The sequence below is a fragment of the Bos taurus genome, chromosome 6, assembly GCF_002263795.3.
Source record: "Bos taurus isolate L1 Dominette 01449 registration number 42190680 breed Hereford chromosome 6, ARS-UCD2.0, whole genome shotgun sequence".
Lineage (NCBI taxonomy): Eukaryota > Metazoa > Chordata > Mammalia > Artiodactyla > Bovidae > Bos > Bos taurus.
Genome location: NC_037333.1, coordinates 3,651,283 through 3,795,461, shown reverse-complemented (window position 1 = coordinate 3,795,461; position 144,179 = coordinate 3,651,283). Strand labels below are relative to the sequence as shown.

The following is a 144,179-nucleotide window of genomic DNA, read 5'->3' as shown; positions in this document are numbered from 1 at the left end:
TTCAGGTTTCTTCTTTCACTCTTCAGAACTGCTGTCCAACACTGAGGTAAAGGAAAGGGCAAAGACAGCAACTTTGCTCTTTTCATAAGCTAAATGGCTGCAAGCTTGGGTTCACTAAAAATACTTTGTATTTATTTTTTTAAGGTTATTTCTATTTATTTCCATCCTTTGAAATAACAAGTCAGAGTTCCTTTGCATAGCTAACCTGCTAGACAAACAAATGCTATTCTACAACAAGTAAATTCTTTTTTAATTTAATTTTATTTAACTTTACAATATTGTATTGGTTTTGCCATATATCAAAATGAATCTGCCACAAGTATACATGTGTTCCTCATCCTGAACCCTCCTCCCTCCTCCCTCCCCATACCATCCCTCTGGGTCATCCCAGTGCACCACCCCCAAGCATCCAGTATCATGCATCAACCCGGACAGGCAACTCGTTTCGTATGTGATATTATACATATTTCAATGCCATTCTCCCAAATCATCCCACCCTCTTCTTCTCCCACAGAGTCCAAAAGACTGTTCTATACATCAGTGTCTCTTTTGCAACTGTACAAAAAAGATCTCATGGACCAGATAATCACGATGGTGTGATCACTCACCTAGAGCCAGACATCCTGGAAAGTGAAATCAAGTGGGCCTTAGAAAAAATCACTACGAACAAAGCTAGTGGAGGTGATGGAATTCCAGTTGAGCTATTCCAAATCGTAAAAGATGATGCTGTGAAAGTGCTACACTCAATATGCCAGCAAATTTGGAAAACTCAGCAGTGGCCACAGGACTGGAAAAGGTCAGTTTTTATTCCGATCCCAAAGAAAGGCAATGCCAAAGAATGCTCAAACTACTGCACAATTGCGCTCATCTCACATGCTAGGAAAGTAATGCTCAAAATTCTCCAAGCCAGGCTTCAGCAATATGTGAACCGTGAACTTCCTGATGTTCAAGCTGGATTTAGAAAAGGCAGAGGAACACGAGATCAAATTGCCAACATCCGCTGGATCATAGAAAAGAGCAAGAGAGTTCCAGAAAAACATCTATTTCTGCTTTATTGACTATGCCAAAGCCTTTGACTGTGTGGATCACAATAAACTGTGGAAAATTCTGAAAGAGATGGGAATACCAGACCACCTGATCTGCCTCTTGAGAAATTTGTATGCAGGTCAGGAAGCAACAGTTAGAACTGGACATGGAACAACAGACTGGTTCCAAATAGGAAAAGGAGTTCGTCAAGGCTGTATATTGTCACCCTGTTTAACTTCTATGCAGAGTACATCATGAGAAACGCTGGACTGGAAGAAACACAAACTGGAATCAAGATTGCCGGGAGAAATATCAATAACCTCAGATATGCAGATGACACCACCCTTATGGCAGAAAGTGAAGAGGAACTCAAAAGCCTCTTGATGAAAGTGAAAGTGGAGAGTGAAAAAGTTGGCTTAAAGCTCAACATTCAGAAAATGAAGATTATGCCACCTGGTCCCACCGCTTCATGGGAGGTAGATGGGGAAACAGTGTCAGACTTTATTTTTCTGGGCTCCAAAATCACTACAGATGGTGACTGCAGCCATGAAATTAAAAGACGCTAACTCCTTGGAAGGAAAGTTATGACCAACCTAGATAGCATATTCAAAAGCAGAGACATTACTTTGCCAACAAAGGTTCGTCTAGTCAAGGCTATGGTTTTTCCTGTGGTCATGTATGGATGTGAGAGTTGGACTGTGAAGAAGGCTGAGCGCTGAAGAATTGATGGTTTTGAACTGTGGTGTTGGAGAGGACTCTTGAGAGTCCCTTGGACTGCAAGGAGATCCAACCAGTCCATTCTGAAGGAGATCAGCCCTGGGATTTCTTTGGAAGGAATGATACTAAAGCTGAAACTCCAGTACTTTGGCCATCTCATGCAAAGAGTTGATTCATTGGAAAAGACTCTGATGCTGGGAGGGATTGGGAGCAGGAGGAGAAGGGGACGACAGAGGATGAGATGGCTGGATGGCATCACTGGCTTGATGGACATGAGTCTGAGTGAACTCCGGGAGTTGGTGATGGACAGGGAGGCCTGGTGTGCTGCAATTCATGGGATTGCAAAGAGTCAGACACGACTGAGCAACTGATGTGATCTGATCTGATGCAGGGTTATTGTTACCATCTTTCTAAATTCCATATATATGCATTAGTATACTGTCTTGGTGTTTTTCTTTCTGGCTTATTTCATTCTGTATAATAGGCTCCAGTTTCATCCACCTCATTAGAACTGATTCAAATGTATTCTTTGTAATGGCAGAGTAATACTCCATTGTGTATATGTACCACAGCTTTCTTATCCATTCATCTGCTGATGGACTTTGAAAACAAGTTTGATAAGAAAATGCAAAACTCTAAAATACACTTTACATCACAGCATTAGCCCAGACACACCCACATAAAAAAAAAAAAACTCTGTTACAATTTACGTGCACCTTTCTTGACCAGTCTCTTCAAGATTTCCTTTTCCCTTGGAGAAATTAAAAAAAGAACTAAAGCTTAGATCAAAAATTAAGGGAAAAAGACATCTTCAGATAGAAAAAGATAATCATTATACCATGTTTTACTTCCTGAAAGTTATATTTTTAATACAATATATTAATTATGTTTTTATATTATTTTATATTTTTATAATTTTATATAAATTATATTTTAATATATATATTAATTATATATATTATATTATATTATATTATTATATATAAAAACTCAGTCTCAATATTATATACTATATATATAATATTCTAAATATAGTATATGTTATAATATATATAATAACATATATTATATAATTATATTATTATACAATATATATTATATATTATATATCACATATATTATATATAACATATATATTAGATATAATTATATATATTTTTTAAAATATTTATATATATTTATATATCTTAATATATATATAAAATTTATAATATATATTATATATATTAAATGTTATATAATATTTTTATAATATCATATATGATATAATATATATATAAATATTATATAAATATAATAATATATATATAATATATATATATAATATATATAATAAAATATTTATATATATTTATATATATATAATATAAAAATAATTATATATATATATTTAATATTAATATATCATATATTAATATATAATTAATGTATATAATAATAATAATAATTCACTATATATTATTTATATATATATATAATATAATAATATATTATTAATATATATATATATATTATAATTATAATAATAATATATAAATTATATAATAATTAATATAATATTATTAATTATTAATATATTATAATTATTATATATATAATATTAATATAAACATATTTAATATTATATATATAAAAAAAAAAAAAAAAAAAAAAAAAAAAAAAAAAAAAAAAAAAAAAAAAAAAAAAAATATATAATATATATTATATATATATATATTATAATATATATATATATATTATATATAAATATATATATAATATATATAATATAATTATATATATATTTTATATTATTTATTTTATATATATTTATATATATATATATATATATAAAATATATTATATATGGTATATGTTATATATCTAATATATCTAATATATGTATTATTTAATAATTATATATAATATATATGTATATGTATATTATATGTTATATATAATATTTGTTATATATATCATATATGTAATATATTAATTACATATAATATTAATTATATAATGTATAATATATAATTAATATATCATATATAATATATATTATATTCATATAATATATATCATATATAATTATAATATTATAATATATTATAATTCATTATAACACTATATTCATTAACTCATTCAATATTTCAGTATTCATTAACTCATTCAATAATTAAGTATTCATTCAATAATACTAATTCATTGACATACTATATATAGTATGTTATAATATATATAATATATATTAAATAATAATAATATAATTATATAATATATGTATATTATATATATTATAACATATAATATATAATATAACATATAACATGTATACCATATATATTATATTAATATATAATATAATATATATAATTAAATTTCATATATAATTATATATATATCACATATATTATAATATATAATATAATTATAATATTCTTATAATTATTTATTTATAATTATATAATAATAATAATATTAATATAATATATAATAATTATAATAATATATATGATATATAATATATTATATATATAATGTATATAATATTAATAAAATTAACCATGTATTATGTTTTCTTTGGGAAAATTTCTTCTTAGATCTTCTACCCATTTTTAATTGTATTGTTGGAGATTTTTTCATTTGCTTCTTTATTTTTGTTATTGAGTTGTATGAGTTTTTCATACATTTTAGTCCCTTATTCGGAGAAGGTAATGGCACCCCACTCCAGTACTCTTGCTTGAAAATCCCATGGATGGAGGAGCCTGTTATGCTGCAATCCATGGGGTCGCTAAGAGTCGGACACGACTGAGTGACTTCACTTTCACTTTTCACTTTCATGCATTGGAGAAGGAAATGGCAGCCCACTCCAGTGTTCTTGCCTGGAGAATCCCAGGGACGGGTGAGCCTGGTGGGCTGCCGTCTATGGGGTCGCACAGAGTCGAACACGACTGAAGTGACTTAGCATTAGCATTAGTCCCTTATTAGATATATGATATTCTTTCGTTTAATAGGTTGTCTTCTCATTTTGTTGATCATTTTCTTTTTTGTACAAAAGACTTTTATAATGATATGATTCTACTTATTTATTTTTGTGGCTTTTGCTTTCGGTGTCAAATTCAAAAAATCATATCTAAGACCTCTGTCAAGGAGTTAATGGTTTGTATTTTCTTCTAGGAGTTTTATGGTTTCAGGTCTTATGTTCAAGTCTTTGATTCATTTCAATATATTTTCAATATAATGGAAGATAGTAGATGAATTCCATTCTTTTGCACACAGCTGTCCAGTTTTTCCAACACAATTTAATGAACAGAATATCCTTTCCCACAAGAGACTGAGCCAGACCTGCCTGTGAGTGTTTGTGGGTCTCCTGCAGAGGAGTGGGTTGACAGTGGCCTGATGCAGGATCGGGGCACTGGCAGCAGCAGTCCTGGGAGGCACAGCTTGTTGGGATAAGTTCTCTTGGAGAAAGTCACCATTAGCCCTACCATAGAGCCTGTAGCCCTACCATAGAGACTGAAGACTTCAAGACTGGACTGACTCAGGCCAAACAATAAATCAAAGAGGGATCACAGCCCCACCCATCAGCAGAAAATAGGATTAATAATTTACTGAGCATGGCCATGTCCACCAGAGCTGGATCCAGTTTTCCCCACAGCCAGACCCTCCCATCAGGAAGCACAAGCCTCTTATCCTCACCTTCAATGGGAAGAAGGAAGAAGCAAGAACTACAATCCCATGGCCTCCAAAAGAAAACTAACCAAAATGATTGCATGGACCACAGCCTTGTGTAACTCAATGAAACTATAAGCCATGCCATGCAGGGGCATCCAAGATGAATGGGTCATGGTGGAGAGTTCTGACAAAATGTGGTCCACTGGAGAAGGGAATGGCAAGCCACTCAGTAAAGTTGCCTTTAAAACCCCATGAACAGTACAAAAAGGCAAAAAGATATGACACCAGAAGATGAGCGCCCCAGGTTGGTAGGTATCCAATATGCTACTGGGGAAGTATAGAGAAATAGCTCCAGAAAGAACAAAGAAATTGAGCCAAAGCAGAAATGAAGCCCAGCTGTGGATGTGTCTGATGGTAAAAGTAAAGTCTGATGCTGTGAAAAACGATATTGCATAGGAACCTGGAATGTTAGGTCCATGAATCAAGGTAAATTGGATGTGGTCAAACAGGAGATGACAAGAATGAAAATTGACATTAGGAATTAGTGAACTAAAATGAATAGGAATGGGTGAATTTAATTCAAATGACCTTTATATATACTACTGTGGGCAAGAGTTCCTTAGAAGAAATGGAATAGCTCTCACAGTCAACAAGAGTCCAAAATGCAGTACTTGGTGCAATCTCAAAAACAATAGAATGATCTCAGTTCCTTTACAAGACAAACCGTTCAACATCACTGTAACCCAAGTCTATGGCCCAAGCATTATACCAAAGAAGCTGAAGTTGAACAGTTCTATGAAGACCTACAAAACTTTCTAGAACCAACACCAAAAAAAGATACCCTTTTCATCAAAGCAAATTGGAATGCAAAAGTAGGAAGTCAAGAGATACCTGGAGAAATGGGCAAGTTTGGCCTTGGAGTACAAAATGAAGCAGAGCAAAGTCTAACAGAGTTTTGTCAAGAGAGTGCACTGGAATAGCAAACACACTCTTCCAGCAACAAAAGAGACTACACATGGACCCCAGATTCTCAATACTGACATGAGATTGATTATATTCCTTGCAGATGGATAAGCTCTATACAGTCAGCAAAACAAGACCTGGAGCTTACTGTGGCTCAGATTATAAGCTACTTATTGCAAAATTCAAACTTAAATTGAAGAAAGCAGGAAAAAACCACTAGGTTATTCAGGTATGACCTAAACCAAATCCCTTATGATTATACAGTAGAAGTGACAAATACATACAAGGGATTAGATCTGATAGTGTACCTGAGGAACTATGGAAGAGGGTCATAACTGTGTACAGGAGGTGTTAACTAAAACCATCCCTAAAAAAAGAAATGGATCACCTAAGAAAAAAAGAAAATGCACAACTGTGTATAGGATGGACAAGGCAATGGCACCCCACTCCAGTACTCTTGCCTGGAAAATCCCATGGATGGAGGTGTTACCTAAAACCATCCCTAAGAAAAATAAAAATGCATCCCTAGGAAATCCCTAAGAAAAAGAAGGCAAAATGGTTGTCTGAGGAGGCTTTACACATAAATGAGGAAAGAACAGAAGTGAAAGGCAAAATAGAAAGGGAAAGATATACCAACTGAATGCAGAGATCCAAAGAGTAGCAATGAGAGATAAGAAAGCCTTCTTAGGTGAACAATGCAAAGAAACAGAGGGAAAAATAGAATGGGAAAGACTAGAGATCACTTCAAGAAAATTAGTGACTCTAAGGGAACACTTCATGCAAACATGGGCACAATAAAGTACAGAAACAGCAAGGATCTAACAGAGGCAGAAGAGATTAAGAAGAGGTGGCAAGAATACACTGAATAACTATATAAAACAGGTCTTAATGACCTGAAAAAACCATGATGGTGTGATCACTCACCTAGAGCCAGATCTCCTGGAGTGTGAAGTCAAGTGGACCTTAGGAAGCATTACTACAAACAAAGCTCATGGAGGTGGTGGAATTCCAGCTGAGCTATTTCTAATCCTAAAAGTCAATGTTATTAAAGCACTGTACTCAATACACCAGCAAATTTGGAAAACTCAGCAATGGCCACAGGTCTGGAAAATCTCAGTTTTTATCCCAATCCCAAAGAAGGGCAGTGACAATGAATGTTCAAATTACCGCCCATTTTGAGCTCATTTCACAAGGTAGCAAGGTACTGCTCTAAATGTTTAAGCTATGCTTCAAGCTATGCTTCAACAATATGTGAACCAAGAACTTCCAGATGTACAAGCTAGATCTGGAAAAGGCAGAGGAGCCAGAGATCAAATTGCCAATATCTGCTGGATCATAGAGAAAGCAAGGCAATTTCAGAAAAAAAAAAATATATATATATATATATATTTCTAATTCATTGACTAGGCTAAAGCCTTTGACTATGTGGATTACAACAAACTGTGGAAAATTCTTGAAGAGATGGGAATACCAGACCACCTTACCTGCCTCCTGAGAAACCTGTATGCAGCTCAAGAAGCAAGAGTTAGAACCAAACATGGAACAACCGACCAGTTCAAAATGGGCAAGGAGTATGTTAAACCTCTGTACTGCAGTGAAAGTGAAAGTCTCTCAATTGTGTTCGACTCTGCGACCCCGTGGACTATAAAGTCCATGGAATTCTCCAGGCCAGAATACTGGAGTGGGTAGCCTTTCCCTTCTCCAAGGGATCTTTGCAACCCAGGGATTGAACCCAGGTCTCCTGCATTGCAGGCAGATTCTTTACCAGCTGAGCCACAACAGAAGCCCAAGAATACTGAAGTGAGTAGCCTATCCCTTCTCCAGCGGATCTTCCCGACCCAGGAATCGAACTGGGGTCTTCTGTATTGTAGGTGGATTTTTTACCAACTGAGCTATGAGGGAAGCCCTCATATGCAGAGTACATCATGTGAAATGCTGGCCTGAAAGAATCACAAGCTGGAATCAAGATTGCTAGAAGAAATGTCAATAACGTCAGATATGCAAACGACACCACCCTAATGGTAGAAAGCAAGGAGATCCTAAAGAGCCTCTTAATGAAGCTGAAAGAGGAGAATGAACAAGTTAGCTTAAAACTCAATATTCAAAAAATGAAGATCATGGCATCTGGTCCCATCACTTCATGGCAAATAGATCGGGGGAAATAAAGTGTCAGACTTTATTTTCTTGGCTTCAAAATCACTGTGGACAGTGACTGAAGCCATGAAATTAAAAGACATTTGCTCCTTGGGAAAAAAAAACCTATGACAAACCTAGATGTTGTATTAAAAAGCAGAGTCATCACTTTGCCAATAAAGGCCTATATGTCAGACCTATGGTTTTTCCAGTAGTCATGTACAGATGTGAGAGTTGGAACATAACGATGGCTGAGCACTGAAAAATTGATGCTTTCCAGCTGTGGTGCTGGAAAAGACTCTTAAGAGTCCCTAGGATTTCAAGGAGATCAAACCAGCCAATTCTATGAAATCAATCCTCAATATTAGTTGGAAGGATTGATGCTGAAGCCAAAGCTCCAATACTTCAGCTGACGCTGAAGCCTCCATCAGGTGGCTCCAACACTTTGCCACCTGATGAGAAGAGCTGACTCATTGGAAAAGACACTGATGCTGGGAAAGATTGAAGGCAAAAGGAGAAAGAGGTAACAGAGGATGGGATGGTTAGACAGCATCACCAACTCAATGGACATGAGTTTGAGCAAACTCCGGGAGGTAATGAAGGACAAGGAAGCCAGGCATGCTGCAGTAGAGTCAGACATGACTGAGTGACTGAACAACAATATATAATATCATATCATGTGCAAATAGTTACAGTTTAACTTATTCCTTTTCAGTTTGAATGCTTTTAATTTACTTTTACTAATTGGTCTGGCTAGGATTTCCAATACTATATTGAATAAAAGTGGGAAGAGTGGGCATCCAATCTTAAAGGATTTCAGTTTTTCATAGTTGAGTATGATATTAGTTCTGGGCTTGTTATATATGGCCTTTATTATGTTAAGGTATGTTTCCTCTATGTCCACTTTTTTGCAAGGTTTTTTTTTAATCATAAATGGATGGTGAATTTTGTTATATGCTTTCTCTGCATCTGTTTATATGACCAAATGATTTTTATCTTTCACTTTAATAATGTGGTATATCACACTGACTGATTTGTAGATGTGGAATAAACCCTATTTATCATGTGTATGACCCTGTTAATGTATTTTTGAATTTGATTTGCTAATATTTTGTTGTGGATTTTTTCATTTATGTTTTTTTTTAATTTTATTTTATTTTTAAACTTTACATAATTATATTAGTTTTGCCAAATATTAAAATGAATCCACCACAGGTATAATCAGACTTACTAGCCTATAATTTTCATTTCTTGGAGAAGTTTGGAAGATTTTTCTCCTCTTTAAATTTTTGGAACAATTTGGGAAGTATTCATATTATTCTTTGAATATTCACTAGAATTCACAATGAAGAGCTCTGGTCCTGGACTTTTGTCCATTGGGAAATCTTTTTATTACTAATTTAATCTTTACCTGTAATAAATCTGTTGATATGTTCTATTTCATCACGACTGAGTCTTTGGAGATTGTATGTTTCTAGGAATTTATCTGTTTCTTCTAGATTGTACAATATGTTGGTGCATAATTGTTCAGAGTTCAGTCTTTTATGATCCTTTGTAATTAGGTGTTATCAGTTGTAACATTCCTTCTTTCATTTCTGATTTTTTTTTAACTCTATCTGTCTTTTTCTCTTGGCCTTGGTAAGTCTAGCTAAAGACTTATCAATTTACTTTGTTTTCTTGAAAAACCAACTCTTAGTCTTATTGACCTTTTCTATTGTCTTTTTAGTCTCTATTTTATTTATTTCTGCTCTAGTCTAGTATTTACTTTCGGCTTTGTTGTTTTTCCTTTTCAGAGTTGGCACACATCTTAGGGACTGAGGAACTTCTTTTAAGAAACATGGGCTGTGGACATCATTTTGGTGCTCTGTCCTGACTTGCTCTAGCTCACTGGTATCTCACAGGAAAGAACTTATACACTTGTCTGGAGCTCCTAATTTTTGAGACTGCCACCTAGGGAACACAGCCAGATCCTCTGGCCAGCAAAGGCTACTCTTTAGGTCCCATAGGATTGTATATATTTGCATTCTTTTAAAAACTGCTGCCTGAGGATCCGGCTTCTGAATACCTTGAATCTAGGTGCTGAAATACTTCCCTTAGGGATACTGACATGTCTTGGCATATCCTCAACTACCAGGGCTATTAAAAGTATAATAGGCTGCTTGGATGAGCACAAAGGTTTTAGAGACCAAAAAGAGCTAGGACAGGGTTGAATAACAAGGTTCACCACCTGTATAAGGTCATTCCTTCAGACTGTGAGATGTGGTTGTTTCACCTACTGTATAGAAACCTGCAAAGAGAGTTGAGTTAAATGAAGAAAGAAAGGATGGAAAGAGAACAGGATGGCGGGGGAGTAGATAGACTTGGAGTAGTTTTTCTCCATGGAAACATCAGGAATACACCGTCAGACACAGAAGTGCTTGCAGAACACCAAATGAGAGCAGGCAGGAGAACCTGACCACCAGAAAAGAATATGTAGAACCACGCAAAACTTGACAGGATGAAGGAAGTAGTGGGGAAACGAGGAGAGTTAGGAGGACTAGACCTGCCCTTGGTGGGTAGAGGAACTGAAGCAGGGGTGTGATCCCCACATCAGGGCAATTGTTAGGGACAGAGGAGAAACATTTGAGGCTGAGAGTGAAGCAGCGGATCTGTGACAGTCTAAATGGAATGAGAATCATACAGAAAATCCTTGCCACAGTCATATGTACAGTTGTATGTACCCCAGACAGCGATGTGGGTCCCCTGCAAGGCACAGCAGCTGGGAGCTGGAACATAGGGATTGTGGAGCAATCCCAGGGTAAGGGCTGCTGGTGACTGTGTTGATTGTGCCGACTGTGCCTCCCAAGGGGACAGGAGAGTGAAGATTGTGGTGGGAAATACTTATGGATGAAAAACAAGCAGCCATGGAGGCAAGGCAATTCTGCTGAGTCATGTGTAGATGGTGGAGCCATGACTGTAGCCTCTCTCTCCCCACACACCAGCACGGGCAGCTGGACAATAGAGAGTTTGGCCCTTTAAGTGCCTGACACGCCAAACAACAGAATAGGACCCCAGCCAGGTGGCCCCTTTAAGGGCCTGAACAGGCGAAGCAACAGAGAAGGACCAGCCAAAGAGGCCTTCTCATTGGCCACTGTGAGGCTAGGAAGACTGTGATGGGGCCATAGCTCCTGCAGCTGAGGCAGTCGGTGTCCCTGCACTTGGAACCACCAGGGTCCCTGCAACCCAAGCAGCTGTGCCACTACCATGCTTAATCCTCTCTGGGGCAGAGCTGCCACAGGCTAGAAAGAGCCCTTTTGCTGATCAGTCGCTCAGTCATGTTCAACTCTGTGACCCTGTGGACTGCAGCACACCAGGCTTTTCTGTCCTTCACTATCTCCTTACTCAAACTCTTATCCATTGAGTTGGTGATGCCATCCAACTATCTCATCCTCTGTGAGAGGCAGAAGAATGATATCTGAGGCAGAAGAATGGATAAGTGAGCTGGAAGATAGAATGGTGGAAATAACTGCTGAAGAGTAGAATAAAGGAAAAAGATTGAAAAGAACTGAAAACAGTCTCAGAGGCCTCTGGGATAATATTAAATGCATCAATGTTTGAATTATAGGGGTCCCAGAAGAGGAAGAGAAAAAGAAAGGGTATGAGAAAAAATTTTAAGAGATTATAGCTGAAAATTTTCCCCAACATGGGAAAGGAAATAGTCAAGAAGCACAAAGAATCCCATACAGGAGAAGCCCAAGGAGAAACACCCCAAGATACATACTAATCAAACTATCAAAGATTAAACACAAAGAAAGAATATTAAAAGCAGCAAAGGAAAAGCAATAAGTAACAAACAAGGGCGGGGGGAATACAAGGGAAACCCCATATGTTTAACAGCTGATCTTTCAACAGAAACTTCCAGACAAGGGAGTGGCAGGATATATTTAAAGCACTGAATGGGGAAAATCTACAACCAAGATTACTCTACTCAGCAAGGATCTCATCGAGAATTAATGGAGAAATCAAAAGCTTTACAGATAAGCAAAAGTTAAGAGAATTTAGTACCACCAAACCAGCTTTACAACAAATGTTGAAGGGACTCATATTGTCAGAAAATACAAGAGAAGAAAAAGATCTACAAAAACAAACTCCAAACAATTAAGAAAATGGCAATAGGAACATATATATCAATAAGTACTTTAAATGGAAATGGATTAAATGCTCCAAAAGACACAGACTGGCTGAATGTATATGAAAACAAGACCCAAATATATGCTGTCTACAAGAAACCCACTTCAGACCTAAAGACACACATATAGACTGAAAGTGAAAGAATGGAAAAATAATTCCATGGAAATGAAAATCAGAATTAAGCTGGAGTAGGAATTCTCATGTCAAATAAAATAGACCTTAAAATAAAGAATATTACAAGAGATAAGGAAGACACTACATAATGATCAAGGGATCAATCCAAGAGGAAGACATAACAATTGTAAATATTTATGCACCCATAATAGCAGCACATCAATACATAAGACAAAATCAATGGCTATAAAAGGAGAAATTGACAGTAATGCAATAATAGTAGGGGTCTTTAATACTCCACTTACACCAATGGACAGATCATCAAAACAGAAAATCTAGTGAGGAAACACAAGTCTTAAATGACACATTAGTAAATTTCACTGCTATCTTCAGGATATTGCATCCAAATGCAGAAGAATACACCTTCTTCTCAAGTGCACATGGAATATTCTCCAGGATAGACCACATCTTGGGTTACAAATCAAGCCTCAGTCAATTTAAGAAAACTGAAATTTTATCAAGCATCTTTTCTGACCACAACACTATGATACTAGATATCAATTACAAGAAAAAAAATGTAAAAAACACAAACACAGGGAGATTAAACAATATGTTTCTAAATAATGAACAGGTTACTGAAGAAATCAAAAAAGACATTAAAAAAAAAAAAATCCCAGAAACATGACGAAGAAAACAGAACAACTCAAAATCTATGAGATGCAGCAAAAGCAGTTCTAAGAGGGATGTTTGTAGCAAAACAATCCTACCTCATGAAACAAGAAAAACATCTAATAGAAAACCTAACTTTACAGCTAAACAAATGGAAAAAGAAGAACAAAAAACTCCCAAAGATGGCAGATGGAAAGAAATCATAAATGGAAAAAAAATGAAAGAAACAATAGTAAATATAATAAAACTAAAAGCTGGTTCTTTGAGAAGACAAACAAAATTGGCAAACCTTTAGCCAGACTTATTAATTTTAAAAAAAAAGAATATTGAAATCAACAAAACTAGAAATGATAAAGAGAGGTTACAACAATATAGAAATACAATGTAGAAACGTAGAAATGTAGAAATACAAAGGATAATAATGAGACTATATAACCTCATATATATATATCTCATATATAATATATATAATATATATTATATATATTTATTATATATATATAGAATGTAGAATTTCTAGTACATATATATAGGATGTAGAATGTATAGAATTATATATAGAGAGAGAATGTAGAATGTAGAATTTCTACAATGTAGCAATATATAAATACAAAGGATAATAATGAGACTATATAATCTCATATATATATCTCATATTATATATTTATATTATATATTCTTATAATAAATTACATATTACACAATAAATATATATTATATATATTGTTTTGCTACAAACGTCCCTCTTAGAATTGTTTTTGCTGCATCCCATAGGTTTTGAGTTGTTGTGTTTTCTTTGTCATTTTTCAGGGATATATTATATATTATAACATATAATATATATTAATTATATATATATAAATATATAATGTGTTATAATATATTGTTATAATCATAATTATATTATATTATATATATTCTCTACAGTACTCATATATGTACATATGAGTCAGTTCCATTTCAAGAACGTATTCATTAAGTACAACAAATTTAGCTTAGGTACCCAACTAACACAATCAGCTACATAGTACTGTACTACAATAGGTTTATAACACTTTTCACACTAATAATACATTAAAAAACTAACAAAAATAAACATTTTAATTCTTAGAGTACCTTGAAAACCTACCAAGGGTTTTGATTCATTTGACAATTATATTCTGATGGACTACTCATTCCAAGCACTGCGCTAAGGTCCAGGGATGCAAAAATGAATAAACAGGCTGCTGCTCTCAAGAGCCTCCACTACAGAGTAACCTTTGACCTATAGGCCAAAGAAGGGGATAGAAAATGTTTAAAATTTCCTTTTCAAGCTTTATTTTTAATGCTGTAATGTGTAGAAACACACAGCTCTTGCACTTTGTAAATGTCCTGGATCTTGAAAATAAAGATGCTGATTGTAAACACTCTCTGCAATATTCATTCAGTGCCCACATGCAGAAAGTGAATTACTATTTTTAAAGTTGTTGCTGAGCTAAAGACATATATACATGCATACATTACACAAACCAAGCACAAGGTTTTTATTTTAAAATGATTTTAAAAAAGGAATAAAGCAAATGATGAGTTCTGAAAAACATATTGACAACACATGGAAAAAACAAGAAAAACAAATTCAAAATCTATCTAAATCATTTTCTGTCTCCTCTAACTTTATTACCTTCTCTCCCACATTCCAAATTTTCTCTTCTACTTAGTTTTTGAAAATTAAAATGTTTTCAAACTACAAGCTTACAGTGCACTTACATTTAAGTCATCAAATATTGTTTCGTGAAAGCTTTTAGATGTCTTGAAGTTTTTTGTCATAAATGTTTGAAGAACTTCCTCACCTCCTTTCCTTTCCCTCAAGAAAGAATGACAAATTTCAAAAGGTTCAAATTTCATCTGAAGTCAAAATATCAAGGTTCATAAGTTCTCTCTCTCTGATTCCTCAAGGGAATTAATTAATGTTTGAACATTCACCTGTCACACTGCACAGGGCATCTCCTTTATGGTCCTGAAAGGTGGTCTGTGATCTCCTGAAGGAGCTCAGACTGAGTGTATCTGCTTTGCAGTGGTGGCCTGTGGTTCTCTTGTCTATGCCCACAGCCCTGGTGATTCCAGGGAGGACCAAGGAGGCTACATCCTGTAGAGTCCATGCAGGATAATTGAAGAAGTCCCCACAGACTTCCTGCTTTTGGTCTCCCACAGAGCAGGACACCCAGGACTATGACAAAGGCACACAAAGCACTTAACCAAAGGACTCATCTCAGAAGAGCAAACTCACACAAAGTCAGGATGAAGAGAAGTTATACTTTTATTTAACTTAATATTTCCTTTATAACACACCAAGACTCAGAAAGGGTATCGCAGGTAGCTGTTTCTCTTTCCAATCCCCGTCTCATCCCTCCTCTATCTTTAATTTCCTCTTCTTTCCAACTAGCCCAGTTTTTCAAGTCCTTTGATCAATCCCCTCTCTCTATCCAGGGAAATTCTCACCTCACCACAAGAAGAAAAATTTCTGTTCCCATCCTTTACCTCAGTTCTTCCCTGAACCTTGAAGACATTATTCTGTCAGATCATCAGAAGTAATGCGTATTTTCCTCTTTTCATTGATGATCTACATCCTTAAATGAAAGTGAAATGGGTCTTCAACCAGCAAAAAGAACATTATTTGGTTTCCTTACTAGCAAGTTCACCTATTGTTAGAGGTTGGGTTATTTGGACCATATTTGGAAATAGGGTCTTTGCTGGGGTCCAGCCCTGGCTGATCCAGGGTATTCGAAGGAGAGACGGCGTCGGCGACTATTTAAATATTCATCAAAGATATAAAGAGTAATAGAATGAGGATAGCTCAGTAGGAAAATTCAGTGGAGAAAAGAGGCTGAGTAGCTTGGTTTACACGGAAAATCAATATAACCTGTGACACCAGGTTAGCTCTGACCATGGAAGCCACAGGTGCCCTCTTGAATAGCAGAAGGTGCCCCACCTTGGACACCTTCTCAAGTGGGTCTTAGAAGCCCAGGCAAATAAATGGTCGCAGAGGACCTCCACGCCCCAGACGGAGACTCAGCTGGAAGTTAAGGAGAAGAATGACGTGGGGAGACCAAGCTTTGGTGAGCAAGGCCCGTAGCTTTATTTTCAACAGGGGTTTTTATACCCTAAGTTACACATAGAGGATAATAGGGGATGCAAAGTCAGCAGTCTTTGATCCTTATCAAAAACCAGGGTTTCTTTCCTGCAAATTTATCGTATACAAATGGTTTAGGTGATTTACGTCATCTTCTGACCAGAAGGCCTATTAACATTTTATGACTCTTGACAAAGGTTTGTCAACCTTAAGACTTATTTTCTCTAAGAGTAATTATTTTAAGGTTTGGCGCCATCTTCCGAAGGTGTTAGATAAAATTGCATTCCTACAGGGCAGAGGTGAAATGGGTTTACAACAAAGGAAAGAATTTATTACCTTAAGGGTCTACAGTTGCTAACACTAAGGCCACTACTTATTTTTCTACATACCAACTATATTAATTACTATACGTTCAAGGATACAATACAGGGGATGTGGAAACTTGGCAGCAAGCATTGGCTCATCAATGAAATCTTTTACTAGTTTTATTCTGACAGTTTCTAACTCTCTGAGAGGCTGTAAGCTATTTGAATATCTTAAGCTTCCCGAGCCCCTCGAGGCTGAGAGACTGTAAACAATCGTATGCATAGCTGTAGGAGTCCGGGTAAACTTGTCAGGCGAGTTAGAGAGCCATCTGAGGGGTTTGGATTTAAACACTCCTAATTGCCCAGGAACTTTATTAATTGGAGCTGTAAGTTAACTCTTTGTCAGATAGAGCAGATGGTGGTGGGGGACAGCCCCCAGTAAAGTCAGAGGTGAGAGCACAAAGCAATAAAGTAGGCAGACTCTGGTTTTTTGGGGGTAGATGCTCGATAATATCCAGGGGCTCTCCTGAGGCTCGATCCTGCCTTTGCCTATGCTGATCCTCCTTCCTCATGACCTTTGTCATGAGTGGAGCACCTCTCGCCGGCCCCCGGCAGATCTTCACAGAAGTTATCAAGTTATCATGAGGTCATGAGGTTGCCCCTGATGCAATTCGACTGGTGCCTTCATAAAAAGAGACATTTAGATACAAAGATGGAGAAGCTATATACAGTCAGCAAAATCAAGACTGGGAGCTGACTGTGGCTCAGATCATGAACTCCTTATTGCCAAATTCAGACTTAAATTGAAGAAGGTAGGGAAAACCACTAGACCATTGAGGTGTGACCTAAATCAAATCCCTATGATTATACAGTGAAAGTGAGAAATAGGTTTAAGGGACTAGATCTGATAGATAGACTGCCTGATGAACTATGGATGGAGGTTAGTGACATTGTACAGAGACAGACCATCTCCAAGAAAAAGAAATGCAAAAGAGCAAAATGGCTGTCTGAGGAAGCCTTACAAATAGCTGTGAAAAGAAGAGGAGTGATAAGCAAAGGAGAAAAGGAAAAATATAAGCATCTGAATGCAGAGTTCCAAAGAATAGCAAGGAGAGATAAGAAAGTCTTCCTCAGCAACCAATGCAAAGAAATAGAGGAAAAAAACAGAATGGGAAAGACTAGAGATCTCTTCAAGAAAATCAGAGATACCAAAGGAACATTTCATGCAAATATGGGCTCGATAGAGGACAGAAATTGTATGGACCTAACAGAAACAGAAGATATTAAGAAGAGGTGGCAAGAATACACAGAAGAACTGTACAAAAAAGATCTTCATGGACCAGATAATCACGATGGTGTGATCACTCACCTAGAGCCAGACATCCTGGAATGTGAAGTCAAGTGGGCCTTGGAAAGCATCACTACGAACAAAGCTAGTGGAGGTGATGGAATTCCAGTTGAGCTATTTCAAATCCTGAAAGATGATGCTGTGAAAGTGCTTCACTCAATATGCCAGCAAATTTGGAAAACTCGGCAGTGGCCACAGGACTGGAAAAGGTCAGTTTTCATTCCGATCCCAAAGAAAGGCAATGCCAAAGAATGCTCAAACTACCGCACAATTGCACTCATCTCACACGCTAGTAAAGTAATGCTCAAAATTCTCCAAGCCAGGCTTCAGCAGTATGTGAACCGTGAACTTCCAGGTGTTCAAGCTGGTTTTAGAAAAGGCAGAGGAACCAGAGATCAAATTGCTAACATCCGCTGGATCATATTAAAAGCAAGAGAGTTCCAGAAAAACATCTATTTCTGCTTTATTGACTATGCCAAAACCTTTGACTGTGTGGATCACAATAAACCGTGGGAAATTCTGAAAGAGACGGGAATACCAGACCACCTGACCTGCCTCTTGAGAAATTTGTATGCAGGTCAGGAAGCAACAGTTAGAACTGGACATGGAACAACAGACTGGTTCCAAACAGGGAAAGGAATACATCAAGGCTGTATATTGTCACCCTGCTTATTTAACTTCTATGCAGAGTACATCATGAGAAATGCTGGACTGGAAGAAGCACAAGCTGGAATAAAGATTGCCGGGAGAAAAATCAATAACCTCAGATATGCAGATGACACCACCCTTATGGCAGAAAGTGAGGAGCAACTAAAAAGCCTCTTGATGAAAGTGAAAGAGGAGAGTGAAAAAGTTGGCTTAAAGCTCAACATTCAGAAAACTAAGATCATGGCATCTGGTCCCATCACTTCATGGGAAATAGATGGGGAAATAGTGGAAACAGTGTCAGACTTTATTTTGGGGGGCTCCAAAATCACTGCAGATGTTGACTGCAGCCATAAAATTGAAAGATGCTTACTCCTTGGAAGGAAAGTTATGACCAACCTAGACAGCATATTCAAAAACAGAGACATTACTTGGCCAACAAAGGTCCGTTTAGTCAAGGCTATGGTTTTTCCAGTGGTCATGTATGGATGTGAGAGTTGGACTGTGAAGAAGGCTGAGCACCAAAGAATTGATGCTTTTGAACTGTGGTGCTGGAGAAGACTCTTGCAAGTCCCTTGGACTGCAAAGAGATCCACCAATCCATCCTATAGGAGATCTGTCCTGGGTGTTCATTGGAAGGACTGATGCTGAGGCTGAAACTCCAATACTTTGGCCACCTCATGCGAAGAGTTGACTCATTGGAAAAAACCCTGATGCTGGGAGGGATTGGGAGTAGGAGGAGAAGGGGATGACAGAGGACGAGATGGCTGGATGGCATCACCGACTCAATGCACTGAGTTTGGGTGAACTTCAGGAGTTGGTGATGGACACGGAGGCCTGGCGTGCTGCGATTCATGGGGTCTCAAAGAGTGGGACACGACTGAGTGACTGAACTGAACTGGGACACAAAGATATGCATAGAAGCAGACAGCCATGTGGAGGTGAAGGCAGAGATCAAGGAGATATATCTAAAAGATAAGGAATGCCAAAAGTTGCCACCAAAACACCAGAAACAGGCACAGAACAGATTTCTTCACCAACCTTAGAAGGAACCAACTATGGCAATACTTTGATCTCAGACTCTTACCCTCCAGAACTAAAAGACAAAGTTCTGTTGTTTAAGCCCCACAGCTTGTGGTTCTCTATTACAGCATCCCTAGCATAAAACACGTGCCAACAAAAGTGTTCATTTTTTATTGGAGGCAGTACAACCTGACCTCAGTCTGACCAGTTAGCCTGGTCCTACCAATGAGTTTTTAAAGCCTCCATGGTCCTGATGTGTAAGAGAGGAGCCTCTATACCAGCTGCAGAGAGGTGCTTTGCACTCTGAGAAGAGTGGTTCCAGTTCTGAATTTTTTATTTCAACACTCCTCTCATACTGTCAGCTCATAGATTCACAATTTGGCCACTTCCCCAGGCTTTTTCCTCAAGGGCTCTGCCAGGGAAGCAGGGCACATATTCCGGCCACTCGAGACCCACAGGTCCCAGTGTTGACCTCGTCTTTCACCTCCCAGCTGGAAGCCAGTATTTTCTAAACTCTAGGAAAGCCTTCATTTTGTGTTCCAGGCCAAGAGATTCTGTCTGCACCTGAGATTCTTCTCCTATAGTGGGGTTTAAGCTTCAGGGAGAAACAGTCATGGAAGATAGTGCTTTGCTCCTGCTTTCCTCCCTGACACATCCCTCCTCTAGCCCTGAACATAAAGCCAGCTGGAATTTGAATATAAAAACTGAAAAGAATAATGGAGAAAATGGATTAAACTTAAAATATTATCTTGCTATTCAAAAATAATTACAATAAACTGTGACAGATGCTGCTATTAGAAGTACAGCCATGGAAGCATAAAACAGAGATGACTCATGCCAGGCGAGGGGTTGGGAAGGCTCCCAAAGAACCACTTTCAACTAAGATGGCTGCTCCTGTTTCACAGGTGCTTCAGAGGCAGAAAGTAAGAAATGGCACCCTCTGTGGATGGCCGGAGATGGATCTCACAGGAGTAGCCAATGCTGCCACTTTGACAACTTTTCCATTAGATTCCTGCTGCTGCTGCTAAGTCGCTTCAGTCGTGTCAGACTCTGTGTGACCCCATAGACAGCAGCCCACCAGGCTCCCCTGTCCCTGGGATTCTCCAGGCAAGAACACTGGAGTGGGTTGCCATTTCATTCTCCAATGCATGACAGTGAAAAGTGAAAGCGAAGTTGCTCAGTAGATCCAACTCTTTGCGATCCCATGGACTGCAGCCTACCAGGCTCCTCCATCCATGGGATTTTTCCAGGCAAGAGTACTGGTGTGGGGTCTATTAGATTCCTACCAGGGCACAAAGAAGGTTCTTCAAACCACTAGAGCATAGCGTTTCATTTGTGTGCTCACAAGGTTCTTTATAGTAATTGTATTGATAAGAAATCAATATCATGAAGTAACCATTATGAAGAAAGTCTCCTTTCCCTTCCAAATCTCATCCATTTATTTCCTCTTCCTCTGCCTGTCTTCCTGCCCTGCCTTCTTTAACTTCTTTCCCCAATCTCTGGTTGCCATTCATTTAGTTTGCCCGGATCTCAGATGAAGGTTCTAGTATTTCTCATCCCCTCATCCATTTCCCATCAAGCTTAGTGATGAAAGAATTTCAGGAAGAAAATGAACCTGTGTCCCAAGAACACCCATAGTGTTCCAAAGAACTTGCTGAGGTTCTAAAGGGAAATCTGAAATATTAGACCCATCTGAAACTGTCAAAGGTATAAAAAATTAGCTATAAAAGCTATGAAACATAAGAAGGGCTATGTAAGTTTTAGGATCATGTAAACATTTCAAACTTTTTAAAATCTATAATAAAACAAAGAATAAGTTTATTAATACTAGCTCTGGTAGAGACCCACCATCGCCACGCCTAAAAACTTGATAGTTCTTCTTCATTTTATTTACACTGGAGACTGTATCCATTCCCATAAAACAGTGTTTCCAAAGAGAAATTCAAAGATTCTCCATCCCTAGCCAAGAAGAATTGAATCTAAAGTTTTGTACTTCAGTTTACAGTTTGCAGTCCAAGGGACTCTCAAGAGTCTTCTTCAACACCACAGTTCAAAAGCATCAATTCTTCTGTGCTCTATAGTCCAACTCTCACATTCATACAAGACTACTGGAAAAACCATAGCTTTGATTAGATGGACCTTTGTTGGCAAAGTAATGTCTCTGCTTTTTAATATGCTGTCGAAGTTGGTCATAGGTTTTCTTCCAAGGAGTAAGAGTCTTTTAATTTTATGGCTACAGTCACCATCTGCAGTGATTTTGGAGCCCCAAAAAATCTCTCACTGTTTCCATTGTTTCCCCAACTATTTGCCATGAAGTGATGGGACCGGATGCCATGACCTTAGTTTTCTGAATGTTGAGTTTTAAGCCAACTTTTTCACTCTCCTCTGTCACTTTCACCAAGAGGCTCTTTAGATCTTCTTCACTGTCTGCCATAAGGGTGGTGTCATCTGCATATCTGAGGTTATTGATATTTCTCCTGGCAATCTTGACTGCAGCTTGTGCTTCCTCCAGCCTGCAATTTCACATGATGTACTCTGCATAGAAGTTAAATAAGCAGGGTGACAATATGCAGCCTCAACGTACTCCTTTCCCAATTTGGAACCAGTCTGTTGTTCCATGTCCAGTTCTAACTGTTGCTTCTTGACCTGCTTACAGATTTCTCAGGAGGCAGGTCAGGTGGTTTGGTATTTTTTTAAGAATTTTCCAGTTTGTTGTGATCCACACAGTCAAAGGCTTTAGCATAGTCAATAAAGCAGAAGTAGATGTTTTTCTGGAACTCATTGCTTTTACAATGATCCAGTGGATGTTGGAAATTTGATCTCTGGTTCCTCTGTCTTTTCTAAGTCCAGTTTGAACATCTGGAAGTTCACAGTTCACGTACTGCTGATCCCTGGCTTGGAGAATTTTAAGCATTACTTTGCTTGCATGTGAGATGAGTGCAATTGTGCGGTAGTTTGAGCATTCTTTGGCATTGCCTTTCTTTGGGATTGGAATGCAAACTGACCTTTTCCAGTCCTGTGGCCACTGCTGAGCATTCCAGATTTGCTGGCATATTGAGTATAGCACTTTCACAGCATCATCTTTTAGGATTTGAAATAGCTCAACTGGAATTCTATCACCTCGTTAGCTTTGTTTGTAGTGATGCTTCCTAAAGCCCACTTGAATTCACGTTCCAGGATGTTTGGCTCTAGGTCAGTAATCACACCATCATGGTTATCTGGGTCCTGAGGATCTTTTTTGTATAGTTCTTCTGTGTATTCATGCCACCTCTTCTTAGTATCTTCTGCTTCTGTTATGTCCATACCATTTCTGTCCTTTATCAAGTCCATCTTGGCATGAAATGTTCCCTTGATATCTCTAATTTTCTTGAAGAGATCTCTAGCCTTTCTCGTTCTATTATTTTCCTCTATTTCTTTGCATTGATCACTTAGGAAGGCTTTTTTTTTTTTAATCTCTCCTTGCTATTTTTTGGAACTCTGCATTCAAATGGGTGTATCTTTCCTTTTCTCCTTTGCCTTTAGCTTCTCTTCTTTTCTCAGCTATTTGTAAGGCTTCCTCAGGCAACCATTTTGCCTCTTTGCATTTCTTTTGCTTGGGGATGGTCTTGATCAGTGCCACAAACCCTCATCCATAGTTCTTCAGGCACTCTATCAGATCTAATCCCTTGAATCTATTTGTCACTTCCACTATATAATCATAATGGATTTGATTTAGGTCATCTGAATGGTCTAATGGTTTTCCCTACTTTCTTCAATTTAAGTCTGAATTTAACAATAAAGAGTTCATGATATGAGCCACAGTCAGCTCCCGGTCCTATTTTTGCTGGCTGTATAGAGCTTCTCCATCTTTGGCTGCAAAGAATATAATCAGTCTGATTTCAGTATTGACCATCTGGTGATGTCCATGTGTAGTCTTCTCTTGTGTTTTTAGAAGAGGGTGTTTGCTATGACCAGTGTGTTCTCTTTGCAAAACTCTGTTAGCCTTTGACCTGCTTCATTTTGTACTTTAAGGCCAAATTTGCCTGTTACTCCAGGTATCTCTTGACTTCCTACTTTTGCATTTCAGTCTCCTACAATGAAAAGGACATCTTTTTTTAGGTATTACTTCTAGAAGGTCTTGAACTTTCTGTACTTGAACTTAAGTACAAAATTTTTGTACTTAAGCTTCTCATAATTTGGAGTATTGGTCAGGTTAGGAAACCACTGCTAAAAAGCCACTCTAGAAATATGAATTAATCACATTATATTTCTGTCATGAACAAATCCATTATCTCTAGCACTTTTAGCCACTCCACACCCATGATCACCATTCAAGTTTTAGATGGTAATCAATGAATTAAATAGGGAGTAGCACACTTCTGTGATTGGAGGGAATATCGTCCCCAGTGAACAACCCATGTTGGTGTTTTTCTCTGGCTGGGCTCAGCAGTTGTGTCTATAGTGTGAGTAACCAAGGCAGGAAGCCCAGTGCCCAGTGCAGGGGCATTTCCCAAAGTGTGAACACTCAGTTGTGTTCAACTCTTTACAACTCCATGGACTGTAACCCACCAACATCCTCTGCCCATGGAATTCTCTAGGCAAGAATACTGGAGTGGGTAGCCATTTTCTTCTCCAGGGGATCTTTCTACCCAGGGATCAAACCCAGGTCTCCTGTATTGAAGACCGATTCTTTACCATCTGGGCCACTAGGGAAGCCCAGTTCCCAAAGGTTGATTATTAATCACCATGATGAATAGAGAGAGCTGGTAAGTAAGAGAGAAATGGCAGCCACACACATTCTGGTTGCTTAATAAGCAGCACCTTGACTTATATTGGAACATATTTCCTGAGATCTTCTGGTCTCTAATTTCCCCACTGTCATCCCTATCCAGCTGCTGAAATGCCTCCAGTTATGGATGTACCTGGGCTGGTGCAAGCCTGCCACACGGCTTAGTTTCCCCAGAGCTACCGCTAGTACATTTGCCCTGGGCCATCTCTCAGGATGATTGACAGGACACATAGTTTCCTCACTCTGGCCCTAAATCAGACTCATAGGGGTAGCCCAGGGCAAAATATGGAAGCAGTTACCTGCCCTGTGAGGGTACAATCATCCTGTAGTCAATATAAATGTAGATGACTCACCAGTCAATGAATGTAGGGATACCCAGAGACCAGTTTATGGCTTAGGAGCTATTATGAATTCAACTGACGTTTGGATCAACTAAAGCAACTATAATCATGGCTTCAGAGCACTGGGAGAGCAACCTTTGTACTGAATGAGGCCTGAAATGGAAACAATGATATGTATAGAAACATTACAGGAGAGACAATGTTCTTGATCATTACAGTGAACTGGTTGAAGTAGTACTGCATTAATGAGAAGAGACTTGGGTTCTTTAACTAGCTCTGCCAGAGAAGCAAAAGTACCTCCTACAACAAGGCACTTACCTCAGTGAGGCGGTTGAAGTGATCACAGAGGAATTTAGGTTTGAGTGTTTTATGCTTTTTACAAAAACAAACAGATTCTCTTCATGGATTATTTTTAAAAGTATAAGCTAAAGACTGAAGACAAAGTATGCCGAAATCTCTGTACAGCTCTAGAGGCAACTTCTACATTTTTTTGATGACTTCTAAGAATATGAATGAAAGCTTTCAAAAATTTGTGTGGCAATTAAAAAACAAAAAAATCATCCTCCCAGAAAGAAATTTCCTTTCAGAAATCATAGGCTGAATTCTCATGAGTCTTTTATGCTTAAAATTAGCCAAGTCAGACAGTTCAGTAATCAGACTTGTCCAACTCTTTGCTACCCCATGGATTGCAACACTGCTTCCCTATCACCAATTCCCAGAGCTTGCTCAAACTCATGTCCATTGAGTCGGTGATGCCACCCAACCATCTCATCCTCTGTTGTCCCCTTCTCCTCCTGTCTTCAACCTTTCCCAGCATCAGGGTCTTTTCTAATGAGTCAGTTCTTCGCATCAGGTGGCCAAAGATTTGGAGTTTCAGCTTCAGCATCAGTCCTTCCAATGAATATTCAGGACTGAATTCCTTTAGAATTGATTGGATCAAGTCAACCCTTTTGAGTCTCCTTGGAGTTCCAGTGACTCTCAAGAGTCTTCTCCAATACCACAGGTAAAAAGCATCAGTTCTTCAGCAGTCAACTTTTTTTATAGTCCAACTCTCACATCCATACATGACCACTGGAAAAACCAGAACTTTGACTGGATGGACTTTTGTCGGCAAAGTAATGTCTCTGCTTTTTAATATGCTATCTAGGTTGGTCATAGTGTCTCTTCCAAAGAGCAAGCATCTTTTAATTTCATGGCTGCAAACACCGTCTGAGGTGATTGCAGAGCCCCAAAAAATAAAGTCTCTCACTCTTTCCACTGTTTCCCCATCTATTTGCCATGAAGTGATAGGACCAGATGCCATGATCTTAGTTTTTTGAATGTTGAGTTTTGAGCCAACTTTTTCACTGTCCTCTTTCACTTTCATCAAGAGGCTTATTAGTTCCTCTTCACTTTATGCCATTAGGGTGGTATCATCTGCATATCTGAGGTTATTGATATTTCTCCCGGCAATCTTGATTCCAGCTTGTACTTCATCCAGCCCAGAATTTGGGGTGATATACTCTGCATATAAGTTAAATAAGCAAGGTGACAATATTCAGCCTTGATGTACTCCTTTCCTGATTTGGAGCCAGTGTGTTGCTCCATGTCCAGGTCTAACTCTTGTTTCTTGACCTACATACAAATTTCTCAGGAGGCCCCTCAGGTGGTCTGGTATTCCCATCTCTTTAAGAATTTTCCACACAGTCAAAGGCTTTGGCATAATCAATAAATCAGAAGTAGATGTTTTTCTGGAACTCTCTTGCTTTTTCTGTGATCCAGCAGATGTTGGCAATTTGATCTCTGGTTCCTCTGCCTTTTCTAAGTCCAGCTTGAACATCTGGAAGTTCACAATTCATGTACTGCTGAAGCCTGGCTTCGAGAATTTTGAGCATTACTTTGCTAGCATGTGAGATGAGTGCAACTGTGTGGTAGTTTGAACATTCTTTGGCATTCCTCTTCTTTGGGATTGGAATGAAAACTGACCTTTTCCAATCTTCTGGCCACTGCTGAGTATTCCAGATTGCTGGCATATTGAGTGTAGCACTTTCACAGCATCATCTTTTAGGATTTGAATCACCTCCGCTAGCTTTGTTCATAGTGATGCTTCCAAAGGCCCACTTGACTTCACATTCCAGCATGCCTGGCTCTAGGTGAGTGATCACACTATCGTGATTATCTGGGTCATGAAGATCTTTTTTGTATAGTTCTTCTGTGTATTCTTGCCACCTCTTCTTAATATCTTCTGCTTCTCTTAGGTCCATACCATTTCTGTCCTTTATTATACCCATCTTTGCATGAAATGTTCTCTTAGTATCTCTAATTTTCCTGAAGAGATCTCTAGTTTTTCCCATTATATTTTTTTCCTCTATTTCTGTGCATTGATTCTTTTTTTTTTCTTTTTTTTTTTAAATTGTTTTAAATAAATTATGAGGAAGGCTTTCTTATCTATCCTTGCTATTCTTTGGAACTCTGCATTCAAATGGGTATATCTTTTTCTCTCTCCTTTGCCTTTCACTTCTCTTCTTTTTTTTTTTTTAGTAATTTTTTTTATTGAAGAATAATTGCTTTACCAAATTTTGTTGTTCTCTGTCAAACCTTTTGAAACTCCCTCCCATCTTCCACCCCATCTCACCCCTCTAGATTGATACAGAGCCCCTGTTTGAGTGTCCTGAGGCATATAGTAAATTACCGTTGGCTATCTATTTTACATATGGTAATGTAAGTTTACATGTTACTCTTTCCATACATCTCACCTTCTCCTCCCCTCTCCCCATGTCGACAACTCTATTCTCTATGTCTGTTTCTCCATTGCTGCCCTGCAAATAAATTCTTCAGTACCATTTTTCTAGATTCCATATAAATGCATTAGAATACAATATTTATCTCTCTCTTTCTGACTCACTTCACTCTGTATAATAGCTTCATCTACCTGAAGAGAACTGACTCAGATGCATTCCTTTTTATGGCTGAGTAATATTCCGTTGTATATATGTACCACAACATCTTTATCCATTCATCTGTCAATGGACATCTAAGTTGCCCCCATGTTCTAGCTATTGTAAATAGTGCTGCAACGAACAATGGGATACATGTGTCTTTTTCAATTTTTGTTTCCTCAGGGTATACGCCTACGAGTGGGATTTTTGGGTCATATGGTGGTTTTATTCCTAGTTTTTTTTTAAAGGAATCTCCATACCATCTTCCATAGTGGCTGTATCAATTTACATTCCCACCAACAATTCAAGAGCATTTCCTTTTTCTCCACACCCTTTCCAGCATTTATTGTTTGTAGATATTTTGATGATGGACATTCTGACCAATGTGAGGTGATATATCATTGTAGGTTTGATTTGCATTTCTCTAATAATGAATAATGTTGAGCATCTTTTCATGTGTTTGTCATCCATCTGTATGTCTTCTTTGGAGAAATGTCTGTTTAGGTCTTCTTCCCACTTTTTGATTGGGTTGTTTGTTTTTCTGGCATTGAGTTGTGTGAGCTGATTGTATATTTTAGAAATTAATCCTTTGTCAGTTGTTTCATTTGCTGTTATTTTCTCCCATTCTGAGAGTTGTCTTTTCGCTTTATTTATAGTTTCCTTTGCTGTGAAAAAGCTTTTAAGTTTAATCAGGTCCCACTTGTTTACTTTTGTTATTATTTCCATTACTTTAGGAGGTTGGTCATAGAGGATCTTGCTTTGACTTATGTCATCGAGTGTTCTGCCTATGTTTTCCTCTAAAAGTTTTACAGTTTCTGGTCTTATATTTAGGTCTTTAATCCATTTTATCTTTGTGTATGGTATTAGGAAGTGCTCTAATTTATTGTTTTTCGTGTAGCTGTTCAGTTTTCCCAGCACCATTTATTGAAGTGGCTGTCTTTGCCTCATTGTATATTCTTGCCTCCTTTGTCAAAAATAAGGTACCCACAGGTGCATGGGTTTATTTGTGGGCTTTCTATCTTGTTCCATTGGTATATATTTCTGTTTTTGTGCCAGTACCACACTGTCTTGATGAAGTAGCTTTGTAGTATAACCTGAAATCAGGAAGGTTGATTCCTCCAGCTCCATTCTTCTTTCTCAAGATTGCTTTGTCTATTCGGGGTCTTTTATTTTTCCATAAGAACTGAAAATTTTTGTTCTAGTTCTGTGAAAAATGACATTGATAATTTGATATGGACCACACTGAATCTGTAGATTGCATTTGGTAGTATAGTCATTTTCACAATATTGTTTCTTGCTATCCAGGAACATGGAATATCTCTCCATCTGTTTATGTCATCTTTTATTTCTTTCATCAGTGTCTTATAATTTTCTGTGTACAGTTCTTTTTTCTCCTTAGGAAAGTTTATTCCTAGATATTTTATTCTTTTTGTTTCAATATGAATGGGATTGATTCTTTAATTTCTCTTTCTGCTTTTTCATTGTTAGTGTATACAAATGCAAGTGATTTCTGTGTATTGATTTTGTATCCTGTGACTTGTTAAATTCACTGATTAGCTCTAGCAATGTTCTGATACTATTTTTAGAGTTTTCTATGTACAGTATCATGTCATCTGCAATCTTGGATTTGATTGACTAATTTCTTTTCCATGTTGGGGAAATTTTCAACTATAATCTCTCCAAAAATTTTCTCATACCCTTCATTTTTCTCTTCTTCTTCTGGGACCCCTATAATTCAAATGTTGCTGTGTTTGATATTGTCCCAAAGGTTTCTGAGACTATCCTCAGTTCTTTTCATTCTTTTTACTTTATTCTGCTCTTCAGAATTTACTCCCACCATTTTATCTTCCAGTTCACTGATTCGTCCTTCTACTTCAGATATTCTGCTATTGATTCCTTCTATAGTATTTTTAATTTCAGTAATTGTGTTGTCTCTATGTTTATTCTTTAATTCTTATAGGTCTTTGTTACTGACTCTTGCATTTTCTCTATTTTGTATCAATGTTTTTTATCATCCTTACTGTCATTATTCTGAATTCTTTTTCAGGTAGTTTCCTTATTTCCCCTTCATTTATTTGGACTTATGTGTTTCTACTTTGTTCCTTCACTTGTGTCATATTTCTCTGCCCTTCATTATTATTTTTTTTAACTTATTGTGTTTGATGTCTCCTTTTCCCAGGCTTCAAGGTTGAATTCTTTTTTCCTTTTGGTTTGTGCCCTCCAAAGGTTAGTCCAGTGGTTTGTGTAAGCTTTGTAAAAGGTGATATTTGTGCTGAGTTTCTGTTTGTTTGTTTTTCCTCTGATGAGCAAGGCTGAGTGAGGTGGTAATCCTGTCTGCTGATGATTGGGTTTGTATTTTTGTTTTGCTACATTCTGTTCTTTTTGAGATTGCACCCAAGTACTGCATCTTGGACTCTTTTGTTGACTCTGAGGGCTACTCCATTTCTTCTAAGGGATTCTTGCCCATAGTAGTAGATACAATCTTCATCTGAGTTAAATTCACCCATTCCAGTCCATTTTAGCTCACTGATTCCTAAAATGTCAATGTTTACTCTTGCCATCTCCTTTCTGACCACCTCCAATTTGCCTTGATTCATGGACCTAATATTCCAGGTTCCTATGCAATATCACTCTTATAGCATCAGACTTTACTTCCATTACCAGTCACATCCACAACTGGGTATTGTTTTTACTTTGGCTCTGTCTCTTCATTCTTTCTGGTTTTATTTCTCCACTGATTTCCAGTAGCATATTGGGCACCTACTGACCAGGAGAGTTCATCTTTCAATGTCCTGTCTTTTTGCCTTTTCACACTGTTTGTGGGATTCTCAAGGCAAGAATACTGAAGTGGTTTCCCATTCCTTTCTCCAGAGGACCATGTTTTGTCATAACTCTCTACCATGACCCATCTGTCTTGGGTGGCCCTACACAGAATAGCTCATAGTTTTATTGAGTTAGTCAAGGCCGTGGTCGATGTTATCAGTTTGGTTAGTTTTCTGTGACTGTGGTTTTCATTCTATCTGCCTTCTGATGGGTAAGGATAAGAGGCTTATGGAAGCTTGAGAAATTGACTGTGGGGGAAACTGGGTCTTGTTTTGATGGGCAGGGCCAAGCTCAGTAAATCTTTAATCCAATTTTCTGCTGGTGGGTGGGGCTGTGTTCCCTCCCTAAGGCCAAACTATGGTGGAGGTAATGATGATAATGATGCCCTCCTTCTAAAGGTCCCTTGCATGCCCTACCGCACTCAGTGCCCCTGACCCTGTAGCAGGCCACTGCCAATCCACGCCTCCGCCAGGAGTCTGGACACTGAGAGGAAAGTTTGGGTCAGTCTCTTTTGGGGTCACTGCTCCTTTCTCCTGGGTCCTGGTGTGCACAAGATTTTGCTTGTGCCCTCCAAGAGTCTGTTTCCCTAGTTCTGTGTAAGTTCTGTAGTCAAATCCCACTGGGCTCCAAAGTCAAATTCCCTAGGCATTCTCAGTCCCTTTTCCAGATCGCCAGGTTGGGAAATCTGTTGTGGGTCCCAGAACTTTCTTAACAGTGTGAGAATTTATTTGGTATGATCGTACACAGTTTGTGGGTCATCTGCTCAGCAACTCTATGGTAGGGTTAATGGCAACCTCTTCCAAGAGGGCTTAGCCACACCCAGGACTGCTGCACTCAGAAGCCCTGCTCCTGAGGCAGGCCACTGGTGACCCCTACCTCTACAGGAGACACTCAAACACTCAAAGGCGTGTCTGACTCAGTCTCTGTGGGGTCTCCTGGTACGAACAAGGTTTTGTTTGAGCCCTCTGAGCATCTCTGGTAGGTATAAGGTTTGATTCTAAATGTGATTTCAACCGTCCTACCATCTTGCTGGGGCTTCTCCCTTGCCCTCGGATGTGGGGTATCTTTTTTTGGTTGGGATCCAACATTCTCCTGTCGATGGTTGTTCAGCAGCAAGTTGTAATTTTGGACTTCTCGCGGGAGAAGATGAGCACATGTCCTTCTACTCTGCCATTTTGATTTGATTTAAATTTCTGACATAAATCTCTTATGTAATCTCTCTGACTTAAATCACAGCAATATATTTTCTGATCCATCTTCTAAAATAATGAAAAGAAAAACAAACAAATGGGATCTGCTGCTGCTAAGTCACTCAAAAGCTTTTGCACAGCAAAGGAAACAGTAAACAAAATGAAAAGACAACCCACAGATATGGAGAAAATATCTGCAAATGATGCAACTGATAAGGGATTAGTATCCAAAACTTACAAACAGCTCATTATGCTTAATAGCATCAAGACAAAAAACCCCCTCAAAAAATGGGCAGAAGACCCATATAGACATTTCTCCAAAGAAGACATACAGATGGCCAATAGGCATATGGAAAGATGTTCAACACTGCTAATTATTAGAGAAATGCAAATCAAAACTACAGTGAGATATCATCTCACACAAGCCAGAATGGCTATTATCAAAAACATCCACAAACAGTAAATGCTGGAGAGGGTGTGAAGAGAAGAGAGCCCTCCTCCACTGTTAGTGGGAATGTAAATTGGTACAGACACTATGGAGAGAAGTATGAAGGTTCCAAAAAAACTAAATGTAGAGCTCCCATATGATCCCACAATCCCACTCCTGGGCATGTATCTGGGGGAAAAAACATGATCCGAAAGGATACATGCACACCAATGTTGATTTCAGTGCTGTTTATGGTAACCAAGTCACGGAAGCAACTTAAATGTCCATCAGCAGAGTAATGGATAAAGAAGATGTGTTACATATATATGATGGAATATTACTCAGCCACTAGAAAGGATGAAATAGTGCCTATTGCAGTGACAAGGATGAATTTAAACAGTGTCATACTGAGTTAATTAAGTCAGACAGAGAAGAAAAAATACTGTATGACATCCCTTACATGTGGAATCTAAAAAAAAATTATATAAATGAACTCATATAAAATAGAAACAGACTCACAGACTTCTAGAATAAGTTTATGGTGGCTTGGGGAAAGATGGAGAGAAGGGATAATTAGAGAGTTTGGGATAGACATGTGCTGGGGACCAGCCCCAGTTGATCCAGGGTATTCGAAGGAGAGATGGCCTAGGCGACTATTTATATGCTAATTAGAGATATAAAGAATAATAGAATGAGGATAGCTCAGTAGGAAAATTCAGTGGAGAAAAGAGGCTGAGTAGCTTGGTTTACGAGGGAGACCAATAAAACTTCAAGACAAGAAGTTTGCACCACTTATGTAGGCCGCAGGCGCCCTCTCGAATAGCGGAAGGTGCCTCACCCTAGACACCTTCTCGAGTGGGTCTTAGAAGCCCAGGCATAATTAGTAAGCGTGGTGGGTTCCACGCTCCAGATGGAGACTCAGCTGGAAGTTAAAGGGAAGAATGACATGGGGAGACCAAGCGCTGGTGAGCAAGGCCCATAGCTTTATTTTTAACAGGGGCTTTTATACCCTAAGTTACACATAGAGGATAATAGGGGATGCAAAGTCAGCAGTCTTTGATTCTTATCAAAAACCAGGGTTTCTTTCCTGCAAATTTATCGTACACAAATGGTTTAGGTGATTTACATCATCTTCTGGCCAGAAGGCCTACTAACATTTTATGACTCTTGACAAGGACTTATCAACAAAGACTTACTTTCTCTAAGAGTAATTATTTTAAGGTTTGGCGCCATCTTCCAAAGATAAAATTGCATTCCTATAGGGCGGATGTGTAATGGGTTTACAACAAAGGAAAGAATTTATTACCTTAAGGGTCTAAAGTTACTAACACCAAGGCCACTACTTATTTTTTCTACATACCCACTATTAATTAATACATATTCAAGGATACAATTCAGGGGATGTGAAAACTTGGCAACAAACATTGACTCATCAATGAAATCCTTTACTAGTTTATTCTGACAGTTTCTAACTCTCTGAGAGGCTCTAAGCTATTTGAATATCTTAAGCTTTCCCATGCCTCTCGAGGCTGGGAGACTGTAAACAATCGTATGCATAGCTGCAGGAGTCCGGGTAAACTTGTCAGGCGAGTTAGAGAGCCATCTGAGGGGTTTGGATTTAAACACTCCTAATTGCCCAGGAACTTTATTAATTGGAGCTGTAAGTTAACTCTTTGACAGAGAGAGCGAGATGGTGGTAGGGGACAGCCCCCAGTAAAGTCAGAGGTGAGAGCACAAAGCAATAAATTAGGCAGACTCTGGTTTTTGGGGGGGGAAAATGCTCGAGAATATCCGGGCGGACTCCTGAGGCTCGATCCCCCCTTTGTGTATGCCGAGCCTCCTTCCTCATGACCTTTGTCACGAGTGGAATGCCTCACCGGCTCCCGGCAGACATGTACATACTGATATATTTTAAATGGATAGCCAACAAGAATCTACTGAATAACACATGGAACTATACTCAATGTTATGTGGCAGCTTGGATGGGAGGGGAATTTGGAGGAGAATGAATACAAGTATATGTATGGCTGAGTCCTTTTGATGTCCACATGAAAGTATCACAACATTATGCTAAAAAGGCTTTAAATATTAAATGCTGCTGAGAAGTAAGATGGAGATTTTCAAATGTCCGAATGAATTTACAACAGTTCAGTTCAGTTCAGTCACTCAGTCATGTCCAACTCTTTGTGACCCCATGGACTGCAGCACACCAGGCCTCCCTATCCATCACCAACTCCCGAAGTTTACTCAAACTCATGTTTACTGAGTCAGTGATGCCATCCTACCATCTCATCCTCTGTTGTTCCCTTCTCCTCTTGCCTTCAATCTTTCCCAGCATCAGGGTCTTTTCAAATGAGTCAGTTCTTTGCATCAAGTGGCCAAAGTATTGGAGTTTCAGCTTCAGCATCAGTCCTTCCAATGAATATTCAAAAGTGATTTTCTTTAGGATGAACTTGTTGGATCTCCTTGCTGTCCAAGGGACTCTCAAGAGTCTTCTTCAACACCACAGTTCAAAAGCAACACTTCAAGAAAACTAGAGATACCAAGAGAATATTTCACACAAAGATGAGCACAATAAAGGACAGAAATGGTATGGATCTAAGAGAAGCAGAAGATATTAAGAAGAGGTGGCAAGAATACACAGAAGAACTATACAAAAAAGATCTTCATGACCCAGATAATCATAATGGTGTGATCACTCACCTAGAGCCAGACCTCCTGGAATGTGAAGTCAAGTGGGCCTTTGGAAGCATCACTATGAACAAAGCTAGTGGAGGTGATTCAAATCCTAAAAGATGATGCTGTGAAAGTGCTACACTCAATATGCCAGCAATCTGGAATACTTAGCAGTGGCCAGAGGATTGGAAAAGGTCAGTTTTCATTCCAATCCCAAAGAAAAGTAATGCCAAAGAATGCTCAAACTACTGCACAATTGCACTCATCTCACATGCTAGCAAAGTAATGCTCAAAATTCTCCAAGCCAGGCTTCAACAGTATGTGAACCATGAACTGCCAAATGTTCAAACTAGATTTAGAAAAGGCAGAGGAACCAGAGATCAAATTGCCAGCATCTACTGGATCATCTGGATCATCAAAAAAGCAAGAGAGTTCCAGAAAAACATCCATTTCTACTTTATTGACTATGCCAAAATCTTTGACTGTGTGGATCACAACAAACTGTGGAAAAGTTTTCAAGAGAGGGAATACCGGACCACCTGACCTGCCTCTTCAGAAATCTGTATGTAGGTCAGGAAGCAATAGTTAGAACTGGACATGGAACAACAGACTAGTTCCAAATCAGGAAAGAAGTATGTCAAGGCTGCACATTGTCACCCTGCTTATTTAACTTCTATGCAGAGTACATCATGAGAAACACTTGACTGGATGAAGCACAAGCTGGAATCAAGATTGCCGGGAGAAATATCAATAACTTCAGATATACAAATGGCACCACCCTTATGTCAGAAAGCAAAGAACAACTGAAGAGCCTCTTGATGCAAGTGAAAGAAGAGAGTGAAAATGTTGGCTTAAAACTCAATATTCAGAAAATAAGATCATGGCATCTGGTCCCATTATTTCCTGGAAAATAGGGAAACAATGGAATTTACAACCTGACATGGTTAATGACCATACAAAAGCCTTCCTTAACATCTTAATGAAATTAAACTTGTTTTCATTTTGTCCCTTATTTGATCTCTGATCACAATGCAATCCAAATATCTTTAGATACCTATATTTCTCCTACTAAACCGGAAACTACTTATTGGTAGGGAATAGTTCATATTAATACTGTTAGCATGTTTATTTTAGGACTTAGAGCTTGGTACAGAGTAAAGGCTCAAGCGATGTTTGTTAAAGAGATAACTCTGAACCTCTCTATTTTCTTACCTGTCCCCTACTCCACTATTTCCAACTACCTATATGACACCTTAGTCTGGCCTTCTAGCCATCTCCTCAAACTCAAAGGCTCACATTATTCATTTCATGATGAACTGGTTAATATTATGTTTTCTGAATAAATCAGGAAAAAAAAAAACCCAAACAAAATTTCTAATGTTAATTCTCTATCATATAAAGAAACCTGGAGCTGAAATGGTGATTTCATGGTGACATCAGGAAGTCAGTGTCCTATTTTTCTGTTCAACACTTAGCTTCCATCATTAAGAGTAATTTTGGCCCAAGATGGCTGAATACACTGCTAATAAGTAACAGGAGGAGAAAGGAGAGGATAAAAGCAACATCTCTCAGCTGAGTCAGCTGCCTTTAAGCAGCCTTTCCTGAACTTCTATAGAATTTTTCCACTTACAAGTTTCTAGATCAAACTTAATGACCACTCTTAGTTCCAAAGGAGGTTGAAGTATATATTCATTCTGACAAAAAAAAAAAAAAAGCCCAATTCACACTTGGAGTTCTAGTATTAGGGACAAAGAATACAATGGACATTCTTGTATCTCTGGACCTCTTGTCTGGCATTTCTATCTCTGACATCAGTGCTTTAATTTTTGGATTCCATTGACCTTTCTTTGCACTTGAGAAAAAAATAGTAGCTCAAATTGGAAATGGAACAGACCAGAGGTGTGGAGAGCAAGGCTAATGTAGAAACTCAAGAGAGAGAAAATAAAGCACTGAGCCAAAGCAGTGACAGCAGCGATAGGGGAGAGGATGTGGAAGAACATAAAAAGAACAAAGATTTACAGGACTGCTGAGAACCTACATTTTTAAATCAAACAAGAAGAAAGACTATATGATGCCAATAGGAATAGCCCTACATACATAAAACACCATGATGCTGGCAGAAAGCCAATTATTTAAATGATATTCAGCAATAAGCAGGCAGAAACACTTGCAAAATATTTTAAAATTTATTAAGGAGCTTTGAAAAATATGTGGTTGTGTTGCTTGTTTACTTGTATCAAATTTGTCCTATTAACAGAGCTAATCACTTTGAATGGGTTGCAGTAGTTCTGAATTTGGGATGTATGAGAAGGTGTATGTATTAATATATCAAAATTCATTGAGAAAAACATTGTGATTCATAAACATGTGTCCAATGATACGTTTTACCTTCCAAGGTTTTACATGAATAAAAATTACATTAACTTGGGCTTTTAAATCTAATGCAAACAAATATAAAGAGAGGTGAGATGGGTATAAAGATTAGGTAGAGAAGAAATAAAAAGTTCTTCTCCTTTTATATTCAAGGTCTCAGTTGTAGAGTGAGTCCACTCACCATAAAGTTGTAGGAGAGAGAAAAATGCTTAGCAATATGAGATTTTTAGTCTGTAAAGACAGATGGTCCTTTAAATTAAAAAGGTCAATTTCATCTACCATGTAATATAAAAGAAATAATGTCTTATTATATATAAATATTTTAAGGTAGAACAAAATTTAAGGCATGGCAAAATATTCCTAATACCAGCCTCCAAATGAATTGACCCTAGCATCAGGGCCCACTCAGACTCTAACTAAAGATTCAGCCTGCCATGGTTCCCAAGTCCACTCTTATTCATCCAACAAATATTTATTTGGTGTCTGTAATGTGCCAAGCCCTATCATAAGCACTAAGGATAATGTACTAATTGAAATTCACATTTCTTCCTACATTAATTTATATTTCCAACCTCCCCTTCATTTTAGGTGGGACCACAGGATCAAATTCTAACCTACTGAATCTTCTCTGCAGGCCCCTTTCACAATCTTCTATGATTTTTCCTATCCTTCAGCTGAACAGAGAACACTCTAAGGACCTGGGCTTGGAGGTGTCAAGAGAGCAGCAGGATGGAAGGAGCCTGTGTCCCAAATGACAGTGTGGAATGAAGTCAGGGCTCCCTACTCTTCTCCATCACCAAACCACATGAAACCATGAACTTCAAGAGAAATAAACTCTGGTTGTGCTTAAATGCCATTGACATTTTGGAGTTTTGGTAATGGATCCTTCTATGCAGACCTTGTGGAGAAGGCAATGGCACCCCACTCCAGTACTCTTGCCTGGAAAAATCCCATGGACAGAGGAGCCTGGCAGGCTGCAGTCCATGGGGTCGCTAAGAATCGGACACGACTGAGCGACTTCACTTTCACTTTTCACTTTCATGCATTGGAGAAGGAAATGGCAACCCACTCCAGTGTTCTTGCCTGGAGAATCCCAGGGACGGGGGAACCTGGTGGGCTGTCATCTCTGGGGTCGCACAGAGTCGGACATGACTGAAACGACTTAGCAGCAGCATGCAGACCTTGAGATTGCAGATGTTGGGCCTATTCACAGAACAGACATGTTAGTCTGACTTTGGCTCAGTTATAAAAGGGAGAAACTGTAGGAGATGATGCTGGGATAGTCCTGAGAATAGGAAATGTAAGCCTTTTATAGAAGATAAAGTAAGGCCTTGGATTTTATTGAGGTAAGGGTGCCACTGCAGGTTTTGAGGAGAGTGACAAGACCAGATTCAGAATTTTTTAAATGCCACTTTGCATAGCATGATGAAACTCCTTCCAGGGTTGGAAACAGTTGAGGGCCTATTGCAAGAACCAATTGAGAAAATTTAGCTTGGACTAAGGTCACAGCTATGAAAGTAATTTTTTAAAAATCGTATTTTGGACTTTTGAAGACAGCCAAGATTCCTAATGGGACATTATTAACATTTTTATCCCAAATACCCAACTGGGTATAGAGAATAAACAATTAGGTGGATGAGTCAGTTGTTCCTAGGAGAAGTAAGATATAAATTGTAACTATAAATTTTGGAGTTGTGAGCAGATAGATAAAACTGAAAGCTATGAGATTAGATAAGACCACCAAGGAAATAACAGAGAAAATGAATCCAAGGATAAAGGCTTGGGACACAGCAACAAGAAGCAGGTCAGAAATCAACAGGGACAAGCAGAGAAAGCCAAGAACCAACAGAGTAAACAAACTAAGGAAATAACCAAGAGAGACCAAGTCTCTGAAGCCAAAGTATCTGGAAGATTGCCTTTTAGGAAGCCAAGTGAAGAAAGCATTTCAAAAGAGGAGGAAATGTTCTACCAATGTCACCTTCTCCTTAGAGAGCAGGAGAATTGAGGATGAAGAACAAACCATTTGACAACATGGAGATCTTTGAACGTTATAAGAACAGTTTCAGTTGTGGGAATGAAAGTCTGACAGAAAAAAAGTTTAAAAAAAAAAAAAGAATAAGGGTAGTTAAAGTAGAGGCAGAGAGCATGGAATTTGTTTCTGAGGCATTTTACCAGGAAGCTGGCTTGCCCCAACATTTCTTTGGTAAGAGCCGGAGTGCAAATGGAAGTCCCAGGACTTTTGCCCCCCACCCTCTTGTTTCCACTTCTCCACACAAATGCATGTAGACACCCCAGGCAGCTCACTCAAGACTGGTCCACCTCTTGCATAGAACTATCTTTTGACCACCTCCAGTGTGTACATGGGTGTCCATGGTGGCTCAGAGAGTAAAGAATTTCCCTGCAATGCAGGAGACCCAGGTTCGATCTCTTGGTCGGGAAGATCCCCTGGAGAAGGGAATGGCAACCCACTCCAACATTCTTGCCTGAAGAATTCCATGGACAGAGGAGACTGGCAAGCTACATACAGTCCATGGGGTCACAAAGAGTCAGACACAACTGAGCAACTAACTTTTCACCCTTTAGGGTGTGCACATGGGTTGTGTCTAGATATTAGGAAGAAGATCACAGAAGCAGAATCAGTGTCACTCAGTTTAGTGCAGTCGCTCAGTCGTGTCTGACTCTTTGTGATGGGAGGTGACTCCCATCACCTCCACAAGCTGTGTTCTTAGTGATGTTTCCTAAGGCCCACTTGACTTTGCATTCCAGGATGTCTGGCTCTAGGTGAGTGATCACACCATTATGATTATCTGGGTCATGAAGATCTTTTTTGTATAGTGTCATTTTGTACAGTGTCATTGGGGAAGTGAATTCTGGGGTCCCAAGTATCCAGAGCATGGACTAGCAGAGAAGGAGCAATGACAAACAGCATGGGTGGAGAAAGATGAGTCAGGACCCTCTGAAGTGCAGGCTCTCCACTTGTCCCTGTCTAAGGGCAACACAGGCAGTTTTCACTTTGCATAGTAATGCACAACCATAGAAATGAGCATACAAGCTGAAACCATGCAAAGTGATCTTAATAATCATGAGGAAAATTAGGATTGTTCCATGCCCTTTAAAAATCTTTTTCAAAACATTAAAAACTCTTCTGTTGATAGTTATAAACATACCAATTGTAAGCTAACATTTATATAGTACAATGTATTTTAAAATACTGGAAACATTGAGGTAGTTAAAGTTTTGTATTTCTTTGTAAAAAAAATTATCAAGAATAGATTGATCACCCCTTGCTTTCACACATCATGTTGTTGTTCAGTCACTGTGTCGTGTCCAACTCTTTAGGGCACCGTGGACTGCAGCACACTAGATTTCCCTGTCCTTCGCTATCTCCTGGAGTTTGTTCAAACCTACTATATGGAGCAAGCATCATTTCCATGCAAATTGTCGTACTCCTTTCTAAGTTTGGGTCATCTTCCAGTATTTTACTTTTTGTGCTTTCAATGTATCTCCACGAGTTCCTTTAATGTGAAGTGTCTGACAGCATTACTTCATCTGGGACATCTTCATTCACAACCACTTTGCTCGTTTATATTTCTAAGTTCACCTTTACTGACTTGCTCTAGATATGTATCTCAAGGCTCTTAAAGAAAAAGTTTCAGTAATTTCATCGTCAGCTATTTCTTCTATATTTCCACCAATGTCCAATTTGACTTATACTTCCAGTACTGACACTTCTTTTTCTTTGATGCAATTTCATTTTCATTGGCCAATTTCCAGATGAGAGTATCCATTTCTGTAAAACATCTCACATGGGTTTATTACTCAAAGGCAAGACAACTTTGTTGTCTGTGTGTGAACTGAGTATCAGATGTGCCTTTCAAAGAAATGTGATGACTACTCACTGATCAGGATGTATGACTGTTATTTACATAGTGATTTGTGACCTGAAAAGATGGCAGCTGAATTTGTACTTGTGCCATCATTCAGCTAACATACTCAGTTCAGTTAAGTCACTCAGTCATGTCCAGCTCTTTGTGACCCCATGGACTGCAGCACGCCAGGCTCCCTGTCCATCACCAACTTCAGGAGTTTACACAAACTCATGTCCATTGAGTCCGTGATGCCATCCAGCCATCTCATCCTCTGTCATCCCCTTCTCCTCCTGCCCCCAATCCCTCCCAGCATCAGGGTCTTTTCCAATGAGTCAACTCTTCGCGTGAGGTGGCCAAAGTATTGGAGTTTCAGCCTCAGCATCAGTCCTTCCAATGAACACTCAGGACTGATTTCCTTTAGGATGGACTGGTTGGATCTCCTTACAGTCCAAGGGACTCTCAAGAGTCTTCTCCAACACCACAGTTCAAAAGCATCAATTCTTTGGTACTCAGCTTTCTTCACAGTCCAACTCACACATCCATACATGACCACTGGAAAAACCGTAGCCTTGACTAGACAGAACTTTGTTGGCAAAGTAATGTCTCTGCTTTTGAATATGCTATCTAGGTTGGTCATAACTTTCCTTCCAAGGAGTAAGCGTCTTTTAATTTCATGGCTGCAATCACCATCTGCAGTGATTTTGGAGCCCAAAAAATAAAGTCTGACACTGTCTCCACTGTTCTCCATCTATTTGCCATGAAGTGATAGGACCAGATGCTATGATCTTCATTTTCTGAATGTTGAGCTTTAAGCCAAATTTTTCACTCTCCTTTCACTTTCATCAAAAGGCTTTTTAGTTCCTCTTCACTTTCTGTGATAAGGGTGGTGTCATCTGCATATCTGAGGTTATTGATATTTCTCCTGGCAATCTCGATTCCAGCTTGTGCTTCCTTCAGCCCAGCGTTTCTCATGGTGTACTCTATATATAAATTAAATAAGCAGGGTGACAATATACTGCCTTGACATACTCCTTTTCCTATTTGGAACCAGTCTGTTGTTCCATGTCCAGTTCTAACTGTTGCTTCCTGACTTGCATACAAATTTCTCAATAGGCGGGTCAGGTGGTCTGGTATTCCCGTCTCTTTCAGAATTTTCCACAGTTTATTGTGATCCACACAGTCAAAGGCTTTGGCATAGTCAATAAAACAGAAATAGATGTTTTTCTGGAACTCTCTTGCTTTTTTGATGATCCAGCAGATGTTGGCAATTTGATCTCTGGTTCCTCTGCCTTTTCTAAAAGCAGCTTGAACATCAGGAAGTTCATGGTTCACGTATTGCTGAAGCCTGGCTTGGAGAATTTTGAGCATTACTTTACTAGTGTGTGAGATGAGTGCAATTGTGCGGTAGTTTGAGCATTCTTTGGCATTGACTTTCTTTGGGATTGGAATGCAAACTGACCTTTTCCAGTCCTGTGGCCACTTCAGAGTTTTCCAAATTTGCTGGCATATTAAGTGTAGCACTTTCACAGCATCATCTTTCAGGATTTGAAATAGCTCAACTGGAATTTCGTCAACTCCACTAGCTTTGTTTGTAGTGATGATTCCTAAGGCCCACTGGACTTTGGACTCCAGGATGTCTGGCTGTAGGTGAGTGATCATACCACTGTGATTATCTGAGTCATGAAGATATCTTTTGTACAGTTCTGTGTATTCTTGCCACATCTTCTTAATATCTTCTGCTTCTATTAGGTCCATACCATTTCTGTCCTTTATCAAGCCCATTTTTGCATGAAATGTTCCCTTGGTATCTCTAATTTTCTTGAAGAGATCTCTAGTATTTCCCATTCTGTTGTTTTCCTCTATTTCTTTGCACTGATTGTTGATGAAGGCTTTCTTATCTCTTCTTGCTATTCTTTGGAACTCTGCATTCAGATGCTTATATCTTTCCTTTTCTCCTTTGTTTTTTGCTTCTCTTCTTTTCACAGATTTTTCTAATGCCTCCTCAGACAGCCATTTTGCTTTTTTCATTTCTTTTCCATGGGGATGGTCTTGATCCCTGTCTCCTTTACAATGTCTCAAACCTCCATCCATAGTTCATCAGTCACTCTGTCTATCAGATCTAGTCCCTTAAATCTATTTCTCACTTCCACTGTATAATCATAAGGAATTTGATTTAGGTTATACCTGAATGGTCTAGTGATTTTCCCTACTTTCTTCAATTTAAGTCTGAATTTGGCAATAAGGAGTTCATGATATGAGCCACAGTCAGCTGCCGGTCTTGTTTTTGCTTATTGTACAGATTCTCCATCTTTGGCTGCAAAGAATATAATCAATCTGATTTCAGTGTTGACCAACTGGTGATGTCCATGTGTAGAGTCTTCTCTTGTGTTGTTGGAAAAGGGTGTTTGCTATGATCAGTGCGTTCTCTTGGCAAAACTTTATAAGCTTTGCCCTGCTTCATTCCATATTCCAAGGCCAAATTTGCCTGTTACTCCAGGTGTTTCTTGACTTCCTACTTTTGCACTCCAGTCCCCTATAATGAAAAGGGCATCTTTTGGGGGTGTTAGTTCTAAAATGTCTTGTAGGTCTTCATAGACCTGTTCAACTTCAGCTTCAGCGTTACTGGTTGGGGCATAGGCTTGGATCACCATGATATTGAATGGTTTGCCTTGAAAATGAACAGAGATCATTCTGTCGTTTTTGAGATTGCATCCAAGTACTCCATTTTGGACTCTTTTGTTGACCATGATGGCTACTCCATTTCTTCTAAGGGATTCCTGCCCACAGTAGTAGATATAATGGTCATCTGAGTTAAATTTACCCATTCAAGTCCATTTGAGTTCGCTGATTCCTAGAATGTCGACATTCACTCTTTCATCTCCTGTTTGGCCACTTCCAATCTGCCTTGATTCTTGGATCTAACAGTCCAGGTTCCTACACAATATTGCCTTTACAGCATCGGACCTTACTTCTATCACCAGTCACATCCACAGCTGGGTATTCTTTTTGCTTTGGCTCCATCCCTTCATTCTTTCTGGAGTTATTTCTCCACTGATCTCCAGTAGCATATTGGGCACCTACCAACCTGGGGAGTTCCTCTTTCAGTATCCTATCATTTTGCCTTTTCATACAGTTTATGGGGTTCTCAAGGTAAGAATATTGAAGTGGTTTGCCATTCTCTTCTCCAGTGCACCACATTCTGTCAGACTTCTCCACCATGACCCGTCCATCTTGGGTGGCCCCACACAGCATGGCTTAGTTTCATTGAGTTAGACAAGGCTGTGGTCCGTGTGATCAGATTGGCTGGTTTCCTATGATTATGGTTTCAGTGTGTCTGCCCTCTGATGCCCTCTTGCAACATCTACCATCTTACTTGGGTTTCTCTTGGACGTGGGGTATCTCTTCACAGCTGCTCCAGCAAAGCACAGCTGCTGCTCCTTACCTTGGACAAGGTCGCCCCTCCTGACCTTGAACATGGAGTAGCTCCTCTTGGCCCTCCTGCACCCACGCATCCATCACTCCTAGTAGCTAACATACTATGGTAACTGAAACTTGAATCTTGCTGTTGAGGGACTGGTATTATTCAACTAAACTGTGGAAACTGAAATCCATGCCTATTAGAACCATGCAGGTGATGAATGCCTTCCTGCTTTGCAAAATTGCAAAGAATATGAATGGTAATTTGAGGAGACATTTCTGATCAAAGGAGGATTATTTTTTAAGGGCGGAAAATTGCAGCCTGTCCATATAATGATGGGAATGATCCTAAAAAACAAAGAAGTAGCTGATAGAGAAGGAAGATATATTTACAAGCTCAACCTCCCTGCATAGGCAAAAAGGGGATAAAATCCAGTGTATAACTGCAGGGCTGGTTTTAAGAACATAAACAGTTTTTCCATTTTAAATATGAAGTGGAATACATGGTTGTGGATATTGGTAGGCTGTGGTGGAAAAACAGGTTCTCTCTTGCTTTCTACTATTTTTTCAGCAGAATAAAAAGCCAAGTCTTTAAATGAGAATAAAGAAGGACTTTGAAATAGTAAAGCCTTGATGAAAGGAGAAACTGTGAAATGTATTTTGTCTTGGAGAAAAGAAAAGTGAACTGACAATGGAAATGAAGTAAGATTTCTGAACACTGATAGGGCTTCCCTGGTGGCTCAGACAGTAAAGCATCTGCCTGCAATGTGGGAGACCCAGGTTTGATCCCCGGGTGGGGAAGATCCTCTGAAGAAGGAAATGGCAACCCACTCCAGTACCTTTGCCTGGAAAATCCCATGGACAGAGGAGCCTGGTATGCTACAGTCCATGGGATCGCCAAGAGTCAGACACAACTGAGCGACTTCACTTCACTCACTAAGAACCACTCAAGATTACTGATTAAAGAGGTCTGTTAGCTTAGTTATGTGTTTTGCTCCAGTCATTTCTCTCTGTCTGAATCCTATAAAAGAAACAAACCTATTTTCCTCCCCTTATTTCCAACTAAAACCTCCCAGCCAGTAAGTTTATCACTAAGATTCTATGCTCAGAGAATACAGATGGACTCCAGGACTACACATGTGCCCCAGCTCCTAAGACACTTTCTGTCTTAACCCCACTAAGTACGTAATAGTCAAAGAAATCAAAAGCACAACCCAAGAAAGTTGTTACAGTTATAACAATAAGTAGAAAAATACATTGATTTCTTCTGTTCCAATTATTTAACATCAAACTGAACTAAAATTAAATATTTCTTAGAAAATTTTAAAGCAAGACACTCACAGATCAAATAATAATTTCTTTGTTCTTTCACTAAATTTCTATGGCTTCCTGACTTTATTTTCCATACTGTGACTTCCATATAAACCCCAAAATTTGAAACAATTGAGTAGATTTTGAGTTGAAGGCAAAATGCAGTAAAATAAACCAACTAAAAGAAAATCCAGAAGTCAGGCTGTGTTCAATGCATGGGCCTCACAGTCAAAAGTCAACAAAGCAGGAATATGTCTCTCTTCATGTAATAATCTCACAGAAAAATTAAAAATGCTGTGAAGACTTTGATGTTCTAACAAGAAAGATACCTTATATCTTTCTAAGATCAATGTAGTGTTTAAATAACTGAACTGAACTAAATAAAAGAATAAATTTAATCAAAAAGGAGTTGGCAAATGATTCATCTCTGAATAACAAAACAAAAAGCCTATTCTGAATTCTACCCATGCCGGGGTCCAGCCCCGGCTGATCCAGGGTATTCAAAGGAGAGACGGCATAGGCAACCTATTTATTTAAATATTTATCAAAGATATAAAGAGTAGTAGAATAAGGATAGCTCAGTAGGAAAATTCAGTGAAGAAAAGAGGCTGACATAAGGATAGCTCAGTGAGGAAATTCAGTGGAGAAAAGAGGCTGAATAATTCAGCCAGAGGGTGAGAGAAAGAACGACATGGGGAGACCAAGTTTCGGTGAACAAGGCCCGCAATTTATTTTCCAAAGTAGTTTTTTATACCTTAAGTTGTGCATAGAGGATAATGGGGGAAGGGGTGGAGTCATGTAAGGACAGCAGTTCCTGGTCCTAATCGAAGCCAGGCTTTCAAACTTATCATATGCAAAAGTTCAGGTGATTTACATCATCTTCTGGCCAGGAGGCCTGTTAACATTTTAAGAAACTTACCTTTCTCTAAAGGTGATTATTCCAAAGTCAGGCACCAGCCTCCAAAAAAGCATTGGACAAAGCTGCATTCCTATAGTGCAAAGGTGAGGTGGGCTCAGTCAAGAAAAGAATTAACTCAAGGGTCCAAGGTTACAAACATTGAGGCTACTACTTACATTTCTATACACCCATTATATCAATCAATACACTGCCAAGGACACAGTAGGTAAGGAGTATGGAGACTTAGCAGCAAACATTGGCCCAATAAGTGAAAAAACCTTTCACCAATACAATTTCTAATCAGTCTTTTAACTACTCAAAGGAATTTGTGTTTAGACAGTTTAGAACATCTCCTGCCTCTCACAGTTGGGAGGCTCTGAACAATCACATGTGGCCAGAAAAACCTATTCAGGCAGGCTAGAGGATTTCCAAAGGAGTTTGTAGGTTGAAACACTGTTACACCCAGGAATTATTAACTGGAGCTGTAAGCTAACTCTTTTTTCAGAGAGAGGTAGTGGGGGACAGCCCCCCGTAAAGTCAGAGGTGTAGGTGAAAGCACAAAGCAGAAAGTAGGCAGACTCTGGTTTTGGGGGTAAATGGTCGAGAATTTCCAGGGGTCTCCTGAGGCTCGATCCCGCCTTTGCGTATGCCGAGCCTCCTTCCTTATGACCTTTGTCATGGGTAGATCTCCTCACACTGGCTCCCGGCAGTGATAGAATTCCAGTTGAGCTATTCCAGATCCTGAAAGATGATGCTGTGGAAAGTGCTGCACTCAATATGCAATATGCACTCAATATGCAATATGCCGGCTCCCAGCATACCCATCTCCTTTATTCCACTTCATTTTTTTTCCCTTATCAGTACCAAATAAAGCCTAAAGACAAGGCTGCCCTTCCATCTCTCAACATACCTAGCTCTCCCCAATCTTGTGAGTTTCCCACACATGTTGCAACTTCCAACTACAACACTTCACCCCATTACTTCTTTTAGCTGGATCCTATGCAACTGAGCTGAGCACCAAAGAATTGATGCTTTTGAACTGTGTGTTGGAGAAGACTCTTGAGAGTCCCTTGGACTGCAAGGTGATCAAACCAGCCAATCCTAAAGGAAATCAGTCCTGAATATTCATTGGATGGACTGATGTCAAAGCTGAAGCTCCAATACTTTGGGCACCTGATGTGAAAAACTGACTCGTTGGAAAAGACCCTGATGCTGGGAAAGATTGAAGGGAGGAAGAGAAGGGGACCATGGAGGAGGTTAGATGGCATCACCGACTTGGCATCAGTTTGAGCAAGCTCCAGGAGTTGTGATGGACAGGGAGGCCTGGCGTGCTGCAGTACAAGGCATCACACAGAGTCGGACACAACTGAGTGACTGAACTGATACTGATACGTAACTTTCAGATCACACCATAGGTATTATTTCCTCAAAGCCCTTTCCTTTCTTCCCCCAGGTAATTTAAGTTTCCCTATCCTCTCCCTACCTCTCAAAACACCTTGTGTTTTACTTCATAGGACATAGTACAATTTGTAATAAAACATTCTCAAACACTTATTTATCATCTGTGGCCCCCACTGGATTATAAACCTTACGTGGGTAGGACTGAGTATGGTTTAGTCCTGGCATGGACAACAGCTAGCTCAGCGCCTGGAAGGTGGTGGGCAGGAATACTTATTCATAGCCCAAGTACAGTATTGACAAGTAAGTACAGTACTTTTCACAGAAGACCATAACTGGAGGCAGAGGATTATCTCCTGTGTTGGAAGGCTTTGAAGAAAAAAATCAAGGAGAAAAAAAAATAGAAGCCACACAACTATTACTGGAATACTAAACTGAGCAAGAGGTCCAGAGAAGTGACTAGGAGACATGACTGGGAGTCAGATGACCTCTAATTCACAGCCTCAGATCCACGGCCCAGTCACTTAGCAGCCATGGAAACTTCGAGAAAGGAACAACCTCTCTTGATCTCAAATCTGAAAACAGGAAAGGGGGATACTACATAACATCTAAACAGAAGAGACTCTCTGGCATCTCCCCTCTCATTTTTCAGATGCAACTTGCGACAGTAGAGTTTAACAGCCCTAAACCTTTTAAGGTCATAGAAATCATACACAGGCACACACGAAATAATTTTTTTTTTTTTAATCTCAGGAGTTTTACTTGATTATTACCAGCCCCTGGCTTTATTTTAGATAGCTAAATTACCCATTTGGCTACCTCTTAAGATCTCTGAATACTGAATTTCCCATTTCATCCTTCTATGTTATGTTTTTGTAAGACTCTCATATGGAAACAAAGAAAGTTATAGTAGTACAAAGAAAAACATAATCTCTTATTATGAAGCATTATTAAAGTGGGACTATGTATGTGAAATTTTGCTCCCCAGGAAATCAAGAGAGTGATTTAATTTTGAAAACATGTTTTGCCCTTTCTAAATAAAATTTCAGGATACACATTTCTGATGAGGTATGCTTATGCAGTATTTGTGCTTGAGTTCTTCCTGTGTTTTGATTACCAGACAGTTATTGATAGCTGCATTAGCTAGAGCCATTGAATATGTCATAAATATAGCTATATACTTCCATTTCACTCTATATTTCACACACCACCATCAGTAACCCCCTGAAGTCTAAAAGGATCTAATTTCTTCCAATAGTTCTTTGAGAAAGAACACATTATAATGTAAACCTACAAATTTGGAGTCAGAAAGTCTGGGTTTGAATCCCAGCTTTGTTATTTACTAACTATCCCATTTTGGGCTAGACCATTTGCTCTTCTGAATCTCAGTTATCTCAACTTTAAATGAAGGACACTGGGGTACATGTGTCTCTTTCCCTTCTGGTTTCCTCAGTGTGTATGCCCAGCAGTGGGATTGCTGGATCATAAGACAGTTCTATTTCCGGTTTTTTAAGGAATCTCCACACTGTTCTCCATAGTGGCTGTACTAGTTTGCATTCCCACCAACAGTGTAAGAGGGTTCCCTTTTCTCCACACCCTCTCCAGCATTTATTGCTTGTAGACTTTTGGATCACAGCCATTCTGACTGGTGTGAAATGGTACCTCATAGTGGTTTTGATTTGCATTTCTCTGATAATGAGTGATGTTGAGCATCTTTTCATGTGTTTGTTAGCCATCTGTATGTCTTCTTTGGAGAAATGTCTATTTAGTTCTTTGGCCCATTTTTTGATTGGGTCATTTATTTTTCTGGAGTTGAGCTGTAGGAGTTGCTTGTATATTTTTGAGATTAGTTGTTTGTCGGTTGCTTCATTTGCTATTATTTTCTCCCATTCAGAAGGCTGCCTTCACCTTGCTAATAGTTTCCTTTGTTGTGCAGAAGCTTTTAAGTTTAATTAGGTCCCATGGAAGCAACCTAGATGCCCATCAGCAGATGAATGGATAAGAAAGCTGTGGTACATATACACAATGGAGTATTACTCAGCCATTAAAAAGAATACATTTGAATCAGTTCTAATGAGGTGGATGAAACTGGAACCTATTATACACAGTGAAGTAAGCCAGAAAGAAAAACACCAATACAGTATACTAACACATATATATGGAATTTAGAAAGATGGTAACAATAACCCTGTGTACGAGACAGCAAAAGAGACACTGAAGTATAGATCAGTCTTATGGACTCTGTGGGAGAGGGAGAGGGTGGGGAGATTTGGGAGAATGGCATTGAAACATGTATAATATCATGTATGAAACGAGTCGCCAGTCCAGGTTCGATGCATGATACTGGATGTTTGGGGCCGGTGCACTGGGATGACCCAGAGGGAGGGTATGGGGAGGGAGGAGGGAGGAGGGTTCAGGATGGGGAGCATGGGTATACCTGTGGCGGATTCATTTTGATGTTTGGCAAAACTAATACAATATTGTAAAGTTTAAAAATAAAATAAAATTTAAATAAATAAATAAATAAATGAAGGACACTGGAATAGATAAACTCTCAGTGTGAAAGTCTCTCAGTCATGTCCAACTCTTTGCGATCCCATGGTCTGCAGTCTGTCAGGCCCCTTTGTCCATGGAATTCTCCAGGCAAGAATAAGGGAGTGGGTTGCCATTCCTTTCCAGGGGATCTTCCCAACCCAGGGATAAAACCCGGGTTTCCCACATTACAGGCAGATTCTTTACTATCTGAGCCCCTAGAAAGCCCATAAACTCCCAAACCCATTGTAGTTCTAAAAGTGTAACATAGCTGACCTATTTTAAGTGCTCAATAAGTATTTTGCCTTGGGTTTATGGGGGGTTCAGGAGGTGTTTTTATTGAATTACAGTTGATTTACAATGTTTAGTTAATTTCTGACATACAGCAAAATGATTCAGTTATACATATATTCTTTCTCACTATGGTTTATCACAGGATATTGAAAAAAACATATAGTTCCTTGTGCCATAAAATAGGACCTTGTTGTTTATCTATTCTGTGTATAATAGTTGCATCTGCTGGTCCCAAATTACCATTCAAACTCCCCACTCCTTGACAACCACAAGTCTATTCTCTGTGTCTGTGAGTCTGTTTCTAGTTTGTGCTTGCATGTGCTTAGTTGCTCAGTCATGTCTGACTCTGTGCGACCCCATGGACTGTAGCCTGCCAGGTTCCTCTGTCCACAGGGATTCTCCAGACAAGAATACTGGAGTGGGTTGCCATGCCCTCCTCCAGGGGATCTTCCCAACCCAGGGATCAAACCCAGGTCTCTTGCATTGCAGGTGGATTCTTTACCATCTGAGCCATCATTTGTGTCATATTTTAGATTCCACACTTAAGTAATATCATATGGTATTTGTGTTTCTTGCCTTGGGTTTTTATTGTATCTGAATTTAAAACTCAGAGGGAAGAATAAAAATGGGAGCACAGGAGGTGGTCAGTAGCAGTTTACCCTCAACGTGGTCTATACTAGCCCTCCTTGTTTCTGACGAAGCAGTGTGAAACAGCTGCACTGCTGGGATGGGATGACCTCCTCCATTCTCCCTTCTGCTTCTAGACAGGATAGCATTTAAACCACCCCCGGAGTGCCTATGCTTATTCTCAAAAGCTCAACAGGGGAAGGGATTCCATCCATTTCTTCAAGCACTAGCTCCCGTGCACTAGAGCTGTCCTTTTCAGAAAGTTCTAGTTTATTTTTAAGTTAATGTCTATGTTCATGTAAAGAAAAAGGGCTTGTGTACTCATGCGAGTGAACTTCTGATGATTTTAGAAAGTCGTGTTGCAGTAGGGGTCCTGAACATGCCTAGATTCAGCCTCACTAATCACCTCCTGTTTTATTCAGGACTCTCCAGATAAGTGACAGAAAGCCAACTCAAATTACGGAAAGAAATAAAAAACAAAGTAGGAACATGCTTATGTAATGGAAAATCCAGGAATTTGTCTACATTCAAGCACAGTAAGAACAGACATTCAAAACAGTGTCCTTGAAGAGCTGTCTCTTTCTCTTTTCACTTTCTGTTCTGCTTCCCTCTGTACTAATGGCAGTCTCTCCAGAAAGTGCTTTCCTTCAACTCCTGACCTCAGAAAGATAGGGCCACTTCTCTCTTCTCAACCTTCTCATCAGACCCAGTGACAACTATCCCTTACTCCACTTCTTTCCACACAATTCCCAACAAAGAGAGAAAGATGCAAGAAACAGTAGCCAAATGGGAAATCAAATGACCCCTCTCCCCACAATCAATCAAGATACAGCTCTCTGCTGACACCCGACAGCTGAAGGCTACAGCTTAGTCCTGGAGACCTTATTATGGTTTCCTGTGTTCTCTTCTTCCAACTGAAGATGGTGGATTCTGAAAAGCCAGCCCTGGCTTATTGAGCCAATCAATTTCAGAGACAGAAGAGGGAGAGGAGAAACTTAAGCCTACCTCATAAAAGGAAGGACAGTGCACAGGGACCCTACCAATTACAAGGTGAGCCCCAAGGAACAACCCCCTCAGCTCCCCATTCACCTGTTGAGAAAAAAGTGAGTAGCACTGAGCCAGGACCTGGCAAAAAATGCCCCCTAAACATTTATGCCCATATCTGAGGGTTCAGCATCATTCTGACACACAAATAAGATATCCAAATTTGAACTGCTTGAGGTTACACAGAAAGAAGAGGAAGAGAGGGAATTCCTTTTCTGCAGGAAAGAATTGTAAGCTGGCCAAGCTGGAGGGGCTCCCTTCCACCAACACTCCCCACCAAGTGAAGCCTGTTTGTTCTAGGGCTACATTGCACCACAGTCCACTTCCCGCTTGATTATAACCCGACATTTAAGAGAAGCCAATTTGTTCTCTGGAGCCTGTACTCTGTGATTGCCACCCATGGCCAATGCCAACCACTTAATCATGTTTTGATTTTGTTCACTGGCTTCAGGAAGGGTATTTCCATTTCAATAAGTCAACTGGCAGATCTGTATTTTCTCACTGTTTGGAATCTAGAATATAACTATTTCAAGTGTATCTATGAAATGCACATTTCTTACACTCTTTTTTTTTTAAATTTTCAAGCTATAATTTATGTACCCACTTGATCCACTTCACAACCTGACCTCTCCCATCTCTGTGACCGTGAGGCCGTGGCTCAGTGACTGTCCCTTGTGGAGGTTTCTTCAAACCCACGCCTGATCCTTGCCCTTTCTGCTTTTCAGAGTAGCTAGATGCCATACATCCAGTGTGAACTCTCTGGATTTCTCTTTTCTTTGTCTCAAAGTTTAACTAACATTCTCCTTGTGTCCTCTCTCCATTCTGCTTGAAAGGGGCCCTGTTTCAAGGCTGATGATCCTCTTGTGTTCTTGATCTCAAGTCCCCAATTTGTTCTTGCCCTCTGTTTTCTGCTTTCCCTCTGGATATTTCCCTCAGCCAAGAAATATGCTTGTCTTTCCATTTAAAAAAGCAAACAATTCAACAAATATAAACTGAAAGTTTTCCCTCAGATATTACCTTTCCATCAAGCAATCATTTCCTCTCTTTCCTGTAAGTCTTAGAATGGTTAATAGCCAAGTCTTCCCTTTCTTTTGACCAATTCTCACCTCTGGTTTGTTCCTCATTGTGACATAGCTTCCATAAATCTACTGTCTTTTAACTCCACTCCTCAGCTCACCTTTCATTCTAGTTAACTCTCATGAGGACAGAGATCTTGTGATCATTTTATCCCAGCATTTCTCACATCTAATACAAATTTTATGCTCAGTTAATATTTTTTTTAGTTAAATGGAAACAGTGTCAGATTTCATTTTCTTGGGCTCCAAAATCACTGCAGATGATGACTGCAGCCATGAAATTAAAAGACGCTTGCTCCTTGGAAGAAAAGCTATAACAAACCTAGACAGCATACTAAAAAGAAGAGATATCAACTTGCCAACAAAGGTCCGTATAGTCAAGGCTATGGTTTCTCCAGTAGTCATGTACTGATGTTAGAACTGGACCATAAAGAAGGTTGAACACCAAAGAATTGATGTTTTCAAATTGTGTTGCTGGAGAAGACTCTCGAGAGTCTCTTGGACAGCAAGGAGATCTTATCCGTCAGTCCCATAAGAAATCAACCCTGAATATTCACTGGAAGGACTGAAGCTGAAGCTGAAGCTCCAATACTTTGAAGCAAAGAGTTGACTCACTGGAAAAGACCCTGATGCTGGGAAAGATTGAGGGCAGGAGGAAAAGGGGGCAACAGAGGATGAGATCGTTGGATGGCATCACTGACTCAGTGGACATGAGTTTGAGCAAACTCCAAGAGATAGTGAAGGACAGAGAAGCCTAGCATGCTGCAGTTTATAGGGTGGCAGAGTAGGACATGACTTATCGACTGAACAACAACAAAGATGAAGATGGCAATGAAGAAGGTGTGACTTTGAGGCCATCAGAGCACATGAAAGGGCTTCCCAGTTGGCGCTAGTGGTGAAGAACCCTTCTGCCAGCGCAGGAGACTTAAGAGATGCGGGTTCAATCCCTAGGTCAAGAAGGTCCCCTGGAGAAGGGAATGGCAACCCACTCCAGTATTCTTGCCTGGAGAATCCCATGGACAGAGGAGCCCATGGTGAGCTACAGTCCCTAGGGTTGCACAGAGTCAGACACGACTGAAGCAACCTAGCATGAAAAAACTAACCTAACATGAAAAAACAACCTAACATGAAAAAACTCACAGTCTAGTGTGTTAAAATCAGAAAAATAGTCTTGAGGAAGATAGGAACTGGAAGTATTTCAAAGGATTTAATCTCTGATGTGAGTCTTGAAGGTAGAATACTAATTAGGTAAAGAAATGATTAGAATACAGAAACATAGACAGGAGAATTTAGTACAATGTACGACAGGGACTTTCTAAGAGGCAAGAATTTGTGATTCAAATCTGCAATACCCAATGTGTCTTGCTCTTTTGTTCTCTAATGGAAAATCTTTACATCCCTCTAACATCACTCACGTTTACATCTATTACACAAGGCTATCCAGGGGTGACCTATAATATCAAAAATGGCTAGTACATGTTGAGTACATACTAAATGCCCAACATGGCTCTAAGTGCTTTTCTTCTTAATTAATGCTCAGGAAAATCCTTTTGAGTATGAATTATTATTCCCCTCACTTTATAGTTGAGGAAACTAAGGTCCAGAAGGAACTGGACCTGAGACATAGCTCTCTAGTCAGAAGTTATGCTCTCATTCATCATATGGTATGGTCTCCTTTTTGGCTTAAAATATTTTGCCTTCACCTTCATCCTTGTGGGATTTATGTAACTTTGGTATTTGCTCATCAGATAATATAAATAAAGACCCAAGACATATCCTTTGTGCTAAGCTATCCAAAACTTCTGTCCCTAACTGAAAATTTTAAAGGCTCATGAGAGGGGGAAACAGTGGAAACAGTGTCAGACTTTATTTTGGGGGGCTCCAAAATCACTGCAGATGGTGACTGCAGCCATGAAACTAAAAGACGCTTACTCCTTGGAAGGAAAGTTATGACCAACCTAGATAGCATATTCAAAAGCAGAGACATTACTTTGCCAACAAAAGTCCATCTAGTCAAGTCTATGGTTTTTCCAGTGGTCATGTATGGATGTGAGAGTTGGACTGTGAAGAAAGCTGAGCACCTAAGAATTGATGCTTTTGAACTGTGGTGTTGGAGAAGACTCTTGAGAGTCCCTTGGACTGCAAGGAGATCCAACCTGTCCATCCTAAAGGAGATCAGCCCTGGGTGTTCTTTGCAAGGAATGATGCTAAAGCTGGAACTCCAGTACTTTGGCCACCTCATGCGAAGAGTTGACTCATTGGAAAAGACTCTGATGCTGGGAGGGACTGGGGGCAGGAGGAGAAGGGGACGACAGAGGATGAGATGGCTGGATGGCATCACTGACTCGATGGACATGAGTCTGAGTGAACTCCGGAAGTTGGTGAAGGACAGGGAGGCCTGGCGTGCTGCAATTCATGGGGTCGCAAAGAGTTGGACATGACTGAGTGACTGAACTGAACTGAACTGAGAGGGTTCCATAGACAACACATGTCAAATGATCTAAATTAAAATAGCCACAAAATGTATACAAAGATTGGTGGACTTATCCACATACTTTCCTGATAATGATCTAATAGTTGTCATGGATTGTGGGCTGTTGAGGTGATGAGAGGAGACAGAATTTTAAGGAAATATAAAATGATAAAATGTGGAAAGAGCTTTAAAAAATTATAAAACCATTCATCCAAAGGTACCTACTTCAACATACCTACTTTGTATCAGAATATATTCTAAAATTCGCTATATAAAAATCACCTGATTTTCTCTTCTTATCTGAAGGAATACAAGTGGCTAGAACTAATATAAAGGCACAGTTGCAGAAACTTTTTAAAATCAGATTTACCGGACAAGTACAAAAAAAAAAAATTGCGGTGTGAAAGATGAAACAGAAAAAGTGCCTTCTAAGGTAGACAGAGCAGCTTGGACTTTAACTTACAAAATTAAGGCCAGTTGAGTTGCTTAAGATCACATTAGTCAGGGACAGTGGGACTACAAGCTGTGTTTTGTCTGCCGTGCATCCTCTATCAGCGTTCAGAAGCTAACAGCTGGAAGTCAGTTTAGAAGTATCAGGTTCAGCCCTCCTTATCGCTTCTTTTCCTAGAAAAATAAAAATTAGTAAGGCAGAAATGGTGAATTGGTTTATACATGACCTAATTAGTGACAGAAACAGGTTTCCTAACCTCCTAACTCCAAGGCCAATGTTTTTTCTGCAACTGAATACTTGTCTACTCAAAGGTTCCAGTCTGGCAAAATTTGATCCTATGAGAAACTAAGGTTATTGTCATTTTCTCCTCTTTGTTACCAGAAATTTCTTATGATCCTTTAAAAACTTAAAAGGAACCAATGACATGATGGTGGCTGGGGAGGAGGTGGATGGGATCAGTGAAAAAGAACAGCCTCGGGTAAAGAAGAGCATTTACCACTGATACCGTTTAGAATTGTCAGCATGTGGTAATAATAAAAGCAAGATCATATTTTGGTCAGTTTTATTACATTTTCCAATTTAAAACAACACACTGTCTTATTGCCAAAACATGGAGTGGCAATTCAAAACTGTGTCAGTATTAGAACATGTTTCTCTGGGCTCTGGAAAGCACAAAAAGGACAAAAGAAGCAAATACACCCAAGCAGTAAATTACACCCAATGTAAAATGATCTCCACTTCCCAGTAAGAAGACCCTACAAATAAAAAATTTTGGCTCCCTTGATAATATAACATTTTAGGACTGTAGATGAAACAGTAAAATCACTCCATAAAAGTAGAATTTGTTCATTTAGTTATATATGTATTTTAAATTACTTGTGTCAATTCAGTTCAGTTGCTTAGTCATGTCCAACTCTTTGTGACCCCGTGGACCGCAGCACGCCAGGCCTCCCTGTCCATCACCAACTCCTGGAGCTTGCTCAAATTCATGTCCATTGAGTCAGTGATGTCATCTAACCATCTCATCCTCTGTCCTCCCCCTTCTTCTGCCTTCAATCTTTCCCAGCATCAGGGTCTTTTCCAGTGAATCAGGTGTATGATGTAAAAATCATGTAAAATAACAACAAACATGGCAATTTTAAAACACTGAATTTTTCCCCATCCTTACACTGCACAAAACTATTTATTCAAGCTCTTAACATGCAACCTTGATAGCATTGCCTTCCTAATCACTAGAACCACTGAACAGTTTCCACAGTATGTAATCTTCATTTCCTTCTAAATTACTACATATTTCACATTTTATTTGAATATCTGTAGGAAGCTATCTCCAGAAATTTTACACAAGACAAAATTAGTCAACCCATAAACTTTAAAAAATTTGTTTAAATTGGAGTATAATGCTTTACAATGTTGTGTTAGTTTCTCCTGTACAACAACATGAATCAGCCATCAGTTCAGTTCAGTTCAGTCACTCAGTCATGTCCGACTCTTTGCGACTCCATGAACCACAGCATGCCAGGCCTCCCTGCCCATCACCAACTCCCAGAGTTCACTCAAACTCATGTCCATTGAGTCGGTGATGCCATCCAGCCATCTCGTCCTCTGCCGTACCCTTCTCCTCCCGCCCTCAATCTTTCCCAGCATCAGGGTCTTTTCAAATGAGTCAGCTCTTTGCATCAGGTGGTCAAAGTATTGGAGTTTCATCTTCAACATCAGTCCCTCCAATAAACACCCAGGACTGATCTCCTTTAGGATGGACTGGTTGGATCTCCTTGCAGTCCAAGGGACTCTGCAAGAGTCTCTCCAACACCACAGTTCAAAAGCATCAATTCTTTGGTGCTCAGCTTTCTTCACAGTCCAACTCTCACATCCATATATGACTACTGGAAAAACCATAGCCTTGACTAGACGGACCTTTGTTGGCAAAGTAATGTCTCTACTTCTTAATATGCTATCTAAGTTGGTCATAACTTTTCTTTCAAGGAGCAAGCATCTTTTAATTTCATGGCTGCAGTCACCATCTGCAGTGATTTTGGGGCCCAGAAAAATAAAGTCAGCCACTGTTTCCACTGTTTCCCCATCTATTTGCCATGAAGTGATGGGACCAGATGCCATGATCTTCATTTTCTGAATGTTGAGCTTTAAGCCAACTTTTTCACTCTCCTCTTTCACTTTCATCAAGAGGCTCTTTAGTTCCTCTTCACTTTCTGCCATAAGGGTGGTGTCATCTGCATATCTGACGTTATTGATATTTCTCCCAGCAATCTTGATTCCACCTTGTGCTTCATCCAGCCCAGTGTTTCTCATGATGTACTCTGCATATAAGTTAAATAAGCAGGGTGACAATATACAGCCTTGACGTACTCCTTTTCCTATTTGGAACCAGTCTGTTGTTCCATGTCCAGTTCTAACTGTTGCTTCCTGACCTGTATACAGGTTTTTCAAGAGGCAGGTCAGGTGGTCTGGTATTCCCATCTCTTTCAGAATTTTCCATAGTTTATTGAGATCTACACAGTCAAAGGCTTTGGCATAGTCAATAAAGCAGAAATAGATGTTTTTCTCGAACTTTCTTGCTTTTTCAATGATCCAGCAGATGTTGGCAATTTGATCTCTGGTTCCTCTGCCTTTTCTAAAACCGGCTTAAACATCTGTCCCCTCCCACTCGAGCCTCCCTCCCAGCCCCACCATCCCACTCCTCTACATCATAACAGAGCACTGAACTGAGCTCCCTGTGCTATACCGCAGCTTCCCACTATTTATCCGTTTTACAAATAGTAGTATACAGATGTCAGTGCTATTATTTCAATTTTTCCCACCCTCTCCTTCCCTCTGCTGTGTCCACAAGTCTATATTTCTGTCCTGCAAATAGGTTTATTTGTACCATTTTTCTAGATTCCATATGTATTTTATAATATACAATATTTGCTGTTTTCTTTCTGACATAATTCTCTCTGTATGACAGACTCTAGGTTCATCCACAACACTACAAATGACCCAATATCATTCTTTTTCATGGCTGAGTAACATTTCCCTATTATAAGCCCAACGTATTATTTATCCATTTATCTGCCAATGGACATTTAGGTTGCTTCCATGTCCTGGTTATTGTAAATAGTGCTGCAATGAACACTGGGGTACATGTGTCTTTTTGAATTATGATTTTCTCAGGGTATATGACCTGTAGTGGGAATGCTGGGTCATATGGTAGTTTTATTCAAAGTTTCTTAAGGAACCTTCATACTGTTTTCTACAGCAGTTGTATCAGTCTACATTCCCATCAACAGTACAAGAAGGATCCTGTTTCTCGACATCTTCTCCAGCATTTATTGTTTGTAGATATGCCATGATTAAGTGGAGATTACACCAATGATGCAAGGAATCTTCAATACATGCAAATAAATCAATGTGATAAAACCATACTAACAAATTGAAAGATAAAAAATATGATAATTTCAATAGAATGCAGCAAATCTTTTGACAAAATTCAACACCCATTTAGCTCTCAAAAAATTGAGCATAGAAGGAACTTACCTCAACATAATAAAGGCCATATATGACAAACTCACATTGAAAATTATTCTTAATGGTAAAAACCTGAAAGTATTTCCTCTAAGATCACAAACAAGACAAGGCTGCTCACTCTCACCATTATTATTTGGCATAGTTCTGGAAGTCCATAGTTCTGGAAGTTCATGGCAATCAGAGAAGAAAAAGAAATAAAAGGAATCCAGATTGGAAAAGAAGAAGTATAACTATTACTGTTTGCAGATGACATGATACTATATACAGAAAATTCTAAAGATGGCATCAGAAAACTACTAGAGCTAACCAATGAATTCAATAAAGTCACAGGATACAAAATTAATACACAGAAATCTCTTGCATTCCTATACACTAACAGCAACAAATCAAAAAGAGAAATTAAGGAATAATCCCATTCAACATATCAAAAAGAATAAAATACTTAGAAATAAATATACCTAAGGAGAAAAAAGATCTGTATGCAGGAAACAGTGAAAGAAATCAAAGACAACACAAAGAGATGAAGAGATATACCATGTCTTTGGATTGGAAGAATCAATATTGTGAAAATAATTATACTACCTAAAGCAATCTACAGATTTAATGCAATTCCTATCAACTTACCAATGGAATTTTTCATAGAAATCAAATAAAAATTTTATAATTTTAATGAAAACACAAAAGACCCCAAATAGCCAAAGCAATCTTAAGAAAGAAAAATGGAATCAGCCTTCCTGACTTCAGACTATACTACAAAGCTACAATAATCAAGATGGTGTGGTACTGGCACAAAAACAGAAATATAAATCAATGGAACAGGATAGATAGACTAGAAATAAACCCACACACCTATGGACACCTTACCTTTGACAAAGGAGGCAAGAATATACAATGGAGAAAATAGAGCCTCTTGAATAAATGGTGCTGGGAAAACTGGACATCTATATGTAAAAGAATGAAATAGAAGACTTCCTAACACCATACACAAAAATAAGTTCAAAATGGATTAAAAACTTAAATGTAAGGCCAGAAACTATAAAGCTCTTAGTGAAAACATAGGTAGTACACTCTTTGACATAAATTGCAGCAATATCTTTTTTGACCCACCTCCTGGAGTAATGGTAATAAAAACAAACAGGACCTAATTAAACTTAAAAACTTTTGCACAGCAAAAGAAACCATAAACAAGATGCAAAGACAGCCTTCAGAGTAGGAGAAAATATCTGAAAGTGAAGCAACTGACAAAGGATTTATCTCCAAAATATACAAGCAGCAAATGCAGCTCAATTAAAAAAAAAAAAAACAAAACAGACATTTTAATTAGAGAAATGCAAGCCCATATACTTTTAAATAGTGACTTTCATTTGGTTTTGTTTTTAGTTTTTACTTTAGTTGAAAATTTTTTGCTGGAAAGTTTTACTGTATTGCTTTTGAAAGTGACCTTTGAAAGGCTTATTTTAAGCAATATCCAACCTTGAAATCCAACCAAGGAATAATTACTAAATCCTTGAATATCATGCCTCCATTTTAACCTAATCTGTAAATGACCTCACCTTATCTTTGGGCATAGAAGTTAAATCATTCAGTCTCAAGCTGGCATTAAGAAGAAAGCAATGACACATAGTGCTGTGGGAGAATATAAAGATCTCTCTGCTTTCACTTTAAGAGTATTAACAGTAAATTTGATAAGAAAGATTTGGACTAATAAATGAAAACAAATCCAAATACCTGTGGAATAGACTATGCTGTGAAAACTTTGACTGTTGATTAAATTATTCACTTTTAATTTTTAGGCTAGGCAGAGTATTAGAATTTTTAAAAATGAGAGAAATGTAACTCTTATCTTTAGCCTTCTATGGCACCTTGAACAAATCAACTAGACTTGTTGGGTTTATTTTCTTAACTGTAAAATGAGATGTTTAAATCCCAGGTTCTTATAAAATTCTATGAAGATGACATTTTAAAAAGTTATGTGAAAAAGACATCTGAATTTAACTATCTGTCAAAAGACATATTCAGAGTACACGAACCATCTAAAAAGCAAAAAAAAAAAGGGGGGGGGGAACAATTCATATTTTTAACAATAAGTAAAGACTTGAAAAGGCACTTCAGAAGAAAAGGACATTCATATTTCCAATAAGCACATGAAAAGATGCTCATCTTTGGTCATAAGAAATGCAAACTGAAAATGCAATGTGATAAAACTACATCCCACTAGGATGATTTTTTTTTTTTATTACCAAATATTTGCAAAGACATAGAGCAAATGGAACTAATGGGAATGTAAAGTGGTACAGCCATCTCATAAAACTGTCAGTATCTGCTAAATCTGAACATGATCCAGCACTTCCACTCTTAGGTGTATGTCAAACAACATAAAATATTCATAGCAGCTTTATGCATAACAGACAAATCTAGAAACAACCTCAATGCCCACCAGTAGTAGAATGAGTAAACTAATTATAATGTTGTATACTGAAACTTATATACAATTATGAAAAAGACTGAATTACTGCTACATTCAACAGCATGCATGAATCTCAGAGACATTAATAATGTGCAAAAGAAACCAGACACAAAAGAATATTTCATTTACATGCAGTTCAAAGACAAGCAAAATTAATCCTTGGTGACACAAATCAAAATATGGTAACCTTTGGGAGCAGAATACTGATTGGGAGGCTGAGAATGTTTTAAATTTTGATTTAGGTTGTAGTTGTATGGTTTTATTCATTTATAAAATTGCATTAAGCTTTATTATACCTATTGTCAATTAAAAATAGATTTATAAAAATTTATCATTTTACAGTATTATATGATGTCATATGAATTATAAGATGATTGCTGCTTGACAGGAAATCTATGACAACCTAGATGGTGTGTTAGAAAGCAAAGACATCACTTTGCCAACAAAGGTCCATATAGGCAAGGCTGTGGTCTTTCAGTAGTCATGTACAGAGAGAGCTGGACCATAAAGAAGGTAGAGTACTGAAGAACTGATGCTTTCAATCTGTGGTGCTGGAGAAGACTTAAGAGTCCCTTGGACAGCAAGAAAATCAATCTTGAAATAAATCAACCCTGAATACTCACTGGAAGGACTGACACTGAAACTGGAGCTTCAATACTTCAGCCACCTGATGTGAACAGCCGACTCACTGGAAAATACTCTGATGCTGGGAAAGATTGAAGGCAGAAGGAGAATAGGGCAACAGAGGATGAGATGGTTAGATGGCATCACTAATTCAATGGACATTAGCTTGGGCAAACTCTGGAATATGGTGAGAGACAGGGAAGCCTGGCATGCTGCAGATCAGGGGGTCTTGAAGAGTCAGACACAACTTGGCAACTGAACAGTAACATGATGTCAAAAAATTCACTCCCCAAATTTTTATGAGTGAAAAAAGATAGATCTGAAGTTTGCTAATTAATTCAGTAAGGATCAGGTCTGCACATCAAGATTCCCAATCAGAGAAAATAGCCCCATTTGGGATGAAGCCATAAGGCATCATCAAGAGTAACAAGAGATTGGTGACAACTTTGATGACATGAACCTCTCTGAGTGCCTCCTCCATGACATCTACACCTATGGTTTTGAGACACCTTCTGCCATCCAGCTCTGAACCATTCTTCATTTTATCAAGGACTATGATGTGACTGCTCAAGCCCAATCTGGGATTGGTAAAATGGCAACCTTTGCCATATCAATTCTGCAACAGAATGAATTGGATCTAAAGACCACCAGGCCTTGGTCCTAGCAGCCATTCAGAGTTGGCTCAGCAGATACAGAAGGAAGTCACAGCATTAGGAGATTATATGGGCGCCCCCTGCCATGCCTCCATTGGGCGTACACCCACTGCGAGTACTACTGTGTGTGCTGAGGGGCAGAAGTTACAAGTAGAAGCTCTCATTTCACTGTGGGTACCCTAGGCCATAGGTTTGATATGCTTAACCAGAGACACGTTTCTCTCAAACACATCAAGATATTTATAAGAGATGAAGTTGATGAAATGATTAAGGACCAGAAGATCTATGACATATTCCAAAAGCTTAATAGCAAAAGCCAGGTGGTTCTGCTGTCAGCTACAATGCCTTCCAGTGTGCTTGAAGTGATCAAGTTCATGAGGGATTCAATTCAAATTCTTGTCAAGAAAGAAGAGTTGACACTGGAGGGTATCCACCAATTCCACATCAATGTGGAACGACAGAAGTGGAAATCAGACTCACTGTGTGACTTAAACAAAACCTTGACCATTACACAGGCTGTCATCTTCAACACCTGAAGGAAGGCCCACTGGTTCACTAAGAAGATGCAAACCTGAGACTTCACTGTCTCTGCCATGAGTAGAGATATGAACCAAAAAATGAGATGTAATCATGAGGGAGTTCCCCTCTGGCTCTAGCAGAGTATTGATTACCATTGACCTACTGGCTACAGGTATCAATGTGCAGCAGGCTTCCTTAGTCATAAACTATGACCTTCCCACCAACAGTAAAAATTGCGTCCATATGATCAGTCATGGTGAACGTTTTGGTTGTGATAGTGTGGCTATTAACATGGTGACAGGCCTTGGAGACAACTTCTGCAACACCTCTAATGAAGAGCTGGCCCTCAGTGTAGCTGACCACATCTGACAGCAGCTGTTCTACTATCTAGCCCCAGCCAGGAGTCGACCTTTGGGGGACCAAGGAGCAGCAAGAAGGGGGAGGAAGGGAGCCAAGGCCCGGACATCTCACCATTTTTTTTCTTTGAATAAATGTTGCTTTTTGAGGCAAAAGAAGGAACCATGAATATGCTGGACACCTTTTCTTTGGGGGAGGCCCAAAAACAATAATCACTTTCCCTAACCTAGTCAGCCTCTGGACTCCAGAGGCTCTCTCTACCCTAACTGAACTCTTCTGGAAATTGTTCAAGAGTGGGGAGGGGGCTGTAAGCTGTCACTCATTTCACATGCTGGACCAAATCTGGAGGGAGGGCACCTGAGTTAGCTGGGCAGAGGATCGCCCCAGGTGACAGGGGTGGCTCCTGTTACATTGATTTGTATAGTACCCATTCGTATATACCAATTCAGGAAATCAATTAAATGAGTTGGAAATTAAATGACTTAGAAATTGAAAAAAAAATATTCTTTTAATTACTATTTCTTCAGTTTAATTTAAGTATCAAATTTAATATTTTATTTTTAAATCAAATGTTTAGTATGTGATCCCAGTTTCCTAAAATTATTTCTACTTATATAGCCAAATATGCAATATTCACAAAATATTCACCAAATGTTAATGATTTTTTCCAGATGGTGAAATTGAGAGAAAAATTTATTTTTGTCATGGACTTTTCTATATTGTTTGATTTTTTATAATGGAATGTATAATTTTAACAAACATCATAGAGCCATTATGCTTTAAGAAAAATGAATAAAGCTATATTGATAACATGCCTGGCAACTGGCCCTGGGAAGGATAATCAATGGAGTTTGGGTAACTCAACATTGGCAACAAAACCCATAGCCAGCATCAGTCTAAAATCCCTGCCTCCTTTATGCTCCTTTCTTTGAGCCAGCTGCACTGTTGTTAAAGGCTGAGGATACCACTAAGAAGCTCTGTAGCTCATCTCAGGGCTAAACCTGTTCCATGAGCTCATGACTACCAATGATCCAGCAATCCCACTCCTGGGCATATATCTAGAGAAAACCATAATTTGAAAAGATAGGTACCCCAGTGTTCACTGAAGCACTGTTTTACAATAGCCAAGACATGGAAGAAATCTAAATGTCCATTGATGGAGGAACAGATAAAGAAGATGTTATACATACACACACACTGGAATTTTACTCAGCTACTAAAAAGAATAAAATAATGTCCCTTGAAGCCATATGGATGGACCTAGAGCTTGTTATACTGAATGATACAAGTCACACAGAGAAGGACAAATATCATGATATTGCTTAAAAGGGAAATCTAAAAAAAAAAAAAAAATAGTACAATTGAACCTATTTTAAAAACAACAGAGTCACAGATATAGAATATAAACTTATGGTTGCCATGGGGAAGGGGAGGAAGGATAAATTGTGAGATTGGGACTGACATATACACACCACTATATATAAAATAGGGAATCCCTGGTGGCTCAGAGGTTAAAGCATCTGCCTGCAATGCAGGAGACCCGGGTTTGATACCTGAGCTGGGAAGATCCTCTGGAGAAGGAAATGGCAATCCACTCCAGTATTCTTGCCTGGAGAATCCCATGGAGGGAAGAGCCTGGTAGGCTACAGTCCATGGGGTCGCAAAGAGGCGGACACGACTGAGCTACTTCACTCACTTCACATATATAAACTAGGAAATTAATAAGAATGTACTGTATAGCATGGGTAACTCTACTCAATACTCTCTAATGACGTATATGGAAATGGAATCTAAAAATGAGTGGCTATATGTACAACTGATTTACTCTGCTATACACCTGAAACTAACACATTATAAATTGATTATACTCCAATAAAAATTAATTTTAAAAAAAGATCCTTTGGCCACTCTTCCCCTACTGCTGTCACCCTTACACTTCTCCCAGTCACCTCTCCCACAGCTGCAATTACGACCTACTTCTCCAGGTCCTTTAGCCATCTACACTGCTATGGACAGGATGCCTCTTCCTCTTTGCTGCTGCTGCTAAGTCGCTTTAGTCATGTCCGACTCTATGACATAAAGCCCACCAGGCTCCCCCTTCCCTGGGATTCTCCAGGTAAGAACACTGGAGTGGGTTGCCATTTCCTTCTCCAATGCATGAAAGTGGAAAGTGAAAGTGATGTCGCTCAGTCGTGTCCTACTCTTCGCGACCCCATGGACTGCAGCCTACCAGGCTCCTCCATCCATGGGATTTTCCAGGCAAGAGTACTGGAGTGGGGTGCCATTGCCTTCTTCCTCCTTAGATAGGCTCTAATGCATATGTCCTTTCTCCTCCCTGAGTCAAGCTGAACCCAAGAAGATTGTATGAAGTTTGAATATATATTATTCCCCACAGCAGAGGGCTGTTGACCCCCAAATTGTGGATATTTGTCAAAGTTGACACTATTACTTTTAACAGTCTGATTATCTTTCCTACCTGGGGGAAGGAGTTTCCCTTTGTAGATCTTTTCTTAAGAGACAAGGTCTCACTACTCTACCATAAAAAACATGAAATGTCTTTTGCAGCTATTAGCAGAGACTGTATCTTCAACTATGCCAGTAGGAACTTCCACTGAAGGCTTGGAATCCTGAGGGAGCTATGTAAGTTGCAGGCCCATCTGGTTGCTCAAAGGATGATTGCAGAGTTAAGATTCCATGGATGATGGCAAGAGTTACCCCATGATGGCACCAGTGGCATTCCACCAGACTTTTCTGAGAAAAGAATTTGGGTATTTTCAGACACCCTAAATTCCTTGATTCATCACTACTCCCCAAGCCTGATTCTTCTGTAAGCTACCAAATACATGTTTCCAATAGATATCTCTTCTCTCAGATCCATCCAGATGTGGCCTCTTTTGTTTGCAATTAGAAACCCTTCTGTTCATGGGGTTCTCAAGGCAAGAACTTCCAGATGTTCCAGCTGGATTTAGAAAAGGCAGAGGAACCAGAGATCAAATTGCCAACATCCGCTGGATCGTAGAAAAAGCAAGAGAGTTCCAGAAAAACATCTATTTCTGCTTTATTAACTATGCCAAAGCCTTTGACTGTGTGGATCACAATAAACTGTGGAAAATTCTGAAAGAGATGGGAATACCAGACCACCTGACCTGCCTCCTGAGAAATCTGTATGCTGGTCAAGAAGCAACAGTTAGAACCAGACATGGAACAACAGACTGGTTCCAAATCAGGAAAGGAGTATGTCAAGGCTGTATGTACATCATGTGAAATGCCAGGCCAGATGAAGCAAAAGCTAGAATCAAGATTTCTGGAAGAAATATCAATAACTTCAGATATGTAGATGACACCTTCTTTATGGCAGAGAGTGAAGAACTAAAGAGCCCTCTTGAGGAAAGTGAAAGAAAGACAAGAGTGAAAAAGCTGGCTTAAAACTCAATATTCAGAAATCTAAGATCATGGCATCCGGTCTCATCACTTCATGACAAATAGATGGGGAAACAATAGAAACAGTGACAGACTTTATTTTCTTGGGCTCCAAATCACTGCAGATGGTGATTGCAGCCATGAAACTAAACTTGACTTCCTGGAGGAGGAGCTAAGATGGCGGAGGAGTAGGATAGGGAAAACACTTTCTTCCCCACAAATTCATCAAAAGAACATTTAAACGCCGAGTAAATTCCACAAAACAACTTCTGAATGCCGGCAGAGGACATCAGGCACCCAGAAAAGCAACCCAAGTCTTCGAAAGGAGGTAGGAAAAAATATAAAAGACAAAAAAAGGGACAAAAGAGGGAGGGACAGAGTTCCGTCCTGGGAAGGGAGTCTTAAAAAGAGAGAAGTTTCCAAACACCAGGAAACCTTCTCACTGCCGAATCTGTGCCGAGCCTTGGAAGCACAGAGGGCAACATAACGGAGGAAAAGTAAACAAACAATTAAAACCCGCACATTGAGAGCCCTACGGTAACTTCCCCAGTGGAGAAGCAGCGTAGACGCCTGCATCTGCCATTAGCAAGAGGGGGCTGGGCAGGGAGGCACGGCGCGGGCTGCATCCCGCAAGAATCTGGCCTGAATACCCCGAGCGCTATCTGAGCAAAATAATTTGGGCTAGCAAACCAGACTGTGGGATATCTACCGCGCGAAAAGCCAGCCCTAACCTATGACACCGCCAGGCCCGTGCATGGAACAAAGGACTAAACAGAGATAGCCGGCAGCAGACCATCCCCCTCCGGTGATAGGCAGCCAGAGCCGGAAGGGGGGCAATTGCAGCCCCAGAGAGACATTATCTATAAAACTGTAAGCAGGCTTCTTTGCTAACTAAAACTTCTTGGGGGGTCTGGACGGTCAACATCTGCCTGAGAAGGTGTGCCGGTGCACACCTAGATGACCAAGCGGCGGGGAGGCGATAAGTCACAGCAATCGCGCGTGCCAAAAACCTCATCACCTGAGCTGCTCGGATCTGGGAAGGGCACAAAACGCAGGCCCAACCGAGTCTGCGCCTCTGAGGACTACCTGAGTGCCTGAACCTGAGTGGCTTGGACCTGGGACGTACAGGCAGCCCAGGGCCGGCCGCGGATGGTTCCCAGCGGTGCAACCTAGAGCCTGAGCAGTGTGAGCAGAGAGGCTACACACGCTGTGAACAGGGGGTAGACCCAGTGTGGCTGAGGCACTTCGAGCACACGCCAGTGTTATTTGTTTGCAGCATCCCTCCCTACCTCCCCTCAGCGCGACTGAACAATTTGAGCCTAATAAAAAAAAAAAAAAAAAAGTGTCCTCCACCGTCACCTTTGTGTCAGGGTGGAAACCAGACACTGAAGAGACCAGCAAACAGAAGAAGCTGTAACAGAGGGAACCGCCTTGGAAGCTACAGGCAATAGATTAAAACCCTGTGGTTAGTACCAACTACATAGGAAGGGGCCTATAGATCTTGAGAAATATAAGTCGGACCAAGGAACTAGCCAAAAATGAACTGAACCCACAATACTCACAACAAAACTGGAGAAAGTCCTAGATATATTTTTACTATTTGTACGATCATTCTTTCTTTTTTTTTAATTAAAAAAATTTTAAGTCCTCTATTATTCCTTTAATTTCCACTTTTATAACCAATTACTTTGCAAAAAAAAAAAGAAGACCCTATTTTTTTAAAGTAAACTTCATATATATATATTATTTTTTTATAATTTTTGACCTTTTTTTTTTCCTTCTTTTCTTTAACATTGTATTTTTGAAATTCCAAACTCTACTCTAGATTTTTTTTTTTTTACTCTAGATTTTTAATTTTAGCTTTTTTGTATTTGTTATCAATTTTGTACCTATAGTTTTTTTTTTATATATATATATAATTTCTGTGACCCTTTTTTCTTTTTTCTTTTTCTCTGTTTCTTTCTCTTCTTCTTTTAAATAACATTGTATATCTGAAATTCCAAATTCTACTCTAGATTTTTAATTTATGCTTTTTGGTATTTGTTATCAATTTTGTATCTGTATTTTTTTTTTTTATAATTTATGCGACTTTGTTTGTTCTTGTTTGTTTCTCTTTCTTTTTCTTCTTCTTTTTTACACATTGTATTTTTGAAATTCCAAACTCTATTCTAGGTTTTTAACTTTTGCTTTTTGGTATTAGTTATCGATTTTGTACCTATATTTTCTTTATAATTTTCACGACCTTGTTTGTATTTGTTTGTTCATTTTTTCTCTCTTTCTTTTCCTTCTTCTTTTCTTTAACATTGTATTTTTGAAATTCCAAACTCTACTCTAGATTTTTAATTTTTGCTTCTTTATGTATTTGTTACCAATTTTGTACCTTTAAGAACCCAATCTTCAGTACCCATTTTTCACTAGGGAGCGAGATTACTGGCTTAACTGCTCTCTCTCCCTTTGGACTCTCCTTTTTCTCCACCAGGTCGCCTGTGTCTCCTCCCTAACCCCTCTCTACTCTACCCAACTCTGTGAATTTCTGTGTGTTCCAGACGGTGGAGAACACTTAGGGAACTGATTACTGGCTGGATCTGTCTCCCTCCTTTTCATTCGCCCCATTTATACTCCTGGCCACCTCTGCCACCTTCCTCCTTCTTCTCTTCTCTGTATAACTCTGTGAAAAACTCTGAGCGGTCCAGTTGTGGAGTGCACATAAGGAAGAGATTACTGAATAGCCCACTCTCTCCTCTATTGATTCCACCTCGTCTCATTCGGGTCACCTCTAACTCCCTCCTCACTCTTTTCTTCTCCATATAACGCTGTAAACCTCTCTGGGTGAAACAAGTTTCAGGGCAAGACATACAAAGCAAATTCTCCAGCAGCAAGGAACACAGCCCTGAGCTCCAAGATACAGGCAGCCCAAAGTCACCCCCAAACCATAGACATCCCATAACTCAATACTGGACATTTCATTGCACTCCAGAGAGAAGAAATACAGCTCCACCCACCAGAACACTGACACAAGCTTCCCTAACCAAGAAACCTTGACAAGCCACCTGTACAAACCCACACAGAGCAAGGAAACACCACAATAAAGAGAACTCCACAAACTGCCAGAATACAGAAAGGACACCCCAAACTCAGCAATTTAAACAAGACGAAGAGACAGAGGAATACCCAGCAGATAAAGGAACAGGATAAATGCCCACCAAACCAAACAAAAGAGGAAGAGATAGGGAATCTACCTGATAAAGAATTCCGAAAAATGATAGTGATATTGATCCAAAATCTTGAAATCAAAATGGAATCACAGATAAATAGCCTGGAGACAAAGATTGAGAAGATGCAAGAAAGGTTTAACAAAGACCTAGAAGAAATAAAAGAAAGTCAATATATAATGAATAATGCAATAAATGAAATTAAAAACACTCTGGAGGCAACAAATAGTAGAATAACAGAGGCAGAATATAGGATTAGTGAATTAGAAGATAGAATGGTAGAAATAAATGAATCAGAGAGGATAAAAGAAAAACGAATTAAAAGAAATGAGGACAATCTCAGAGACCTCCAGGACAATATTAAACGCTACAACATTTGAATCATAGGGGTCCCAGAAGAAGAAGACAAAAAGAAAGACCATGAGAAAATACTTGAAGAGATAATAGTTGAAAACTTCCCTAAAATGGGGAAGGAAATAATCACCCAAGTCCAGGAAACCCAGAGAGTCCCAAACAGGATAAACCCAAGGCGAAACACCCCAAGACACATATTAATCAAATTAACAAAGATCAAACACAAAGAACAAATATTAAAAGCAGCAAGGGAAAAACAACAAATAACATACAAGGGAATTCCCATAAGGATAACAGCTGATCTTTCAATAGAAACTCTTCAAGCCAGGAGGGAATGGCAAGACATACTTAAAATGATGAAAGAAAATAACCTACAGCCCAGATTATTGTACCCAGCAAGGATTTCATTCAAGTATGAAGGAGAAATCAAAAGCTTTTCAGACAAGCAAAAGCTGAGAGAATTCTGCACCACCAAACCAGCTCTCCAACAAATAGTAAAGGATATTCTCTAGACAGGAAACACAAAAATGGTGTATAAATCCGAACCCAAAACAATAAAGTAAATGGCAACGGGATCATACTTTTCAGTAATTCCCTTAAACGTAAATGGGTTGAATGCCCCAACCAAAAGACAAAGACTGGCTGAATGGATACAAAAACAAGACCCCTACATATATTGTCTACAAGAGACCCACCTCAAAACATGGGGCACATACAGACTGAAAGTGAAGGGCTGGAAAAAGATTTTCCATGCAAATAGGGACCAAAAGAAAGCAGGAGTAGCAATACTTATATCAGATAAAATAGACTTTAAAACAAAGGCTGTGAAAAGAGACAAAGAAGATCACTACATAATGATCAAAGGATCAATCCAAGAAGAAGATATAACAATTATAAATATATATGCACCCAACATGGGAGCGCTGCAATATGTAAGACAAATGCTAACAAGTATGAAAGGAGAAATCAACAATAACACAATAATAGTGGGAGACTTTAATACCCCACTCACACCTATGGATAGATCAACCAAACAGAAAATTAACAAGGAAACACAAACGTTAAAGGATACAATAGAACAGTTAGACCTAATTGATATATATAGGACATTTCATCCCAAAACAACGAATTTCACCTTTATCTCAAGCGCACATGGAACTTTCTCCAGGATAGATCACATCCTGGGCCATAAATCTAGCCTTGGTAAATTCAAAAAAGTAGAAATCATTCCAAGCATCTTTTCTGACCACAATGCAGTAAGATTAGATCTCAATTACAGGAGAAAAACTATTAAAAATTCCAACATATGGAGGCTGAACAACACGCTGCTGAATAACCAACAAATCACAGAAGAAATCAAAAAAGAAATCAAAATTTGCATAGAAACGAATGAAAATGAAAACACAACAACCCAAAACCTGTGGGACACTGTAAAAGCAGTCCTAAGGGGAAAGTTCATAGCAATACAGGCATACCTCAAGAAACAAGAAAAAAAGTCAAATAAATAACCTAACCCTACACCTAAAGCAACTAGAAAAGGAAGAAATGAAGAACCCCAGGGTTAGTAGAAGGAAAGAAAACTTAAAAATTAGGGCAGAAATAAATGCAAAAGAAACAAAAGAGACCATAGCAAAAATCAACAAAGCCAAAAGCTGGTTCTTTGAAAGGATAAATAAAATTGACAAACCATTAGCCAGACTCATCAAGAAACAAAGGGAGAAAAATCAAATCAATAAAATTAGAAATGAAAATGGAGAGATCACAACAGACAACACAGAAATACAAAGGTTCATAAGAGACTACTATCAACAATTATATGCCAATAAAATGGACAACATGGAAGAAATGGAAAAATTCTTAGAAAAGTACAACTTTCCAAAACTGGACCAGGAAGAAATAGAAAATCTTAACAGACCCATCACAAGCACGGAAATGGAAATTGTAATCAGAAATCTTCCAGCAAACAAAAGCCCAGGTCCAGACGGCTTCACAGCTGAATTCTACTAAAATTTTAGAGAAGAGCTAACACCTATCCTGCTCAAACTCTTCCAGAAAATTGCAGAGGAAGGTAAACTTCCAAACTCATTCTATGAGGCCACCATCACCCTAATACCAAAACCTGACAAAGATCCCACAAAAAAAGAAAACTACAGGCCAATATCACTGATGAACATAGATGCAAAAATCCTTAACAAAATTCTAGCAATCAGAATCCAACAACACATTAAAAAGATCATACACCAAGTGATCATGACCAAGATCATGACCAAGTGGGCTTTATCCCAGGGATGCAAGGATTCTTCAATATCTGCAAATCAATCAATGTAATACACCACATTAACAAATTGAAAAATAAAAACCATATGATTATCTCAATAGATGCAGAGAAAGCCTTTGACAAAATTCAACATCCATTTATGATAAAAACTCTCCAGAAAGCAGGAATAGAAGGAACATACCTCAACATAATAAAAGCTATATATGACAAACCCACAGCGAACATTATCCTCAATGGTGAAAAATTGACAGCATTTCCTCTAAAGTCAGGAACAAGACAAGGGTGCCCACTTTCACCATTACTATTCAACATAGTTTTGGAAGTTTTGGCCACAGCAATCGGAGCAGAAAAAGAAATAAAAGGAATCCAAATTGGAACAGAAGAAGTAAAACTCTCACTATTTGCAGATGACATGATCCTCTACATAGAAAACCCTAAAGACTCCACCAGAAAATTACTAGAACTAATCAATGATTATAGTAAAGTTTCAGGATATAAAATCAACACACAGAAATCCCTTGCATTCCTATACACTAATAATGAGAAAACAGAAAGAGAAATTAAGGAAATAGTTCCATTCACCATTGCAACGGAAAGAATAAAATACTTAGGAATATATCTACCTAAAGAAACGAAAGACCTATATATAGAAAACTATAAAACACTGGTGAAAGAAATCAAAGAGGACACTAATAGATGGAGAAATATACCATGTTCATGGATTGGAAGAATCAATATAGTGAAAATGAGTATACTACCCAAACCAATTTATAGATTCAATGCAATCCCTATCAAGCTACCAACAGTATTCTTCACAGAGCTAGAACAAATAATTTCACAATTTGTATGGAAATGCAAAAAACCTCGAATAGCCAAAGCTATCTTGAGAAAGAAGAAGGGAACTGGAGGAATCAACCTACCTGACTTCACGCTCTATTACAAAGCCACAGTTATCAAGACAGTATGGTACTGGCACAAAGACAGAAATATTGATCAATGGAACAAAATAGAAAGCCCAGAGATAAATCCACATACATATGGACACCTTATCTTTGACAAAGGAGGCAAGAATATACAATGGATTAAAGACAATCTCTTTAACAAGTGGTGCTGGGAAAACTGGTCAACCACTTGTAAAAGAATGAAACTAGAACACTTTCTAACACCATACACAAAAATAAACTCAAAATGGATTAAAGATCTCAACGTAAGACCAGAAACTATAAAACTCCTAGAGGAGAACATAGGCAAAACACTCTCCGACATACATCACAGCAGGATCCTCTATGACCCACCTCCCAGAATATTGGAAATAAAAGCAAAAATAAACAAATGGGACCTAATTAAACTTAAAAGCTTCTGCACAACAAAGGAAACTGTTAGCAAGGTGAAAAGGCAGCCTTCAGAATGGGAGAAAATAATAGCAAATGAAGCAACTGACAAACAACTAATCCCAAAAATATACAAGCAACTCCTACAGCTCAACTCCAGAAAAATAAATGACCCAATCAAAAAATGGGCCAAAGAACGAAATAGACATTTCTCCAAAGAAGACATATAGATGGCTAACAAACACATGAAAAGATGCTCAACATCACTCATTATCAGAGAAATGCAAATCAAAACCACTATGAGGTACCATTTCACACCAGTCAGAATGGCTGCCATCCAAAAGTCTACAAGCAATAAATGCTGGAGAGGGTGTGGAGAAAAGGGAACTCTCTTATACTGTTGGTGGGAATGCAAACTAGTACAGCCACTATGGAGAACAGTGTGGAGACTCCTTAAAAAACTGGAAATAGAACTGCCTTATGATCCAGCAATCCCACTGCTGGGCATACACACTGAGGAAACCAGAAGATAAAGAGACACGTGTACCCCAATGTTCATTGCAGCACTGTTTATAATAGCCAGGACATGGAAGCAACCTAGATGCCCATCAGCAGATGAATGGATAAGAAAGCGGTGGTACATATACACAATGGAGTATTACTCAGCCATTAAAAAGAATACATTTGAATCAGTTCTAATGAGATGGATGAAACTGGAACCTATTATACAGAATGAAATAAGCCAGAAAGAAAAACACCAATACAGTATACTAATGCATATATATGGAATTTAGAAAGATGGTAACGATAACCCTGTGTACGAGACAGCAAAAGAGACACTGAAGTATAGATCAGTCTTATGGACTCTGTGGGAGAGGGAGAGGGTGGGATGATTTGGGAGAATGGCATTGAAACATGTATAATATCATGTATGAAATGAGTCGCCAGTCCAGGTTCGATGCATGATACTGGATGCTTGGGGCTGGTGCACTGGGATGACCCAGAGGGAGGGTATGGGGAGGGAGGAGGGAGGAGGGTTCAGGATGGGGAACACAGGTATACCTGTGGTGGATTCATTTCGATATTTGGCAAAACTAATACAATATTGTAAAGTTTAAAAATAAAATTTAAAAAAAGAATAACTTTTTTCATCTATTTTGCCCAATATTTTTATTAAATTGTTGGTCTTTATATGTTTAATAATTCTTTGTATATTTTCAGCTTTAGTTCTTTGTCAGACATTTGCATTGATACTATCTTCTCCCAGTCTTCTGCTTGACTTGTATCCTAACTGATCCTACATCATAAACAGATGTTCTTAATTTTAATAAAGCCAGTTTATAAATCCAAAAAAAAAAAAAAACTTGACTTCCTGCTTGCTCCTCAGAAGTAAAGCTATGACCAACCTAGACAGCATATTAAAAAGCAGAGACATTACTTTGCCAACAAAGGTCCATCTAGTCAAAGCTATGGTATTTCTAGTAGTCATGTATGGATGTGAGAGTTGGACTAAAAAGGAAGCTGAGTACTGAAGAACTGATGCTTTTGAACCATGTGCAGTGGTGGAGAAGACTCTTGAGAGCTCCTTGGACTGCAAGGAGATCCAACAAGTCCATCCTAAAGAAAATCATTCCTGAATATTCACTGGAAGGACTGACGCTGAAGCTGAAGCTCTAGTACTTTGGCCAACTGATGCAAAGAGCTGACTCATTTGAAAAGACCGTGATGTTGGGAAAGATTGAAGGCAAGAGGAGAAGGGAACTGTGGGAAAACAACCAGATGTCTTTTTGAAGCCTTGAGAAAACAACAGGAAATACAGTTTAAAGTAACCAGGGTACATGGGCTGATTAGCTAAGGTCAGTGAGACCCGCATGAGCAGTGGGAGGGCAGGAGGTGCAGATTAGGAATAACAGGTCAGCTCAAGTTAGAATGCTGCCTATGCACACACTGATTGTTCTCTGATGTTCTTGCAAGGATCACTACCCCTGCTGTGTGATGTCCTTGGTACTAGGAGATAACATAAAGGTACAAAGAAGAACACTAACCCTGGAATGTGACTGGGGGTATGGGAACCATGTGTTATCTATAAAACTAGACACCACCAGCATACCAAGAGCTCAATAAAGGCGATATGGAATTGGTCAGTGGGACTCTTGATCCTTGAGGTCTTGAGTCCCCTGGTCACATCTTTCTTGCTATTCTGTCTCTGCACTTTCTTATGGACTGCCACACCCATTTCTCACCCCATTTAGCTGACCTGGTTGGATGGAATCACCGACTGGATGGACATGAGTTTGAGCAAGCTCCGGGAATTGGTGATGGACAGGAAAGCCTGACATGCTGCAGTCCATGTGGTCACAAAGAGTTGGACACGACTAAGTGACTGAACTGGACAGAAAGCCTAATCCCCCTTCCATTACTTTTTTCTCAAGTGAAGCCTGAAGAAAACTAACATTACTGCTCCTTGAACCTATATCACCGAAAAAGGTTCCAGTCATTGCCATCTCCCCATATCATCCACCACCTTCCTGGGATAACTGCTTTCCATCACTCCCAGACAGTTTCCATATACACTGGGTCTGTTGAGTTGATGCTTTCCCCTTGAAATCCCTCAATTTTTATGAAATCCATTCATTAAAGAGCAAAAGTCAACCTTTTTTTCCTAGATCACCTTGAGGTTTTGTAAAAGGGTGACATTTACAAACATACTTGTATCTGGAAATAATTTAAGATCTTCCTGCCAAAGTTCATTGTTTTTTCAAATATTCTGTATCTTGGCTATTATGTATTGGGCACATCTATACTTGACATACAAATTCATAATCGTGAAGGTAAAAATCAATCGACAGCCCAATATCCAAGGGCCACTGCCATTTCTACACTAGTTTCTCACTCCTGAGCTGCTTTTTAAATGCAAGACTGAATGAAACCAGACCAGAGATTGGGAGGGAATTATATACTCCCTTGCCCATGATTGACTTCCTGATTTGTCAGAGGATATAGTATAGTGGATATCTGCCACATGTTGAGATTGCATAACCTGTACACAACCTCACATATACGGGAATTTCCGACCATTAAAGTCCTGCCTCCTCCAGGTAAAACAGTTTACCCAGAGCCTTCACAACCTGCACTCAGGTAATGACCAAGGGTTCTGCCAGTCAACTGCTCAAGGCAAGACTAACAGGAAGAGGGAGGAGCTGAGGGGAGTACATTCATCCAAGGTAAATATGATATGACATTGATCTGCTTTGAAATGGAACATCAGAAGCCGGTCTTGAGTGATGTGAGCTGCCACACCTGCCCATCAGTAGCAGGGCATGATTTGAACAATCTGCTGGCTTTTCAGCCTCCAAATCTGCTAAATCTCCTAGAGATTTGTATAGCCACATAACTCTTGGTAATAAATTTACATTTTTTAAAACTAATTAAAGCAGGACCCCCACTAAGAATCCTGAGTAAGAGATAGTAGGGAAGTTGTTTGTACAATGAATTACTTTTATTTCCCTTCCTATAAAACAAAGAAACTTATCATGACATGAAATATCCTTATATATCCTAGTTCGTGAAATTACCTATTACTAATAGTCCTTCCTACATAAAATGTCTCCCCCCCAAAATATTATTCATTGAGGTGATAAATAACTAGCTCTCAGGTTGCAAGAAGTATTTTTTTTTTTTTAAGAAACTAAATCTCACTGAATGCTGTTCACATTCATCTTCAAGGAAGGTAACTAATACCATTGTTTAGTCTGAAATGAACCACACACAAAAAAATATTGTGTTCTCTGTGATGTATTGAGCCAGTAAATATTGTTAAATAAGTATCATTCAGTAACTATGGCACTGCACCAATTTTGTAGGAGATAATTTTATTTTTTTTCAATACTTACATAGAACTAAAGCTTATTTATTGTTAACTATATTTGTGAGTCTGTTCCTACACTGCCAAAGAGCTAACAGCCACTTTGTTACCTTGCTTTTGAGTTTGTTGACTTCTTCGCTAGCTGTTGCTGCTGCTGCTGCTGCTGCTGCTAAGTCGCTTCAGTCATGTCCGACTCTGTGCGACCCCATAGACTGCAGCCCACCAGGCTCCCCCATCCCAGGGATTCTCCAGGCAAGAACACTGGAGTGGGGTGCCATTTCCTTCTCCAACGCATGAAAGCGAAAAGTGAAACTGAAAGTGAAGTCGTGCCTGACTCTTAGCAACCCCATGGACTGCAGCCTACCAGGCTCCTCCGTCCATGGCATGTTCCAGGCAAGAGTATTGGAGTAGGGTGCCATTGCCTTCTCTGTCTTCAGCTAGACAAATATTTAAGATTTATGTGGTATATGAAACTCATTATAGTTTTGTGTAGAAGGGTGAAATATAAAGTTCAAGCTCCTGTATACGGTTCATATCTCTAAGCCCAGGCAAAGACTCAGTAGGGATCATTTTACTTGGGCAATGTGTTTAAACTTAAAAGGGTCATATATAAGCATTATACCTACAGAAAAATTCCCACATAAAGAATAACTAATAATCTCATAACATGCTTTGTATCTTTACCATCTATTAAATTCTACTGCAACTTCTTTAATTTACCCTCCTACGAGTTGGTCAGGGTTCATAGTCCCAGACAACAGAATCTTCTTTACCTGGTTAAAGAAGAAAGGAATTACTAAGTGATATGAATTATTCATAGAATTGCGAGTGAGCTGTGAAAACAGACCATGTGGTGACCTCACTAACCACAGCACAGAACTGGGCCTCTCAAGGAGTTTCTATCTTTACCTCCACTTGATGGATTCATGTTTCGATCAGTTGGCTGGTGTTAGACTTTTCCCAATAACAACAGTTCAAGTTCCAAAATTATGCCACCTCCTCTAGTTTTCCACCCCAGCAAACTGGATCTTCATAGTCTGCCTCTCACGAAACTCAGCTTCATATCAGTTTTTTTTGTTTTGTTTTGTTTAGCTTTTACTTTTGTGTGAATGCATCTGTACCTAGTACAGGCCCTAAGTCATGTATTAAGGGAGTTTGGATAAATGTTCGCTTTGGATTTCCAGCTCTTACATTATGAAAGAACTTCCCTTGTTGCTCAGCTGGTAAAGAATCTGTCTACAATATGGGAGACCCGGGTTTGATCCCTGGATTGGGAAGATCCCCTGGAGAAAGGAAAGGCTACTCACTCCAGTATTCTGGCCTAGAGAATTCCATGGAATTCCATGTATAGTCCATGGGTCACAAAGAGTTGGACATGACGAGTGACTTTCACTTCACATTATGAAAAGATATAATAGAAGGGAGTTGAAATAAGAGTTGAATCAAGCCTAATCTGTAATACGCTTCATAATCACTTTCGCATGTTTCCACTGAAGCCAGAAGAATCTTTAAAATGAAACCCTAATGTTTTCCTCCCCTCATAAAATCCTTCTGGAAATCTAAAAATACTCAACATGGTAATTCCTCAGCATGACTTATAGACCTTTTATAATCTGACCCCTGTACAAATCTCTAGCCTCATCTCTTCCCCTCATACATGCATTTTCTCTCAAGAAATCAAAGACATTATTTGGTTACAAGCCTCCCAATCTTTGCAGAATCTGTTCCCTCTGCCTGGAACTTCTTTCTCTGTCATTTTCTCTAATTCCTACTAGCCCTTCAAATTAGATTTCATATTATCACTTGTTCCCAAAGATTCCCACATCATATAATCTTACTCATCTGATTTTCTATAATACCCTAGGCATATTGATACCGCCCAGACTTCCACATTAAACCATAACTAAGGCAAGAATTAAAATCTATTACCTCTATAACCCCAGTACTTACCCCAATGCCTAACATATAAAAAGATTTTAAAAATAAATGGAGAATGAATAAATGAGTGTAGTTAAATGCAATGCAGCACAGGGCTAAGGGAGGGAGTTTCCAAACATGTGCTTAGGAACAGAGTTAGAGGTGACAGTGCTTCCATAAAAACAGATGGAATAAAAATCAGCAATGTTGTCTAATCTCTTTGATTTACAGAGGAGGAAGTAAAGGAGCATTAAGTCATTTTCTCAAGATCACACAAATATAATCTGAGCAGGATACACAAGTGATTCATTTCTAATTTCTTCCTTGAATAACTCTGGACCACTGACACAGTCAAGTAGACATAAGCCAGTCCAGAGTCCAAAGAATTAGGCTTTAAAAGTCAGGTAGGGACTTAAATGTTTGAGTCTATTAAGGATGAACTCATGTATTTTCAAGCAAACTATTATCAGGAGACTCTCCAGAGTCCTTTCTCAAAATGACTTTAGAGTTTACAACTAACCTTTGTGACTTTTAAGCCGAAAACTATATAAAGCTGGTAAAGGACAGGAAGGCCTGGCATGCTGCGGTTCATGGGGTCACAAAGAGTCGGATAGGACTGAGGGACTGAACTGAAAGGATATAATGAGATAAAGTATGAAAAAGGAAATACAAGGCATTATCATGATTAAATATGTTTCTCTTATAACACAATATTTGCCCTATGCTAGAAAGTGAATAAGTATCTTTTAAAAAATTATAGACTTGTAATTCATTTTATGAGGCTCCATATATCTTGGCTTAAGAGGAAAAAATTGAGAGAAAAGCTGTCTATCCTGGTAAAGACTGTGGCTCAATATTTCTTTTCCTGATAAATAATTCTGCATGCCTCCAAACAGAAGAAAAATAATTTTAAAATATTTTTATTTTTGTACTTAATTTAACTTTAATAAGATGTAACACTTGATTTAACTTTAATAAGATGTAACACTTTAAACTGCAGTCTTAGAGAAATTTACACTCTATTTAGTATCATCACCATCTGTTTAATTCAGTATTTTGATTCTTAATGAGAAAACCTGTGAAATGTCATCAATAAATGTGAAAACTTAAGTGAAATTTAACAATTACGAGAAAAATATAATTTGCAAAAATTGAGTTAAAAGGAAATAAAACCTTTGAATAGACAGAGAGCTATTAATGGGCTTCCCAGGTAGCTCAGTGGCAAAGAATCTGTTTGCCAATGCAGGAGACATAAGATAGGCTGGTTCTATCCTTGGATCAGGAGATCCCCTGGAGGAGGGCATGGCAACCCACTCCAGTATTCTTGCCTGGAAAGCCCATGGACAGAGGAGCCTGGTGGGATACAGTCTATAGGGTCACAAAGAGTCAGACACAACTGAAACGACTTAGCATGCATAGCTATTAAAGGAATTAAACTAGTAACTCAAAACCTTTCCACAAGGAAACTAGGCCCAGAGGATTTTATCAACAGTCAATGACAGATAATTCTAATCTGATACAGTCTCTTGATTCCCATCAGGTTGATCTGAACCTTATAACAAAAGCAAGGCAAGAACAATTGAAGAAATAAAAACCTGTCAAACTCATGATATAGGTGTAGAAATCCTAAAAAAAAAATTAGAAAGCCAAATCCAATCAATAACTTATAAAATATGATAAAGATGGGATTACCTAAGGATTGCACTAGAAGTTTTATATTAGAAAATCTATTGGTGTTACTCACCACAATAACAAAATTAAGTAGATAAATCATATCATTATCTCTATAGACACAAAAAGGCATTGAATTAATTCAATATTTTACTCTTGATAAAACTCTAAGTATTATAAGATAAGTTCTGCAACTTGAGAAGCATATCTAACAAAAATGTATGACAAACTTCACACTCAGCAATAAAGATTAAAAAGTAATAAGTAAATAATAAGGTAAGAAAAGAATGAAGTGTCACAGATTGAAGAATGTGATTAATTCTACCACCTGGGCTTTTAAAATATGCAGATAAGTTATTAGAATAATGAAAGAGCTTGACAGTGATATCAATTTCAAAAACCAACTGCATTTCTATATACCAATAACAAGAAGATAGGCCATGTAATTTACAAAGAAATGCCATTTAGAATAGTGATGGGCTGTATTTTTGTATATATTTTAAAATATATACAAAATTATATAAGATATTATAAATCTTTATTGAAAGGCATTAAAGGAGACCTAACAATTGTAAAGAGATATCATGTTCATTGATAGGAGACTCAGTATTGTAAAAATGTTAATTCTCCCCAAATTGATATAAATTAAAATTTTAATCAATGTTGCACATGAGTTTTTCATGGAGCATAACAAATGGATTATAAAGTTTATACTGAGATACAAAATGTCAGGACTAGATAAAACATGCAAAGAATAAATTAAGTATGGCAGCAATTTATTCTATCAAATATCAAGATTTATTTTAAAGTTTTAGAAATTAAAATAGTGTAGGCTGATATTGAGGAAAGAGGTAGAAACCAATCAAATAGAATAAAAAGTCTAGAAACAAATCTATATAAAAATCATTAGAAGAGGATGAATATTCAATAAACAGTTTTTGGACAACTGATTATCCATGTGGAAAAAGATTAAATTGAATTCCCTACACACACACAATAATCAATTCTGGATGAAGTCATTTTAAAAAGCAAAACTTAAAGTTTTCAGAAGAAACACAAATGACTGTTTTTACCTTAGTGACAAAGAAACAAGGCATTCTTTGGTAAGAAGCACAAAGATGCTTAGCAAAACATATAACCTACTGAGACTGAGTGAAGAAGAAATAGAAAGCCTGGGCAGACCAATAACAAATAAGGAGTTTGAAGGAGTAATCAGAAAGCTCCCAAGACAGAATGGCTTCAGACTTTCAAAAGCTCTATGTTAAAGTCAGAAAAAAGTTTTTATGAAATATCAGCACTTTTCTTTTATCAGGGGGAAGGAGTGAGGAAAGTACCATACAACAGCAGACTTAAACTTTAAATAAAACAAACAGGTCTGAGTATCGGAACTTACTTTCTCATTTTACATGATCTTCTAGGAAGTTCAGTCACGTGGCATGCCTGCTTCACTTCTTTGAAGACAAAGAGTATGCTAATAATATATTTCACCTATTTGTTTCTTTTTCTCCCACTATAACTTTTCGAATGTATTAAATGTAGCTTTGATATAACACTGTAAATGGTATGGTGAACTTGAAAGTGTTTCTAATCTTTAAGATAAAATTGAATGCTTGGTATTTAATTGTTTAACTGTTAAAAGTTTCTATTACTAATGAAACAGGTGGAGGCAGAATTGAGACTGCAGAGTAGGAAGAATCTGAGCTCACCTCCCACAACAAACACATTCAAATTACAACTACATATGGAGCAACTTTCTCTAAGTATAATCTGAAAACTAGAGTACCTCTGCTATGAAAAGGGTTACAAAGAAAGAACTACATGGATTCTAATAGAAGAGGGGGTGAGGAAACCTAGTTATGACCCATACTCCTGGCAGATGACCCAGAGGAAGAGAAAGATATCACAGGCTAGAGGCTCCTCCCTATAGAATGAGGGTTTTGAGCCCCACATAGACACCCCAGTCCAGGATTGCAGCTCTCATATGTGTACCCTTGGCTGGTTTAAACATCAGTGGGGTTTCCTAGATGGCCGTAAGAAACCAAGACTCTTCTTTTGGAGAGTGCATGCAAGGCATGCTTGCTCCCACTCCCAGCACAGAGGTGGCAGACTGAAAACTGCCTGGTGCACCCTGGGCAGCCGACTAGAGCCACCCCAGCCAAAGCTGCAGTCTGTGCCAGGGCTCTGGCTCCGGCACCTCCTGCTCTGGCCCTGCTCCCTGACCAGGCAGCAGCCATTGTCATGCACGAGGAGAAGCTAAGGTTCATACAAGGCTCCTCAGTCTAGAGGATGACTGTCACCACCCCAGGAAGAATGTGAGCTCTTCCAGGACTGCAGTTGCAACCCTTCAGGCCCTGATCCCACCCCTGGACAAGGTGGCAACCACAGCCATGCCAAGGAGAAGCTGAGTTCCCTCAGGACTATGACTCCAGCCCTCAGAATCTGGCCCCACCCTTGGCCTGAGCAGTGACCACCATCACGCAAGGGAGAAGCCAAGCCTCCTCGGGTCTGTGGCTCCAGCCCCTCAGACCCCAACGTGGCAGAGACCACCATTTCATGAGAGAAGGCTGGGCTGACCCTGGGCTTTGGTTCTAGCCCCTACAGGCCTAGCATTACTCCCCACCAGTTTGTCAGCCACAAGTGACCACCAGAAGATTCAATCCACACTGTCTTCAAGTCCAGTTCCCTCATCAAAGCTACTGGGCACAAACTGCATAAGATGGGAACATATGTCATCATAATAAAGGTTATTTAAGACAAACCCACAATAACATCATACTCACTGAATGAATGAATGCTAAGGCTTTTGCTCTAAGGTCAGGAATAAGATAAGGATGTCAACTCTTACCACTGTACTAAATATTCTATTGGAAGTCGTATCCACAGCAATCAGACAAGAAAAAGAAATAAAAGGCATCCAAATTGGAAGTAAAGGAGAAACACTGTAACTCAGTTTACTTGCAGATGACAGGATACTATTTATGTATAGAAAATACTGAAGACTCCACCAAAAATATCTTAGAATTCATCAATAAATTCAGTTACAGGATTACTGCTATAATGATTAGTAATATTAGTAATAACTGTTAGTAATATTACTATAGAGATATTATTATTATAGAGATATTACTATACAGATATCTATGGCATTTCTATACATGAATAATGAACTACCAGAAAGGGAAATCAAGAAAACAACCTCATTTACAATTCAATAAAAAAAATAAATGCCCAGGAATAAATTAACCAAGGAGATGAAAGACACGTTCTCTGAAAACTAAAGACATTGATTAAGGAAAATGAAGATAATATAAATAATGGAAAGACATCCTGTATTGATGAATTGGAAGAACTGTTAAAATTTCCATACTACCCAAAACAATTGACAGATTTAGTGCAATTCCTATCAAAATACCCATGATTTTGTTACAGAACTAGAACAAATAATTCTGAAGCTTGTTTTAAACACAAAAGCCCCTGAATAACCAAAACAACCTAGAGAAAGAAAAACAGAACTGGGGAAATCTTGCTCCCTAACTCCAGACTATACTATAAAGCTAGAGTAATCAAAATAGAATGTTAGTGGTACAAAAACAGACACATAGATCAATGGAACAGAAAGACAGCCCAGAAATAAACTCACACACATGGTTAATTAATCTATGACAAAGGAGGCAGTCTCCTCAATAAGCAGTCTTGGGAAAACTGGGAATCACATGTAAAAGCATCAAACTAAAACATTTCCACACACCAAATATAAAAATAAACTCAGATGGATTAAAGACCTAAACGTAAGACCTGAAACCATAACACTCCTAGAAGAAAAGACAGGCAATAAGTTCTTTGCCTTTGGTTTTAGTAATTTTTTTTTTAATTTGTCTCCACAGGCAATGGACACAAAAGCAAAATAAACAAATAAGACTTAATCAAACATATAAGCTTTTGCACAACGAAGGAAACCATCAACAAAATGAAAAGGCAACCTATTGAATAGGAGAAGACTTTGTAAATGATGTATCTGATAAGGGGTTAATATTCAAACTGTACAAATAACTTGTTGAAGTCAACATCAAACAAAATCCCAAACAAATCAATTAAAAAACAGACAGAGGGCCTGAAAAAACTAAACATCTTTTCATAAAATTATTACTCATTTGTGTTTTGTCCTCTGTGAAATATCTGTTCTAAGTCTTTGATATTTTTGCAAACATATATTGTGAATTCTTACTGATGGTTTAATGTGGTGTACATATCTTTTCCTATTGTATGAATTGTTTTTTATCCTGTTCATGGTATATATATGGTATCATATCTATAAATTTGTGTATGTGTTCAGTCATGCCTGACTCTGTGCTCCCATGGACTGTAGCCTACCAGGCTCTCCTGTCCATGGACCTTCCAGGCAAGAATACTGGAATAGTGGCCATCTCCTCCTCCAGATCATCTTCCTGACCTAGGGAGTGAACCTGCATCTCCTGCACTGCAGGCAGATTCTTTACTGCTGTGCCACCTGGGAAGAGCTTTCTAAATTTAACATAGCTAAATTTATCAATTGTTTGCTTGATAGTAGGAACTTCTGAATGCTTTGAGAAATTTCTCCTTATCCTGAAGTCCTAAAGATATTCTTATTTTTCTTTTTTTGTCTGACTAGAGTTTTGTTTGTTTTTAATATTTTAATTTTATTGGGCTACAGTTGATTTACAATGGGGTGTTAGTTTCAGGTGTTAGTTAGCAAGGTGACTCAGTTATACATATGCATATATACACAATTTTTTAGATTTTTTTCTCATAAAGATTATCACAGAATATTGGTAAAAGTTCTCTGTGCTATACAGTAGGTCCTTGTTGGTTATTTATCTTATATATGGTAGTGTGTGTGTGTCTTCATCCTAAACTTCTAATTTACTCCCCCCATCCACATTTACTCTTTGGTCATCATAAGTTTGTTTTCAATTTCTCTAAGTCTGTTTTGTAAATAAGTTCATTTGTATCTTTCTAAAATTACATTCCACATATGAGTGATATCATATTTGTCTTTCTCTGTCTGACTTACCTCACTCAGTATGATGATTTCTAGGTTTATCCATGTTGCTGAAAATGTCATTATCTTGTTCTTTTTCAAGTTTGAGTAATATTCCATTGTATATACATACTACCTCTTTTTTTAGGATTTCTTTTTAAAATTTTTTTATAATTGGAGGGTAATTGCTATACAATGTTGTGCTGGTTTCTCCCATACATTAACATGAATCGGCCATAGACATACATATGTCCCTTCCCTCTTGAACTTCCCTCCAACCTCCCAGCCCTCTAGGTTGTCACAGAGCACCAGTTTGAGTTCCCTGCATCATACAGCAAATCCTCACTGGCTATCCATTACCATCTTGCACGTGGTAATGTATATGTTTGCATGCTACTCTCTCAATCCTTCCCCCACCTCCTTCCTTCACTGTGTGCACAAATCTGCTCTCTACATCTGTGTCTCTATTCCTGCCCTGCAATTAGGTTCATCAGTACCATCTTTCTAGATTTCATATATATGCACTAATATACAATATCTGTTTTTCTCTGACTTACTTCACTCTGTATAATAGGCTCTAGGTTCACCCACTTCATTAGAACTGATACAGATGTGCTCCTTTTTATGGCTGAGTAATCTTCCATTGTATATATGTACCACAGCTTCTTTATCCATTCCTCTGTCGATGGACACTTAGGTTGCTTCCATGTTTCAGCTATTTTAAATACTGTTGCAATGAACACTGGGATGCAAGTATCCTTTCACATTATGGCTTTCTCCAAATACACACTCAGGAGTGAGACTGCTGGATCATATGATAGTTCTATTTTTTTTTAATTTTATTTTATTTTTAAAACTTTACAATATTGTATTAGTTTTGCCAAACATCAAAATGAATCCGCCACAGGCATACCTGTGCTCCCCATCCTGAACCCTCCTCCCCCCTCCCTCCCCATACCCTCCCTCTGGGTCATCCCAGTGCACCAGCCCCAAGCATCCAGTATCATGCATCGAACCTGGACTGGCGACTCGTTTCATACATGATATTATACATGTTTCAATGCCATTCTCCCAAATCTCCCCACCCTCTCCCTCTCCCACAGAGTCCATAAGACTGTTCTATACATCAGTGTTTCTTTTGCTGTCTTGTACACGGGTTATTGTTACTATCTTTCTAAATTCCATATATATGCGTTAGTATACTGTATTGGTGTTTTTCTTTCTGGCTTACTTCACTGTGTATAATAGGTTCCAGTTTCATCCACCTCATTAGAACTGATTCAAATGTATTCTTTTTAATGGCTGAGTAATACTCCATTGTGTATATGTACCACTGCTTTCTTATCCATTCATCTGCTGATGGGCATCTAGGTTGCTTCCATGTCCTGGCTATTATAAACAGTGCTGCGATGAACATTGGGGTACACGTGTCTCTTTCCCTTCTGGTTTCCTCAGTGTGTATGCCCAGCAGTGGGATTGCTGGATCATAAGGCAGTTCTATTTCCAGTCTTTTAAGGAATCTCCACACTGTTCTCCATAGTGGCTGTACTAGTTTGCATTCCCACCAACAGTATAAGAGGGTTCCCTTTTCTCCACACCTCTCCAGCATTTATTGCTTATAGACTTTTGGATCGCAGCCATCCTGACTGGTGTGAAATGGTACCTCATAGTGGTTTTGATTTGCATTTCTCTGATAATGAGTGATGTTGAGCATCTTTTCATGTGTTTGTTAGCCATCTGTATGTCTTCTTTGGAGAAATGTCTATTTAGTTCTTTGGCCCATTTTTTGATTGGGTCATTTATTTTTCTGGAGTTGAGCTGTAGGAGTTGCTTGTATATTTTTGGGATTAGTTGTTTGTCAGTTGCTTCATTTGCTATTGTTTTCTCCCATTCTGAAGGCTGCCTTTTCACCTTGCTAATAGTTTCCTTTGTTGTGCAGAAGCTTTTAAGTTTAATTAGGTCCCATTTGTTTATTTTTGCTTTTATTTCCAATATTCTGGGAGGTGGGTCATAGAGGATCCTGCTGTGATGTATGTCAGAGAGTGTTTTGCCTATGTTCTCCTCTAGGAGTGATAGTTCTATTTTAAGTTGAAAGAATCTCCATACTGTTCTCCACAGTGGTTGTACCAATTTACATTCCCACCAGCGGTGTTAGAGGATTCCCTTTCCTCCATACTCTCTCCAGATTTTATTGTTTGCAGACTTGTTGATGATGGCCTTTCTGACCAATGTGAGATGATACCTCACTGTAGCTTTTTCATTTATCTTATAATTAGTGATGAGGAACATATTTTCATGTGCTTTTCGCCCATCTGTATGTCTTCTTTGGGGAAATGTCTATTCAGATCTTCTGCTCATTTTTTAATTGGGTTGTTTGTTTTTTTGACATAGAGCTTCATGAGCTGTTTGTATATTTTGGAGATTAATCCCTTGTTAATTGCATAATTTGCAAATAGTTTCTCCCATTCTGTGGGTTGTCTTTTCATTTCGTTGACAGTCTCCTTTGCTGTGAAGAAGCTTTTAAGTTTAATTAGGTCCCCTTTGCTTACTTTTGTTTTCATTTTCATTACTCTACGTGGTGCATCAAAAAAAATATTGCCACTATTTATGTCAAAGACTGTTCTGCCTAAGTTTTCCTCTAAGAGTTTTATAGTGTCCAGTCTTTCATTTAAGTCTTTGATCCATTTTGAGTTGATTTTTGTGTATGCTGTTAGAGAATGTTCTAATTTCATTCTTTTGCATGTAGCTGTCTAATTTTCCCAGCATTGCTTTTGCTTTTCATGGTCTTTTGTGCTTCTAAATAAATTTTAAAATTTATATTTCCTTTTAAATGCTGTACTATTTTACATTTCATATTTTAGTTTTGCTTCACCTAGAAGTCATTATTGCATATTGTGAAATGTAGAGAATTGATGAAACATTTCCATGGAAAGAGCCAATTTTCCAAAAAGTATAGGTAATTTTCCCAGTGTTCTACAAATAACAAATTTCTATATACACATAGGCCTGTTCTGCCTATTTCTCCTGCCATCTCTCCCCTCCCCCACTCCATTCCCTGGTCTGTCTTTTGTGTCTACACTACACCATCCTAATGGCTATACTTTTATAGAAGATATGGTACCTAGAGCAAGTAGCCCTGCCTTGGTTCTTCAAAGATTGTCTTGCTATTGTTGTTGTTGTTTAGAGGCTAAGTCATGTCTGACTGTGACTCCATGGACTGCAGCACTCCAGGCTTGCCCATCCTTTACTAGCTCCCAGAGTTTGCTCAAATGTATGTCCATCTCATCCTCTATTGTCTTCTTCTCCCCTTGCCATCAATATTTCCCGACATCAGGGTTCTTTCCAGTGAGTCAACTCTTTGCATCAGGTGGCTGAAGTATTGGAGCTTCAGCTTCAGTATCAGTCTTCCCAGTGATTATTTAGGGTTGATTTCCTTTAGGATTGACTGACTTGATCTCCTTACTATCCAATGGACTCTCAGGAGACTTCCCCAGCACCACAATTCAAAGGCATCAATTCTTTGGTGCTCAGCTTTCTTTATTGTCCAACTCTCACATCTGTATATGACTACTGGAAAAAACATGTGTGTTAGCTATTCAGTCTTGTCTGACTCTTTTGCAACCCCATGGACTGTAGCCCACCAGGCTCCTCTGTCCATAGACTTTTCAGGCAAGAATACTGGAGTGGGTTGCCATTTTCTTTTCCAGGGGACCTTCCTCACCCAGGGATCAAACCCAGGTCTTTTGCACTGCAGGCAGATACTTTACTGTTTGAGCCACCGGGAACCATAACTTTGACAAATTACACATTTGTCAACAAAGTGATCTCTGTGCCTTTTAATATGCTGTCTAGGTTTGCCATAGTTTTTCTTCCAAAGACCAGGTGTCTTTTAATTTTATGGCTGCAGTCACTGTCTGCAGAGATTTTGTAGCCCAAGAAAATAAAATCAGTCACTGCTTCCACTTTTTCCTCTTCTGTTTTCCAAGAAGTGATGGAATCAGATGCCATAATCTTTGTTTTTCGAATGTTGAGTTTTAAGCCAGTTTTTTTCACTCTCATCTTTCACCCTCATCAAGAGGCTTAACCTGCTATTCTTAGACCTTCGTTATTCCATGTAAATTTTAGGATTCCTATTGTGATTAAGATTTAAATTGCATTGACTTTAAAAATCAATTTGATTTTCAAATTGATTTGTTCTTGCTATCACTGTTTTGATCATCATGAGGACATTTTCAAGTCATCTGGAAACAGTTTCCATGTATATTACCAGGTTCATGTTTTTTAGTTTCCAGGTTATTTAAAATACATTTTCTTGGCATCTCTGTAGGATACTCCAGAAACTTTGTATAACCCAGAACTAATCATTCATGTAACTCTGAGATAGTGAGAGGCTTTTTGTTTTGTTTGTACTACAGTTGAATATTCTTAGTGAAAAAAACTTACTTGAATGCTTTTTAATATATACTTTAAAAAAGATTATTTAATGCTATTTAAAATTTTGAAATTGTGAAATACTGAGTGCATATCTCTCCATTTTTTGAGTCTCCTTGGCTCTTATTTACTGACTATCACATCAATAAAGGCTTTCATTTTTCTCTATAGTTGTCGTGTATGTTTTGTTAGATTTACTCCTGGATATCCTATATATTTTTGTTGCTATTGTAAGCAAATGTTATTTTCAGTTCTAAATGTTCATTGCTAGTGTTATGCAGCACTTTTTACTTGTAATAATTTGGAATATTTCTATGAGGTATATGATCAGAACAAAAGAAAATAGTTACTATTAATCAGCATTTTATGAATAAAAATAATGAAAACTAGAAAAGAAAGGCAAATAATTATTATTGAGCCCTTATTCTGTTCTAGGCATTGAATTAGGAACTCTACACATTATCTCACTTTACCTATATCGTGTGTGAATGGGTGCTCAGTCGCTCAGCTGCGTCAGACTCTTTGTGACCCCATGGACTGCAGCCTGCCAGTCTCCTCTGACCATGGGATTCTCCAGCAAGAATGCTGGAGTGGATTGGCATTTCCTCTTCCAGGTGATCTCCCATCCCAGGGACTGAACCCATGTCTCCCACACTGGCAGGCAAATTCTTTACCACTGAGCCACCCAGGGATCCCTTATTACCTATATTAACCCCTGTTAAACAGTATAAGGAGAACATTTTATTCTCATTTTATGGTTCAGGAAACTGAGGCTGATATGATTAGGCAAATTTCACTATGATGTGAAAATGGAAGGGAAGGATAGGAGAAATGAAAGGAATGAAGGTGAGGACAGGCAGTAGAAGATGAGAGAAGGCAAGAAAGGGGAGATGGGGAGAGAATTACAGGAAGCTAAGAGCAGCCTGGGGAAATGGAGAAGCACAAGGGAACATGGGTTAAGTTCCCCATAACTCCTGAGCCTTCTTCCTGCTCAGCACCCACCCACCCACAATATGAGACAAGACCTCATCTTAACATCTCCTTGATTTCCTGTCCCCTGAAGCCTTCACTAATTTTACCAAAATACATGCTTTCTTAAAATGCTATCGATTTGTACATTTGAAATTATTTCCAAATGCAGAGTTAAAAATAATAGACAACTTTAGTCAATAAGAGCATTGTTTGTAAGGAATTCCCAACCCCCTGGAACTTGTGAGTTCCTGTAATTATAGGCAGAGCTGGCCTTCCTTGCCTTCTGTCCCTGCCTCAGGTGGTCCCCTGGTTATCACAGAACTAACTGTCATTCCACCTGGACAGAACGTTCCTGTACTGCACTCAGGGCTCCTGAGCTTTCTCTCCACATTATCACCCTCCCCTATTAAAACCAGCACCTGTGCATTTCAAACCCAGAAGACTCTCCTCTCTCACAGAAGACTAATGTAAACCGGTTCTTTTTATTCTGGGTTTTTAAAGTTAATTTTTTCTGGACTATAGCTGCTTTACAATGTTGTGTTAGCTTCCACTGCATAGCAAAATGAATCAACGATACATATATATATATCCATGTGACCCAGAAATCCCAGAGAAAACCATAATTCAAAAAGACAACATGCATCCCAGTGTTCATAGCAGCACTATTTACAATAGCCAGAAAGAAAGAAAGTGCAGTAGCTCAGTCATGTTCGACTCTTTGCGACCCCGTGGACTGTAGCCCACTAGGCTCCTCTGTCCATAGGATTCTCCAGGCAAGAATACAGGAGTGGGTTTCCATTTCCTTTTCCAGGGGATCTTCCCAACCCAGGGATCAAACCCCAGTCTCCCGCATTGCAGGCAGATGCTTTATCCTCTGAGCCACCAGGGAAACTGGTACAATAGCCAGAACCTGGACACAACCTAAATGTCCAACAACAGAGGAATGGATAAAGATGTGGTACAAATATATAGAATGGAGTAATACTCAGCCATAAAAAGCTCATTTGTAGAGATGTGCATGGATCTAGAGACTGTCATACAGTGTAAAGGAAGTCAGAAAAACAAATATTGTATATTAATACATATATGTGGACTCTAGAAAAATGGTAGAGATGATCTTACTTGCCAAGAAGAAATAGAGACACAGATGTAAAGAACAAATGTGTGGATAGCAAGGGGGAAAGAAGTGTTGCATGAGAAGTTAGGATATACAGTATGGGTACTATGTGTAAAGCACATGGATGCAAACAGCGTGCAGCACAGGAAACTGCTTTACGCTGTGAATCAGTTCTTGGCAGCCTAAATGCGTGTCTCCTTTAAATATGTCAGAGAAAAGAAATAGAAAAATAACGTGAAGTATATAATTTAAAAAATATTGTGAATACGTGGGTCCTAAGCCAGGTCCCAAATCACACTATGTCTTAGCTGTCTACTCTCTCTTCTACAAAAGCTTGTCTTGCTAGAATGATAAACAGATGGGAGGCAGAGGAAAGCAACAGGGAATCTTTTTAGCATAATACCTCAAGGATGTAACGCTGACAGAATTTTTTAATATTATGATACAGTATGTTAAAAATTGAGCAGTATTAGCAGGACTTGATTAATCAAAGGAACACAAAGACTCCATCAACACAGTGAACACCAGGATGTACACTGAGAGACAGTCTGTCTTAGCAGGGGCAGCTTGTTCCCTTGTATATGTCCCTGAAGTTGGACCAGGAAGCTGTCTTTTTTATTTATTCTTTTCTTCTACCTGCCACATCTGAAGCGCCCTCATTCCAGTTGCTTCCAGGGAAAAACTGAAATGAACTGAAAAACTGACAGCTCAAATCAAAGCCTGAGAGATGAAGAAGCAGATCTCCATGAGCGCCTGTGTATGAAGGGACAGAGGCAGGCATGGGACCAGTGGCTGAAAACAAGCAGGGCTGGTGTCAAAGGCAGAAAAAAGAGGGCAACTCCTGCTCATAGTTGGCGTGTTGGAAGTGGCTGTGGGATTGAAGGAAAGAAAGCAAGAACAGTCTTGCACCACTCCCGACTTCTCCTGGATGTGCCTGATTACTTATTCGTGAGATTTTTTTCCAATAATGAATGGTATTTTTTCTTTGCTATTCTAAGCATTAAAAGCATAGCTAAGGGATATATACATAAACATTTCCTTGGTAGATTACCTAAGCAGGTCATCATTGCTTTATGATACAGCAAAGGGGAAAGATTTCATCTCACTGTTTTGCATTTTATGAGATCAGGCTGGAAATCATTTTCTACTTATTTTCTCCCCTTGATCTTTTCTGCCACTTTTCAGATCAATAAAATAGAATGATGATGTCTCACAACTTTCCTACAATTTGTATCACGTGATCTCTTAGGAATGACCTCCTTCTCAATAGGTGAATCTTAACCTTTGTACCTGCTCAATAGATTCATGTTTATTCATTTAATCATTAATTCAACTGATAATAACTGAGCATCTGCTGTATATCATGTTCTCTTCTAAGGGCATGTCCTAAGTCTCTACTCCATCGATGCTGAGAAAACTGACATAGCCTGAAATTTATTAAAATAAGCTTTAGAAAAAATAATTCAGGCTTAGTTCTGTATGCCATTATTGCCTTTCTACAGAGATATTCTTATAGTCTAAACTAAAATTGACAAATAAAAATGAATTCTATAATCGCATAATTATAATTCTATAATTATATACATTTACAATTATTCTTCCATCTTTTCCCAATCCCAACTCTCTGCTTTTCAAAAAAGTCTCTATTAATGCTAAAGAGAAATATCCTGCTGATATTTTTATATCATAAACAAAAAGTTATTTCACCAAAACATTCACATATTCTAGAAGCCCTTGCACATTCATATATGATAAGATTGTAACTTGTGGAAACAAGGAAATAAAGAGTAATATTTCTAGGTGATAATTCTTTTGGTACAAAAACCAGAAGATAACTCTGCACACATTATTTATTAGAAAGATAACAATATACTCATGGGATTGAGGAAAAGGTTGAAGAACCGGTGTCAGAAAGGAACAGGAACTCGGCAGCTTGAGAGAGTTGCAGCAGCAGGACTGTCACCTGCAGGAGCAGGTGACCTGCTAAGGTGAATAAAATCCAGCCATCCTCAGGCCTTGTTTCCTCTGCGCATAATTCATGCTCTAGACAGGTGATGGGTCACAGGGAACATCCTGCTCCAGCTGAGTGCTCTGAGAACAATTCACCAGGCTATCTTCAAGGGACCACAGTCAGTATATTCATTTTCAGCAACAGATGTAACAAATCACACAACCTTGGTGGCTTAAAACAGCATAAATCTATTCTATCATAGTTCTGGAGGCCAGAAGTGGTGCATCAGTTTTCACTGGGCTGAAATAACAGTCTAAGAAGAGTCCTGAGCCACTGAGAAGAATTGGTTCCTGCCTCTACCAGCCTCTGAAGGCTGCTGGCATCCTTTGGCTTATAATCACAAAACTCCAATCTCTGCCTCTGTGGTCACATCACCTTCTTCTCATAAAACCTCCCTCTGGCACTTGGATAATCCAGAAAAATCTACCATCTAAAGATGGTAGATTATTGCCTTAATCTAGACCCAGCTACAAGTCCTTTTTTGCCATAATGTAACATTCCCAGGATCCAGGGGTTAGGACCACCTCAATATCTTTGGGAAGCTATTTTTTAGCCTACTACAGGTAGAAAGAGAGTCAGGGTGTTAACCTTAAAAGACAGACTAGCCCAAAGTCAGAAGCAATCAAGATGTCCTTCAATCAGTTCAGTTCAGTCTCTCAGTCGTGTCCGACTCTTTGCGACCCCATGAATAGCAGCACGCCAGGCCTCCCTGTCCATCACCAACTCCCGGAGTTCACTCAAACTCATGTCCATCGAGTCGATGATGCCATCCAGCCATCTCATCCTCTGTCATCCCCTTCTCCTCCTGCCCCCAATCCCTCCCAGCATCAGAGTCTTTTCCAATGAGTCAACTCTTCGCATGAGGTGGCCAAAGTACTGGAGTTTCAGCTTTAGCATCATTCCTTCCAAAGAACACCCAGGGCTGATCTCCCTTAGGACAGACTGGTTGGATCTCTTTGCAGTCCAAGGGACTCTCAAGAGTCTTCTCCAACACCACAGATCAACAGCATCAATTCTTTGGCACTCAGCCTTCTTCACAGTCCAACTCTCACATCCATAAATGATTACTGGAAAAACCATAGCCTTGACTAGAGGGACCTTTGTTGGCAAAGTAATGTCTCTGCTTTTCAATATGCTATCTAAGTTGGTCATAACTTTCCTTCCAAGGAGTAAGCGTCTTTTAATTTCATGGCTGCAGTCACCATCTGCAGTGATTTTGGAGCCCAGAAAAATAAAGTCTGACACTGTTTCCACTGTTTCCCCATCTATTTCCCATGAAGTGATGGGACAAGATGCCATGATCTTAGTTTTCTGAATGTTGAGTTTTAAACCAACCTTTTCACTCTCCTCTTTCACTTTCAGCAAAAGGCTTTTTAGTTCCTCTTCACTTTCTGCCATAAGGCTGGTGTCATCTGCATATGTGAGGTTATTGATATTTCTCCCGGCAATCTTGATTCCAGCTTGTGCTTCTTCCAGTCCAGCATTTCTCATAATGTACTCTGCATAGAAGTTAAATAAGCAGGGTGACAATATACAGCCTTGATGTACTCCTTTTCCTATTTGGAACCAGTCTGTTGTTCCATGTCCAGTTCTAAATGTTGCTTCCTGACATGCATGTAGGTTTCTCAAGAGGCAGGTCAGGTGGTCTGGTATTCCCATCTCTTGAAGAATTTTCCACAGTTTATTGTGATCCACACAGTCAAAGGCTTTGGCATAGTCAATAAGGCAAAAATAGATGTTTTTCTGGAACTCTTTGCTTTTTCCATGATCCAGTGGATGTTGGCAATTTGATCTCTGGTTCCTCTGCCTTTTCTAAAACCAGCTTGAACATCTGGAAGTTCCTGGTTCACATATTGCTGAAGCCTGGCTTGGAGAATTTTGAGCATTACTCATGAATAATGAGTAGATGAATAAACTGTGGTAAGCTTACAGTGGAATATCATCCACAGTAAAAAAGAGAGGAGCTGTTAAGCCACAAAAGGACATGTAGGAAATTTAAAAGGAAATGGTTACATGAAAGAACCCAGTCTGAAAAAGTTATATAGTGTATGATTCCAACCATAACACATTCTAGGAAAAGGAAAAACTACAGAGACCGTATAAAAGATCAGAAGTTTACAGGTGTTCTAAGTGGGGAGGGTGATAGTTGGGGAGATAATTAGGTAAGCACAGGATATTTCTAGGACAGTAAAACTATTCTGTATAACACAGTTAAACTAGATACATGGCATTATGCAGTTAATAAATTCAAAAACTGTGTAACACAGAGAGTAAACCTTGATGTAAACACTGGACTTTAGTTGATCATAATGTATTAATTTTGGTTCATCAGTTGTAACAAAGGCACCATATCATTGCAAGATGTTAATGAGAGGGGAAGCAGTGGTGGGGGGGAGAGATGGGGATATATAAGACCTCTCTGTACTTTCTGTTCAACTCTTCCATAACCTGAAACTGCTCTAATAAAGTCTGTTAGTTTTTTTAAATAAAAGCATATGCTTGGCAGCACCAATAATAATAGTAAATACCGTGTCTCAAAGTCAAATCATTATAGCAGCCAATCCAGGTCTTCCCTGATTCTGATAGAACACTGGACAAACCAGTGAATTAATCACTGTGTATAATATTAGGAGAACAAATACATGAATAACCATAGATCACAAATAATCAAAGTGTACTATCATTTATGTAAATATAAAATGATTTAAACAGCAAATAAACTGCTTCTCCTGACCCTGGTCTCATTCCCAAATATACAATGTGTACAGGTAATAAAACAGATGCAAATATTTTATTTTTTCCCTCCCCTAGCTTACCTCTTGTAGAAGTGTTAAAGACAACAGGAGAATTAAAGACTTGAACATAAGACCTGCAGTTATAAAACTCCTAGAACAAAACATGGGTGGTTAGATCCTTGATGGTTAGGATGGTTAGATCCATGGGTAGTTAGGTCTTTCTGATGATTTTTTTAGATTTGGCATCAAAGGCAAAGGCAACAAAAGCAAAAATAAGTAAATGAGACTACATCATAAAAGCTTCTGCACAGCAAACTAATCCATCAACAAAATGAAAAAGCAACCTACTAAATGAAAGAAAACATTTGCAAACCATATACTGATAAGATGTTAATATCTAAAATATATATATATATAAACATACAACTCAAAATAAAAAAAAATGTGACTAGAACAATGGGCAGAGGTGGGTGTGGCTAACATGACAAAGTAGAAAGACCCTAAGGTCACTCTTCCTGTGGGCACACAAAAAAATTACAATTATTTACAGAGCAACTATCAATGATAAAGACCTAAAGCTCTAGCAGAAAAGATTTTCAACAACTGAAGAGCCACATGAGATGAATAGGAGGGACAGTACAATCAAGACCACACACTCAAAGAAGGAGGATAACCACAGTTGAAGAGATTCTCTCCAAGAGTGAAAGGTTTCAGCCACACATTGGGCTCTCAAGCCTGAGTGTCCTCCACCAGGAAAATAAGTATACCCAGAATGTTAGACTTTGAAGGCCAGCAGGGCTTAAGTATGGGAGAGCTGGCAGGCCACAGGAAAGAGACTCTACTCTTAAGGGATGTACACAGAAAAGTCTCACATGCTCTGAGTTCTTCTAGTGCAGAGGAAGTCACTTGAAAGGATCCTGGGTCAGACCTAATTGCACACCAACAATCCAATAGTCACTACACACAGCAGGGACTGGTAGCCAGTTAGTCAGGGACCAGGCCCACCTACCAGCATGCCCAATGTAGCCAGCTCTGCCACAACAGAAGGGACCCTTGAGCCCATATTGGGGCAATCCTAGAGCATACAGCTCTGGTGACCAGAGGAAAGTGAGTTGCTATGCCACATAAGACATCTCCTATATAATGCCAATTCTCCAAGATCAGGAAGCATAAGAAACCTGCCCAATACTATAAATAAACAAAGACAATTAGGTAAAATAAGACAGAGAAATATGTTCCAAATAAAGGAATAAGATAAAACCTTAGAAAAATAACTAAACAAAGTGGAGATAAGCAATCAGTCCAATAAAGAGTTAAAGATAATGGTCATAAAGATGCTCAATGAATTCAAGAGAAGAATGGACGAAAACAGGGGAATTTTAACAAAGAGCTGGAAAACATAAAGAAGAATCAAACAGATGAAGCATCGAACAAACTGAAATTTTTAAAAAGCAATAGAAGGAATCAATAGTATATTAAATGATACAAAGGAATGGATCCATGAACTGGAAAACAAAATAATGGAAATTAACTAAGCTAAATAGAAAAAAGAAGAAGAAGAGAATTTTTAAAAAATAAAGGTAGTTTAAGAAATATCTGAGAAAAAAATAAAGCACACTATCATTTACATTATAGAGGTCCCAGAAGGAGAAGAGAAAAAGAGGCAGAGAACTGCTTTGAATAAATAGCAGAAATAAATAGGGTTTCTTTTCCCTAACCTGGAATCTCAGGTCCATCAATCAAGGCAAATTGGAAGTGGTCAAACAGGAGATGACAAGAGTGAATATTGACTTTCTAGGAATCAGTGAACTAAAATGGACTAGAAAGGGTGAATTTAACTCAGATGACCATTAAATCTACTACTGTGGGCAAGAATCCCTTAGAAGAAATGGAATAGCCATCATGGTCCACAAAAGAGTCCAAAATGCAGTACTTGGATGCAATCTCAAAAATGACAGAATGATCTCTGTTCATTTCCAAGGCAAATTGTTCAATATCACGGTAATCCAAGCCTATGCCTCAACCAGTAACGCTGAAGAAGCTGAAGTTGAATGGTTCTATGAAGACCTACAAGACCTTTTAGAACTAACACCAAAAAAAAATATGTCCTTTTCATTATAGGGGACTGGAATGTAAAAGTAGGAAGTCAAGAAACACCTGGAGTAACAGGCAAATTTGGCCTTAGAGTATGGCATGAAGCAGGGCAAAGACTAATAGAGTTTTGCCAAGAGAATGCACTGGTCATAGCAAACACCCTCTTCCAACAACACAAGAGAAGACTCTACACATGGACATCACCAGATGGTCAACACCAAAATCAGATTGATTATATTCTTTGCAGCCAAAGATGGAGAAGCTCTATACAGTCAGCAAAAACAAGACTGGGAGCTGACTGTGGCTCAGATCATGAACTCCTTATTGCCAAATTCAGACTTAAATTGAAGAAAGTGGGGGAAACCACCAGACCATTCTGGTATGATCTAAATAAAATCCCTTATGATTATACAGTGGAAGTGAGAAAGAGATTTAAGGGCCTAGATCTGATAGAGTGCCTGATGAACTATGGACAGAGGTTCGTGACATTGTATAAGAGACAGGGATCAAGACCATCCCCATGGAAAAAGAAATGCAAAAAAGCAAAATGGCTGTCTGGGGAGGCCTTACAAAGAGCTGTGAAAAGAAGAGAAGTGAAAAGCAAAGGAGAAAAGGAAAGATATAAGCATCTGAATGCAAAGTTCCAAAGAAGAGCAAGGAGAGATAAGAAAGTCTTCCTCATCGATCAATGCAAACAAATAGAGGAAAACAACAGAATGGGAAAGACTAGAGATCTCTTCAAGAAAATTAGAGATACCAAGGGAATATTTCATGCAAAGATGGGCTCAATAAAGGACAGAAACGGTATGGACCTAACAGAAGCAGAAGATATTAAGAAGAAGTGGCAAGAGTACCCAGAAGAACTGTACAAAAAAGAGCTTCATGACCAAGATAATCACGATGGTGTTATCACTCACCTAGAGCTAGACATCCTGGAATGTGAAGTAAAGTGGGCCTTAGAAAGCATCACTACGAACAAAGCTAGTGGAAGTAATGGAATTCCAGTTGAGCTATTCCAAATCCTGAAAGATGATGCTGTGAAAGTGCTGCACTCAATATGCCAGCAAATTTGGAAAACTCAGCAGTGGCCCCAGGACTGGAAAAGGTCAGTTTTCATTCCAATCCCAAAGAAAGGCAATGCCAAAGAATGCTCGAACTACCGCACAACTGCACTCATCTCACACGCTAGTAAAGTAATGCTCAAAATTCTCCAAGCCAGGCTTCAGCAGTACGTCAACTGTGAACTTCCAGATGTTCAAGCTAGTTTTAGAAAAGGCAGAGGAACCAGAGATCAAATTGCCAACATCCGCTGGATCATTGAAAAAGCAAGAGAGTTCCAGAAAAACATCTATTTCTGCTTTATTGACTATGTCAAAGCCTTTGACTGTGTGGATCACAATAAACTGTGGAAAATTCTTCAAGAGATGGGAATACCAGACCATCTGACTTGCCTCTTGAGACACCTATACGTGTATTAGGAAGCAACAGTTAGAACTGGACGTGGAACAACAGACTGGTTCCAAATAGGAAAAGGAGTATGTCAAGGCTGTATATTGTCACCCTGCTTATTTAACTTCTGTGCAGAGTACATCATGAGAAACTCTGGGCTGGAAGAAGCACAAGCTGGAATCAAGATTGCCGGGAGAAATATCAATAACCTCAGATATGCAGATGACACCAGCCTTATGGCAGAAAGTGAAGAGGAACTAAAAAGCCTCTTGATGCAATTGAAAGAGGAGAGTGAAAATGTTGGCTTAAAGTTCAACAGTCAGAAAACTAAGATCATGGCATCTGGTCACATCATTTCATGGGAAATAGACGGGGAAACAGTGGAAACAGTGTCAGACTTTATTTTGGGGGGCTCCAGAATCACTGCAGATGATGACTGCAGCCATGAAATTAAAAGACTCTTATTCCTTGGAAGGAAAGTTATGACCAACTTAGACAGCATATTGAAAAGCAGAGACATTACTTTGCCAACAAAGGTCCATCTAGCCAAGACTATGGTTTTTCCAGTGGTCATGTATGGATGTGAGAGTTGGACTGTGAAGAAAGCTGAATGATGAAGAATTGATACTTTTGAACTGTGGTGTTGGAGAAGACTCTTGAGATTCCCTTGGACTGCAAGGAGATCCAACCTGTCCATCCTAAAGGAGATCAGTCCTGGGTGTTCATTGGAAGAACTGATGCTGAAGCTGAAACTCCAATACTTTGGCCACCTCATGCAAAGAGTTGACTCAATGGAAAAGACCCTGATGCTGGGAGGGATTGGGGGAAGGAGGAGAAGGGGACCACAGAGGATGAGATGGCTGGATGGCATCACTGACTCGATGGACTTTAGTTTGAGTGAACTCCGGGAGTTGGTGATGGACAGGGAGGCCTGGCGTGCCAGGATTCCTGGGGTCACAAGAGTCGGACATGGCTGAGTGACTGAACTGAACTGAACTGAGCCAAACCTGGGGAAAGAAACAGACATCCAGGTCCAAGAAGCACAAAGAGATCCAAACAAGATAGAAGCAAAGATGTTCACAACAAGATACACTCTAATTAAAATGTCAAAAATTAAATATAAAGAGAGACATTAAAAGCAGCATGAGAGAAAGAACTAGTAGGTAAAAGAGAACTCCCATAAGACCATCAGCTGATTTTACAGCAGAAACTTTGCAGACCAGAAGGAACAGGCATATAACCTACAAAAAAGAATGTGTGTGTTCAGTCACTAAGTTGTGTCTGACTCTTTACAACCCCATAGACTGGGGCTTTCCAGGCTCCTCTGCCCATGGAATTTCCCAGGCAAGAATACTGGAATGGGTTGCCATTTCTTTGCATATCAAGGATATCATTCAGATTTGAAGGCGATATAGGTTTTTTTACAGACAAGCAAAAGCTTAGATCAGCACCACCGAACTGGCTTTATAATATATGTTAAAGTGATTTCTCTAAATGAAAAGACTAATATGAAAAATATGAAAATTATAAAAGGAAAAAAACTCATAGGTAACAGAAAGAAACAGTAAATGTAGTAGATAAATCACTTATAAAGTTAGTAGGAAGTTTAAAAGCCAAAAATAATAAAAAACAACTGTATCACAAAAAGTATTTAAGAGAAACATAAAACAAAAAGATACAAAATATAATGTCAAAGGTATTAAACATGGAAGGTGAATAAAATGCAGAGTTGTTAAAGGCATTTCAATATCAACTTAAAATATATTTTTAAAAAATTTAAATACACATTAAGTTTTATATATATATATATATATACACACACACATATACATAGTTATAGAGGCAGAGATATAGTTATGTATATAGATGACATGCTGCTGCTGCTGCTAAATCGCTTCAGTTGTGTCCGACTCTGTGCGACCCCATAGACGGCAGCCCACTAGGCTCCCCCGTCCCTGGGATTCTCCAGGCAAGAACACTGGAGTGGGGTGCCATTTCCTTCTCCAATGCATGAAAGTGAAAAGTGAAAGTGAAGTCGCTCAGTCGTGTCCGACTCTAGCGATCCCATGGACTGCAGCCTACTAGGCTCCTCCATCCATGGGACTTTCCAGGCAAGACTACTGGAGTGGGGTGCCATTGCCTTCTCCAAGATCACATGCTAGGTGACAAAATAAGTCAGTAAATATAAGACTAAGGTTTTTTTCAAGCAAGCTTTCTGCCCACACACTGAGACTAGAAATTAAATATAAGAACACAACTGGAAACAACACAAGCACATGAAGCCTAAACAATATGCTACTAAACAACCAATGGGTTACTGAAGGACTAAAGGAAAAATTTTAAAAATCCCTGGAGATCAATGAAAATGGAAACACTAGAATCCAAAATCTACAGAGGCAGCAAAAGCAGTACATATGGGAAGATTATAGCAACACAAGGAAACAAGAAAACTCTCAAATACGCTATGTAAAGGAACTTGTTCCTAAAGGAAGTAAAATAATAATAATAATAAATGAAGAAGAACAAACAAAACCTAAAGTTAGTAGAAGAAAGATATAATAATGATCAGAACAAAAATAAATAAAATGGAGACCAAAAAAGCAACAGGAAAAAAGAAATGAAACTAAGACCTGGTTCTTTGAAAAGATTGCTGTTGATGTTAAGTCGTAAGTCATGTCCAACTCTTGTGACCCCGTGGACTGTAGTCCTGCAGGCTCCTCTATCCATGGAATCTCCTAGGCAAAAATCCTGGAACAGATTGCCACTTCCTTCTCCATTGAAAAGATTAACAAATTTGATAAACCTTTAGCCAAACTCATCAAGAAAGAAAAAGAAAGGGATCAAACAAATAAGTCTAAATGAAAGAGAAGTGACAACCAAAACTACAAAAATACGAAGTATCACAAGAAATTACTATGAAGAGTTATACATCAATAAAATGGACAACCCATAAGTAATGGATAAATTCCTATCCCATTCCTAGAAACACACTATCTTTGAGGACTCAAATAAGGAAGAAACAGAAAACCTGAATAGATTGATTGCCAATAATATATACTAGTAATTTTTTTAACTCCCCAAAATAAAAGTCCAAGCTTCACAAGTAAATTTTAGTGAACATTCATATGACACCTAAGGCATATCCTTTTTGACCAAGTCTGAAAAACTGAAGAGGGAGGAACACTTCTGAACTCATTCTATGAGGCCAGCATCACCCTGACAGACATCACACACAAAAAAAGAAAATTACAAGCCAATATCACTGATGAACATAGATACAAAAAAAGCTTCAACAAAATGTTAACAAACCAATTCACAATACAATAAAAAGATTCCCTGATAGCTCAGTTGGTAAAGAATCCACCTGCAATGCAGGAGAACCCAGTTCAATTCCTGGTTTGGAAAGATCCGCTGGAGAAGGGATAGGCTACCCACTCCAGTATTCTTGGGCTTCCCTTGTGGCTCAGCTGGTAAAGAATCTGTCTGCGATGCAGAAGACCTGGGTTCAATCCCTGGCTTGGGAAGATTCCCTAGAGATGGAAAAGACTATCCACTCCAGTATTCTGGCCTAGAGAATTCCATGGATTGTATAGTCCATGGGGTCACACAGAGTCAGACACAACAGAGTGACTTTCATTTCACTTTGTGATCAAGTGGGATTTACCCCAGAAATATCCACAAACTCAACATGATACATGACATTAACAAATTAAATAACACATTAAAAATAATACAGCAATCCCACAGCCAGCATAATACTCAACAGTGAAAAGCTATAAATACTTCCTCTAATATCAGGACAAAACATGGATTTCCTACTATCCCCACTTCTATTCACATAGTGTTGCAAGTTCAGTTCACAGCAACCAGGCAAAATATAAGACATCCAAAATGGAAAGGAAGAAGTATTAGATTTTTGCAAATGTAATTGTGGTTTTGCATTGCTGCACTTTGCCATTTGATATTGGAATACATTCTTAAATAAATATAGTTATATTATACATCATTTTAATGCACATTTCTTCCTTTATGTTTTTTGCTAATGAATTATTACTTGCTGTTTATTTTATATTTTAGACTGTGGCTTAAAGCTCAACATTCAGAAAACGAAGATCATGGCATCCAGTCCCATCACTTCGTGGGAAATAGATAGGGAAACAGTGGAAACTGTGTCAGACGTTATTTTTCTGGGCTCCAAAATCACTACAGATGGTGACTGCAGCCATGAAATTAAAAGACGCTTACTCCTTGGAAGGAAAGTTATGACCAACCTAGATAGCATATTGAAAAGCAGAGACATTACTTTGCCAACAAAGGTTCGTCTAGTCAAGGCTATGGTTTTTCCTGTGGTCATGTATGGATGTGAGAGTTGGACTATGAAGAAGGCTGAGTGCCAAAGAATTGATGCTTTTGAACGGTGGTGTTGGAGAAGACTCTTGAGAGTCCCTTGGACTGCAAGGAGATCCAACCAGTCCATTCTGAAGGAGATCAGCCCTGAGATTTCTTTGGAAGGAATGATGCTAAAGCTGAAACTCCAGTACTTTGGCCACCTCATGTGAAGAGTTGACTCATTGGAAAAGACTCTGATGCTGGGAAGGATTGGGGGCAAGAGGAGAAGGGGATGACAGAGGATGAGATGGCTGGATGGCATCACTGACTCGATGGACGTGAGTCTGAGTGAACTCCGGGAGTTGGTGATGGACAGGGAGGCCTGGCATGCTTCGATTCATGGGGTTGCAAAGAGTCGGACACGACTGAGCAACTGATCTGATCTGATCTGATGGAAATGTTGCTTCCCTTGTGGCTCAGCTGGTAAAGAATCCACCTGCAATGCAGGAGACCTGGGTTTGATCCCTGGGTTGGGAAGATCCTATGGAGAAGGGAAAGGCTACCCACTCCAGTAATCTGGCCTGGAGAATTCCATGGACTGTATAGTCCATGGCATTGCACAGAGTCAGACACAGCTGAGCGACTTTCATGGAAATGTTATACAAAAAGCAAATTTGAGTGGTTTTCTTATTCAAGTTCAAAACGGGTCATAAAGCATCTGAGACAACTTGCATCATCAGCAACACATTTGGCCCAGGACTGTGAATGAATGTACAGTACAGTGGTGGTTCAAGAAGTTTTGCAAAGGAGACAAGAGCCTTGAACCTGAGTGCATAATGTCCAGCCATTGGTAGTTGATGATGACCAACTGAGAGCATCATCAAAGTTGAAAGTGAAAGTGAAAGTCGCTCAGTCATGTCAGACTCTTTGCAGCCTCTTGAACTATACAGTCCATGGAATTCTCCAGGCCAGAATACTGGCATGGGTAGCTGTTCCCTTCTCTAGGAGATCTCCCCAACCTAGGGATCAAACTCAAGTCTCCCACACTGCAGGCGGATTCTTTACCAGCTGAGCTACCAGGGAAGCCCTGGTAAGATGTGAGAGGATCATTGAAGCTGATCCTCTTACAACTACATGAGAAGTTGCCCAAGAATTCAACATCGACCACTCTATGGTCATTTGGCATTTGAAGCAAATTGGAAAGGTAAATTCAACCAGTCCATCCTAAAGGAGATCATTCCTGGGTGTTCATTGGAAGGACTGATGTTGAAGCTGAAACTCCAATACTTTGGCCACCTGATGCGATGAGCTGACTCATTTGAAAAGACCCTGATGCTGGGGGGAATTGGGGGCAGCAGGAGAAGGGGACGACAGAGGATGAGATGGCTGGATGGTATCACCGACTCAGTGGACATGGGTTTGGGTGGACTCCAGCAGTTGGTGATGGACAGGGAGGCCTGGTGTGCTGTGGTTCATGGGGTCACAAAGAGTTGGACATGACTAAGAGAGTGAACTGAACTGAACTAGAAAGGTAAAAAAGCTCAATAAGTGGGTGCCTCATAAGCTAACTGCAAATCAGAAAAATAAATCGTTTTGAAGTATTATCTTCTCTTATTTTATGCAACAACAAAGCATTTCTCTATTGGATTGTAATGCATAACAAAAAATGGATTTTATATGACAGCTCAGGGGTTAGACTGAGAAGAAACTCCAAAGCACTTCCCAAAGCCAAAGCTGTGCCATACAAAGGGTCATGGTCACTGTTCAGTGTGTACTGCTGTCTGATCCACTACAGCATTCTGAATCCCATCGAAACCATTACATCTGAGAAGGAATGCTCGGAAAATCAATTGACACACCAAAAACCTCAATGCCTGCAACTGGCATTGGCCAACAGAAAGGGCGTAATTCTCCTCAACAACAACACCCAACCACACATTGCACAAGCAATGCTTCAAAAGTTGAATGAATTGGGCTATGAAGTTTTGCTTCATCCATCATATTCACCTGACCTCTCACCAACTGACTACCACAAGCATCTGGACAACCTGTTGTAGGGAAAATGCTTCCACAACCAGCAAGATGCAGAAAATGCTTTCCAAGAGTTTATCGAATCATGAAGCACAGATTTTTTTTTTTTTTTTTTTTGCTACAGGAATAAACCAACTTATTTCTCATTGGCAAAAATGTATTTTTTGTAATGATAATTATTTTGATTACTAAATGTGTCTAGCCTAGTTATAATGATTTAAAATTCAAAGTCCAAAACCACTATTACTTTTCACCAATCTAATAAAATGCTCACTTTTTGCAGATGATATTATATGATTTATCAAAATGCTAAAGATGATGCAAAAAAAATTAGAACTAAATATGAATTCAGTAAAGTTTCAGAATGTATAATTAATATAAAAATCTGTTATGTTTTTATATACTAACAATCAAAAATCATAATTAAGACAATTCCATTTACAATCAAATAAATAATAAAAATACCTAGAAGTAAGTCTAAGCAAGGAGGTAAAAACCTGTACTTGGAAAATGATATGACACTGATGAAAGAAACTGAAGATGACATAAACAAATAGAAACATTCTAGGTTCATGGATTAGAAAAATTAATATTGTTAAAAATGAAGGCCATCTACAGACTCAATGCAATCTCTATTAAAATACCAATGTCATTTATCACAGAACTAGAGCAATGATTCTAAAATTTGTATGGAAACAAAAAAGACTCAAAATAGCCAAAACAGACTTGAGAAGGAGAACAAGGCTAGAGGTAGCACACTCCCTGACTTCAGGCTATACTCAAAGCTACAGTAATCAAAACAGATACCGGCACAAAAACCCAACACAGATCAATATAACTTAACAAGGGTCCAGAAATAAACCCATATACTTACAGTCAGTTGATCTATGTTAAAGTAAGCAAGAATATACAGTTAGGAAAAGACAACCTGTTCATTAATTGGTATTGGGAAAACTGGACAATTATATGCAAAAGAATCAAACTGGGGACCTCCATAGTGGTCTAGTAAAGAATCCGCCAACACAAAGGACATAAGTTCAGTCCCTAGTTGGGGAACTAAGATCTCACCTGCCATGGGGCGACTAAGCCCATGTGCCACAACTGAGAAGCCTGCGTGCTGTAACCAAGAGCCCACGCACCACAGTGAAGACCCAGCACAGCCAAAACATAAAGTAAATCATTCTGGATTATCTTCTCACCCCACATACAAAAATAAACTCAGAATGGACGAAAGACTTAAATGTAAGACTTGAAACCATGAAACTCCTACAAGAAAATAAAGATAGTGTGCTCTTTAACACTGATCTTAAATCAATTATTTTTTTGTATATGTATCCTCAGGCAAGATATATAAAAAATAAAAGCAAAAATAAGCAAATATTTGACTACATCAAACTAAAAATAATTTTCACAGTGAAAAAAACTATCAACAAAATTAAAATACAGACTACTGAATGGAAGAACATATTTTCAAATGACATATCTGACAAGGTGTTAATATGTAAAATATACAAGGAACTCATAAACCTCAACATAAAAAAACCTTAATTTTAAAAATGTACAGACGATCTGAATAGATATTTTTCAAAAAAAAAAAGACATATATATAACCAGCAGACATGAAAAGATGCTGAACAATTTTATTCAACTAATCATTCAGTTCAGTTCAGTTCAGTCACTCAGTCGTGTCCGACTCTTTGCAACCCCATGAATCGCAGTATGCCAGGCCTCCCTGTCCATCACCAACTCCCAGAGTTCACTCAGACTCATGTCCATCGAGTCAGTGATGCCATCCAGCCATCTCATCCTCTGTCGTCCCCTTCTCTTCCTGCCCCCAATCCCTCCCAGCATCAGTCTTTTCCAGTGAGTCAACTCTTTGCATGAGGTGGCCAAAGTACTGGAGTTTCAGCTTTAGCATCATTCCTTCCAAAGAAATCTCAGGGCTGATCTCCTTCAGAATGGACTGGTTGGATCTCCTTGCAGTCCAAGGGACTCTCAAGAGTCTTCTCCAACACCACCGTTCAAAAGCATCAATTCTTTGGCACTCAGCCTTCTTCACAGTCCAACTCTCACATCCATACATGACCACAGGAAAAACCATAGCCTTGACTAGACGGACCTTTGTTGGCAAAGTAATGTCTCTGCCTTTGAATATGCTGTCTAGGTTGGTCATAACCTTCCTTCCAAGGAGTAACCATCTTTTAATTTCATGGCCTCAGTCACCATCTGCAGTGATTTTGGAGCCCAAAAAAATAAAGTCTGACAGTGTTTCCACTGTTTCCTCATCTATTTCCCACGAAGTGATGGGAGCGGATGCCATGATCTTCATTTTCTGAATGTTGAGCTTTAAGCCAACTTTTTCACTCTCCACTTTCACTTTCATCAAGAGGCTTTTTAGTTCCTCTTCACTTTCTGCCATAAGGCTGGTGTCATCTGCATATGTGAGGTTATTGATATTTCTCCCGGCAATCTTGATTCCAGCTTGTGTTTCTTTCAGTCCAGCGTTTCTCATGATGTACTCTGCATATAAGTTAAATAAGCAGGGTGACAATATACAGCCTTGACGTACTCCTTTTCCTATTTGGAACCAGTCTGTTGTTCCATGTCCAGTTCTAACTGTTGCTTCCTGACCTGCATACAAAACTAATCATTAGGGAAATGCAAATGAAAACCACAAGGAGCAAATTACCTCACATTTGTCAGAATGACTATTATTAAAAAGATAATAATCAAGAAATATTTGCTAGCATTGTAGAGAAAAGGGAACCCTGCTACATTCTTTGTGGTATTATAAACTGGTGAAGCTACTACAGAAAACAGTATGGAATTTCCTCAGTAAAATGTAAATAGAACTACCATATGATTCAGCAATTTCACTTCTGGATATTTATCTGAAGAAAATAAAAACCCTAATTCAAAAGCATATATGCATGTTAATGTTCAATGCAATATTATTTACAATAGCCAAGACATGGAAGTAACCTCAGTGTCCACCAATATACATATGGATAAAGAAGATGCACACACACACATATATATATGCACACATATACACACACATACATACATATATACCACATTGTACATATAATGCCTTATATATAATAAAATATGACTCAACCATAAAAAAAGAAGGAAATGTTGCCATTTACAACAACGTGAATGGACTTAGGGGGTATTATACCAAGTGAAATAACTCAGAGAAAGACATGTAGAATCTAAAACACAAAACAAACAGAACAAAATGAAAAAAGACTCATAGATACAGAGAACAAATGGGTGGTTACCAGAAGGGAGAGGGTTAGGGTGTGGGGGAAACAGGTATACAGGATTCGGGGTACAAGTCTCCAATTTTACAGTAAATAAGTCAAAATTTATTTGAGTATAAAATGTAGCATAAGGGAAGTGGTCAGTAAAATTATAATAAATTTGCATGTGGACAGATGATTACTAGAATTAAAATGATATTTTCATAACATATGCAATGTCAAGTCACTATGTAATACACCTGGAACTAACATAATAGTGTACATCAACAATATTTCAATTTTTAAAAATGGGCAGAGGATCTGAATAAACATTTTTCTAAAGACATACAAATGGCCAACAGGTATATGAAAAGATGCTCAACATCACTAACCATCAGGGAAATGCAAATCAAAACCACAGGGATATATCCCTTCACATCTGGTAGGTTGACTCCCATCAAAAAGACAAATTACAGTGTTGGCATGGATATGATGAAAAGGAAACCTTGTGCACTGTTGGTAGTAATGTATATTTATGCAGCAAATATGGAAAACAGTTTGAAGTTTCCTCAAAAAATAGAACTACCATATGATCCAGCAATTCCACTTCAAATTCATTTATTTGAAGAAAGTGAAAACACTAACTAAAAAAGATATATACACCTCCATGTTCAATGCAGCATTATTTGTAATAACCAAGACACAGAAATAGCCAAAATCCACCTACAGATGAATGGACAAAGAAAAGGTGGTGTGTATATATACACAGCACAATGTATATACAAATATGTATATGCATACATATATATACATACATGAATATTATTCAGTCATATAAAATGAAATCTTGCCATTAGTGATAACATGTATGGACCTTGAGGTCATTATGCTAAATGAAATAAGTCAGAAAGAAAAAGATAAAACACCCTAAGATTTCACTTATATGTGAAATGTAAAACAAAATTTTAAAAAACAATAAAAATAAAACCAAGCTCATGGATACAGAGTTGGACCATAAGGAAGGCTGAGCACCAGAAAATTGATGCTTTTGAATTGTGGTGCTAGAGAAGATTCTTGAGAGTCCCTTGAACAGCAAGGAGATCAAACCAGTCAATCCTAAAGGAAATTAACCCTGAATATTCATTGGAATGACTGATGCTGAAGCTCCAATATTTTGGCCACCTGATGCGAAGAGCTGACATACTGGAAAAGACCCTGATGCTGGGAAAGATTGAGGGCAGGAGGAGAAGGGGTGACAGAGAATGAGATGGTTGGATGGCATCACTGACTCAATGGACATGGGTTTGAGCAAATTCCGGGAGATAGTGGAGGACAGCAAAGCTAGGCCTGTTGCAGTCTATGGGGTTGCAAAGAGTTGTACACGACTTAGCGACTGAACAACACGGATACAGAGACCAGATTTTGGTTCCCTGAGGTAGGGGGAGGGGCGATGGGTGAAGTGAATGAAGTGGATCAAAAGGTACAAATTTACAGTTATAAAGTGAATAAACCATAGGGATGTAATGCACAGTGACTAGAGTTAACCATACTATATTGTATATTCTAAAGTAGTTAAATACACAGATCTTGAAACTTCTCATCACAAGAAAAAGAATTACTTATAACTGTGTGTGGTAATGGATTTATTGTGGTGGCCATTTCCAATAAATACTAATGTTAAATTTTTCCATTATACACATGAAATCGATATAATTTTATATCAATTATATCTCACTGAAAAAAGTGAGAAGGACCAAAAGGCAGATGAGAATAATGGATGAAATAATGAATGGAAAATGGACTTGAGAAATTCACAAATCATAGCTTCATTCCCCAAATTAATTGTTCTTTAAAAATCCACCTTGCCCCACCCAATGTCAGGAGAAAAATATCATCCTTTCAGTTTGCACAGGAACCTGGGAATGCATTAACAAGATTACGGCACTGCATGATATAACATGTGCACTCCCGCCGTAAGGCCACACTGACAGCACCTCTTTCAGAAGCCAGGGGAAGCAGTCTTGAAATTAGGAAAATTCTGTCCAATAATCACTTCTAAGGATTGATTTGTTGCAGCACATTTGTGCAGCTGAAATTTTAGCAGACACTTATTCTAAGCCTGCAACATGCTCACTTCTTTCAAAATGACACTGCAGTTTCAAATATATCAGAACTCTGTTGTATATCATGTCTGTAGGCTGAGTAATTATACTTTACCAATCAGAAAACCCCATTAATTAGTATAGAATATTTTCAAAGGGAATCCCATAACTCATCCCCAAAGAAAATATTCTTTCTCAGACTTCTCTATACAAAGTATTTTATGTACAAATGAGATTCAGCACATTTTCTACACAGTCCAGGTCAGATGAGAATCTTTGAGTGCTTACACTTTGCTATTTAATTAAAATCCTGCCAATTCAAAGAAAGTAGCACAGTCTCAAGGGAAAGAAAACAAGTGCAGGGTTCCTACTGCAGACTATTCTGACATTCTATCTCCTGTGCCTGTGGTTTGTTATGAGCAATACATTTGCAGAATTACATACCAAGAAATACTATTTTCTGTTTTCTCATTTAATTCTCTGGAGTTATTATGTGCATTTCTTGAAACCTAGCTCCCCTGTGATCTGCCTCTCCTATAGACAAATGTAAGAACCACCAACCCCTGATTTCGTCACTTGCCCCAGAGACTCAAAACCAGCCTTGCCAACATGTAACTAAGCAATTTCTTGTTTATCTTATTTTTCACGCGGTGCAACTTACAAATATCTATTTTTTAAAACTCTCCTCATTTCCTAACATCATTATTCCAACACTACTGAGTGTATCTGAAATACCAGAAAAACATTCCTTTTCCATGGTTCAATTATCAGAAAATTCCAGATTATATATTGGGGGTAGCCAAAAAGTTCATAAACTGAACAAACTTTTTGGCCAAACCAATACTTCAGATGCTGGGTGTCACTTGTTTATAACCACAGAGATTTCCTGGTCCATCACAGACTTTGAAATCCCATTTGCCTTAAGCATGAGCAATAACGTGAGAAGACGCTGCTTTGTGATTCTAAGTGTAGTCATGGGGCTGCCAGATGCACTGGCTCCAGTTCTCTCAATAGCAGTAAATGAATAGCAGTGAACAAAAAGGAGATGGGTGTGACGGTCCAGTTTCTATTCATCCTGGACTGGTGAGTGAAAGAGTGAAAGTGTTAGTCATTCAGTCATATCTGACTCCTTGCAACCCCATGCTGCAGCCCTCCAGGCTCCTCTGTCCATGAAATTCTCTAGTCAAGAGTACTGGAGTGGGGACCCAATCTCTTCTCCAGGGTATCTGCCCCACCCAGGGATCGAACCTGGGTCTACTACATTGCAGGCAGATTCTTTACCATCTGTCTGAGCCACCAGGGAGGCTGCTTAATCAGAATGATTAGGGAACAATGAGCCTCACTCTGTGGACCCTGCTATCTGCACTGGGGGCATCTATTTCTTGCTTCAGGTCTTAAAAGTACTACAAGTTTAGTCTTTGCTTATACTCATATGCAAAGTATTTGGGTGGCCAACACTCAACCAATTAATTTTCTGCAGAAGCTTTGTTTCCATTCATTCCCCATTCAGAAGTATTTATTACCTACTACCTGCCCATTCTAGGCAGTGAGGAAAGAGCAGTAAACAAGACAGGCATGTCCTTCATCCAGTATGTTCTGAAAAACAGAAGCCTCCTGCTGCCCACACTATCGCTGCTGTTAGAATCTTCCCTAATCTGTCATATGTCTACACTCTCTTCCCAGTTAAATTACCAAGGGCATAATTCCTGTCACTGGAAAAGTGACTGGCTTGAAACTCTTCTTTAGAAGGCTTTTGGAATTTTGTGAGCTATGGTGCACACAGATGCTCTCCTTCAGTAAGTCATACAGGCCAGAACACTCTGTATCAATATTTATGCTGTGAGCTCCTTTCCTTCCCCAGCACCCACCAATCTCATGAAGTGTTTCTGTATAAACACTTAAATCAGTTACTACTTTGGGCTTGCTTTCAAGGAGGTTCTAGTGGAGATTCCAGAACTAGGTGATCAAATTTCACTATATGGATAGGCATTCAGGCTTTCCCTAATTTATATAATGAACATCATCCCCATGATTTGGCTATTTCTTCCTCTTCATAGGCCTATGATCAGCAATACTTAAATTAGGATATCAATTTAGGACGGGGAAAGAGTTCTACAAGATACATAACCCTTGCTGTTTTGCCTAATAGACACACACAATTCCTCTCATTTGATATTACAACATAGGACATTGTATTAGTAATTCACACTTTCACATAAAAGGCAGTATATACTTGAAGCTGTTGCTGTTGCTGCTAAGTTGCTTCAGTCGTGTCCAACTCTGTGTGACCCCATAGACAGCAGCCCACTAGGCTCCTCTGTCCCACCTGACTCTTAGTGACCCCATGGACTGAAGCCTACGAGGCTCCTCCATCCATGGGATTTTCCAGGCAAGAGTACTGGAGTGGGGTGCCATTGCCTTCTCCATACTTGAAGCTAGACTACATTAAAATAAAGCTACCAAAGACTTCCCTGGTGGTCCACTGGTTAAGAATCCTCCTGGTAATGCGGGGCACACTGATTCGATCCCTGGTTCCAGAAGATCCCACATGTCTCAGAGCAACTAAGCCCATGGGCCACAACTCCTGAAGTGTGCACGTCACAAGGAAGAGTGGTCCCCACTCATGGCAACTAAAGAAAGCCTCTGTGCAGTAACAAGGACCCACCATAGCCAAAACATATGTAAATAAATAAATCTTTAAAATGTATTTCAAAAAGATCAAACTACTAACATTTTGGTATCCATCTTAATTAACAAAAATTGAAAACAGCCCTACTCTCCATCTAGGGTCAAATGCATGATGTAGATTTCTACAACTGGAAAACTATACAGCAATAAGAATGAACAAACTACAACTACACTCCACAATATGGATAAATTTCACAACCAAAATGTTGAGCAATAGAAACTAGGCCCCAAAGAATACCATAATGAACCCCATTATAGAAAGTTCAAGTGTGCAGAGATAGAACTAATCAATCTAGAGTCTTACGTGTTATAACAGTTGCTACCCATGGTGGGAGACAGGGAGCAGCAACTGGAAGGGTTTCTTGATCTGAAAGCTGGTTGCATAGATGAGCTCTTTTTTTAAAAAACGTATGTATTTCCCTACATGCATTTTATGTCTCAGTAGACAAACCATCATTAAATAATCTACAGAAATTTTTAAATCTGTTTCATGTGAGATAATGATCACTCACAGATGAAAATCATTCACAGATGCAAAAGATTTCTCATAACACTACTCAAATAACTTAGGACATCTGTAGCCATGAAATTAAACCTTTGCTACTGACTAAAAGTCAGTGACTGTGACTACCAAAAGCCTTTATGGTAATAGCCAAGAAAACAGAAAAGTTGGATGGGATGAAAATTAATGGAAAAGTAGAGGCAATTTTCATTGCACCTATACAAAAACTTCAAAATTCATAGATTAACAATTTAAGTAGCTACTAAGTATAAGACTCAGATTATCTACCATACATTACCTATTAATTCTAACATCAAAAATAAATTTGAAGAATGAGATCTTGGCATGAACTATTATAAAAGAATTTCATCAATTTCTACAGCTATAGAATTTCTTCAATTTCTATAGCTAAAAAAAAAAAGAGAGAGAGAGAGAGGTTTCAGAACTTTGTAGATACAAGGAGAAGGACTTTGTAGATACAAGGAGAAGGACTAAAAGAACACAATGAGAGAGAAAGGGATGACACTAGAACAGGTACTGGGAGAGCCCGTGGTCTCTAGCCACACTGCCTGCCACTTGGCTCCTTCCACCAAAGACAATTTCTGTTCCAAATCTCCCTAAGCACTTTCATCTTCCAAAATCATTATGCTGTTTAATGTCAAGTGGCCCCTTTTCACTACATGCATCCCCCACTCCCAGCTACCTGACATTCATTGTAATTTCAAGATCCTACTTGACTTTCTGAAGTTTTTTCCTAACTTGCACATTTCTCCTCTCACTCTGTTAGAATGTATGACTCTCCCTTTCATGCCCACACTCTGCCCCATGCACATTATGATCACACCCCTTTGAGAACACTTACAGGACTTATTTTTATCCTTGCCTTGTTCCCAGACCAGTAAAATGGGAGCCAGCAGGCCTCTCTGACTCATCTTGTATCCGTGTCACTTAGTACAGTGCCCATGTCATCAAGTACACCCCAGACATGGCTGGTGCTCAGCAAATAATTCTTCAGTGAACCTGTCAGATTAGATCAGATCAGATCAGTCGCTCAGTCCTGTCCGACTCTTTGCGACCCCATGAATCACAGCACGCCAGGCCTCCCTGTCCATCACCAACTCCCAGAGTTCACTGAGACTCATGTCCATCGAGTTGGTGATGCCATCCAGCCATCTCATCCTCTGTTGTCCCCTTCTCCTCTTGCCCCCAATCCCTCCCAGCATCAGAGTCTTTTCCAATGAGGCAACTCTTCGCATGAGGTGGCCAAAGTACTGGAGTTTCAGCTTTAGCATCAGTCCTTCCAAAGAAATCTCAGGGCTGATCTCCTTCAGAATGGACTGGTTGCATCTCCTTGCAATCCAAGGGACTCTCAAGACTCTTCTCCAACACCACAGTTCAAAAGCATCAATTCTTCGGCACTCAGCTTTCTTCACAGTCCAACTCTCACATCCATACATGACCACAGGAAAAACCATAGCCTTGACTAGACAAACCTTTGTTGGCAAAGTAACGTCTCTGCTTTTGAATACGCTATCTAGGTTGGTCATAACTTTCCTTCCAAGGAGTAAGCGTCTTTTAATTTCATGGCTGCAGTCACCATCTGTAGTGATTTTGGAGCCCAGAAAAATAAAGTCTGACACTGTTTCCACTGTTTCCCCATCTATTTCCCATGAAGTGATGAACCTGTCATCAGAACACTATTCAACCAAAAATCTAGCCTTATGCTCAAATCAAACCACCATATCAGAGCACATGCATTTAATAGGATTTAGAGGAAAGTTTTAAGAAATTCTGGGTGTTTTAAAATATCATCCCAGAGTTAAACATGTTAATGAGTTCTTTGACACACATCCATCAGTTAAGGATGATGAGTAGAACTGAAACCCCCACAAGAAACAATTTGATGTCACTTGTCACATCAAAATATATAGCTTAAGAGATTTGAAGCATATTGTAGAATACAAAACAGATTTGCGTTCCTGACAGTCCTGGGATGCAGGTTAGAACCAAAAACACCTCATTTGTCTTTCTAATTGAAGCCTGTTTTGCAGTCCCATCCTTCACCCCTACCCATAGACAATCATTTTAATACTGAAGTACAACTGTGTGTTCTGGACAAATGTATAGCGTTGTTTTGTGTCCATGTGTTTTTACTTTACATAAATTATAACTTGTGATGCATGTATATTCATATAGAGAGATACATACATGCACATATACTTAAGTTTCTTTTCCACTCTACTCAGTGCTTTAAGACCCACCCACATCTAACAACATCACTAATTACATAGCACGGAGGGTTGAAGCTAGCACATTCTATTTTCCTGTTACCATCAACCACTTTTTACCATCTCGCAACACCACAAGTAATACTACAATAACAATCCTCAAACATGTTCCCAAGAAAACATATGTAGACATTTCACCAAGATATACACCCAGGAGCAGAACTGCTACATCACATTTTTACACACTTACTTGGACTAAGGGCAGCCTGTGCCCACCTATACTGCCAACATCAGTGCAAAAGGGCATAAGAATGCCTACATATCCACATCACCATCAACACTTGGCAGTACCCAGATTTAACAGTTTTAGTGAAACATAACTGATGTATAATAAAGTGTGTTTGGAATATTCAATGGCAGAAATTTTAAAATACGTACCTGTGATGGATTCATTTTGATATTTGGCAAAACTAATACAATTATGTAAAGTTTAAAAATAAAATAAAATTAAAAAAAAATATGTATACGTGTGATTCTATATCAAGATAATGAATCACTCTCAATAGTATTCTCATGACCTATTGTTGTCTGATTTTTATTTCATTGATTTCTGCACTGATGATTCTTATTATTTTATCTTATTAGTCCTTGAGTTTCATTTGCTCTTTTTATAGTTCATTAAGTCAAAGTTTTTGCTTGGAGATCTTTTCCTCTAAAATAGGCATGTAGAATGTCAGACTTCATCTTCAGTACTGCTTTAGAAACAACCCACAATTTATGATATCCTGGGTTTCCACTTAAAGTGTATCATTTAGTTTCCAAATATTGGGGGCTCTTCAGATAGCTGTCTGTGATTGATTACTGCTTCTGTTTCATTATGATTAGAGAACATACTTTACATTACTTGAATCTTTTTAAATTTATTGAGACTTGTGTTATGGCCCAGTCTATGTTTTATCTTGATAAATGTTCTATGTGCATTTGAAAAGAATGTATTTTCTCCTGTTGTTAGTTTGAGTGTTCTGTAAAAGCTAATTCGGACTAGTTGGTTGATTAAGCAGTTTAAGTGCTTTAATTCCTTACTGCTTCTCTATTTGTTCTATCACTTGCTGAAAGACATCTTGAAATTTACAACTATAAATTATTGCTCTATTTCTCCTTGCATTTCTGTTTTTGCGTCATGTACTTTGAAATTCTGTTACTGAATGCATAAGTATTCAGGATTGTTATATCCTTTTGATGAAATGACCCCTTTATCATTCACAAAAGATCCTCTTTATTCCTGATGACAGTTTAACCTGAAATCTTTGTCAGACATCAATATAGCAAGTCCAGCTTTCTTTGGATTACTGTGAGCATGGTTTATCTGTCTTTTATACCACTTATATTTAAAGTTATTATTAATAAGATTGAATTAAATCGATTATCTTGCAACTTGTTTTCCATTTGTTCTGGTCTTTGGTTTCTTTTTCTGCCTTCTTTTGGATCAATTGAGTATTTCTTTACAATTCCACTTTGTCTTTTCTCACTGCTGGTGGTTTGTAAGTCATCACTCTGTGTTTTGTTATTTTAGTGATTGCTTGAAGTTTTACAGCATACATCTTTAACTCATCAAGTCTGCCTCCAAGTAATACTGTCCTATTTCATGAATGATACACTTCTATTTCTCTCTTCCTAGGTTTTTGCTTTGTCATCACATACTTTTCTTCTACATGTTATAAACCCCAAGATGCACTATATTACTGTTGCTTTAAATAGTCACTTATACCTTAAAGAGGTTTGGAGAAGAAAGAAAGTCAGATTTACCTACATGCTCACTCTCTCCAGCACCCTTCGTTTATTGGTGTGGCTCTGTTTTCACCTTGTCTCATTTTCCTTCTGCTGCAAAGATTTTCTCTAACATTTTCATACTGCAGGTCTACTATTGGTAAATTATCTCGGTTTTTGTATGTCTGAAAAGGTCTTAGTTCCCATTTCTCAAAAGATATTTTCATTAGCATCTAAATCTATCCTGGCAATATTTTCTTACGGTTTTTAAAGATTTTGCTTCACTTCCTCTAGTTGGAATTATTTCTGATGAGATATCTACTAATTTTATCTTTGTTTCTCTATATATAAGGAGTCTTTTCTATAGGAATATAGTTTATTGATTTTTCTCAAAACATCCAGTTCTTTTAAATGAAGCAAAGTTTTCAAGTACATTTATACAGCAATTTCAAAAACTTCCCTCAAACTAGAAACAAAGATTTTGTTTTCCAACATAGTTGAGTGACTATGAAACAATACGTGTTATATGAGAATCAGGCTCTTTGGGACAGCAAAAAGAAAATGTGATTTACAGATAAAAATTATCATCCAAAGTGGTACAAAAAAATCTTTTTTCCTCTGGCTGTTTTTTAAGATTTTCTCTTTATGATCAATTTTTAAAGATTTGAATTCTGTTATGTCTTGGTATAGTTTTCTTCATATTTCTTGTGCTGGCAGTTGAATGTCTTCTATCTCCTAGACTCAGGGTTTCTTCTGCACTGTGGCCTGGAAACTCTCCCAACTTGGTAAGATGGGGAAATACAGGGTGTCGCCTCTTTGGTTCTCTGTCTCTCAAGGATCATTGTCTTTTGTTTCAAAGTATCTTGAAATGAAGTCTTAAAAATAATTTCCTCATGTTTTGTCTAAATTTTTACTTGTTTCAGGCAAGAGGATAAACCAGTCCCTACCTTGCCATCTAGTTGGAAGCAGAAGTCCCATCTTCATGTTTTATAACAGTGTAATAGCATCTCATTTCAATTTATATTTCTACAATTGTAAATGAAACTTTCCCTTCATATGTATGATGGCCTTTCCATTTCCCTCTCTGTAAATATACTAAGGAGAGGTGGTGACAATATACAGAAGAACTATACAAAAAAGATCTTTAGGACCCATATAATCACAATGGCATGATCACTTACCTAGAGACAGACATGCTGGAATGTGAAGTCAGTGGGCCTTAGGAACGATCACTATGAACAAAGCTGGTGAAACTGATGGAATTCCAGTTGAGCTACTTCAAATCCTAAAAGATGATGCTGTGAAAGTGCTGCACTCAATATGCCAGTGAATTTAGAAAACTCAGCAGTGGCCACAGGACTGGAAAAGGTCAGTTTTCATTCCAATCCCAAAGAATGATAATGCCAAAAAAATGTTCAAACTACCGCACAGTTGTACTCATCGCACACGCTAGCAAAGTTTTGCTCAAAATTCTCCAAGTGAGGCTTCAACAGTACGTGAACCGTGAACTTCCAGATGTTCAAGTTGGACTTAGAAAAGGCAGAGGAACCAGAGATCAAATTACCAACATCCACTGGATCATCGAAAAAGCAAGAGAGTTCCAGAAAATCGTCTACTTTTGCTTTACTGACTATGATGAAGCCTTTGACTGTGTGGATCACAACAAACTGTGGAAAATTCTTCAAGAGATGGGAATACCAGACCACCTGACCTGCCTCCTGAGAAATCTGTAATGAGGTCAAGAAGTAACAGTTAGAACTGGACATAGAACAACAGACTGGTTCCAAATCAGGAAAGAAGTATATTGTCACCCTGCTTATTTAACTTACATGCAGAGTACATCATGTGAAACACCAGGCTAGATGAAGCACAAGCTGGAATCAAGATTGCCAAGAGAAGTACCAAAACCCTCAGATATGCAGATGACACCACCCTTATGGCAGAAAGTGAAGAAGAACTAAAGAGCCTCTTTATGAAAATGAAAGAGGAGAATGAAAAAGTTGGCTTAAAGCTCAACATTCAGAAAACTAAGATCATGGCATCTGGTCCCATCACTTCATGGGAAATAGATGGGGAAACAGTGGGAACAGTGTCAGACTTTATATATTTTAATTTAATTTTATTTTTAAACTTTACATAATTATATTAGTTTTGACAAATATCAAAATGAATCCGCCACAGGTATACATGTGTTCCCCATCCTGAACCCTCCTCCCTCCTCCCTCCCCATACCATCCCTCTGGGTCGTCCCAGTGCACTAGCCCCAAGCATCTAGTATCGTGCATCAAACCTGGACTGGCATCTCGTTTCATACATGATATTTTACATGTTTCAATGACATTCTCCCAAATCTTCCCACCCTCTCCCTCTCCCACAGAGTCCATAAGACTGTTCTATACATCAGTGTCTCTATTGCTGTCTCATACACAGGGTTATTGTTACCACCTTTCTAAATTCCATATATATGTGTTAGTATACTGTATTGGTGTTTTTCTTTCTGGCTTACTTCACTCTGTATAATAGGCTCCAGTTTCATCCGCCTCATTAGAACTGATTCAAATGTATAAGAAATCTATGGTACATATACACAATGGAGTATTACTCAGCCAGACTTTATATTTTGGGGCTCCAAAATCACTGCAGATAGTGATTGCAGCCATGAAATTAAAAGAAGCTTGCTCCTTGGAAGAAAAGCTATGACCAACCTAGACAGCATATTAAAAAGCAAAGACATTACTTTGCCAACAAAGATCCATCTAGTCAAGTCTATGGTTTTTCCAGTAGTTATGTATGGATGTGAGGGTTGGATTATAAAGAAAGCTGAACACTGAAGAATTGATGCTTTTGAACTGTAGGGTTGGAGAAGACTCTTTAGAGTCCCTTGGACTTCAAAGAGATCCAACCAGTCAATCTTAAAGGAAATAAGTCCTGAATATTCATCAGAATGACTGATGCTGAATCTGAAACTCCAATACTTTGGCCACTTGATACAAAGAACCAACTCATTGGAAAAGACCCTGATCCTGGGAAAGACTGAAGGCGGGAAGAGAAGGTGACCACAGAGGATGAGATGGTTGAATGGGATCACTGATGCAATGGACATGAGTTTCAGTAGGCTCTGGGCACTGGTGATGGACAGGGAAGCCTGGCATGTTGCAGTCCATGGGGTCGCAAAGAGTCAGACATGACTGAGAGACTGAACTGAGTACAGTGAAAGGCTTTGGCATAGAAGTCCAAAGTCAACTGGGCCTTATGAACTATCACTACAAAGAAATCTAGTGGAGGTGATGGAATTCCAGCTGTGCTATTTCAAGTCCTAAAGATGATGCTGTTAAAGTGCTGCACTCAATATGCCAGCAAATTTGGAAAACTCTGCAGTGGCCACAGGACTGGAAAGGTCAGTTTTCATTCCAATCCCAAAGAAAGGCAATGCCAAAGAATACTCAAACTACCACACAATTGCACTCATCTCACACGCTAGCAAAGTAATGCTGAGAATTCTCCAAGTGAGGCTTCCACAGTACCTGAACCAAGAACTTCCAGATGTTCAAGCTGGATTTAGAAAAGGCAGAGGAATCAGATATCAAATTGCCAATATCTGTTGGATCATAGAAAAAGTAAGAGAGTTCCAGAAAAACATCTACTTCTGCTTTTTACTGACTATGCCAAAGTCTTTGACTGTGTGGATCACAACAAACTATGGAAAATTCTTAAAAAGACAGAACACAGTTATAAGAGTACAAGTATTTATATTGTTACGAAAGTGAAAAAAGTTCAAGTGAGGATTTAGCAAATAATTTTTGTCACATTTAGGAAGCTTCCTTGTATTCTAACCTTCAAAAATTTATTTTAAACAATTGTTCCATATCAAGTACATTTTCTGAATCAGCTGAGATAATTATTTTTCTCTATTAAATTCTAATGTGGTGAATTACATTGACAGATTTTTTATGTAAAATCAACCCTGCATAACTAAAATAGACCTACTTGATCATTATTCTGATTCACATAAATTGAATTCAGTATTATAAGATTCCCTCTCCTTACTCTTGAGATAAAAAACATTTCCTGTCCTGATCCATTCCTGACCACTAACAACAGGTCAGTTCTCATTCTCTATAGTTTATCAGAAGAATTATAAATGGTATCATATAGCATGTGAACTTTTGAAATTACTGGGTTTTTTTAAACTCAGCATGGGCTTCCCTGGTGGCTCAGAGGTCAAAGCAACTGCCTGCAATGTGGGAGACCTGAGTTCGATCCCTGGGTCAGGAAGATCCCCTGAAGAAGGAAATGTCAACCCACTCCAGTATTCTTGCCTAGAGAATCTCATGGATGGAGGAGCCTGGTCGGCTACAGTACACAGGGTTGCAAAGAGACAGACACGACTAAACGACTTCACTTTCAACGTTCTTAGGGCTTCCCAGGTGGCATTAGTAGTGAAGAACCCACCTGACAATGTAGGAGACATAGAGATGCGGGTTCCATCCCTGGCTCAGGAAGATCCCCTGGAGGAGGGCATGGCAGTCCACTCCAGTATTCTTGCCTGGAAAATCCATGGACTCAGGAGCTTAGTGGGCTACAGTACATAGAGTCGCAAAAGGTCAAACACAACTGAAGTGTCTTAACATATACACACACAATGTTTTTAGAGCCATCCAAGTTTCACATGTGTTAATAGCTTACTCATTTATATTGCTGGGTAGTATTCCATAATATGGATGTACCATAGTAATTGTGGGGTTTTTTTTCACCTTTTGGATGGTTTCTAGATTAGGGCTCTTATGAATAAAACTGCTATCAACATTTGTGTACAGCTTTGGAGAAATGTCTATTTAGTTCTTTGGCCCAGAGAGATGGTACGGGGAGGGAGAAGGGAGGAAGGTTCAGGATGGGGAACACGTGTATACCTGTGGCAGTTTCATGTTGATATATGGCAAAACAAATACAATATTGTAAAGTTAAAAAATAAAATAAAATAATATATAAAAAAATGTGTGTACAAAGTCCTGCATTAAAATAAATCTATTTCTCTACAATAAATTCTCAAGAGTACAACTCCTGGTCTCATGGCAAATCCATTTTTAGTTTTGAAAATAACTGCCTAACTATTTTCCAGCATGACAGTACCATTTTACATATCTCCCTGCAATGTATCTGTGATGCAGTTTCTCCATATCTTTGTCAGCATTCGTATTATCACTATTTTTTATTTCCATCTTTCTAATAGATGTATAGGGATATCTCACTGTAGCTTTACTTTTCATTGCTCTATTGACTAGGGATGCTGTTGAATACCTTTTCTCTTGCTGACTTGCCATTTGTATATCCTCACTGGTGAAATGACTGTATATGGTCTTTTGCCATTTCCTACATAGACTGTTTACCTTAATATTGGCTTTTGAGAGTTCAGCAGACTTTAGATCTTTTCTAGGTATGTGACTTAGAAACATTTCGTCCCAGTCTGTAATCTTTCTTTTCATCCATTTAATCTGTCTTTTCATTCTTTTAACAGGGTCACTCACAGAGTAAAAGTTTTTAATTTTAATAAGGCATAATTTGTCAATTTTTCTTTTAGAACTATATTTTTGGTATCTAGTCTAAAAACTCTCTGCCTACTTCTAGGTCTTGAATATTTTTCCTATAGTCTGTTTTAGAAGTTTTATAATTCACATTTTAAGTCCATGATTAAAGGTCCATACACCTTTCATGCATGATGTGCTGTTTAAATCAAGACTGATTTTTGATAGTTGTTGTCCAATTATCTATTGGCTTTTTAACTTGATCTTTTATCTGGCAAACTTACTGAACTTTTATTAGTAATAATAGGTTGTTGTTAATTTTAGTGCTTTCTCTATGCAATATTAGAATCTCCAAATAAGAAGTTTTACCTCTGCCAATATTACATAAGTTATAATTTTTTTTCTTGTAGTGTTAACCAGGACTTCTCACTGTAAATTAAACTGCTACAATGAAACTTAGCAGCTTTTTTTTATCTCTGACTCTAGAGAGATAACATCTGAGTTTCTCCATTAAATGTAACATTTGCTCTAAGATTGTGATAAATAACTTTTACCACAGAATGGAAGCTCCATTTTATTCCTAACTTATGTTTAAACTTACGTTTAAAAATTCATTTTAAATAACTGTTGCACTATATCAAATATATTTTCTGTATCATCTCAGATATTTTCCTCTATTGATATTTTAATGTAGTGAATTATACTGATAGATATTCTGATATAAAATCATCCATGCATAACTCACAAAGCCTACTTTATCATGTATTCTGGCTCAAACAGTTGGATTCAGTTCGCTAATATTTTATTTAAGATTTTTTGCCTCTAATGCCAGAAGCAAAAGGTAGACCCTTCTAATACCATAATACCATAAGCAAAAGATCTTAAATAAAATATTAGCCAACTATGCAAGAAGCATACTCTTGTCTGGTTTGGGAATCGTGATTTCATTTGCCTCATAAACAGTAAGGTGAGCAACTTAGCTTCTTTTTTATTTCCTAGAATAGCCTAAGAAAAAACTGCTCGTAGTTGAAAAATCATCAGCACTCATCTGTAAAATATCATATGAAGTAGCTTACATGTGAAATCTGGAAAAAAATGGTAACAATGGGCTTATTTACAAAACAGAACTAGATCACGGATAAAGAAAACCTTACGGTTACCAGTGGGGAAAGGGGGGATAAGATGGGAGATTAGGATTGACATTTACACACATACATACATACATAAAGCAGATAACTAATAAGAACCTGCTGTGCAGCACAGAAAGCTCTGCTCAATATTCTGTAATGATCTTTAAGGGAGAAGAATATTAAAAAGATGGATATATGTACACGTATATACTGATTCCCTTTGCTATACAGCAGAAACTAACACAACATTGTATACTTGAATAAAATATTTAAACATTGGGTTTGAGGTATTTTGATTTTAATTTTACTTAACTCTTACTGATCAACCCAAGTCTCTTTTTTCCTTTTGGCCAATTTTGATGACACTGTTTTCTGCAAGAATCTTCCTTGGATTCAGTCTGTTATTCAACATGATAGATCCATGTGAAAGTCAATCCTTCTAGGTCACCACATAGACTACAGAAAGTATAAGCAAAATTTGTCCCCATTTACTCTGCCAAGACTCTAGGAGCATCATCAGGGAATCCCAAGGGTTCTGAATGGATCAGGAATGCCCCTAAAGACATTCAGGGTCTTGCTGGTCTTTAGCTGTTAAAACATATAGCTAATTGGCTACAAACAGGACATCTGATTTTATACAACTGTTCTAATGTAGATTGTTCAATGTTTTATTTACCTACTTAGATTTAATTTCTAAATCTCTTGCCTATGCTCCGCAACTTGCTTGTCCTGGCTGACTTAATATTGACCTTTTCTTAGTTTACTTTACATAAGTAAACTAAGATTAGGTATTGCTAACAATTAATAATTTTTTCTACACTCTTAAAATATCTTCTGTCCCTAATTTTATCTGGAGAGTATCTATTTAACAAGCTTCAAAAGGTCCCAATTGGAAAAGGTATAGAATTTAGGTGTGATTACCTTCAATTCTTTTTTTTTTTTTAACTTTACAATATTGTATTGGTTTTGCCAAATAGCGAAATGAATCTGCCACAGGTATACATGTGTTCCCCATCCTGAACACTCCTCCCTTCTCCCTCCCCATACCATCCCTCTGGGTTGTCCCAGTGCACCAGCCCCAAGCATCCAGTACTCTGTGGGAGAGGGAGAGGACGGGATGATTTGGGAGAATGGCATTGAAATATGTATAATATCATATATGGAATGAGTCGCCAGTCCAGGTTCGATGCACAATACCTTCAATTCTTATGTCTGCCCTGATCATTGCCTTTCCTCCAACTCTAGTCACTTATCTACAAAAAAAAAAATTAAAGGAATAGTATTCTTCAAAAGAAATTACTTCTCTTCAAATTCTCATTTAATTTTTTTTTTTGTAGAATAATTGACTAGTACAGCAATTTGAGTGCCCACTACTTTTGATATTACTGTAAGTTATAATTAATTTTTCAGTTCAGTTACTCAGTTGTGTTCAACTCGTTATGACCCATGGACTGCAGCACTTCAGGCTTTCCTGTCCTTCACCAACTCCCAGACCTTGCACAAACTCATGTCCATCAAGTCGGTGATGCCATCCAACCATCTCATCCTGTGTTGTCCCCTTCTCCTGCCTTCAATCTTTCCCAGCATCAGGGTCTTTTCCAATGAGTCAGTTCTTCACATCAGGTGACAAAAATATTGGAGTTTAAGCCTCAGCATCAATCTTTCCAATAAATATTCAGGACTGATTTCCTTTAGGCTTGATCTCCTTGCAGTCTGAGGGACTCTGAAGAGTCTTCTCCAACACCACAGTTCAAAAGCATCAATTCTTTGGCATTTAGCTTTCTTTATGGTCCAACTCTCACATCCATACATGACTACTGGAAAAACCATAGCCTTGACTAGCTGGACCTTTGTTGGCAAATAATATCTCTGGTTTTAAATATGCTGTCTAGGTTGGCCATAGCTTTTCTTCCAAGGAGCAAGCATCTTTTAATTTCATGGCTGCAGTCACCATCTGCAGTGATTTTGGAGCTCAAAAATATAAAGTCTGTCACTGTTTCCATTGTTTCCCCATCTATTTCCCATGAAGTGATGGGACCAGATGCCATGATCTTAGTTTTCTGAATGTTGAGCTTTAAGCCAACTTTTTCACTCTCCTCTTTCATTTTCATAAAGAGGCTCTTCAGTTTCTCTTGACTTTCTGCCATAAGGGTTGTGTCATCTGCATATCTGAGGCTATTGATATTTCTCCCAACAACCTTGACTCCAGTTTGTGCTTCCTTACAGTAAAATTTTCATGAGTTTTAGCTGTGAGATTAAATACATTTTATCCAGTTTTCTTATAGCTTTTTTTAAGAAACAATTCTCTATTACTTCTAGAAATTATATCAAGAATTTGAATATAAAATTTTTCTATCACTGAATCAAATGAAAGTGTTAGTCACTCAGTTGTTAGTCACTCAGTCCAACTCTTTGTTACCTCATGGACTGTAGCCCACCATGCTCCTCTATCCATGGAATTCTCCAGGCCAAGAATACTGGAATGGGTTGCCATTTCCTTCACCAGGGGATCTTCCCAACCCAGGGATCAAACACAGGTTTCCCACATTGCAGGCAGATTCTTTACTGTCTGAGTCACAAGGGACCCAAATTTGTATTTGTATTTATATATCACATCATATTTGTATTTATGTATTTCCTCAGTGACATATGCTATCTCATTTTACATGAAATATATGTATGTGTTCAATAAAACAATTTCAATATATATTTCTAAAAATAAAACAAATAAATAGTATTATTTAAATAGCACCTTATCTAAGTCAATTTCAATGCATTGCTGCTGCTAAGTTGCTTCAGTCGTGTCCAACTCTGTGCGACCCCATAGACAGCAGCCCACCAGGCTCCCCCATCCCTGGGATTCTCCAGGCAAGAACACTGGAGTGGGTTGCCATTTCCTTCTCCAATGCATGAAAGTGAAAAGTGAAAGTGAAGTCACTCAGTCGTGTCCAACTCTTCACGACCCCATGGACTGCAGCCTACCAGGTTCCTCCATCCATGGGATTTTCTAGGCAAGAGTACTGGAGTGGGGTGCCATTGCCTTCTCGCATTATCAAACTGCACCAAACTCATAGCAACATGGTAAAATTCTCCTGACTGACACTCAATACACTGGTTTACTCAGAAAACAAAGAAATGGTAACTGAAACAAAAGGAATCTGCAGCTGAGTACAGAAAGAAATAAACTGAGGTTCTTGTGATCTTTTGTTTTCTGTTCTGTGACTGCCTAAATAAAGTTTACTTGAATAGACATTAAGAAAGAAATTGACTTGAAATAGATAACATCATCCATCGATTCAAAATTTTAAAATATTGCTTACCCTCAATCAATAAAATATATTATAAAATGTTCAATGTTACTGATAATCATTCATAATTTTTTTTAATATCTACTATTGGTAGGTACTGTTCTCGATTTTAGAAATTCAAAGACAAGCACATCATTGTTCCTGCCTTCAATGATCTTAAATGTTGATTACGAAAAGAGGCTAAGCAATAAATATTTTTGATAGTGTGCTATGTGTCTAAAATAGAGTGGAGTGACAAAGCATCTGCAAATTTACATCTTTATGGAAATCACAAATTTAAGATACTCAGAACTGGACAGCTATGTATCTTAAAATAGTATTAGTTGCTCAGTCATGTCTGACTCTTTGAGACCCCATTGACTGTAGTAGCCCACCAGGCTCCTCTGTCCATGGGGATTCTCCAGGCAAGAATACTGGAGTGGGTTGTCATGCCCTTCTCCAGGGGATCTTCACAATCCAGGGATCAAACCTGGGCCTTCCGCATCGCAGGCAGATTCTTTACCATCTGAGCCACCAGGGAAGCTGTTATGTATCTTAATAACTTGGCAAAAACTGTCCAGAGAATTTTTCTCCTATCACTGATGCAAAAAACAAGAGCAAGGGGTGGCAGTTCAAGGTAGTGGTATAGGATTTTCCTAAAGTCACCTCATGCTACAGACACACTAAATCTACAGTTATATGTCAAACAATATAGTTTTCAGCTCCTAGTTGAACTAGTTGAACAGCTCCTTCACAACAGACACTAAAAGAGCCACATCAATATGAGTAGATGAGGCAGAGACCTAATCTTGCAAATCGCTGCCCGCCCGCCAAGTCTAGCAACGCCTGGTTGGGAGGAGTCTCACTATTCTGAGCTTTCTCCCTGAGCAGTGATGGGTTCATGTCCCACAGCAGGACCCCCAGCCTTTGGGACATGCAACAGAGAAACAAGCCCTCAGAACATCTGGCTCAGAGAACCACATGGCTCATACCCAGGGGACCGGAAGGGCCATAGGGAATTTTGTCACTTTCCTTTAAGGGCTCTCATTTGCCCCAGGGACCAGTACAGAAACAGCAACATGAAAAGTACCTAAACTATACAAGAAAAAGGTACCCTTGCTAATCTTGAAATCATCTGTCAGAGGGCAGGGATCTGCTTGGACTCTGGACTGAGGCCACTTTGCACCCTGTCTCCACTGTGACCATGTAGGTGGGCATGCCCCCAACCGCATGCTCTGCATGGCTACAGAATGCAAGGGGGTGTGCCCCCATCCTGGCTCACCGCAGCCCCACAAACACCAGGAGGGGCATCTGGCCCTGCACCCTTCCTCTGCCTGTGAAAACTGACAGGCACACCTGGATCTGCCCTCTTCCACTGCCTCACTAAAGTCAGCAGGTTCAGTGCAGACAAGGACTGCCCCTTAAAGTGCTGCTTCTGGGGGCTTATGTCCTGGGTCCCACAGAACTGCAACAACCAGAGAAGACAGTTCTTGGCAGGCCACCACCACAAGAACTACAAAGACACCAACTGAAACGCTGCCCAGTCTTTCTGTGAAAGAGCCTCTGTACTTATCCTGGAACTCAGCCTCAGGCGCTGGCCACACATCTGAGCTGCTCTCAGGGAACAGAGGCAGCAGGCCACCATCTTTGCAAACTCCCTCAGCCTCCCCACAGTTCACTGATATTGACCAGAAAGGAGCTTTATATTGTACACTCATCTGAAGCCCCAATTTCTGTAATCTCACCCAGGGTACATGTCCAGATTGCCTGGTCTGGAGGTCAGCAGGGCTAATGATTATAGTCCCACAGGACCATACATATTTAGCTACTCTAAAAGCTGCTGTCCGAGAGTTTGGCTTCCAATTAGCCTAAACCTATGTGCTAACTGATATTTCTCCCTTTGAAACACTGACAGAGCTTGGTACACTCTTAACAACTGGCAACTATCAAGAATAAACCAGGCTACTTAGACAATCACAAAGATTCACTTGATAGCCAATAGCTCATTCAAGATTGAAAGGTAAGTTCATCTTCTACATAGACCACTCCTCAAGACAGAGGCAGGGAGGAGTTTTACCTAATACATGGAAGCAAACACAGTATCAAAAGAAACAAGGAAACAGAGAAATACATTCCAAATGAAAAAACAAGATAAAACTTCATTAAAAAAAAAAAAAAACTTCAAACCTGCTCAAAATCCTCAAGCTAGTCTTCATCAGTATGTGAACCGAGAACTTCCAAATGTACAAGCTGAATTTAGAAAAGTCAGAAGAATCAAGGATCAAACTGCCAAGATCCACTGGATCATAGAAAAAACAAAAGAATTCCAGAAAAACATCTACTTCTGCTTCATTGACTATGCTAAAGCCTTTGACTATGTCGATCATAACAAACTGTAGAAAATTCTTCAAAAGAGATGGGGAATATCAGATCATTTTACCTGTCTCCTGATAAACCTGTATGCAGGACAAGAAGCAATAGTAGAATCAGACATGGAACAATGGACTGGTTCAAAAATGGGAAAGGAGTATAACAAGCTTGTATACTGTCACAGTATTTATGTAATGTCTATGTAGAGCGCCTTATGTGAAATGCTGGGCTGGATGAATCACAAGCTTGAATCAAGATCACTGGAAGAAATATCAACAACCTCAGATATGAAGAGAATACCACTCTAACAGCAAAAAGTGAAGAGGAATGAAAGAGCCTCTTGAAGAGGGTGAAAGAGGAGAGAGAAAAAGCTGGCTTAAAACTCAGCAGTCAAAAAATGAAGATCGTGGCATCTGGTCCCATCATTTCATGACAAACAGAAGGGGAAAAAGTGGAAACAGTGACAGATTTTCTTTCCTTGGGCTCCAAAATCACTGCAGACAGTGACTGCAGCCACAAAATTAAAAGACGCTCCTTGAGGGAAAAAAAAACTATGATGAATCTAGTCAGCATTATTAAAAAGCAGAGACATCACTTTGCTGACAAAGATGCATGTAGTCAAAGCTATGGTTTTTCCAGTAATCATATACGGATTTGAGATTTGGACCATAAGGAAGGGTTAGCACTGAGGAAATGATTCTTTCAAGTTGTGGTGCTGGAGAAGACTCTTGAAGGTCCCTTGAACAGCAAGGAGATCAAACCAGTCAATCCTAAAGGAAATCAACCCTGAATATTCATTGGAAGGACTGGTGCTGAAGCTCCAATACTTTGGCCACCTGATGTGAAAAGCTGACTCATTGGAAAAGATCGTGATGCCGGGAAAGATTGAGGGCAGGAGAAGGGGACAATAGAAGATGAGATGGTTGGATGGCATCATTGACTCAATGGACATGAATTTAAGAAAACTCTGGGAGATAGTGAAGGACAAGGAAGCCTGATGTGCTGTATCCCATGAGATTGCAAAGAGTCAGAAATGACTTAGGGACTAAACAACAACAACACCTTAATAAAAGGAAGATACATGCTCAAAATAGGGATCACAAAGATGCTCACTGACCTTGCGAGAAGAATACATGAAGACAGTGAGAACTTCAACAAAGAGAAAATATGAGAAATTGTCAAACAGACATCACAGAGGTGAAGAATACGATAAGTGAACTGAAAAGTACACCAGAAGGCTTCAACGGTGAAGCAAAAAAAGGATCAGCTATCTACAATACAGAAGCGGAAGGCATCTAAACAGAAGGGGAAAAGAAAAAGAAAAGAAAGCAAAGATAGCTTGAGCGACCTATGTTAATTGTTAATCAATCAGATTAACATGGATATTATAAGAATTCCAGAAGAAGAGAGAGAGAAGGGGACAGAAATTTTTTTGAAGAAATAATGGCAAAAACTTTCCTAACATGGGAAAGAAGACAAATATCCAGATCCACAAGGCTTGGAGAATTCCAAACAAGGTGAACCCAAAAAGATTGACCCTAAGATATATTATAATTAAAATTTCAAAAGTTAAAGACATGGAGAGAATCTTAAAAGCAAAAAGAGAAAAAAAAAGTGCTCTTTTTAAGGAAATCTCCATAACACTATTAACAGATTTTTCAGAGATAATTTGAAGGCCAGAAAGGATTGGCATGACATAAAGTGTTGAAAGAAAAAAATTCCAACGAAGGATACACTACCTAGTCAGATTATAATTCAGAACTGAAGGAAAAATAGGATTTCCCAGATAAGCAAAAGTTAAGTGTTCATCACCACTAAATCAGCCAAACAAGAAATGTTAAAGGAATTTTTTTAAGCAGAAAATAAAGGGCATTAGTTAGTAATTAATTTATTATTTTAATTAATTAAAACATGAATATAAATTTTACTGGTAATGATAAATATATAGAAAAAGTAGTGGATAAATCACTTATAAAGCCAGTGTGAAGGTTAAAAGGAAAAACGTAGTAAAAATAACTATAATAATGACTTAAAGAATACACAAAATAAAAAGATGTAAAATGTGATATCAAAAATATGAAAAATGAGTAGGGAGAGTAAAAATGTAGATTTCTATAATGTTTTTAAACTTCAGTTGCTATCAAGTTAACGAATGCTTTATGGGCTCTTATATATGAGCCTCATGGTAACCAGAAAGCACATACAATAGAGACACCAAAGATAATAAGAAATATAATACTAATAAGGAAAGTCACCAAATTATAAGGGAAGAGGGAAAAGTAAGAAAAGGAGAGGAACTATAAAACAGCCAGAAAATTAACAAAATGACAATAAGTACATATCTATCAATAATTACTTTAAGAAAGAAAGAGAAGTCGTGTCCAACTCTGCGACCCCATGGACTGTAGCCTACCAGGCTCCTCTATCCATGGAATTTTCTAGGCAAGAGTATTGGAGTGGGTTGCCATTTCCTTCTCCAGGGGATCTTCCCAATCCAATCGAATCTGGATCACCCACATTGTGGGCAGACTCTTTACTGTCTGAGCCACCAGGGAATCCTTAATAATTGCTTCAATTGCTTTAAATATAAATACACTAGATTCTCCAACCAAAATATATATTATTGGCTGAAAAAAAATGACCCATCTATATATCTATATGCTTCCTGTAAGAGACTTACTTCGGATGTAAGGATACAGACAGATTGAAAAGGAAGGATGGAAAATGATGCTCCATGCAAATGGAAACCAAAAGAAAAGTGATATGCTATACCCATATCAGGAAAATAGACTTTAACAAAAAAAATTTTTTAAGTCTTTACATTATAATAAAGTAGTCAATCCAACAAGAGAACATAATATTTGTCAATATTTATGTACCCAATATAGGAGTACCTAAATACATAAACTGGCGTGCTGCAGTACATGGGGTCACAAAGAGTCGGACAGGACTGGACAACTGAATAAAAACAAAATATATAAAGTGGGCTTCCCTGGTGGCTCAGTGGTAATGAATCTGTATGATTAAAAAAAAACAAACAAAAAAAACTCTAAACAAGTGGGCATAGAGGAAACGTACCAATAGCCAAAGCAATCTTGGGAAAGAAGAACAAATCTGGAGTAATCATGTTCCTTGATTTCAAACTATTTAACAAGTTATATCCATCAAAAAGTATGGTATTCACATAAAAACAGACACATAGATCAGTGGGACAGAATAGAAAGCCCAGAAATAAAACCACGCATAAATGGTTAATTGATTTACAACTAAGGAGATAAGAATATGCAACTGGTAAAAGATAGCCTTTTCAGTAAACAGCGCTGGGAAACTGGACAGTCATATGTAAAAGAATGAAGCCAGATTATCATCCTACAGCATACAGAAAAATTAACTGAATTAAAGACTTGAACATAAGACCTGAAACATAAAGTTTCTAGAAGAAAACATACATGGTAAGTAAACTCCTTGACATTGATCTTAATGATAATTTTCTGGATCTGACTCCAAAAGGAAAAGCGACAAAGTGCAAATGAACCAGTGGGACCACATCAAACTAAAAAGCTTTTGCTATGCAAAGAAAACCGTCAGCCAAATGAAATAGTAATCCATTCAGTGCGAGAAAACATTTGCAAATCACATATACAACAGTTAATATCCAAAATATATTTTTAAAAACTCATACAATTCTACAGCACAAAATCAATGTGTTTAAAAAATAAACAGAGGATTTGAACAGATATAGTTTCCAAGGACATATGGATGGCCAAAAGACACATGAAAAGATGCTCAGCATCACTAATCATTGGGGGAAGGGGAGGGTGAGACAAATTGGGAGAGTAGGATTGACATATATTCATTACCATGAGTAAAACAGAGAGCTAATGGGAAGCTGCTATACAGCACAGGGAACTAAGCTCAGTGTTCTGTAATGACCTACAAGGCTGGGATGATAGTGTGAAAGGGAAGTTCAAGAGAGAGGGAATAAATATATTTATACATGCAGCTGATTAACTTAATTGTACAGCAGCAATGAACATAATATTGTCAAGCGATTATACTCCAATAAAAAATCACTAATGCGAAGTGCAAATCAAATGCAAAGTGCAAACAAGTTATCATCTCATATTTGTCAAAATAATTATTATCAGAAAGACAAGAAACAACAAGTGTTGGTGAGGACGTGGAGGAAGGGAACTTCTGTGCACCACTGGGGAAATATAAATTGGTGCAACCACTATGGAAACTAGTACATAGATCCCTCAAAAAAGGAAAAACAAAGCTATAATATGACTGACTAATTTCACTTTTGGAGAAGGAAATGGCAACCCACTCCAGTGTTCTTGCCTGGAGAATCCCAGGGGCGGGAGAGGCTGGTGGGCTGACGTCTATGGGGTCACACAGAGTCGGGACACGACTGAAGTGACTTAGCAGTAGCAATTTCACTTTTAGGTATTTTTCTGAAGAAAACAAAAACATTAATTTAAAAAGATATATGAACTCTTATGTTCATTGCAGCATTATTTACAATGATATGGAACAACTTAAGTATATATTAATAGATGAATGGACAAATAAGTTGTAATATCTACATACACACATACATGCGTGCATGCACATGCACACATACACACACGATGGAATATTACTCAGCCATAATAAAGGAAATCTTACCATTTCCAACAACATAAATGGACCTAGAAGGTTTATCTTTAGTGAAATAAGCAGGACAGAGAACTACATAGGCCACATGCTTTTATTTTCACATAAACTCTAAAAATCAGAGCAAACAAAATGAAATGAAAACAGACCCACAGACACAGAGAACAAAAGGGTGGTTGCGGTGGGGAGGGTGGTTGGGGGTGCTTTAAATGGTTGAAGCTCAACAAGTACAGACTTCAGTAAGTCAGGGGGATGTAACCTACACCATGGTGACTATAGCAAAACATATCGCAGTATTTTTTGAAAGTTGCCAAGAGAATACATCTTGAAAGTTCTGATCACGAGAAAAACAATTTTTTGTAACTTTTGTAGTGATAGATGGTAACTAGACTTATCACTGTGATCATTTCATAGTGTATTAAAATAACTAATCTGAAACTAATATGTCAATTCTATCTCAACTTTTTTAAAAACATGAGTATGGTCCACATGCAAATCGGCTATTGAGGAGCCTTAAATACACAGATATGTATCTAGTTAGGAGCCCCGACTCCTGGGGTTACTAGAACTCAGCAATAAAACGGAAAAACTGCAATAAATCCTGCTGAACACCTCTGAAAACTCTATCAAAATCATGGGTGTTCATTCACGTAAATTGCCAAGGTGATGATGCATGTGAAAAATAATAGCATTTCCTATACACAGTAATAAGGAAATCAGAATTGCTATGCCGAAATATGGAAGAAAGACGAGGTCACTGGGCTGTGGGAGAGCCTGTCTGCTGAGGCCTGAGGTTCATCACTGTCCCCTGGCCCAAGCTTGGCCTTTCTGGGGCACCTTGAGAGAGGATTACCACTAACCTTCGTCACTAACTCTGTTAGTCAGGGTTTTCCAGAGAAACCGATCAAGAGGACACATATTCACATAGGACAGAAAGATTTAAGGAATTAACTCATGAAATTGTGGGAGCAGACAAGTTCCAAATTCACATGGCAAGCCAGAAGGCTGGAAATTCAGGTAAAAATTGATGCTGGAGTCTTGAATCTGAATTCCATAGAGAAGCAGACTTTCTGCCTTTCAGATAGGGTTTCTATACTATAACCTTGAGGAGAATTTCTTCTACTTTGGGAAACGTCAGTCTTTGTTCTGTTGTGCTGTGCTGTGCTTAGTCGCTCAATCATGTTCAACTCTTTACAACCCCGTGGACTGTAGCCTGTCCTTGGGATTCTCCAGGCAAGAATACTGGAGTGGGTTGTCATGGCCTCCTCCAGGGGATCTTCCCAACCCAGGGATTGAAGCCAGGTCTCCTGCATTGCAGGCAGATGCTTTACCAGCTGAGCTACCGGGAAAGCCCATTTGGTCTGTTAAGGCCTTCACCTGATTCGGTAAGTTTCACCCACATTATGGAGGATAATCTAGCTTACTCAAGTCTGCCGATTCAAATGTTAATTATATCTAAAAATTGTCTCCACGGTAATATCTAAACTGGCATTTGACCAACACTGGACAGCACAGCCTAGTCAAGTTGACACATAACTGATCATCATGGTCGCTCACACATCTGGTTCATATATTTGGTGTTTCTTGGAGGCTCTGGCTACATAGATCTCTAAGGTACAGAATAGCTTTACAGTATTTTGTAAGTTCTGCAAATGTATCTCCTTTTTTAAGGGGAAAATTTTGTTTTTTCTTTAAACACAGATCTGATATTTAGCTGGTATTCACTCATACTTCGTATCATTTTGTTAACTGTTGCTAACAGGTGTTAATTCATTGGAATACCCACCCTGTCTTACTAGGTATTAACACAATATGTTAACATTTAGGTTTTTTTTTTCTTTTAAAATGGTTCATTTCTTGCAGAAATAAACCCTTGCCCTAAAGCCAATTATTTTTTGACAAAGGAGGCATGAATACAAAATGGGAAGAAGGCAGTCTCTTCAGCAAGTGGTTCTGGGAAAGTTGAACAGCTGCCTCTAAAGCAATGAAGTTAGAACACATCCTCACACCATGCACAAAAACAAACTCCAAATGACTTGAAGACTTAAACATAAGACAGGACCTCATAAAACTTTTAGAAGGGAGCATAGGCAAAACACAATCTGACATAAATCATACCAATGTTTTCTTAGGTCATAGAAATAAAAACAAAAATAAACAATTGGAACCTAATCAAACTTACAAGCTTTTGCACAGCAAAGGAAACCATTAAAAAAGTGAAAAGACAACCTATGGAATGGGAGAAAATGTTTGCAAATAATGCTACCAACAAGGACTTAATCTCCAAAATATACAAACAGCTTATACAACTCAACAACAAAAAACAAACAACCCAAACAAAAAGACAGATCTAGATAGACATTTCTCCAAAGAAGACACATAGATGGCCAGTAGGCACATGAAAGATACTTATCATTACTATTATTAGAGAAATGCAAATCACAATTACAATGAGGTACCACCTCACACCACTCAGAATGGCCATCATTAAAATGTCTACAACTAGTGAATGCTGGGAAAGATGTGAAGAAAAGAGAACCCTTCTACACTGTTGGTGGGAATGTAAGTTGGTGCAGCCACTATGAAAAACAGTATGGAAGTTCCTCAGAAAACTAAAAATAAAATTACCATATGATCCAGCAATCCCAGTCCTGGGCATACACCTGGACAGAACCATAATTCAAAAAGCTATATGCACCCCTTTGTTCATGGCAGCCCTATTCACAATAGCCAAGACATGGAAACAACTTAGATGTCCATCGACAGATGAATGGATGCAGAATATGTGGTACACATATACAGTGGAATATGACTCAGCCATAAAAAATAATGCCATCTGCCACATCATAGATGCAACTGGAGATTATCATACTAAGTCAAAAATGGAAAGACAAATATAATATCACTTACATGTAGAATCCAAAACATGGCACAAATGAACCTGTCTACAAAGCAGAAACAGAGTCACAGACACAAAGAACGGACTTCTGGTTGCCAAGGGGAAGGAGGTAGGGAGGGGAGGTTAACATGTAAAATACTATATATAGGACAAATAAAAAACAAGGCCCTACTGCATTGCACAGGGAATTCTATTCAATATCCTGTGATAAACCATAACAGAAAAGAGTATATTTAAAATGTCTAAACGAAAGTAAGCTACAAAATAATAAAACTTTCAATTGCTTAAACTGTCATTAAAGTGTAGAGTTTTAGGCTGTCCTCTAATGCGAGAGTAAAGAAGCTTTGACATACACATAAGTATTGGATTTACAGTAAATTTCCACTTATATGAATAGCATTTATTTGATTGTTCTGGCTTTTTTGATTGAATTCCTTTTACTTAGAATATATTTTTAATCGGGGGTGGGGGGAGGAAGTCCATATATTATAAGAACTTGAAGGGAATAAATAAGATATAGAAGCAGATAAATTGAGAAATATTTCCAAATAAAAGAAATTAGATGGTAAAACAGAAAGACAGACAATAAAAGAGGTTGCAAAAATCAATGACATAGCTCTGAATTCTCTGGAAATTCTATTAACACTTTGAAATACCATAGCAATCATTCTTAAGTGTCACAATTTCTGTAAAGAGCAGTATTTTGGAGACTTGTCAGACTGGGTAATATTTCTAAACAAGATTAGAAAATCCTCAGACTATCAGAAGTATAAAAAGAATATAATAATGACCAGGTTCTTGTCAACAGGATGAAATACCAGTCAGCAAGATTTGTTGTTCTTTTTGCATACTGCTCTAAGTATCATGTGTGCATGTATTTTTAGGTCACACCACACAGATTGTGGGATCTTAGTTCTCTGACCAAGGAGGAACCTGGCCCTCTAACAGTGGAAACATAGAATCCTAACCACTGGACTGCCAGGGAATCCCCCTGAATATTATATTCTTATCGAACAAATAATGATGTTTGCAGAATAACTTTAAAGTCATGTGAGTGACCTCTAGCTATTTAATCTGCTAGTTTATAAACATTCTAAAATGCACTTCATTTCTTTGTGCAAGAAATATTGCTGAATTACCAATATGCTAGGTTTTGTTTAATAGAAAGATTTAATCTAGAGGAAAAGTTATGGCAGATCATGAGCTAACTTTAAAAGAATAGAGCCTTCAAGTTTCTTGTCTGAGTCTGTTTCTGTTTCAAATAAGTTCATTTTTATCACTTTTTTGATATCTCATTTTCCCCTGTGGCTCAGCTGGTAAAGAACTACCTGCAATGTGGGAGACCTGGGTTGATTTCTGGATTGGAAAGATTTCCTGGAGAAGGAAAAAGGTACTTACTCCAGTATTCTGGCCTGGAAAATTCCATGGACTCTATAGTCCATGGGGTCACAAAGAGTCAGACAAAACCGAGTGACCTTCACTTTCACTTTAAGTGATAGTGTATCCGTCTTTGCTGACTTACTTGATTTAGTGTGATAACCTCCAGGTCCATCCATGTTGCTGCAAATGGCATTATTTCATTGTTTTTTATGGCTGAGTAGTAGTCCAATGCGTATGTGGACCACATCTTTATCCATTCATCCATTAGTGGACATTTAGATTGCTTCCACACTGCCAACATCCACTGGATCATGGAAAAAGCAAGAGAGTCCCAGAAAAACATCTATTTCTGCTTTATTGACTATGCCAAAGGCTTTGAGTGTGTGGATCACAATAAATTGTGGAAAATTATTTAAGAGATGGGAATATCAGACCACCTGACCTGCCACTTGAGAAATTTGTATGCAGCTCAGGAAGCAACAGTTAGAACTGGACATGGAACAACAGACTGGTTGCAAATAGGAAAAGGAGTACATCAAGACTGTATATTGTCACCCTGCTTACTTAACTTCTATGCAGAGTACATCATGAGAAACACTGGGCTGGAAGAAGCACAAGCTGGAATCAAGATTGCCGGGAAAAATATCAACAACCTCAGATATGCAGATGACACCACCCTTATGGCAGAAAGTGAAGAGGAACTCAAAAGCCTCTTGATGAAAGTGAAAGAGGAGAGTGAAAAAGTTGGCTTAAAGCTCAACATTTAGAAAACGAAGATCATGGCATCCAGTCCCATCACTTCATGGGAAATAGATGGGGAAACAGTGGAAACACTGTCAGACTTTATTTTTCTGGGCTCCAAAATCACTGCAGATGGTGACTGCAGCCATGAAATTAAAAGACGCTTAATCCTTGGAAGGAAAGTTATGACCAACCTAGACAGCATATTCAAAAGCAGAGACATTACTTTGCCAACAAAGGTTCGTCCGTCTAGTCAAGGCTATGGTTTTTCCTGTGGTCATGTATGGATGTGAGAGTTGGACTGTGAAGAAGGCTGAGTGCTGAAGAATTGATGCTTTTGAACTGTGGGGTCGGAGAACACTCTTGAGAGTCCCTTGGACTGCAAGGAGATCCAACCAGTCCATTCTGAAGGAGATCAGCCCTGGGATTTCTTTGGAGGGAATGATGCTAAAGCTGAAACTCCAGTACTTTGGCCACCTCATGAGAAGAGTTGAC

General features: G+C 38.6%; 1 pseudogene; it reads left to right on the top strand.

Moving 5' to 3' along the window:
• The first annotated feature begins 62,736 nt into the window (after nucleotides 1-62,736).
• LOC781203 (eukaryotic initiation factor 4A-I-like) lies at nucleotides 62,737-64,979 on the top strand (annotated as a pseudogene).
• The last annotated feature ends 79,200 nt before the right edge of the window (nucleotides 64,980-144,179 follow it).